The sequence below is a fragment of the Adiantum capillus-veneris genome, chromosome 24 (genome assembly GCF_014529385.1).
Source record: "Adiantum capillus-veneris isolate H3 chromosome 24, ASM1452938v2, whole genome shotgun sequence".
Classification (NCBI taxonomy): Eukaryota; Viridiplantae; Streptophyta; class Polypodiopsida; order Polypodiales; family Pteridaceae; genus Adiantum; species Adiantum capillus-veneris.
In genome coordinates this window covers 39443091-39584721 of record NC_140954.1, presented here as the reverse complement: position 1 = coordinate 39584721, position 141631 = coordinate 39443091, and the positions used below count along the sequence as shown (strand labels likewise).

Below are 141631 nucleotides of genomic sequence, written 5' to 3'. Positions count from 1 at the left end.
GCACACAACCAAGGCTCCCACTAGCAAAAGGGTTAAAACACTCACGACATGATGTGATGTGGAACATTGCATACTCATCTAGCAGTCATCAAGAGAAAGTGGCATCTCTATCAAACATAAAAGCAAGAGGAACATTAGAGGTAAACATGACATCACTATCACTAGCATACAAAGCCAATTCTCTAGTTTGTGTCATCAAAACCATATTTGCATCACACATACATCTATGTTGGCGTCACATAGATCTAAAGCAATGACGTCTAATGTGCCCTATGTGGCCACAATGCCAACATTTCAAGTGTCGACATGAACAAGACCGTTGTCTCACGTGAGTCATCATTGTGGACTCAGAATTGTCTCACATAGCATTGCCATAAGTGAAGCTATGTCTCAAAAGATCTCACCAGCACTTGTAGTGCTCAAGCACATCAACACATAAATCTCTCGTAGTAGTGTAGCCACATTGTGCTATATAATTGTCACATTGATGCAAGTCTCAAATGCAAAAGTACATGGAACCTATAACCATTGACTACTTGGAAAGTGTATGCAATATACTCACAATTGGAATATTTGTTGGTCAAAAACAATGCATACCATAAATCTATATGTAGCCTTTGGGAGCATACACAAATCTCATTCTTGTGAGAGTGGATACAAGAACACCAATCTGTGTCCAAAAACAACCATATGCTCATCATGTAGGAGTAAAGTCGACCACAACAAGAGGGAAACACAATCTCAATCCAATGACGGAAAATGCATGGCAATCAAGCCAAAACTATGGCGAGAAATCTAGCGAAAATCAAACAAAGTCTCCCCTGAAAAATGAGCAAAATCTTAATGCAAACTCTCAAAACCATAAACCACGTCCAAGATGATAAAACGGCTCCACAATGTGCATACAATGGTAGTTTGCACTCAACATACACAAACGGAGTGACTGCGCATAAACAAGCGCCAAAACCATATGCAAGTTTCCATCAATGACCATAAACCAAATCACTGAATCAATGCCAAAATATCCTGCAAAACACTCTCTAAGTCTATGAACCACTCTCTCCAAAATCAGCTCAAACATCCACCAAATGTTCTCAACTTCTGCACATAAATTTTGCTAAAATTTTTGGCCCGCACTCTCTTCACTAAGAGAAAACCATGAATGCACAAAACAAGAGAAAAACCAAGCTCATCTTGAGCTCGTTGGATGTAGAAAATCAACTCCAAAAGCACCCTAAATCAACACAATACGTATACATCATCTGCTAATAAACCTGCAACTTTTAGAACACCTTGTAGCTAGTCAGCCTATATCTCTCAAACCATTCAGAATTTGTAGAAACTTCCTTCAATAAAGTAAATCTACCATAGTGGGAATGGGCATGAAAACTAGGTTGTTTTTATAGATCAAATAGATCTATAAAAAATTGCAATTGCCTACCCTCGACTGGTAGGCAGTCTACCCAATGTACAATAAAATTAGTTCAGAACTTGGAAAAACTTTCAATTAAAAAGTTGTAGACCCACGGAAAGAGTAGGAGTAATTGCGTGAGGGAGTGTTGTTTGGCCTAGGTTAATGTATTAGATTCCATCTAGGATCTTCAATGGGGATTTTTTTCATTCAGATGTTTAGGGTTTCATATTGAATTGATGACATGTGTGTGTGTATGTGTGTGTGTGTGTGTGTATGCACCTGTCACCTTTTGAATAAGCAAAAGAATACCAAGGAAAATACATTGTTGAATAACTATGGATGAATTTCCCAAACCAAGACTTTCAAGTTTCAACATATGGCTCTTTGAATAGTGAGCATGCCATTTGTAATGGCATCTAAGATTCTATCTAGCATAGGAATAGCCAGTCTTGAGATTGCCCACTTTAGGAATAAGAGGGGGTGGCTCTAAGCATACAAAAGAATCTCTATATAGCTAGATATGCCAAATAACTAGCCCTTAAAGGGCATGCCAAAAATCAACCTCCTCTTGTGGAACTCCCCAAAGAGGATATCCCACCATGTAAAAGGTTCAGGGTGCATTCTATTTTAGATTCCATATAGTAGTTCCAAGATTATTTTGTTGGTTTTACACCTAAAAAATAAGTGAGCAATCGTCTCAAGCTCCTCGTGATATATTAGACATATCCCATTGCCTTTGTCTATCTTCACAAGATTCTATCCATAATGCATGATTTAGAATGAGCCTTAACAGACACAAAGACTTAGTAGAGATTGTGAGTGTGCGATGCATGGTGCATGAAGGGAAAGAAGAAAGACACAATCTGTGGGTCAAGAATAGATCCACAAGCTTTATCTCCTTATTCTTTTGTATATATAAGAATAAGGTAAGTTAATGGTTAGTGAGCGAGTGGGCGATTGGACATGAGACATTCGGTCCAAGACAAGGCATGTTGCCTTTACTAAAAAATCTCCCACTCAAAAGTAAATGCACCGATGAGTGGGTCCTACTAGATACCGTACTATTATATACAAAAGAAATAGAGGCGAGAGACTCTCTCAGCCCATGTGCACTGGATTGCTCACTCAATTTGCGTGCAATCGTATCAGCTCTAGTGATAGTAGGCGAGCGTGGAAATGCACGCTAGAGCTTGCATGCAAATCTCGCAGACATCTTTGTGTGGTCTGCATGGCTTCACTAATTGTCATGTTCTAGCATTAGCCATCATAGATCTATGTAACTATGGTTGTACTAGCCTCATCGATGCTATCTGCATACATTGCATCATGAGGACTACTCCACATATGGATGTGTCATCATCGACGTTAGGATAGCTACGTCTCTCTTATCCATAGGTGGAACTATGTGTCCAGGGATCAACTCATCAACTTCTAGCATGAGCATATCAAAGAACTTCGTGTATGTCATCTTTGCCTATGTCCCTTTGTCTACATAGACTTTGACAACGCCTTTTGTGTTTCACTGGAGCACTCTTGTTCCACCTTCACCTTTGCAAAGTCCACTAACATGTCTTGCACAACTACATGCTATGTCTGTTGAGCATACTGGAGCTTACCCAGGAATGAGACATGTCTCATCTCTTGCTCCTCACACATCAATGGGGTCATTGACACTATGCCATCTCGCCCTTGAGAAACTTGAAATGGGTAGATGATGTGGGACCTAAATCTTTGTAAAAGCATCCATTGGGTTGTCAATAGTGTGGACCTTGATAAGTGCCAATTGCTTATCCGTCAATGCATTCCAAATGATACGGCCCCTCACCTCAGTGTGCTTTGACTTGGAGTGAAACACGGGATTCCTAGCCAAAGCTATGGCATTATCACAATGCAAAATTGGAACCTGTTGAATATTTAAGTCTCCCACTAGATGTTCCAACCATATAGCTTCCTTGCTAGTATTATCTGATATTGCAACATACTCAGCCTCTACAATGTAAAATCATCCACTGGGTTGTCAATAGTGGGGATGTTGATAAGCGCCAATTGCTTATCCGTCAATACATTCCGAATGAGATGATACCTCACCTCAATATGCTTTGACTTGGAGTGAAACACGGGATTCCTAGCCAAAGCAATGACATTTTGACTATCACAATGCAAAATTGAAACTTGTTAAATATTTAAGTCTCCCACTAGACGTGCCAACCATATAGCTTCCTTGCTAGCATTATCTAATATTGCAACATACTCAGTCTCTGCAATGTAAAAGCATCCATTGGGTTGTCAATAGGTGGACCTTGATAAGTGCCAATTTCTTATCTGTCAATACATTCTAAATGAGATGATACCTCACCTCAATGTTCTTTGACTTAGAGTAAAACACGGAATTCCTAACCAAAGCAATGGTATTTTGATCACAATGCTATATGGTTAGCACGTCTCCCACTAAATGTGCCAACCATATAGCTTCCTTGCTGGTAGTATCTAATGTTGGAGCATAGTCAGTCTCTGTAGTGTAAGAATACTATAATCTTGGAAAGATGAACTCCAAGAAATGCTCCTAGAAATATGAATATGTAGCTAGATGTAGATCTCTTGGTATCTTTGCAACTCAGATAATCCACATTTGTCTAGCCAACAAGAGATGCATTTCTATTACCAAAATGTAAGCACTTGCTTGTTGTACCCTTCAAAACCTGGGGATATGTTTCATTGCTATCCAATGCTTCTTGCCAAGATTAGCCATACACTAACTAACCATGTCCCACTACAAAATGCTATGTCTGGCCTTATAGCTACCATAGCATACATGAGACTACTTACAGCTAAAGAATATAGTACACTTGCCATTTTTGCTCTCTCAACATCTAACTTGGGAGAATCTTCTTTGCTTAGTTGCAAACATGACAGTAGTCAGGTACTCACTACCTTCCATGCCTACAAATTGAAATGTTGCAAGACCTTGTGGATATAAGATTCTTGAGACAATTGAAGAATATACATTCTCCTATCTCTCTTGATACAATACCAAGAAAATAATTTTCTTCTCCCAAATCCTTCATAGCAAAGTTTTTGCTGAATATCTGCTTCAATTTGGCAATCTCCTCAATGGAATTTTCGACAATTAGTATGTCTTCTATATATAAATGAGAATGAGCAATGAACCATCACTAAGTTTTTGTGTATACAAGTAGTGATCCTCTTGGCTCCTAAACTCCTAGGATCACATAAAAGCATCAAACTTATGATACCATTGCCTTAAACCCTACTTTAATTCATAAAGCAATTTCTTGAGTTTGCGTACAAGCTCCTCCCTGCTAGCCTGCTCAAAACCTCTAGGTTGCCTCATGTAAACATCCTCCTCAAGATTCCTATGAAGAAAATCTATCTTCACATCCGTTTGAACAAGCTCCATTTCCTCAATGGCTACTAGTTCAAGTATTGTACAGAGTGTAATCGTCTTGACCATGGGCAAGAAGATTTTATCAAAATTAACTCCCTTCTAGTGCTTGAACCCCTTAGCAACCATTCTAGCCTTATACTTAGGCTTAAGATCATCAAATGTAAACTTCTTCTTGCAATCTCATTTGTAAGGCTTGCTTGCCTTCTAGCAACTCGATTAAGTCCCATGTCGCATTATTGACAAACAAGTCATACTTTGATTGCATGGCCTTCTCCCACTTGACTTTGTCATCCATTTGCATTGCTTCTATTAAGTATGGAGCTTGATTCACCCCTTGTAATTTTATTCTTAAAAAATGCACATTTGTAAGGCCCTAGTTATGAGGAGAAGCCATTGTGCATGAGAAAAATCAATAATCAAAATACCAAAAATTCGTGTCCACTGGAATGTTCATTTTCACTAGAATAACATGGCCAGTTGTGTTACCATATACATGTGGTAGTGATGTGTGTGAACACACTTAGGACCACCAGGGTATTCTTTCCCTCTTTAGGAGGTTTTTCCCTCGTGCATTGTATATACGTCCATCACTCTAGGGCTATCTTATCTTTCCTTTGCACACTAAGTACAACACTCTCTCTTGTGTGACTTGAGCTTCCTTCATCTTCTCCAAGATGTGTGTGTTTTCCCACAATCCTAATCCCAACAATTGGTATCAAAGCAGGTTGCGTCTTCTCGGGCTTAGTTGTAGCAGCTCCAGCACACACGCCTGCTCACTTTCTTCGGTTTCTATGAGCTTTGGTGAGCATCTGCAAGTCAACAAATATTTTGGGAGAACTCTAAGAGCTTAGTCTACTAAGATTTTTTATTCAGGCTCATTTCGGCCTCCGTTTTCACTACAGACAGTATTGTGTAGGCTATTTCGTCAATTTGTGCAGAATTTCTATCAGTGTCGTTTTTTGCATAACATGTCCCTTATAGTCTTCTATAGTATGTGCTATATAGCATGTGTTGTTCCCGTTTTGTTTCTCCTCTTTTCGAGCAGTTTTCACATCAGGTGCAACATTTAGCATGGCTAACAACAATACAGATGTGTTCAAGATGTTTGTTGTTGAGGATAGATTGGATGGGGACAATTAACCTATGTGGGCTTATATGATGTAACATGTCCTTGTGTCAAAAGGTAAATGGAATATTGTGCAGGGCATTGATGTACGTCCTGGTTCTGAGGATGTAGGCGAAGGATGTTGCAGGTTTTGGTGGCAGAATTGTTGCTGCCAGAACTGTTTTGCCTACGGCTGAGCAAGCTCGTTGGGATGTAAAAGATGTGCAAGCTCATGCATTGATTGTGTTGTCTGTGAAGCGCACTATTACTCCTCACATTCATTCAACGAAATCTGCAAAACAGGCCGCAAAATGAGGCAAAAATTGCATTGTTGCGTAAAGAGCTTGAATCAAAGATTATGCATGAGGAAGAAGACATGGACACTTTCCTTGTTTGTGTTAAGGATATCAATGAGAAACTTGTTTCTGCAAGCAAAGTCTATTCAGACAGTTCCCTTGTGCAGGCTGTTCTTGATGCTTTGCCAGATTCTTACCAGACTTTTGCTAGTACTTGGAGACTTATGACACAAGGAGGTCCTAAAGTTAAGTTTGATGCATTATGCACATTGTTGTTGCAAGAATCTTTCCAAAAAAAAAAAGGGACTAGACAGCGTGCAGTTGAACATGCCTTTATTGCTGCTCAAAGAAAAGGTGGTAACAATAATGTAGCCACTTCTCATGGTTCTTCTGCAAGTGGTAGATCACCTATTTCTAATGCTTTTGTTGGTAACAATTTGTTCAAGAATTCTGGTGATAAGGGAAAAAAGAAGATGCGTTTCCATTATTATAAAGATAATGATCACTTGATCAAGCAGTGTCCTAAGTTGAAGGCCAAAGAGGCTAAGAAGACAGAGGCTGGTTCCACCACTAATGTTGGTTCCACTACAAATGTAGCTATTGTTGAGTCTTCTATGAAAGCAAACCGTGATGCTGATGTTGATGCAGAATGGGCTTTTAGTGTAGAGTGCACTTATGATCCTTTTATCCATGATGCATGTTTGTTAGTTGTTGCAGATGCTTAAGTATGGTACTTTGATAGTGGTGCTACAAAGCACATTAGCTCTCATTGTGACTTGTTTACCTCTCTTGAAAATGTCCCTCATGAGAATTCAGTTACTTGTGCCAACAATGCCTCTTATCCAGTCAAGGGAGTTGGAAAGATTGTGTTGACTGCTGCAAATGGCAGTTCCTTGTTGATGCATTAAATGTGCATGGGATTAGAAGAATCTTTTGTTTTTTTTGCACTTACTAGACTTGGACTTGTAATCAAATTTGTGGATGAAATATGTACAGTAAATGATCTCAATTTTGGTGATGAAATTGTTGCATCTGGCATTTTATGCCGTGGGCTATATTAGCTCACTTTGAATGATAAGTGTGGGAAAAATTTTGCAAATGCAGTTGTGGATTCTAAGGCTATTTCAGATGCAAAACTTTGGCATGCACGTTTTGGATATTGGAAACTTACCAGGTTTCTACGTTTGCAAAACTCTGATATGGTTGCTTCTTTGCCACCTCTTGAAGCACATGTCGAACATGTTTGTGAAGGCTGTATTTTGGGAAGATGCAGCATTTGAAGTCTCCAAAAGATGGTTTAGTGAGGGTCACATGCAGGTTGTAGTTTGTGCATAGTGATGTTTATGGGCCCATGCAAACTCCATCCTTGTGCAATTACCTTTACTTCATGCCTTTCATTGATAATTACTCCAGACATGCATGGGTGTATCCGCTTAAGGCAAAGTCCGAAGTGTTTTTGTGCTTCAAGCAATTTTTGGCCATGATTGAAAATGTCTTGAAATGTACTAGGGGCACCCTCCGTTCCGATCGAGGGGGGGACTATATGTCTCGTGAATTTAATGCATTTCTGGCTAGTGGTGGGATAAAAAGCCGTTGTACAGTGCCTTATACACCTCAACAAAATGGTGTTGCTGAGAGAGAAAACATGTCACTTACGGAAATGCACGATGTATGGTCAAAAAGTCAAGCTTTGCCGCATTTGTTTTGGCTTGAGGCCATCAGGTATGCCACTTATGTACTTAACAGGTGTCCTACAAAAGCTTTGCAATCTATGACTCCTTATGAAGCATGGCATGATAGAAAGCATTCTATTGCGCACATGCATCTTTTTGGTTGTTTGACATATGCTTTGGTGCAACAAACGCAATGCATAAAATTGGATGATAAGGCTATCAAATGTATTTTTGTTGGTTATATTGTTGAAAGCAAAGGTCATCCGCAAACAAAGTGTATCTTGGTGTCACGGGATGTTATGGTTGTGGAAGATTCTCTTCAGCCCTTGTTGTCATGTACTAGAGACAATAATGTAAACTCATAAGACATTTATGACACTTTGTTGCCTCTTTTTAGTAGTGGAAGTTTGAATGTAAATTCCAATGAGGCAAATGTACAGCCTATGGGGTCTCTGAAAATGAGATTGTTATGATTTAGCTGTGTCTAATTTAGGTGATGTTGAGGAACTGTGTCTCTTGATGAAGCACATAATTCAAAAAATTGGATGGCTGCCATGCAATCTGAATATAATGCACTTATAGAAAATGACACGTGGACAATATGTGATTTGCCTCCTGGCAAAAAGGCCATTGGTATGAAGTGGGTTTACAAGTTGAAACGCAAGCCGGATGGTGAGATTGATCGCTATAAGGCTCGACTTGTTGTAAAGGGTTATGCACAACAAAAAGGCATAGATTATGAAGAGACTTTTGCTCCCACTTGTCGTATGACTGCTGTGCATTTTCTATGTGCATTGGCAGCTCATTTTGGTTGGGATCTACATCAGTCAGACATTGTTACAACTTTACTGAATGGTGACATATTTGAGGAAGTTTATGTAACGTAGCCTCGCGGTTTTGTCAAGAAAGAACAGGAAGATAAAGTGTGTAGATGTAAGAAAGCTTTGTATGGGTTGAAGCAATCTCCTTGTGCTTGGTATGAGAGGGTTGACACTCATTTGGTCAAATGAGACTTTCACAAGAGTCCAACAGAAAGCCATTAAGGGTCGCTAATCCCTTTGTAACTTACTTCGAGTTTGAAAATGCAAAGCCATTGAGTGGCTGCTTTCACATGGATGTAGCCCACCTTTAAGTGAACCATGTATATCATTTGTACTCTCTCTTTCTCTCTCTCTTCTCTGTTATCTCTCTTGTGTGTGAAATTTCTCTCTCCATTAAGTATACCAATGTAATCTCTACTTAGCTACTCATTTATTCATGACAGGTTCTTTATAACAAAATGGCTAAACAGAAGTAGTCAGCATGAGATAGTCCAAACCAGACTAAAATTGCTTAGGTGGATGTGAGGATCTACTAGATTGTCTCAAAGGCTGACTACTACTCTTTGCCTTGTCAATTGGAGCATACTCATTGGAGTGCAAGGATATGCATCCATGGGGTTCAGGAGTGAGGACACTAGTAATAGAGTGTGTGCATTGTCTGGCTAGTGTTGGTAGGCAAGCCACTACAAAACTATATTGATGAGAAGCATCCTCATTATTCCATGTATATGTGGATGGACGACTCAAGCTTCATTCCTCTCCTACATTGTAGTGTTTGCAGCCAAAGTGGTTAGTGAGAGAGCTAATTGACAATTGATGATCGATGATGAGTTCACATATGATATAGTGTTGGGGGTTCAATCTCTTAAGTCTGTCCCCCTCAAAAGGAGTTCTTCATCAATTGTGAACCATGATTAGAACATGTGAGAAAATAAACCTCTAGAGCTCTTTGTAGATCCATTAAAAACTAAGAGGAATTAGTACTTCGTGATTTAAGTCGTTAAGGACTATTATTTTTTGAAGCAAGTGTAAGCCTAGCCTCACTCTCAAAGGCATTTGACAGCATGAACTGGGTAGCCCTATGTATAGGGAGAATGAAAAGATTAGTAAATATAACTACATATATTACAAAACATCAATCATAATAAAGAAGCATTGTGGACTGCCACAATTCTTATGCATTGCCATTGCGGTGCTATAGAGTTGCAAATATAATGCCATCAATATGCAATGGTGCAATCTTGGGATATCTCTCTCAATCATTAACATCTTTTGTGTGTGCGCTAAATCTAAAACAATACCTAATTTGGCATCCCCTTTTCCTTTGTGCATGAATAGAAATAGACCCCTCCTTTGGGGTTGGTTTAGACCTTTAAGAATGAACTTATCTTGATTTATAGGCTTGGTGATTTTTTTTTGTATAATGGAGTTCTTAATGCAACTCTCTATTACTCTCAAGATGTTAGCTGTTTTGATTTTGGTGAAGTATGTCAAGATCCTTAACATATTTCGGACTATTGAATGAAATTTTTTATGCTTTGAGAAATTTTTAGTCCACTCTCCTCTATATATAGATTTGTGAGGAATAGAAATGTCTAGGTCATTTATAGAGCATTTTACTTCCATAAAGGTCTATTGGATCCTCTGAGGGACCACAATACCAACAAACCTCCCCTTGGACTTTGGACTAGACTAATGACCAACTATAAAGAGCTCAACTATCATGAAGACCATACCACACAAGGTACATAATGACTCAATGGACTATGGTGCCACAAAGACCAAAGAGACCTCCCCTCGAACACGATCCTCTTAGGACCAAGCTATCCACACAAACCAAGATGTTCTCCAAGATAAATTCAAAAAATGAGGCTAGGGTTCACCCATATTTTGTCTACAAGCTGCCATTGTCAATGCCAAGTCATGGGACTCTAGCTTCATGTTCATCCATTCTACATTGCTGCTTTGGATGTTGCTACTACTTCTAATTTGGAGATAGGAATGCCCCATCTTTCCACATTGTATATAATGTCTGAATCTCTAGCAATCCTTTGTTAAATGTCCGAGCTCGTAGCACTTCTTATTGGACGAAAGACTAAATGTAGAACTGGGAAATACTGAGGAAAATGATTTAATGCGGTTGCTAATGTCAATGCTCCTCCCCTTAAAATGAATTTTGCCTTTTGCTCTCTAACTGTAATTTGGAGTGGTCTTAGCTTTTGGATTTTTATCCCAAAGCCAATGTTTGAGCTTCGTAAAATTGCATGTGATAATATCCTCGATGATAATTATGCATACGCTGCTTTTTGTAGTTCGCAAAATACAAAATTTAAGACGGAGTGAAAAAGAAAGTCTTTGAAGCTCTGCTTGCACTTTGCAAACTTACCTTCAATCTTGAAAGTTGATAGCTTTTGATGCCTTGGGAGGCCTTTGAAAACCTTTTGAACAAATCCTTTTGGAGCTCGATGGTAGCCGTTGAATGCTCGATGTAGCTTTTGAAAAAGATTCAAATGCTCCCTCGAATGCAGCAGAATCCTCTTTGAAGCTGGAAAAAAATTAAATTGTTCTTGTTTTTCTGCTTGTGGGAAATTGCCCCTTATAAAAGGTTAAGGCTTGTGTGAGAGTGGCCTTAAAAAGGGTGTGACTCTTTTAGAGCCTTGGGGAATTGGGCGCATGAATACATTCTTGTTGCTGGAGCCGAAATGGCTCGGATCTAGATTGGATTGGGGTCTTCAGATTCGGATGGTGAGGATAAAAGAGGCAGCATGTAGCAGACTCGATTGGTGTTTATGAGCTTCTTTGAAAGATTTGGTTGAGTCCGTAGGCAACTCAAAAAAGTGTTGGCAGGTGAAACTCCTCCTACGTACCCGTTAGGCCTTTAAGTTGCATTTGAGCAAAACTTTCAGGTCCGCCCACGAGGAGCTTGATTAAATTAGGAGTTGAACTCCCCACATTGAGTGAATGCCCTATTATTGGTGAGCTAACCACGTGGCTCTCAGCCTTATGTTGTGAGAGGGCTCCACAAATAAATTCTTACCTCTAGTTCTATAGGAAACCACACACAAGAGCTCTCTCTCTCTCTCTCTCTCTCTCTCTCTCTCTCTCTCTCTCTCTCTCTCTCTCTCTCTCTCTCTCTCTCTCTCTCACTCACTCACTCACACACACACACACACACACACCCCCTATTCATGGCATAAAAAGGAGCATGGAGTGTAGGGGGTTTTCGAGCTTGGATTTCAAGGCTTCAGGGCTCTACAGAAAGCCCTTGAGAAGTATGTTATGCACACACAATTCAATCAAGCCAATTCTTCAAGCATATATCACATTATCAAGCATCGGATGAAGGAATTTTTGAGCTTCATATCTAAACAAGTCGATTCAAAAATAGAATCCAAGCATAACCAATCCAAGCTCAAATCCGTCCAAGCACAACTAAATGCAAAATTAATGCAAATGCACAAGTTGGGGAAAATTAGATCAATCGCTTGGATGGAAGAGAGAGAGAGATTCCAACCACTAATTTCAAGTACCTAATTGTGTGCTAATCAAACCTAAATGTAAATGCAAGCTAGTGCACACACTAATTGCTACTAATCATGTGTTCCTCTCATAGATAAGGGTAGTAGCTTGCAATGGACTTCCCCAAAACCTATGAGAGTTGCAGCATGATCGTGTAGCTTATTGCTACTAGCACTTGATAGGGAGTGAGGGATCAAAAGTGTGTGATTAAAAGAAAGTGATTGTGGATTAATTAGACCTAGGTATGAACCATCGGCTTTGGTATCAATTGAAAGGTTTAGGAAGGATTAGCAAGGCTAGCATTCATCTAAGCATACTTGATAATAACAATTCTCACACTAATTGTTCAATGCGAGAGAGAGAGAGAGAGAGAGAGAGAGAGAGAGAGAGAGAGAGAGAGAGAGTAGACTCAAAAAAAAACTTGATCAATGATAAACTGACAACATGCTTACAATTCTTAAAGTGCAAAAAATGATGTTACTTATATAGTAGCTACAAGTGCCTAGGTGCAAAGCTCAAGGGCACATAGGTATCTTTCCCAAGGGTCAAGGGACAAATCCCAAGAGGTTAGAGTGGCTCCATAGAATGTGGAAAGCTAGGTTCAATGGGATACCTTTTTGGACTCTTGTGCAACTTACCTGCCATGTGTCTCACATGCTCATATGACAATTGGGTTGCTGACTGTAGAAGAGATGATTCTCACATGCTAGTTGTTGGTGTAGGCCAAAGGCCGCAATCCCAACAATTGAGTGCTTGTAAGAAAATTATGCCACAACAATATTATAGTATCATGTTGTGATACATGATTCCATAAATTAAACGCTAATCTACTTAGTACTTAGTACTTGAGAAGTCAAAACTTTCAACAAGTTATAAAAAATTAGCTTAACTAATACAATCAAATTAGCTTAAATTAAACGCTAATCTACTTAGTACTTGAGAAGTCAAAACTTTCAACAAGTTATAAAAAATTAGCTTAACTAATACAATCAAGTATGTGCTAAAGATTCGGGTTTTTGGAGCTTTATTAGGGGCGATCTTGAAAGATCCTCCTTGTGATGAAAACAGAACATAAGATGTGTGGTAGGTGTCGGTTGGGCTAGGCAAGAGAGGTTGTGGTAGGGGATTGTGGCAGAAGGCAGCACATGTAAGTGGCATGCAAAGGAGGGAGGGCACGAAAGAGATTCCACCTATGGAATGGGAGGAAAATGAGCTAGTATGCATAAGAAAGGAGAGAAGAAGAAGAGACAAATTTTTGACTTCATTTGTATGTTGTACATTAATGTCTTGGTTACTCTCCAATTCATGTGCCCATTGATAATTCTCAACTACAAAGAGAGAATCTTTAAGTTGAGGTTCCATCATCCGTATTGAGTCATCCATGAGATACTTTTTATTTGACTAAATATTCATGCAAATGTTGTAGAAACGACTTGGACTTGAAAATTTATTCTGGCCACGCTGTCTATTGTGTAGGGTTGTTCTCATGAGTTGCAAGTTGTATGATGGGATCAATGTGGCAACTTTGCATGCAACGCTCCTAAATTTGTAGAGGAAGTCCCAAATTCCACACATCACTCATGGAGAGACTACAGGTGCACCCATTGCAGGCCATTGCTAGATGCAAAAATCCAATGTGGGGGTGGTTGAGTCACCCCCCAAAGGGTGTATAGGAATGCCCCCCCCCCCCCCCCCCCCCCCCCCCCCCCCCCCCCCCCCCCCTCAAAAGGCATCGTTAGGCTTTGTTTAGACTGCATAGAGAGTACGACCGTACTCAAGCCCTTTCCAAAGGAAACCTGTTTGCACTACCCATAAAATTCTTAAAATTAAAAAGTGGGTATATGAAGGCATCATACGCTGTATGGACTCTTGGATGGTACTGAGCGAGTCCTGAGATCAAGGCTCTATTGCGGTTTGCAATGTGGAATGTGGACATTTTCTCTTCAAGCCGCCTGAATTTTTGTGGGTTTTGTGGGTCCTAAAAAGGTAGCATATGCTTTTGTGTGAATCAGAAGATGCCACCAAGAGTAGAGTTCCTTGTCTTTATGCGGTTTTTATGCCGTCTGAACCGTCTCTTAGATGGCCTATGGAGGAGGCCTCTTAGGTGGCAGTGACACAAACATAGTTATCAGCAGTAAGGGTGCGTCCGCACGGCGGGGGTAGAACCCCTACCAGTCGTCGTCTGTTTTGTCACGTACACCAACTGCTAACAGTGCAAAGGAGTTCTTTAACGAGGTGAGGTGGGGGTAGCCAATTTGTTTTCTAAATTTGCCGATTTTGGCACAATTGAGCCTTTCAATCTTCATTTGTTGTTGCATACACGAACTGCTGCCAACGCAAAGGAGTTCTTTAACAAGACGGACTAGGAGGGGGTAGCCAATTTGTTTTGTAACTTTGCCAATTTTGGCACAGTTGAGCCTTTCAATTTTCATTTGTTGATGACAGTGGGATGGGGTTCCACCCCCTCTTGTGCGGATCCACCCTAAGGGCATGGTCACGCGAGGCTTAGTTTTCCATAAGCCTCGACTAGTTCTAACCATGGTAGGTACGGACCCTCAAAGGGTGTAATAAGCCAAGGAAACTACCTGCTTGGATTCACTGCCCAACCTCCCGTATATATAGCCCTTGGCCTGAATCCCCCATCCACATTGGTAGCCAGCTGCTTGGCCCGGGTCCGTGACCCCCCTAGGATGCCCTTGGCCTGACATTACTCCTCCCTTGGAGAAGTGTTTTCGTCCTCGAAAACAAAAGTGGGATCTTAAGAACACTAATGTTTTTCCAAGTGGCACCTTCTTCACATCAATCTTTCCACTTGATTAAAGCTTGACGACATACATGATGACGTGTACATAAATCATGATAGTCAAGAATTCACTCAGGTTCATGCGGTGGGGTAGGAGGTTCAACAAAATTGATCAGAATCTATTGGTCAATGACATTGTCGTATCCATGTAATCGTTTACATAAATGGCTTACATGAAATACCAGATGGACACGAGAGTGTCTCGGTAACGAGAGTTTGTAGGCACGATCACCAACGCACTTCAGTATCTTGAAAGGCCCACAATATGTTGGAGATAATTTAGGTGTTGGCCCAGTCTTCAGACTTTCCGAATGCTCTGGCACACACAAAAACACTTCTTCCCCTTCCTCAAAGGTAACTTGCCAACGTTTCTCATCAGCGTACTTCTTTTATCAATTCTGTGCTCGTCAGACATTTTGACGAACTAGTTTCACATATCCATCTGGTTTTGGAGAAAGTCCTTAAGGAGTTTTTCGGTTGCCAAACGGGTGACCTAGGTTGAAAACCATACATGAGCATGAAAGGACTAAATCCAGTCGTGACATGCTTAGCACTACTGTAAGCAAACTCAAGAAGAGGTAGATACTCTTCCCAGTCTCTTTGTTTCTTGCTAACGTATGCACGTAGCATATCCTCTAGCACTTGGTTAACTCATTCAGTTTGACCATCCGTTTCTGGATGATCTGATGTACTGAGGTTGAGTTGTGTACCCAATCGTTTAAACAAAGCCCTCCAAAAATGACTGTTAAACTTTGGATCACGATCAGTCACAATGTTACTTGGCAAGCCATACAACTTGTATAGATTGTCCACAAATAACTTAGCTAATTCTGGACTCTTTATGGTCGACTTGGTTGGAATAAACTTGCATAGTTTAGTCAACCGGTCTACGACCACCCATACTAAGTCATGACCTCGTACAGTGGTTGGTAAACCCACAATAAAATCCATAGAGATACTTTCCCATTTCCCATTGGGAATCTCCAAAGGATGTAAGAGTCCTCCTGCCTTCAGGCGCTCTGCTTTGTTAACTTGACATTTTTGGCAATGCAAGACATAGTCTTGAACAAAGCCATGTAAACCTGGCCAGTAAAACTGTCATAAAATATAATATCTAACTTTACCAAATGATTTTCTCATATTAAACCGATCATTTAATGTGGGAGAATAAATGGGCACAAGAGTCAGAATAGAGACATGTGCTTCTAGGCCTCTCTCAACACGGGACCAAAAGAAGAGATGGTTGTATCTCAATAGGGGTTCAAAAGGAGATAATCTATCAAAGAGCAATGTGCAACTAATGAAGCTTAAAAGACCTTAGGGTTAGCTTCATTAAAGACCTCCAATGGTTAGTCTTAAAAGTCCTTTGACCTTAAGCAAACTAGGACTGAGATTGAGGTGGGAACCCGACCTAAACTTAAGCAAGCTAGGGTTGTGCTTGAGGTGGGAACCCGACCTAAACATAAGCAAGCTAGGGTTGTGCTTGAGGTGGGAACTCTAACTAAGGTGCTTGTCATGCTTGATGACTAAGGTACTTGAGGTACTTGTCACATTTAATGAGGAAGTTGCTTGAGAAGCTTCCTATGCATGGGGGGTAAGATGCTTGAGTCAAAAAGAGAACCTACACACTTAATGAAGAAGTTGATTAAGAAACTTCCTATGCATAAAAATCTCAAAGTTAGGGGAATTCTAAAAGAGCACATGGGACACATGTCAGACACTCACTAATCTTAACCACATGGTGTGCTTGATTGCTATTGGTTGGGCTAAAGAGGGTTCCAATGAGATTCTACTTCCATCTAACAAATATCTATATATTTTCAAGCTCTCTCTCTCTAAGGGGTAAGGAGGACACTTGTCAAAAGACTACCCATGTGCTTGACTGCATGCTGCATGTGATTGGCTAGGGGGAGAGGGGTCCAATGAGCTTGCAGCATGTAGAAATTTTGCCCAAAGCAAGGAAGGGGGGTGCTAGGGGGATATACTCCACACACACACTCATTTGCAAAGGCATTCGCACTTGGTGAAAGTTGAGGAACACCACCTCCTTCTCCAAGCTTGTGAGAGTGAAAGCCTACACCAACACTCTTGGCTATGGAATGCAAATCCAACCAAGAGTCATGCTTCAATGCTTAAGCTTGCCATCTTCATTACTATGCTATTATGTATGCTAGCAAGAAGAGTAATGATAAGTGAGGAACTATTTCTTTCTCCTATGGAATGTTTCTTCTTCCTCTTCTCTATCCTCATTCCCCGCTACCTCTCTCCACCTTCGAAGGTGTTTGAGGCTTTCGGACTGAGGCGTGGGATAGTTAATTATTTCTTCAAGTTTATGTTATGCTTGTGATGCATGAAGCTTTCCATCTTCATTGCATAACCTAGGTTACAAGGAACACAAATATTGTAATGGAAATTGCCTATGAACTTTGGAAGTAGCGAAATTAGGAAATTAGGTGAAGCACTTTTAAGAGATTACTTTGTGAGCATAGCGGGTGAACTTAGTTGATGGTAGCAACATAATCATGATACTTAGTTAACTTGGCATGAACAATACTTTTGCAAGAGAGAAAGAGAGTTTAGAGAACATGACAATAGTTGAGGACCGGATTCATATGGAGCCGGCCCCCCTCCAATAGGCATTTGTATTATAGTTTCTCCCATTAAGAGAGACTTGGTACAATACAATCTTTGTGTTCCTTGTGACCTAGGTGATGCAATGAAGATGGAAAGCCTCATGCATCACAAACATAACATAAACTTGAAGAAAGCACTAACTATCACAAGCCTCAGTCCCAAGGCCTCAAACACCTTCCAAGGTGGAGAGAGCTAGCGGGGAATGAGGATAGGGAAGAGGAAGAAGAAACATTCCATAGGAGAAAGAAGTAGTTTCTCACTTATCATTACTCTTCTTGCTAGCATACATAATAGCATAGTAATGGAGATGGAGAAGATGGCAAGCTTAAGCATTGAAGCATGACTCTTGGTTGGATTTGCATTCCATAGCCAAGAGTGTTGGTGTAGGCTTTCACTCTCACAAGCTTGGAGAAGGAGGTGGTGTTCCTCAACTTTCACCAAGTGAGAATGATGTCTCAAGTGAGTGTGTGTGTGATGGTGTATATCCTCCTAGCACCCCCCTTCCTTGCTTTGAGCGAAAATTCTACTTGCTACAAGCTCATTGGACCCCTCTCCCCTTAGCCAATCACATGCAGCCTGCAGTCAAGCACATGGGTAGTCTTTTGATAAGTGTCCTCCTTACCCCTTAGAGAGAGAGAGCTTGAAAATATCTAGATATTTGTTAGGTGGAAGTAAAAGCTCATTGGACCCCTCTTTAGCCCAACCAATAGCATTCAAGCACCCATGTGGTTAAGCTTAGCGAGAGTCTGACGTGTGTCCCATGTGCTCTTCTAGAATTCCCCTAACTTTGAGATCTTTATGCATAGGAAGTTTCTCAAGCAACTTCCTCATTAAGTGAGTAGGTTCTCTTTTTTACTCAACAATCTTACCCCCCATGCATAGGATGCTTCTCAAGCAACTTCCTCATTAAATGTGACAAGTACCTCAAGTACTTTAGTCATCAAGCATGACAAGCACCTTAGGTGGAGTTCCCACCTCAAGCACAGCCCTAGCATGCCTAAGTTTAGGTCAGGTTCCCACCTCAAGCACAGCCCTAGCTTGCCTAAGTTTAGACCGATTCCTGAAGGAGTACGAGCGGAAGTGCGGCGCGAAAGAGAGTGAGAGAAGAAGAGCACGACGATATGGTGAACTCGCTCTACTGTAATGTGTAGAGCATAGTGAGTTCTTATTAGGTTTTTACAAAAGAATATGTGTACATACCTGGCGGCCCGCCCACTTACCTGGGCGACCACATTGGGCTTTATACCCCAACAACCTCCCACTTAAAGTCCCATGTGGTGCTTTAAGTGTTAGAGAAGCTAATATACAAGAGATGTAGAGAAGTGATGTACTACCCTACACCTAACTGCTTGCGAAAATGCGCAAAGCTCTCTGAGGGAAGTCCTTTTGTAAGTAGATCAGCAGGATTTTCTGTGGTGTGAACTTTGACAAGCTGAAGTTGATTATCCTCGAGCATTTCCTTGATGAAATGATCCTTCACATCCACATGCTTTGTCTTTGAGTGATAAACTGGATTGCGAGCCAATTGTATAGCACTTTGACTATCACAATATAACACAGGCATCTCTTCTTTGATTCCCAAATCTGTTACTAGTCGATTAAGCCAAATTGATTCTTTGCATGCCTCTGATGCTGCAACATATTCAGCCTCTGTAGTAGACTGAGTAACACAATCTTGTAATCTAGAACGCCATGATACTGCTCCACCAGCCAATGTAAAGACATACCCTGACGTAGACCTTCGGTTGTCTAAGTCACCTGCATAATCTGAGTCTGTAAAACCCTTTACACTTAGCTCCTGACTCCCATAGCATATACGCATACTCTTTGTAGCTTTCAGGTATCTCAATATTCCTTTCACTGCCTCCCAATGTTTCTTGCCTGGGTTTGACATGTATCGACTTACTACTCCCACTGCAAATGCAATGTCTGGGCGAGTAGCAATCATTGCATACATCAAACTACCCACTGCAGACGCATATGGAATCTTATCCAGTTCAGCCTTTTCTTCCTCAGACACAAGACAATCTTGTTTGCTAAGTTTCACATATGGTGGCAATGGAACACTCAATGCCTTTCCCTTCTCCATATTGAAACGTTGCAAAACCTTGTCAATATACTCTGTTTGAGATAACCAAATCAACTTCTTTGATCTGTCTCTCTCAATGCGCATACCAAGTATATGACTTGCCTCACCCATGTCTTTCATGTCAAACGATTTTTCCATCTTTGACTTCAAAGCTGAAATTTCTTCCAAGTGCTTGCCAGCAATCAACATGTCATCCACATACAAAATAAGGATCAGCCAACTGCCATCCTTAGCCTTCTTTGTATATAGACAGTGATCGAACTCACTACGTTTGTAGCCTTGAGAAAGCATAAACTTGTGGAATTTATGGTACCATGCCCTCGGTGATTGTTTTAAGCCATAAAGACTCTTTAACAACTGGCATACCCAATCTTCCTTGCCTTTCTCAACAAACCCTTCTGGCTACTGCATGTAAATTTCCACATCTAAATCACCATGCAAGAACGCTGTCTTGACATCCATTTGGTGCAACACCAAATCTAATATGGCAACCAATCCAAGAAAGCATCTCAATGTAGTCATCTTGACCACCGGAGAGAAGACTTCCTCAAAGTCAATGCCTTGTTCTTGCTTAAAGCCCTTGGCAACAAGCCTTGCTTTGTACCTTGGCTGACTATCATGAGCGGTGATCTTATACCTGTAAACCCATTTACAAGGTAGAGCTTTTTTGCCCTGTGGTAATTTAACTAGCTTCCATGTCTTGTTTTTATGCAGAGCTGTCATCTCTGACTGCATGGCCAATTGCCAATTCCCGGAGTCCTTCATTTGCACTGCTTCCTTGTAACATGAAGGCTCATTGCAATCAGTCAACATGACATAGTTCATAGATGGAACAAACCTATCAGGAGGTCGCGTGATACGTCCAGTTCTACGCACAATAGGTGGTTCAGGCTCAACCACAACCTGTGGTTCCACTCTATCCTGTCCTTGCTCCTCTTGAGCCCTGACATTTTGTCTTGCACGTGCAGGTCCATCTTCTTGGAAGACAACTCTTCTAATCTCCTCAACCCTCTCTGGTTTAGAATGATATTTGGATTCATTAAAGTGAACATCATTGCTGCGGACAACCTTTCTGGATTCGGGATCCCAAAGTCTGTACCCCATCTCACCAGAATTACCATAGCCTAGAAAGATGCACTTTCTACTCTTTGGCTCAAGTTTGTTCCTAAACTCCTTTGCAACGTGAGTATATGCCTCACAGCCAAAGACTCTGAGATGCTCGTATGAGGGTACCTTGCCTGACCGTACCATCTCTGGCACTGAATCCTTCTGCAAAACCTTGCTAGGAGATCTATTTACAAGATGAACAACTGTTGATACAGCTTCAGCCCAAAACCCATTTGGCAGCTGTGCATTAGACAACGTACTTCTGACCTTCTCTTGTATGGTCCTATTCATCCTCTCAGCAACACCATTTTGAGGAGGATTGTAAGGAGCAGTAAGTTCACGTTTTATACCTTTTGACTCACAAAAGTCCTGAAAGGCCTTTGAAACGTACTCTCCACCATTGTCAGTGCGTAAGCATTTAAGCTTCTTGCCACTCTGATTCTCCACAAGTGTCACAAACGTTTTGAAAACACTAAACGCTTCATCCTTGTGCTTGAGAAAGTAAACCCATACTTTCCTCGAGTAATCATCTATAAATGTCATAAAGTAAGAATCTCCCCCTAGAGATAGGTTAGGCATAGGTCCACACAAATCACTATGAACAGGTGCCAACTGTGTATCTCTTCTACTGCTTCTATGCTTATGTGGCTGCTGTGTTTGCTTACCATACAGACAATGTTCACAGAATTCAAAATCATTAAATGAAAAGCCAGGCAAATAACCAGAACGAGACAAGATTTCCATTCCCTTCTTGGACACATGTCCTAACCGGCTATGCCACAAAGAAACGTTCGGCTGCTCGGTTACATTGATTACATTTTTAGAGACATTTGATACATAAATCATGTAAAGTCCTCCAGAATTTACTCCATGTGCTACTGTCATAAAACCCTTGGATATCTTCCACATGTTCTATCCAAAAGTGGTGACGTAGCCAGCATCATCAAGTAAACCTGTGCTGATCAAGCTCTTTGTAATTGCGGGAACATGTCTCACATTCTTCAACGTGAAAGAAGATCCATTCTGAAACTTCAATTGTACATCTCCAACACCTAAGATCTCACATGTCTGCCCATTGCCTAGCCGAACATGATCTTTAGTGGTCACATAAGAGGTAAACCACTCCTTGTTTGGAGACACATGAAGTGATGTCCCTGAGTCTATAATCCAGTCACTCAGTGCATTTCCATCAGATGGTGTAACAAGAGTTGAGTCCATTGCATGTTTCAAGAAGTAGATGTCTTCTTACACTAGACTGCCATCCTTTGCAACAGTGTTTGTCACATTTGTTTCTTGAATCTTCACTGAGGACTTGTTCTTCTCACCATGGTCTTCAGCTTTCTCTTTGCCTTTTTCTGCTTTCCATTCTCTGCAATCTCTTTTCATGTGACCCTTCTTGCCACAATGGTAGCATTCTATGTCACTCTTGCCTTTAGCACTGCGGGACTTGCTACGAGACCGATTCCTCTTTCCACCTTTGTACTTTTCTTTGGTCCTTCCTCTGACAACTAAGGTTGTTCCTTTGCCTTTGTCCATTGTCTTTCTATTGGTTTCTTCAGTAAGTAGACTTCCTTCTACACCTGCTATATTCAAACCATCTGGAGGTGCAGAATTACTCAAAGCTGTGCGAAAAGTGTCCCAACTTTCCCGCAATGTGATCAACATGAACATAGCTCTAACAGGTTCATCAAACTTGACACCTTGAGTTGACAACTGACTATAGATTGTGTTGAATTCATTCAGATGATTGGACATAGGTGTCCCTTCTTTCATCTTCAAGTCAACCATCTTTTTAAGGCAGTATACCTATGAAGCTGCACTCTACTTCTCATAAAGATCACTCAGCTTTAACCATGCTTGATAAGCCGACATCTCGTCTGCTACATTGAAGTAAACGCTTTCTGCCAAAGTCAGCATAATGGTAGAAAGTGCCAATTCATCCATTTCGCTCCATTCATCTTCGTCCATATCTTCTGGTTTTATCACCTTGAGCTTTATAGGTTTTATTTGCTTCTTTTGTACCAACACGTGCTAAATCTGCTGCTTCCACAATGGGAAATTGGTTCCATCCAGCTTCTTGATATTGTAAAGAGCAGTGTCCTGTGATCCAGCCATAGCTACGCTTCACAGTAGTTTACTTTCCTTGGAAAAATTCGGCAGAGTTTCCCCTGTAAACTGACCTCTGAACCAATATCAACTTGTCAAATGAACCAAGAAAGCTTCAGATTCTGCTTAAATTTCGGCAGAGTCTCCTTTGTAAAATGGCTATGGTGTACTAAAAAAACAGACCAAAAAACAGCTGAAAAAACATTGTCTCTCTGACACTGTAAGCTGTGGGTAAACCTGTCCTGCACGTGTACTGTCCTGTCACTGTCCTGTAAGCATAGACTGCGACAATGCCTCAACGGCAGTAAAGCAAAGATGCAATCCCAATTGTCTAACTCACAGTCAATACATCCTAGCTGCCTATCTAAGGGTGCTCGAGGGATCGCTCCAAGACCTGTATCACCGAAAGGATCTCAATATTCAAGAATCCCCCAGCTCAATAAAACCTCACTCGACCCTCAACAAAGGCTGCAGTAAATCTGACAGTACATAGACTTCCCACAAAGTCATACATCCACAAATTTCCCACTGTATGCTGTAACCGCTGCGGCGGTTGTTTGCTGCGTGACTCACGGCCAGCAAACCCTCAACAGACATACATCATCTCTGACAATACATCCCATGTGGAAGTACCTGCAATGTCAGGATGAAATCTGGAATATCAAGCAGCAAACACAAGCTACCTGATGAACTAGTGGATGTTGCCTACAGTCTGTGTGTAGATGCGCCCGTGTCGTATGTGACGCGCCTCCAAGAACTGTGAGCCGTCCTTCGATGTGTAGACAACCACAAATCAGCACTCTGGGAGTGTCGATATCCTCAGCACCTGCAGTCGTTGGCCGAAAACCCCAAATTTGCTGAGTCGGATCTGCACTCGTCGAGACCACGTAGTCGAAAATGGCATGCGCAGACCTTTGTCGAAGCCGAACGGTGGCCGTGTCTTCGCCTGTCGAATTTCACTCCAATCTGAGTTGGTGACTCTAGCCTCCTGCAGTGCTGCCCCGAGCCTCGATCTGAGCTCTGATACCAGTTGAAGGAGTACGAGCGGAAGTGCGACGCGAGGGAGAGTGCGAGAAGAAGAGCACAACGATATGGTGAACTCGCTCTACTGTAATGTGTAGAGCATAGTGAGTTCTTATTATGTTTTTATAAAAGATATGTGTACATACCTGGCAGCCTGCCCACTTACCTGGGCGACCACATTGGGCTTTATACCCCAACAGTTCCCACCTCAAGCACAACCCTAGCTTGCCTAAGGTTCTCACCTCAAGCACAACCCTAGCTTGCTTAAGGTCAAAAGGACTTTTAACTCTAACCATTGGAGGTCTTTAATGAAGCTAACCCTAAGGTCTTTTAAGCTGCATTAGTTAACCTTGCTCTTTGATAGACCATCTCTCATTTGGGCCCCTTTACCATTGGCCCCGTGTTGAGATAGATCCGTAAGCACATGTCTATATTCTAACCCTTGTTCCCGTTTATTATCCCATATTAAATGATCAGTTTAATATGAGAAAATCATTTGGATTGGTTAGATATTAGATATTTGATGACACTACCTCTCTCTTGAAATCATAGTCGTCCTCGACTATGAGGTAAAAGAGATAAATTCATAGCCATTAGTCAATTTGTCTGAGCGGGTAGAGGATCCCTTTTTACCCTACGACATCATTCCAAGATGGATGACTAATCCATTTGGTGCTTGGGAGACATAGCTGCCGCAAGCATGTCTGCTCTTTAGTCCATTTCATCCTCCCAAGTAGAGTGAAAAATTCTACATGGTGTTTGAGAGACGTCGTCATCCCAAACATGATTCTTAGTATGCATACTACATAAATTTGTGCACAATAAAGAGAGAATTAGTCTTATAAGACAAAAACATTAATCATTTGAAAGAAACATGTACATTTGGTTACTCTAATGTAGCATTGTAAGCGTTGACAAGGTTCATACTATCCTTAAGCTGGATTCCTTGCATCCATCTAGCATCTTCAAAAGGATAATTTTTGAACTTAATAAGATACCGTCGGATAATCTTACCATGTCGTAGTACCTTGTCTTCATGCCGAAGAATAGCTTCAGGTTGTAATACCTCTTCTTGATCTTCGATTTCGGGAGGGTCTTCCATAATTGGTTCATTTGGAGGCTCTCCTTTGTAGGGCTTGAGTAGGCTCACATGAATTGTGTATGAGCCAATGGTTAGGTAACTTGAGTTGATAAGCTACATCATTGATTGGCTTCAAAATTTGAAAAGGACCATAGTATCTTTTTGCTAGTTTAGCATAATACTTTTGATGGCCCGTAGGGTTTTTGCCTGTCGTTTGCCTCAATCGAGCCTTAGGAAACTTAAGTAAGACCCGATCATTTTCTTTGAACATTAAGGCCCTTCTGTGCTTGTTAGCAACAGTTTTTGCCTTAGTTGGGAGATGGATATAGCCTCCTTAATCTTTTGAAAAGATGTTTGCAGGTCACGGCTATACTCATTGGCAACAAAGATCTTCCCATGTACTTTGAGTAGCAAGGGACTTTTAGGTCTTCCTTCTATGATTTCAAAAGGTGCTTTTCCCGTAGAAGTATGGATAGTATTATTATACACATACTCCACAAGAGGTAAGTACTTTTTCCATTGTGAGTGTTGATCTACTGCTGTGACATAGGTCTTTAGTAGATCAAGAATCGTAAGATTGGCTATCTCACTTTGGCCATCCGTTTGTGGGTGATAGGCCGAAGAGAAATTAAATCTTGTACCTAGATTTTCAAAGAGACCTTTCCAAAAATTACCGCTCATTCTAGGATCTCTATCTGACACGATGGACGTTGGCAATCCATGGTGTTTGAAAATCTGTGATATGAAGAGAGTTGCCATTTGGTGTGCCTTAATAGTCTTCTTGACTGGGATAAAGTGTGCTTGCTTGCTAAACCTGTCGACTATTGTCCATATTCCCATATTCCCATGGATATATTTTGGTAATCCAAAGATAAAATCCATGGATATACTCTCCCATGGTGAATTAGGAATTGGCAATGGTTGGAGTAAACCAGGTTGCTTCCCTCTATCATACTTGGTCTTTTGGCATACTACACATTTTGAAACATACTCTTGTATGTCCACTTTCATGGTAGGCCAATAAAAGTACGTCTCTACTCCTCAAAGAGTAGGTTGAATGCCTCTATGCCCCGCATAGGGAGGAGCATGGGATTCATACATAACTTTCTCACAAAGGGAGTGGGTAACACATAGCCTATTGCCATGGAGAAGATAACCATCCTGCAAGGTGAATGCTTCCTCTTTCTTCCCCAAAGCAAGGGCTGACATTATGTCTTTAAAGTAAGGGTCAGTAGCATACTCATCTATCATAGAAGATAGATCATTGTGAGTTGCTATTGACACAGCATTAACTTTTGGTCATCGCGAAAGTGCTTCAGCCACTTGATTGTACTTACCAGCAATGTGAGCAATGCGGAAATTAAATTGCGAAAGAAAATTTGCCCACCTCATTTGTTTGTCAGAAAGTTTTTTTGCGTCATGAAGTACTTGAGATTTTGATGGTCTGTTCGTAAAATGAATTGAGTCCCCAATAGATAGTGCTTCCATGTGTCTAGGGCATGTAGAACAGCTAACAGCTCTTTCTCATAAATGCCTAAGACCCGTTCATCTGTGTTGAGCCTTCGACTCTCATAGGCTATGGCATGTCCTTCTTGAAGCAAGACTGCTCCAAGGCAATCACCACAAGCATCACATTGGACCTCAAATGGCTTTGAGAGATCCAGAAGCATAAGGACTGGTTGGGAGACAAGCTTCTCTTTAAGCTTGTCAAAAGCACTTTGCTCCTTAGCAGTCCATGAATACTTAACGTTTTTCTTTGTCAAGTCATGTAATGGTCCTGCTATTTGAGAGAATTTTGCTATGAAGCGTCTATAGTATGCACACATACCAATAAAGCTTCTTAGCTCATGTAGATTATGACCTAAGTATTGAATCTCTTGAAGGAAAAAATCACTTTTCTTTTGATTGAGAAAAAGCTTTAATGCTTGAAAAATCACTTGGAGATGTTGCTTGTGTTCCTCCAAGGAATTGGAGTAGATGATGATATCATCAAAGAACACTCCAGTGAATTTGCGGTAGAGTCTAAAAAAATTCTCCATTAATCAAATGAATGTAGCTGGTGCATTAGTCAAGCCAAAAGGCATGACTAGATATTCATAAAGGCCAAACGTTGTACAAAACGCAGTCTTTAGGATATCTTCATTCACTATCCTTATTTGATGGTAGCCACTTTTAAGGTCAATCCTACTGAAGTAGGTAGAGCCTTGTAGCTTATCAAACAGATCTTCTACCTGGAGTACGGGAAATCTATTTTTGATAGTGATATGATTTAGTGCACGATAGTCCACACACATGCGGTATGTATTATCTTTCTTTTGCACTAAAAGGACTGGAGAGCAAAAGGAAGAGGAGCTAGGCCTCACCATTCCTTTGTCTACCAATTCTTGTACTTGCCTCATGATCTCCTCTTGTTGAGCTTGTGAAACTCGATAGGGAGGCTTGTTAGGCGGTGAGCTTCCTGATAGGAGCTCAATTCGATGGTCATCATCCCCTCATTTTGGAGGTAAGTCCATAGGGATATCATCAATGAACACATCTTGGAATCCTTTTAGAAAGTTAGACAAGTCTAACTCTTCTTGATTCCTACCATTCACCTTTGATGAAACATTAGGATATTTTTGGGATTCTTTGATAAAAATCATGTACACAGAAACTGAGCTTTTCATTGATTTATCAAGGGTGAGAGGATTTACAAGTGGTATAGTACGACCAGACTCATTAGCATCTATATACATATTCTTTCCCCTGTAGGTGAAGTAGATTCTCCTTTCAGGGAACTTCATGTTGGCAGCAATGCAGTTGAACCATGGTATCCCTAGGATAACATCCTCATGTTGGAGAGGAGAGATGAAGAAGTCTTCTTTGTCGACATAGCTTTGGACATGAAGCCTCAACTTCCCAATCAAGGGAGTAACGGAGGCTTGTTGTCCCTTGAAAGCGGCATCGGCCGTTACAGCATCTCCCATCACAAAAGCTTGAATGCCAAACTTGGTGGCCAACTCCATTGCTATGAAGTTGAGACCAGAACCATGGTCAAACAGGATGAAAGCATCATGCTACCTTACCTTTCCCCAAGCATAGGAGAGAGGTGATCCTTTGCAATGAGTATCCTCTTTTGGAGCTTCGATAATGGAAGCTCTAGGAGTCTCATTGCGAGCATTTCTTTTGGGGCAAGAACGATAGCCATGTCCTTGCTCCCCACACTTAGAACATTTGTGATCCTTGCGAAAAGTGTCAAGCTCTTCAGGAGAGAGTTTATTTTTACCTTTGTAAACTCCTTTCTCCTTGGACCGATCGTTGTTGTTGTTGTTGGAGTGGCCGTGGGAAAAAATTTGGGCATTAATTCTTCCCTTTGCATCACTTTTGTCTTTATTTTCCATGGGTTTGACATTCCGTCTAACCCCTTGTTGGAAATTGATGCGTGAAGCAACATGGTATGGTGGATTACTTCGCTGATAGAGTCAGGCAGTTGAGAGTTGACATACTCGGCCATCTCCTCAGGTAATCCCGCACAGAATTGTTGTTTTTGCTCAGCAAAAACTATCTTTTGAAAAAGACAGTAGCCTTGAGATGTAAATCCCAAAACTTGTCCACATATTTGTGGATAGACTCATGAGAGAGAAGCCTTAAACTCCGCCATTCGGTGAGCACTTTGTCCTTTGCATCACTTGCAAGGAATTGCTTCATGATGGAAACTCGTAGAGTTTTCCATGTCTTTGGTGCTTCGCCATTGCCTCGAAGACTAGCCCACCATTGACGAGCCGATTTTTGGAAGTGCATAGCTACATGGCATAGCTTGGAGGACTCCGTGAAGCCCTCATCTCCAAAGGCCGCATCAAATTGTTGGATGAAGGCCAATACTTTGTCGGTAGCACCAAAGGTGCCATCATAGGTGAGAAAAGAGATACTCTTTCCTCCCTCTTTGAACTTCTTGAGCTTTTGTGACCTTCGCCATGCAGGGTAAGATTTGCGATGTCCTCCCCTCTTATATTCTCTAGGAGAATAGCCATAGCTTTCATCGGTAGAGGAGGAAGGTGAAGAAGAAGGAGAAGAGGGTGAACTCTTTCTTGCCCTTTTCTTCCTTGGTTTCCTCTCTTCTCTTTTGGAGTGACGAGGAGAAGGACTATGGGCTAACCATTTCCTCTTGGGAGGAGTTGGTGATCGTTTAGTCCTCCTTCTTTCTGGAGCCACATATTCGGAGGAATTTAAGGATTCATTGCTTTCTTGATCTTTGGATTCCTCCTCTCGTATGGGAGAGAGTCTTCTTTTGGGGGTCTCTTCAAGAGGCCTCATAAGCTCTCTCTCCTCTTGGAGAGGAAAGGAAATCCCATAAGCACGAAGTTGTTGAGTAACTTCGGCTTGCAAAGTGGGGTTGCCCATAGCTTGTTGCAACCTAGTGACAAGATAATTAACAAACATGGGAGCATCATCATTGGCACCTTCATGTGCAAAATCAAAGTTATCAATTTTCATTCTCCTCTCTTGATTATTGTCAGCCATGCTAATTAAACTTATGTGTTTACTTAGTGTATGCTTTGGCAATTCAAAACCTTAGTTGCTAATCCTCTTAGCCTTTGAAAATAGGCACTTAAGTATCGCCACCCACGGCTCGAATTGGTTAATTATAGAGATAGTTGAGTGAGTCTAACATAGCAAAGTTGTCGAGGGATAGCTCCTTTCGGACTTCTTATGGCTCAATAATGGTAAAGCCGTAGGCAAGTCTATAAAAACTCCATTATTAAGACCAAAGCTCCCGAGGTGTGCACCATATCCCACATAGCGGGCTCAACAAAACCGATAATAGATCCTAGTCCCACTTACCCTAATATAATTAACAAAATCAACCATTAATAGGCTACTTAAGGACCTCTCTTCTTAAGCAAGAAAAGAGAAACCAAATGCTTTGATACCAATGTAATGGAAATTGCCTATGAACTTTGGAAGTAGCGGAATTAGGAAATTAGGTGAAGCACTTTTAAGAGATTACTTTGTGAGCATAGCGGGTGAACTTAGTTGATGGTAGCAACATAATCATGATACTTAGTTAACTTGGCATGAACAATAATTTTGCAAGAGAGAGAGAGAGAGAGTTTAGAGAACATGACAACAGTTGAGGACCGGATTCATATGGAGCCGGTCTCCCCTCCAATAGGCATTTGTATTATAGTTTCTCCCATTAAGAGAGACTTGGTACAATACAATCTTTGTGTTCCTTGTGACCTAGGTGATGCAATGAAGATGGAAAGCCTCATGCATCACAAACATAACATAAACTTGAAGAAAGCATTAACTATCCCAAGCCTCAGTCCCAAGGCCTCAAACATCTTCGAAGGTGGAGAGAGCTAGCGGGGAATGAGGATAGGGAAGAGGAAGAAGAAACATTCCATAGGACTTATCATTACTCTTATTGCTAGCATACATAATAGCATAGTAATGGAGATGTAGAAGATGGCAAGCTTAAGCATTGAAGCATGACTCTTGGTTGGATTTGCATTCCATAGCCAAGAGTGTTGGTGTAGGCTTTCACTCTCACAAGCTTGAAGAAGGAGGTGGTGTTCCTCAACTTTCACCAAGTGAGAATGATGTCTCAAGTGAGTGTGGGTGATGGTGTATATCCTCCTAGCACCCCCCCTCCTTGCTTTGGGCAAAAATTCTACTTGCTACAAGCTCATTGGACCCCTCTCCCCTTAGCCAATCACATGCAGCCTGCAGTCAAGCACATGGGTAGTCGTTTGACAAGTGTCCTCCTTACCCCTTAGAGAGAGAGAGCTTGAAAATATCTAGATATTTGTTAGGTGGAAGTAAAAGCTCATTGGACCCCTCTTTAGCCCAACCAATAGCATTCAAGCACCCATGTGGTTAAGCTTGGCGAGAGTCTGACGTGTGTCCCATGTGGTCTTCTAAAATTCCCCTAACTTTGAGATTTTTACGCATAGGACGTTTCTCAAGCAACTTCCTCATTAAGTGAGTAGGTTCTCTTTTTGACTCAAGCATCTTACCCCCCATGCATAGGAAGCTTCTCAAGCAACTTCCTCATTAAATGTGACAAGTACCTCAAGTACCTTAGTCATCAAGCATGACAAGCACCTTAGGTGGAGTTCCCACCTCAAGCACAGCCCTAGCATGCCTAAGTTTAGGTCGGGTTCCCACCTCAAGCACAGTCCTAGCTTGCCTAAGGTTCTCACCTCAAGCACAACCCTAGCTTGCTTAAGGTCAAAAGGACTTTTAACACTAACCATTGGAGGTCTTTAATGAAGCTAACCCTAAGGTCTTTTAAGCTTCATTAGTTAACCTTGCTCTTTGACAGACCATCTCTCATTTGGGCCCCTTTACCATTGGCCCCGTGTTGAGATAGATCCGTAAGCACATGTCTATATTCTAACCCTTGTTCCCGTTTATTATTCCATATTAAATGATCAGTTTAATATGAGAAAATCATTTGGGTTGGTTAGGTATTAGATATTTGATGACAAAGATTGTATTGTACAACGTTTCTCTTGATGGGAGAAACTATAATACAAATGCCTATTGGAGGGGGGACCGGCTCCATATGAATCTGGTCCTCAACTATTGTCATGTTCTTGAAACTCTCTCTCTCTCTCTCTCTCTCTCTCTCTCTCTCTCTCTCTCGCAAAAGTATTGTTCATGCCAAGTTAACTAAGTATCATGTTTATGTTGCTACCATCAATTAGGTTCAACCGCTATGCTCACAAAGAATCTCTCAAAAGTGCTTCACCTAATTTCCTAATTCCACTACTCTCAAAGTTCATAGGCAAATTTCCATTACGTTGATATTAGAGAATTTGGTTTCTCTTTTATTGCTTAAGAAGAGAGGTCCTTAAGTAGCCTATTAATGGTTGTTTTTGTTAATTATATTAGGGTAAGTGGGTCTGGGATCTATTATCGGTTTTGTTGAACCCACTATGTGGGATATGGTGCACACCTCGGGAGCTTTGGTCTTAATAATGGAGTTTTTATAGACTTGCCTACGGCTTTACCATTATTGAGCCATAAGAAGTCCGAAAGGAGCTATCCCTCGACAACTTTGCTATGTTAGACTCACTCAACTATCTCTATAATTAACCAATTCGAGCCGTGGGTGTCGATACTTAAGTGCCTATTTTCAAAGGCTAAGAGGAGTAGCAACTAAGGTTTTGAATTGCCAAAGCATACACTAAGTAAACACATAAGTTTAATTAACATGGCTGACAATAACCAAGAGAGTAGAATGAACATTGATAGCTTTGATTTTACACATGAAGGTGTTAATGATGATGCCCCCATGTTTGTTAATTATCATGTCACTAGGTTGCAACAAGCTATGGGCAACCCTGCTTTGCAAGCTGAAGTTACTCAACAACTTCGTGCTTATGGGATTTTCTTTCCTCTCCAAGAGGAGAGAGAACTTAGGAGGCCTCTTGATGAGACCCCCAAAAGAAGACTCTCTCCCATTTGAGAGGAGGAATCCAAAGATCAAGAAAGTAATGAATCCCTAGATTCCTCCGAAGACATCAATTTCCAACAAGGGGCTAGATGGAATGTCAAGCCCATGGAAAATAAAAACAAAAGTGATGCCAAGGGAAAAACCAATGCCCAAAATTCTTACCAAGGCCATTACAACAACAACAACAACAATCGGTCCAAGGAGAAGGGAGTTTACAAAGGTAAATATAAACTCTCTCCTAAAGAGCTAGAAGCTTTTTGTAAGGACCACAAATGTTTTAAGTGTGGGGATCAAGGCCATGGTTATCGTCCTTGCCCCAAGAGAATTGCCCGCAATGAGACTTCTAGAGCCTCTATGTTTGAAGCTCCAAAAGAGGATGCTCATTGCCAAGGATTTCTCCCACAACAATCGGTCCAAGGAGAAGGGAGTTTACAAAGGTAAATATAAACTCTCTCCTAAAGAGCTAGAATCTTTTTGTAAGGACCACAAATGTTTTGAGTGTGGGGAGCAAGGCCATGGTTATCGTCCTTGTCCCAAAAGAATTGCCTACAATGAGACTCCTAGAGCCTCTATGTTTGAAGCTCCAAAAGAGGATGCTCATTGCCAAGGATTTCTCCTTTCCTATGCTTGGGGAAAGATGCAAGATCATGATGCCTTTATTTTGTTTGACCCTGGTTCAACTCACAACTTCATATCCACAGAGTTGACCACTAAGCTAGGCATACAAGCCCATGAGATGGGACATGCATTGAAAGCCAATGGACCTATCAAGGGACAAGATGTCTCAGTTACTTCCTTAATTGGAAAATTAAGACTATATATCCAAAGCAATGTGGACAAAAAGGATTTTTTTATCTCCCCTCTCAAACATGAGAATGTTATCATTGGGGCACCATGGTTTAATCGCATGGCTTCCAACATGAAGTTCCCTGAAAGGAGAATCTACTTCACCCATAGGGAAGAGAGCATGTACATAGATGCTAATGAGTTGGGGAACACCATATCCTAGTGCACTAAATAAGATTACTATCAAAAAGAGATTTCCCGTGCCGCAGGTAAAAGATATATTTGATAAGTTACAAGTTTTGGCCTGACAAATGCTCCAGACGCATTCAAACTCATCATGGACAAAAATCTTCAGGCCATCCAAATTCTCTTGAAGAGTACAAGCGACACCTCCAGGTAACCTTTCAAGTTGTGTGAGAGAATAAGATTTTCATTAATCAAAAGAAAAGTGAATTTTTTTTCTACAAGAGATTCAATATTTAGGTCACATTATCTCTAATGATGGCACACGTATGGATCCAACAAAGTTAGAGATAATAAAAGGATGGCCTAATCCAAGGAATCTACATGAGGTGCGAAGCTTCATAGGTATGTGTGCATACTATAGATGCTTCAAAGAAAAAACTCTCGCTAATAGCAGGCCCATTACATGACATAACAAAATAAACGTTAAGTATTCATGGAGTGCAAAAGTGCAAGAAGCTTTTGAGAAGTTTAAGAAGAATCTTATATCTCAATATATGCTCACACTATTAGACCTCTCAAAGCCATTTGAGCTCCAATGTGATGCTTGTGGTAATTGCCTTGGAGCTATTTTGCTTCAAGAAGGGCATGCCATAGCATATGCGAGTCAAAGACCCAACTTCGATAAGTGAGTATTGGGCAAATACAAAAAAGAGCTACTAGCTATTCTATATGCCCTAAACACGTGGAAACACTATCTCTTGGGGACTCCATTCATCCTATGAATGGATCAGAAAGCCTCAAGAACTTCATGACGCAAACCAAGCTCTCCGACAAACAAATGAGGTGGGAAATTTTTCCTTTGCAATTTAAATTTCAAATTGCTCACATTGTTGGCAAGCACAATCAAGTGGTCGATGCACTTTCACAATGACCAAGGGTAAATGTGGTGTCTATACCAACTCACAATGATCTATCTTTTATGATAGATGAGTATGCTACTGACCAAGACTTTAAGTATGTAATTACAGTCTTTGCAATAGGGAGAAACAAGAACCATTCACCTTGAAGGATGGTTATCTTCCCAATAGCAATAGGCTATGTGTTAATCACCCATACAATATAAAAGTCATGTAAGAATCCCATACTTCTCCTTATGCGGGGCAAAGAGGGATTCCATAGTCTACTGTTCGAGGAGTAGAAATGTGTTTTTGTTGGTCTATCATGAAAAGTAAACATACAAGAGTATGTTTCAAAATGCATGGTATACCAAAAGTTGAAAATTAATTGAGGGAAGCAACTTGGATTGTTGCAGTCGACAGGCTTAACAAGAAAACACACTCTATGCCTGTAAAAAAGACTATTAAGGCACATCAAATGGAAACCCTCTTCAAACCTCAAATTTTCAAGCATCACGGATTTCCAACATCCATAGTGTCGGACAAAAATCCTAAAATGACCAGTAATTTCTAGAAGGGTCTCTTTTGGAATCTAAGAAGTAGATTAAATTTCTCTTTCAGCCTATCATCCACAAACGGATGACCAAAGTGAAATAACTAATCTAGTGATTGTTGAATCTACTAAAAGACTATGTCATGGAAGTAGATCAACGTTCTCGATTATAGAAGTACCTACCTCTTATAGAGTATGCGTACAATGACATTGTACATACTTCTATGGGGAAAGCACCTTTGAGGTTAAGGGAAGATTCAAAAGTCCCTTACTACTTCAAGTACATGGGAAGATCTTCGCTGCTGATGAATATAGCTGAGACCTACAATAATCTTTTCCAAAGATTAAAGGGGTTATATCCATCTCACAGGAAAGGCAAAAAGGGATGCTGCTAATAAGCACAAAAGAGCCTTAGCCTTTAAGGAAAATGATTGGGTCCTGCTAAAGTTTCTCAAGGCTCATTTGAGGCATACTACGGGCAAGGGGCATACTACGGGCAAGGGTCCTACGGACCACCAAGAATATGATGCTAAACTAGCAAAAAGATACTATGGTCCTTAAAATTCTTAAGCCAGTCAATGAGATGGCTTATCAATTGAAGTTGCCCAACCATTGGCTCATGCACAATGTTTTCCATGAGAACCTACATAAGCCTTACAAAGGAGCGCCATCAAAAGAAGCAATAGTTGCAGACCCTCCAAAAATCAAAGAGCAAGAAGAAGTACTTCAATCTAAGTCCATCCTATGACATGAAGACAAGGTATTAAGAAAAAGTAAGATTATCTGACGATATCTTATTAAGTTAAAGAATTATCCTTTTAAAGATGCTAAATGGATGCAAGGAACCTAGCTTAAGGATAATATGAACCTTGTCAATGCTTACAATGCTGCACTAAAGTAAGCATATGAAAATGCATTTTAAATGAAAAATGTTTTTGTCTTATAAGACTAGTTCTCTTTCTGTTATGCACAAATTTAAAATTATGCATGCTTAGAATCATGTTTGTGGTGACGACGTCTCCCAAACACCAAGTAGAACTTATCACTCTACTTTGGAAGTATGATATGGACTAAAGAGCAGACATGCTTACGGCAGCTACGTCTCCCAAGCACCAAATGGACTAGTCATCCATCTTGGAATGATGTCATAGGGTAAAAATGGATCCTCTACCCGCTAAGAAACATAGACTAATGACTAGGCTTTATCTTCTCTACCTCATAGTCGAGGACGACTATGATTTCAAGAGAGAGGTAATGTCATAAAATATAATATCTAACTTTACCAAATGACTTTCTCATATTAAACTGATCATTTAATGTGGAAGAATAAATGGGAACGAGAGTTAGAATAGAGACATGTGCTTCTAGACCTGTCTCAACACGGGACCAAAAGGAGAGATGGTTGCATCTCAATAGGGGTCCAAAAGGAGATAGTTTATCAAAGAGCAATGTGCAACTAATGAAGCTTAAAAGACCTTAGGGTTAGCTTCATTAAAGACCTCCAATGGTTAGTGTTAAAAGTCCTTTGACCTTAAGCAAACTAGGGCTGAGCTTGAGATGGGAACCTGACCTAAACTTAAGCAAGCTAGGGCTGTGCTTGAGGTGGGAACTTTAAACAAGCTAGGGATGTGCTTGAGATTGGAAACCGACCTAAACTTAAGCAAGCTAGGGTTGTGCTTGAGGTGGGAACTCCACCTAAGGTGCTTGTCATGCTTGATGACTAAGGTACTTGAGGTAATTGTCACATTTAATGAGGAAGTTGCTTGAGAAGCTTCCTATGCATGGGGGGTAAGATGCTTGAGTCAAAAAGAGAACCTACACACTTAATGAGGAAGTTGCTCGAGAAACTTCCTATCCATAAAAATCTCAAAGTTAGGGGAATTCTAAAAGAGCACATGGGACACATGTCAGACTCTCACTAAGCTTAACCACATGGTGTGCTTGAATGCTATTGGCTGGGCTAAAGAGGGGTCCAATGAGGTTCTACTTCCATCTAGCAAATCTATATATTTTCAAGCTCTCTCTCTCTAAGGGGTAAGGAGGACACTTGTCAAAAGACTACCCATGTGTTTGACTGCATGCTTCATTTGATTGGCTAGGGGGAGAGGGGTCCAATGAGCTTGCAGCATGTAGAAATTTCGCCCAAAGCAAGGAAGGGGGGTGCTAGGGGGATATACTCCATACACACACTCATTTGCAAAGGCATTCTCACTTGGTGAAAGTTGATGAACGCCACCTCCTTCTCCAAGCTTGTGAGAGCGAAAGCCTACACCAACACTCTTGGCTATGGAATGCAAATCCAATCAAGAGTCATGCTTCAATACTTAAGCTTTCCATCTTCATTACTATGCTATTATGTATGCTAGCAAGAAGAGTAATGATAAGTGAGGAACTATTTATTTCTCCTATGGGATGTTTCCTTTTCCTCTTCCCTATCCTCATTCCCCGCTAGCTCTCTCCACCTTTGAAGGTGTTTGAGGCCTTGGGACTGAGGCTTGGGATAGTTAATGCTTTCTTCAAGTTTATGTTATGCTTGTGATGTATGAAGCTTTCCATCTTCATTGCATCACCTAAGTTACAAGGAACACAAAGATTATATTGTACCAAGTCTCTCTTGATGGGAGGAACTATAATACAAATGCCTATTAGAGGGGGGACCGGCTCCATATGAATCCGGTCCTCAACTATTGTCATGTTCTCTAAACTCTCTCTCTCTCTCTCTCTCTCTCGCAAAAGTATTGTTCATGCCAAGTTAACTAAGTACCATGTTTATGTTGCTACCATCAATTAAGTTCAACCGCTATGCTCACAAAGAATCTCTCAAAAATGCTTCACCTAATTTCGTAATTCCACTACTCTCAAAGGTCATAGGCAATTTCCATTACAAAAACTGTCGTCATACGAGAGCATAAGTTTTTATAATACTCGGGTGCCCTACACTTGGATTGTCATGACATTCATAAAGAATTTGTGTCGAATGTCTGTGTCTATCGGTACACAAACTCTCCCCTTGTGGAGTAGGTACCCATTATCGATGAAAAATTATTTCATCGTTGTAGCATCACTCAACGGAGAAGAACTGTGTATGGAGGTTAACAACACACTACCAACATTGGAGTGAGAAGGATCCCTCATTTGAGCATGGCTCCACACTTTGGAGTATGCGTCATCATGCTCATATTTGCCCTTCAGAGAATCCAAAAACTCACTTCGAAGTTTCGTGAACAAAAGAGAATTGATCTCAGGCATATGAATAAGAGTATCAGCCACCACATTATATCGTCCTTTATGATACCGGAGCTTTGCGTCATACTCCTGAAGGATCTCAACCCACCTGGCCTTTTGACCCTTCAAGTCTGTTTGTTGTGTAAACCATTTTATGCTTTCATGGTCAAACACAATCTCAAACTGAGCTCCATACAAATAATGCCGCCATGTCTTTAAGGCAAACACTATTGCGTAGAGTTCGCATTCATAAGCATAATAAATCTGTCTTGATGAATCAAGCTTCTTGCTTTCAAATGCAATCGGCCTCCCCTCTTGTAGAAGGACTGCTCCAATAGCACAATTACTAGCATCAGTTTCCAAAACGAATGGCTTCAAAGGATCCACAATAGCTAGAATAGGAGTTGTAGCTAATGTATCCTTGAGTGTATCAAAACTGTGCTGCTGAGCGGCCCCCCACTGGAAGGTTTTTCCTTTGCCTTTCAGTTGGTCCATCATTAGAACAACAATATGACCATAGTTTTTAACAAACCTTCGATAAAAACTTACAAATCCCAAGAAAATCTATAACTCTTCCAGATTTGTAGGAGAAGGCCACCTTCGGATGGTATCCACTTTTGATTGATCCATGTGCAGCCTAGTAGCTGAGATAACATGTCATAGATAGTGAATTTCCTCCTTGAGAAAATCACACTTTGATTCTTTGGCATATAAATTATTTGTTCGTAACAATTCAAACACCTGTCTCAGATGTTGCAAGTGCTCCTCCTCAGAAGCCCTATATACGAGAATGTCATTGAGAAAAACGATAACTAATTTGCCTAAGTACGGTCTCAAGGCACTATCCATGAGTGTCATGAATGTTGTGGGCGCATTGGTTAACCCAAAAGGCATAACCAAAAACTCGTAATGTCCAAACCTTATTCGGAATGCAGTTTTGGGTATATCAGCAAGTTGAATACGTACTTGGTGATAGCACGACCTCAAGTCTATCTTCGTAAAAATACGAGCATGAGTGAGCTTGTCGAACAACTCATCCACGTGTGGTAATGGATACTTGTTCTTAACAGTGACCGCATTTAATCCGCGATAGTCTACGCACATGCGCATACTACCATCCTTTTTCTTCACTAATAGGATAGGAGAAGCCGATGGTGAAGAACTTCGTTGAATAAACCCTCTGCTAAGATAGTCAGCAAGCTGACGTTCCACCTCATCAACTTCAAAATAACTCATTTTGTAGGGTGGTTTACTGCCTGCAACCACGTCTATGCCATGTTGCACAAATCATGACGGCGATAATCCTGATGGCAAATCATTAGGAAAAACATCGTGAAATTCCACTAATAAATTTTTTAATTGACTAGTAACCTTTGCTTGTTGAGCAGTAGCCATTGCTGGAGGAGATGTGAGAGAAGCATGCGACGTTGAGGAATGTTCAAGAGATTCAACATTGGAAAGAAAATGACACAATGAGTAACACAAGAAAACTTCTTCTATTTCATTATCAGAAGTGATCTTCATAAGCTCTGTTGTACATATTAGTGGTGAGGAAGGCACATCCTTCTCTCCTAACAACAACACATGTGCGCCATGGAATTCAAACATCAGACTGTTGTGCTCGTAGCTACACTTCAACAATGATGGTCCTAGGCTATGCAACCATTCTCTACCAAGTACCACATCTGTCCGCTCCATATTCATAACCTAGAAATCCAAGGATGTGGAAGGGCCTTGAATTTCCAATGGTACAGCTTTGACTTGAGTATCCCATACTTTGGCATCAAAACCGTTCATCATTGCTTCCTTGTAGTGGTGGGAACTCGGAGTTTGGGCAAGTTGAATTTTTTCACTAATTCATAGTTAATGAAATTGTGAGTAGCACCGTCATCTACCAAGATACACACCCTGTGCCCTTGAAGATATCCGTGCACACACACTAACTCATGAGGACCGAAGGTCTATTGCCACATGGAAGTTGTGATACAGCATTCATGCACCACCTCGGTGTGTGTTACCTCCACCTTGGAGAAACGTGAGGAAGACTCAAGAGGTAGCAGTTGCATCGTGTGCACTGCTTTCTCCTTGCTTTGAGCAGTACAGTTCCCCTTGGGACAATCCTTGTTGCCATGGCCGCTTCCCAAGAATTGAAAGCATAACTTTTCTTTTCAGCCTTCTCAAATTCCTCAGAAGAAAGAGGCCCACGAGAACCCTTGAGTTTTTTAGCTGCTTCAAAATTGGCTACTAGAAATTTCCTTTTATTGGGCCCATGTTTTGTGCGTGTATTACCATGTATATTAGCAGGCAAGTGATTATTATGTGACTTCTTTTCATCTGGATCATCATGAATGTGGCCTTTCACTATGGCTTCCTCAAGGGTTTTAGGGTTCTGAATCTTGACATGCTTCTTAAGCTTTGGCGTCAGACCATGGATAAACCCACGTACTTATTGAAAGGTGTCTAGACCTTCCAACTTGAGGATAACATCCCGATAGTGGGAGATATATTCAAGCAATGATGGATGTTTGCGCATGGAACACGTGTCCTAAGCCGTCCAATTTCTATCTGGCTCATTCGTGGGCAGAAACTCTTTTCAAAACATAGTCTCAAAAGGTGTCTAACTCTGTGGAATGATATTCTTCCCCTTGAGAGACATCCACCATTTATAGGTCTCGCCTTCCAAAGTCAGACTTGTCTGCAGTGTTGTGACTGCATCTGGAGTACGCCGGAATGCGTGAATTCCATCCCACTTGCTGAGAAAGATATTCATTGCATCCTTATTGCGGTCTCGATCCTCTCCCTTAAAAGTTGGTGGCTTTGTATTTTTCAACAATCGTCCACCTCTTTCGCAGTAAGAGAGAGTGCAAAGAATTTGGAGATGGACCTTGTCCATGACCATAAGGGCCTTGCCCCCTACATGCTCATGCATATGTGTGTCAACAGGGCCCTTGGCCTACTACTGCATAAATTGTATCACTAAAGTGGATAATTTACTGACATTTTCATTTAAGGATGCAAAATTCGTTTCCATTATTGATATGTGTGCTTGAAGTGCTCAAATTCTTGGATATTGAGCAATTCATAAGCGTCATCTCCTCTCGTAGCTTTACGGGTACCCTCCGTGAGAGTATTCGAATGCGAGCCATCATTGGGAGGATCAGGAGTATTGTGCTCGAAATCAAAAGTCATGTTGATATCCGAATCCATGGTGACTGCAGTGCTAGGAAAAGAAAGAAGAATACCTTGATTCCAAAAACAACCTCGTAGCCGTAGTATGCACCACCGATGTCGGTAGTTGGCCAGGCTAATGATACCCGCAACGGTATGGTCGTCGAAAGTCGCCAATCCGGGAGATCAAGATTTTCGTGAAATCACCGTGTTCGATTTGCAATACACATTCGCTCCGTCGAGCTTTCCTTTAAACAAAATTGATGTTCAAGCCTTAAGTAGTACCGCTCAAACGACAGCGCAAGTAGAGGTTTGTGGAAAACCGACAATAGTCGCCAATTCTCTGCAATTTCAGCGGCAATCTCTGCAATTCCCAAAGCTCTACAATTTCAATGGTGGTTGTCAGATGTGACAAGATGCGACACCTTGTCGAGGTTGGCAAGTGTTTTCACCTTGTCGGGTTTGCAACCGTGGGCACCTACCCTAAGGACAGGCACTCTTTAATTTGCCCTAAGGCCAAGGGCCTTTGGGTGCCGTGTGTGAAAGAAAAGGCTTGCCACAATGGCCATGGCGCAACAGGCAGTCGAGGGGGTAAAGATGCAAACCATGCGCAGTGCAGTGCACCTCGGCGTGAGCTGCAGTGTCGGGCTTTCCTGCTCGTCGCCTCACGCACCCGTCAAGCCCCACAGCTCAAGGTTTGGAGCCGGTCGACCCACCACCTCCCCTTGCCTCAAGAGGCCGTGCACGTGGGTCACCCTCTTCATCTTTGTCCCTGGCCTGGCAAGAGATGAACTCCACAGGTCCCTTGCATGCACATTCAAAAAGTAGAAGACCACGCCCTTGCCTGGCTAATTTTAGCTTTGATACCACTATGAAGCCCAGGGAACTACCTACTTGGATTCACTGCCCAACCTCCTGTATATATAGCCCTTGGCTTGAATCCCCAGTCCACATTGGTAGCCGACTGCCTGGCCCGGGTCCATGACCCTCCCTGGGATGCCCTTAGCCTAACAGGGTGACGGGCAGCAGGGGGTAGAGAGAGAGAGAGAGAGAGAGAGAGAGAGAGAGAGAGAGAGAGAGAGAGAGAGAGAGAGAGAGAGAGAGAGAGAGAGAGAGAGAGAGAGAGAGAAGTAGACGGGCTCAATAGGAGAGAGAAGGGTTAAACGGAACTGCAGCTAATCAATATAGTTTTCAAACTATGCCTTTTTTTGGCATAATTACATAGTTGAGCCGGTGAAAGGCTACGAAAAGCTGCTTGCGTAAGAGCTGATCGAGCGACGTTACTGAAAACTAAGCCTCGCATGACCATAGCCTAATATAACTATGCAAAACCAAGGCCCTTTCATTAATTAGCAAGCAACGAAAACTCTCTGCATGGTCACAAAGGTTGTTCTGTTTGTAAGATTTATTGGCAGACGGAGGTTAGTTGCGTCGTTCATGGCAACTGAGGAGTGAGGAGACGTGGTAGCTCCTCATGACTAAGTGAAACACAACATTTAATATGGGGGGGAGGGGGTTGAGGGAATCGACGACGGTTGGAAAGTGGACGCCGTGATCCCAAGACGCACTAAACCCATCCCCATGCAGACTAAACCTAGCCAGCACAAAAATTGAGGTGCGCTAAACTTGGGCAGCGCAAAAATCAAGGCGCCCACAACCTCATGCCCCCAAGCTTTAAGACACATGGGCTAACCACCTCAGCCTCGCTCACATGATGTAACCCAACGTGTTTTTTGTTGGGATTAAAGCCCAAGTGGCCTCTTATGCGGATATGGCCGCCCGCCCGCCTAACTCACTTACCTCTAACTCTTTGTATATACTAACATATTCTTTGTGAATACTAAGGAATTGGGAGATAACCCTTCTAACAGATCTCTGCGTACTGTACTGTGTAAGCTCACTGTGTGTGTGTGAGAGAGAGAGAGTCGACCCACGCTCCGCTCCGCGACTTCAATTGGTATCAGAGCCTTGGTTCAGTGCGGATTTGCGCAATCGCGCGCGCGCGCACTTTTTCGGCAGATTCTGGATCCGGAGTTCGAAAATTCACACTCGGCGTTCCGGGAGCTTTTCCATCAGGCGACCTGGGGTTTTACCCCCCTTTCGAAGCCGTTTATGCCCTCAGAATTTCGTTCTGAGCACTACAGCAGAAGATAGATTTCAGCCGCAAAGAAATCCGTCTTGTGTAGATTGGCAAGCAGGAGGTGGTCGACATCAATATCGACATCGACATACATCACTTATTCGTCTTCAGAGCATCATCTATAGACCAGGTACACATATATATCATCAGATATATATATTGCAGTCTGCATTGTTACTTCTTGTGCTTGCCAGGTTCCAGGGGAGGTGTGGCCATACGACGGCTTGACACCACTGGCATGTATTGCAGATTGATGTACTGTGATTGTGGGTCTGCTAGTTGTGAGTCACGCTAGCAGACAGACCGCCGCAGCGGTCATAGGACAGTGATTGGTCTATTATAGGATGTATGCTAGTTCTGGGCAGTTTGCTGAGCCATCTGAGAGGGTCGTGTGTGAGGTTTTTTGAAGCCAAGCACTGGGGGCTGGGTTACCCAGTGTGAGGTGGATTAGGTTGCTGGAGTTCCCCTCTACACGCATCCTCTTCGGCGACTTTTATCCCTTAGGATGTATGACTTTGTGTAGACACTGGATTGCATCTTATGCGTCAGGCCGTTGAGGCATTGTTCAGAGTTCAGTCTTGAGACAGATACAGGTTCTGTCATCGCCCAGAGAGGAGACAGTGTATGCTTACAGGATTTGTCACTGGTCAGCTATTTATGATTGTTTTTTGAGCTATCTTTTGGTTCCCAGAGCTCAGTTTACAGGGGAGACTCTGTCAAAAATTTTCAAAATACTGACAGTTCCTGAGGAGAGGTGTTCAGCTTGTTGATTACAGCTTGTTTACTGTGTACAGAGGCCAGTTTACAGGGGAAACTCTGCCGGATTTTTCTCAGGAGTAAACAGTTTGGCAGATATGGCATCTTCTCACAGTGAGACTCTTTACAACATAAAGAAGCTGGATGGCACAAACTTTCCATTCTGGAAGAAGCAGATTTGGCAGGTTTTGGTGCAGAAAAAACAAGTGAAGCCACTGAAGCTCAAAGGGGAGAGACCAGAATTTATGGCTGAAGATGAGTGGGAAGAGCTTGACGAGTTAGCTTGTTCCACAATCATGCTGACACTGGCAGAAAATGTTTACTTCAACGTAGCAGAAGAGACTACAGCGTATGGCGTATGGCAAAAGCTATGTGATATGTACGAGAAACAAAGTGCTGCTTCTCAGATTTACTGGCTCAAGAAATTGGTGGATTTGAAGATGAAGGAAGGGACAGCCATGTCAAATCATCTGAATGAATTTCACTCAATTTTCAGCCAGTTAACAGCACAGGAGATAGTCTTTCCAGATTCAGTGAAGGCTATGTTTCTCTTAATCACTTTGCCAGACAGTTGGGATACTTTTCGTACAGCGTTAAGTAATTCTGTCGCGCCAGAAGGTCTTACAAGTGCCAATGTAGAAGGCAGCTTGCTCACAGAGGAAGTGAACAGGAAGAACATTGACAAAGGCAAAGGCAATAGCGCTTTGGTCGTTCGAGGGAGACAACAGTTTAAAGAGAAGAAGGGTAAGAAGGCACAAAACCAAAGTAAGTCTCGTGATTCGAAGTCAAAGGATGACATAGAATGCTACCATTGTGGCAAGAAGGGTCACATGAAGCGAGACTGTACGAAGTGGAAACAAGAAAAAGGCAAAACAAAGAGTTTTGAGCAAGATGAAAAGAAGAGTTCAGTGAAGATTGAAGAGGTGAATGTCACAGGATCTGGTTCAGACAGTGATTCTGGTATAGCAGCTGGTGACATCTTCCTTACAAGCAATCTTGATTCTGTTTTCTTGACTGCAGAGGATGGACATGCTATGAGTGATTGGATTATCGACTCAGGGGCATCTTTACATGTTTCTCCGCACAAAGAGTGGTTTACATCATATGTGGCTACTAAAGACTATGTCAGACTTGGCAATGAGCAGGTTTGTGACATACTTGGAGTGGGAGATGTGCAGTTGAAGTTTCAGAATGGCTCTTCTTTATGGCTCAAGAATGTCAGACATGTTCCAGCAATCCGAAAGAGCTTGATTAGTACAGGGAAGTTGGATGATGCGGGTTATGTGACAGTTTTTGGGAACAGCGCTTGGAAGATCTCCAAAGGTTCGATGACTGTAGCACATGGCAGCAAGTCAGGAACTCTGTACACTTTACATGTTTCAGAGGTTAAAAACCATGTAATTAATGTGATTGAGCAGCCAAGTGTGTCACTGTGGCATCGTAGGTTGGGACATATGTCAAAAAGAGGAATGGAAATACTTTCTCATTATGGTTATTTGCCTGGCTTTTCATTTCAAGATTTCGAGTTTTGTGAGCATTGTGTTTATGGTAAGCAAACACAGGAACCGCACAGATCAAAGAGGAATCGTAGGGACGAACGGTTAGCTCTTGTACACAATGACCTATGCGGACCAATGCCTAGTTTGTCACTAGGGGGAGCAGCGTACTTTTGTACATTCATAGATGACTATTCTCGCAAAGTATGGGTTTACTTCTTGAAGCGTGCTCAAGGTCTTTAAGACATTCTTGCAGCTGGTGGAGAATCAGAGTGGTCAGAAGCTGAAGTGCTTGAGAACTGACAATGGTGGAGAGTACGTTTCCAAAGCTTTTCAAGACTTTTGTGAAGCAAAAGGGATTAAGCGGGAACTTACTGCACCATATAATCCTTCACAGAATGGGGTTGCAGAACGTATGAATAGGACCATACAAGAGAAGGTCAGAAGCATGTTGTCAAATGCTGAGTTGCCTGATGGATTTTGGGCGGAAGCAGTGGCTACAGCAGTCCATTTGATCAACAGGTCTCCTAGTAGGGTTCTGGATAAGAGTGCAGTGGCCGAGATGCTATGGACAGGCAAGGCACCTTCGTATAAGCATCTCAGAGTCTTTGGTTGTGAAGCTTATAGCCATATTCCTAAGGAGTTCAGAAATAAGTTAGAACCAAAGAGCAAGAAGTGTATATTTCTTGGCTACGGAGAATCGGGCGAGATGGGTTACCGGCTTTGGGATCCTGAGTCCAGAAAGCTTATTCGTAGCAATGATGTGCATTTCAATGAAGCCAAGTTTCACGCTAAGCCAGAGAAGACAGAGGAGATCAGAAGAGTTGTCTTCAGGGAAGATTGGCCTAGTGCTAGCACATCAAGACAGCATGGTCAGGCTCAGGAACAGCCTATAGTGGCTAGAGAGGCAGAATCAGTTGTGGTGAGACGTTCTGAGCGTGTCTCCAAACCACCTGATCGTTATGTGCCATCTCTAAATTATGTCATGCTCACAGATTGCGGAGAACCATCTTGTTACAAGGAAGCATTACAAGTGGTTGACTCGAAAAAATGGCAGTTGGCCATGCAGTCAGAGATGACAGCTCTGCATAAAAACCAGACATGGAAGTTGGTTAAATTACCACAGGGCAAAAAGGCTCTACCTTGTAAATGGGTTTACAGGTATAAGATCACCGCTCATGATAGTCAGCCAAAGTACAAAGCAAGGCTTGTTGCCAAGGGCTTTAAGCAAGAACAAGGCATTGACTTTGATGAAGTCTTCTCTCCAGTGGTCAAGATGACTACATTGAGATGCTTTCTTGCATTGGTTGCTATATTGGATTTGGTGTTGCACCAAATGGATGTCAAGACAGCGTTCTTGCATGGTGATTTAGATGTGGAAATTTACATGTAGCAGCCAGAAGGGTTTGTTGAGAAAGGCATGGAACATTTGGTATGCCAGTTGTTAAAGAGTCTTTATGGCTTAAAACAATCACCGAGGGCATGGTACCATAAGTTCCACCAGTTTATGCTTTCTCAAGGCTACAAACGTAGTGAGTTCGATCACTGTCTATATACAAAGAAGGCTAAGGATGGCAGTTGGCTGATCCTTATTTTGTATGTGGATGACATGTTGATTGCTGGCAAACACTTGGAAGAAATTTCAGCTTTGAAGTCAAAGATGGCAAAATCGTTTGACATGAAAGACATGGGTGAGGCAAGTCATATACTTGGTATGCGCATTGAGAGAGACAGATCAAAGAAGTTGATTTGGTTATCTCAAACAGAGTATATTGACAAGGTTTTGCAACGTTTCAATATGGAGAAGGGAAAGGCATTGAGTGTTCCATTGCCACCATATGTGAAACTTAGCAAACAAGATTGTCCTGTGTCTGAGGAAGAAAAGGCTGAAATGGATAAGATTCCATATGCATCTGCAGTGGGTAGTTTGATGTATGCAATGATTGCTACACGTCCGGATATTGCATTTGCAGTGGGAGTGGTTAGCAGATATATGTCAAATCCCGGCAAGAAACATTGGGAGGCAGTGAAAGGTATCATGAGATACTTAAAACATACAAAGAGTATGCGCATATGCTATGGTAGTCAGGATTTGAGTGTCAGAGGATACACTGACTCAGATTATGCAGGAGACTTGGATAAGAGGAGATCTACATCAGGCCATGTCTTTACATTGGCTGGAGGTGCCATATCATGGCGATCTCGATTACAAGATTGTGTTACGCAGTCTACTACAGAAGCTGAGTATGTTGCAGCAAATGAGGCATGCAAAGAAGCTATTTGGCTTGGTAGATTGGTTGCAGACTTGGGAATCAATGCAGATATGCCAGAGTTATATTGTGATAGTCAAAGTGCTATACAATTGGCAAAGAATCCAGTGTTCCATTCGAAGACTAAGCATATTGATGTGAAGTATCACTTCATTAGGGAAGTACTTGAAGACAAGCAGATACAACTGCTGAAGATCCACACCAAGGACAATCCTGCTGATCTACTCACAAAGGGACTTCCAGGAGAGGGCTTTGTGCATTGTCGTGAGTTATTGGGCATTGGATAGATGGCAGCCATGTAAATCTTTGTACATTTATGTTCATAGATTTACAGTTACTTAAAGTGCCACATTGGACTTTAAGTGGGAGGTTGTTGGGATTAAAGCCCAAGTGGCCTCTTATGCGGATATGGCCGCCCGCCCGCCTAACTCACTTACCTCTAACTCTTTGTATATACTAACATATTCTTTGTGAATACTAAGGAATTGGGAGATAACCCTTCTAACAGATCTCTGCGTACTGTACTGTGTAAGCTCACTGTGTGTGTGTGAGAGAGAGAGAGTCGACCCACGCTCCGCTCCGCGACTTCATTTTTATGATTCTTTATGGTACTCAACATGCTCTACCCAACTTTAGGGGGTATAATTTCTACCCAGGTTTAGTTTTGATGTGACGGTTGTGGCTACGATTACACTGATTTTTGTGTGTGGACTTGGCAATCGTGGATCCCCTCACCACACCACATTAAATTTTGTGTGCTACTTAGTCCTAATGGTTGTAGCTGATACGTCAGTGATGAGCGATCAGGATGGAGCCCAACACATGAAAAAGCTAGAGAATCGATGGCAACATCCACTGTCTTGATGCCATGTTGCTAAAGAAAATGCCTATTCAAACAAGGTGAGATAACACGAAGGCCTGCTAAGTTAAAGGGAGATGAGGGAGAGTAAATTTAAATACGTGCCTAGAATCACATGGATTTTTATTTTGTTTTAATATAAAAATGACTTATCTGTTATACATATATAATCACAAATAGGCAAATGGCCCCACTTAAATAATGTGAAAGTTGCACATTGCACATCAACATTTTGAAACAAAATAAAATGAGAACGAAGCAAAATAAAAGAATTAAATAAATAAATAATTTCAGTGTTTTCAATAATCTTTCAATAAACTACAAGGTCAAATTCCCAAAAAAATCTCTGAATTGACGAGTGGGAATATTACTTTAATAAACATAAAACATTATAAAACAAATTAGTGAAATAAATCTGTATGAAGCCCTTAAATCAAAGGACCTTTTGTAAATACTTCACATCATGGGATCAAACTCCTATGAATACATTTAATATTCATTTAATATTTTAAAATGGAAATAACATTTAAGATAAGTCTCCATCATGGCACTGAAAATAATGAAAGTATGCCTAACCCAACTCGACACTAAGGTTTCTTTTAGAAAGCCAACAAAGGGAAGGTCTATTGGTATGCATTTTTGGCTTTCTAAAAGAAGCTTTATAGGGGAGTTGGGTTAGGCATACTTTCAATGTTTTTCTTGATGATTGAGACTTACCTTACATGTTATTTTGGTTATAAAATAGTAAATGGATCTTTTTATTTCACCTTTCATTTCACATTTGACATGTCTTGACTTTTCTTCAATTATATTGTTTTAAAATGTTAAAGTGAAGCTTCACCTTCCATTATAGTAGTAAATTCTATAGACACACACACACACACACACACACACATATTCATGGGTTCTTTTTCGCATGCCCAAAGGTCTAAGGCCATAGTGATGTGTTCCCTTTTTGTAACTAAAAAATCTCATATGTATTTAAAACAATAAAATAAAGAATGAAAATGTTTGATTGGTGAGTGAGGTGCAACATCCAAGAAAGAGTCATGAGTGCTAGTGGTGGGTTGTTGAAGGATCCAATGTGAGTTGTGACGCTCGTTTGAAGGCTTGGCATCTACATTGGGAAAGCAATGAATTGAGGTAATCCTAGCAATTTCAAGAAAACCGGACTTACTAGCCCATCGCTATCACGTTGCACAACATCCCCGCTCACGCAACATCCTCCCTCGCCATCCTTGCCTCTGCGTTATCGATTGCCCATTCCACTTTCCTTGCTATACAACCGTGAACAGAGATGCACAGAAGCCACACTCTCCCAAAACGTTGCTTCACACTGCGAGATGCCATGGAGTCCTCAACTGCCAGCATGCAATTTGCTTCTAACAGGCCTACACCCAGTGCCCTCGCGAGCTCAGGTCATTGCTCTACTGTACAATACGAGGCTGTAATGGTGAAGACCACATTGTCGTCCCCTATCGCAATCGGACAAAGACCCTCCTACCCCCTGTTCAACTTATCACCATCATATGCACTAGCCCTGCATGCAAATGGCGATGACCATCTGAGAGCGATACGTCATAAGCTGCTCTTGTCTGTGGACCTGCTGTTGCTGTAAGCCAATTAGGTGACATGACTCCGAACCTCTTCGACGCATGCCCTCATCACATGACTACTTATATTCAGCACTTCATCTCCACCCATAATATATGTATCATGAGCAGATTAGACACCCCCGCCAGATGCACGTCGTCGGTTCTGCTTCAATATTCACCTAGATATGGTGATGTCTGAGGCCGGCCAACCCATGGCCCCTGTTGCAGATCACCAATTGCAACACCCTCTTTCGCATTCCAACTAGAGTTTGCACCCACGGTTGACATCACGTCCTTCGTCGATAAGTGGAGTTTCATCATCGATATTGCGTTGTCTCCTAATTTGCACACAGAAGCTAGCCATGATCATTATTATATGTTTTATGGATCGCATCATATTAATGAGCATGGGCTTCAATCGCATGATACTCCCTCCCATGGTACTCGTGCAGTGGAATGCAGCTTTCTTGTCGCTTCGATCGTTGCGGTCGATGTTAATGGGACCTGCGGCATTGCAGCAGCCTTCGATGGCGCAACAGCTTGCGAATTGACGGAACCAGAATATTCCAACAAAATTTACCTGTTCTCCACCGCCTCCCAAATGAGAAGATATCAACACCTGACCTTCTTCGTTCGTCTGAATGCTTGTCAGAAGACGACGACGAAGTAGAGAGAAGTTCATCCAGTGGCGCTCATAATATTGTTGTCCCTATGTCCAAGAACCATGTCTTGGAAAGGCTGAGAAGGCAGAAGCTCAATGAAAAGCTTCTCCACTTAAGGGCCCTAGTTCCAAACATAAGCACGGTAGGTAGAGAGGTATCTCATCTCATCTCATCCAATTTGTCCTGATCAGGAGACATCTATTATTGTCCACCATGGCTACTAGTATCTCTTTTCATCTCGGTCTTCCTTAAAATGCATGTTGATTACTTGTCTCCGCAGCTTGACAAAGCTTTGATTGTGCACGATGCCATCGAGTATGTCAGGAACCTCGAAGTGTAGGTTGATCACGAGCATATATAAATCGACCTAAGACCTGAGTCCGCCCGGCTGCAAACAAATGAGAGAGAGAGAGAGAGAGAGAGAGAGAGAGAGAGAGAGAGAGAGAGCATCGGATCACCGGCTGCAAACAAAACACACACACACACACAGACTTGATCTCATGTAGTTGTGCACACGGTAGTCCCTCTCCCCTTCCTTCGTTCACGCCCACCCCTCATCAGCATGCTAAACAATCACCCTCTGTCGCTACAACTTTGCTTGATGCATCTCTCCTCGCTCACCACGTTGCAAGAGTCAAGACTTGTCTCTCTATCCCCCCCCCTCTTCCTTTCCCTCTGTCCAATCGTCCCCTTTTTTATCCAACCAAGCACCCTGGTAGATTTTGTGTAATAGGCCCTGAACAACATACTACTAGTAATTAATAATTACTGGCTCATACTCATAGAGATATTTTCTTTTCACCTAGTCGCTACATTCACCCCTGTTAGCGAGCATCTTCTGAGATCCCATCTGCTCTCAACCCTCCACTCGAAAATCGAAGCCAAGGCAGTGTTCAATCACGGGTAGCTAGCTGGATGGATATTACAAAATCTGGGCTAGCCACTGCCCCCTCTCCCCCGTGATGCTGGACATGCTATTTTGCATGCTCAAAAGAAAAAACAAGGCCAAGCCCAACTCCTTCTATTTCCTCTCATCCTCCACCTATTGCAGTTGCCTTAGGCCACACGTGTGCGTCTAACCAACTGCCTTTGGCCATGGAAATCTATCTCATTGTACTCTACTAAGAGACGATCGCTCCTAGGGCTAAACTCCTTTCCTCCAAGATTATAACTATGAGTTGCCACGCTACACCAGCTAGGCATGAGAAGATCGATGTTCTAAAGGTGCTTCCTTTTAATAACAAAAAAAGTAGCATCCTATTTGACGGTCGTGCAAAGGTAGAGCGCCTGCAAGCTGCTAGGAAAGTCATGTCGGCACTTACCATGGTAGACCTAAGACCTCGGTCTCTAAGTTCCTCATGCAAAAGTGAGTGCTAACAAAGAATCTCCAATCTTCAATTTAAAACCAACATCTTCAACAGATTCTCCCTATCCACGATTTTCTTAGAATCGAGCACGTATATTAACAATATATTAAAAGATCTCTCTCTCTCTCTCTCTCTCTCTCTCTCTCTCTCTCTCTCGTAGGCTTTTGTATCTACTATAGCTTTTTGGCGTTTGTATCTAGAGCGAAAGCTTTGAGTTATGTTCACTAGACGTGAAGGGAAGGCCTTTTCACAGATGCGAAGGAAACATACCCTAAGATATGAGTTATCTCATTGCCCTGATGGTGTTGAGACCAGGGCTCAACTTGTTGGTGGGTGCCGTCCTTATATTGAGTTTAATGCATCTTAGGACCATGGGATTTCTGGACCTCTCTTATAACAAGCTTGAAGGAGGCTACCAATTGCTCCTATCTGCTTCAAAATTGATGTGTCTAACAACTTTATCTCTTTCCCAATCCCTTCAGCTGGGTACCTGAGAATTGCTTCTTCAATAAGTTTTTAACATAATCTAGGTCTATGTGGTAAACCCCTCCCACCTTGTGCCGACATGCCAAAAGATAATAAGACATTTAAGGGATACTTCAGCAGTCGTGCACCTCAAGAGTGGGTGCTCCATATACTCGATCCATAGGGACATAAAGTCCAACAACACATTGCTCGACAAAATTCTTGAGGCTAGAGTGTTTGACTTTGGCATGGTGAGGTTGATAAGTGCATTGGAAATTCATTTGAGTGTGAGCAAGTGGGAGTGAGGGCAAAGTTGGTGAGAGAAAGTGAAGGGAAGGAAATAAGTAGTTTTTCTTTTGTGCAATCTATTGGCCTTTTTAAACTAGGCCTATGCTAACTTTTTTCCAAAAACTTATGAAACCTATGTATGAGAAACTTTAGAGGTAAATTACTAAATTTGAAAACTTTGCATAAATTCATTAAATTTTGTAGATTTTTTTGTTTTTAAATATAAATGTAAAGATAAATCTCAAAATTTGTAGGTGGGATTACACTAAAACTAGGTTTTCTGTGAGCTTTGGAATCACTACCTTCCCTTTTCTCTCATGCTCTTCACGTGCCAGCCTTCGACAGCTACCACGACCCCTTCCTCCTCGTTTACTTGTTGCTGGGTCACCCTCTTCACCGCTTTTCTTCTCTCGAGTCCCATGTTCACACAACATGTCTTCCTACTTTTAAGAGATGAAATATCCCAATTTTGAGATATAAAGGCATTTTTGAGAATTTAATACCCCAAATTTGACAATAAAGTCATTGCTATTGCATTTTTTTTTTTGAGAGAGTAGATCTTTGAAATTACAACACACACACCCAACCCCTGTAGGTCCTTTTCTCTCATGCTCTTCACGTGCCAGCCTTCGACAGCTACCACGACCCCTTCCTGCTCGTTTACTTGCTGCGGGTTGCCCTCTTTACCGCTTTTCTTCTCTCGAGTCCCATGTTCACACAACATGTCTTCCTACTTTTAAGAGATGAAAATATCCCAATTTTGAAATGTTAATTTCTTAATTTTGAGATATAAAGGCATTTTTGAGAATTTAATACCCCAAATTTGACAATAAAGTCATTGCTATTGCAATTTTTTTTTTTTGAGAGAGTAGAACTTTGAAATTACAACACACACACCCAACCCCCGTAGGTGGAGGCAATCCGACTCTTAAGGTGAGTCACTCAGCCGGGTTAGGGTGGCCAATCCATCATTTGGATTAGGGGAACAGCCCCTAAGGACTACATGTCACACGAACTGTCAAGGGGGTTAGAACCCAAGACCTTTCAGAAAAGGGGCTCTTGCTCTACCAACTGAGCTAGCTCTCGTTGGCATATTGCTAGTGCATTTTTGTAATGTTTGTTTCATCTTTTTGGCATGCTAAAGGTCGTTCATTTATGCTTGCGTGACAAGTGTTCCCAAGTAAATGAAAAGAAATCATGGTCTTTTAAATGCCATTTTTTAAAGTTGCATTCATTCTTTTGATGAAAAAGTTTATTCATAAGAGTTTGATCCCATGATTTAAAGTATTGATAAAGGGTCCTTTGATTTAAAAGCTGTCATAAAGATTTTACTAAGGTGTTTTATTATTTTTATCTTTATTATTTAAATTTATTTTTAAAAAAATACAAAAACACTAAAATATTTTATTGTATTATTGCTTTTATTTTATTTCTTTCTCATTTTATTTTGCTTCAAAATGTACATGTGCAATGTGCAATATTAAGTGGAGCTTTACGTAATATCCAAATCATTTGTGATTATATATGTATAATAGATAATACAATTTCATATTAAACACAATAAAATTTTCATGCTGTAGCTTGGAATTAATAGTACGATACTACAATTTATATTCATGTTATTGCTGCACCGGTTCTTCAAAAGCATTCAATGCAGCGAAGGAGCACAGGTCCTCAAAAGCAATTCGGCGATGGAGCGCCTGAGCGCTTGTGGTCGCGATGGAGCTCTTTTCTGCGACCCGCAATGGAGCTCCATCGAGGAAGCCTCTGCGCGTGCTTTGTCTCCACGGCTTCCGCACAAGCGCCGCCTTTCTGCAACAGCAGCTCTTGAACAAATGGGACAAGTCTTTGCTAGACGAGCTCCTGGTTTTGGTAACCCCACCCCCCCCCCCCCCCCCCCCCCCCCCCCCAAAACACACACACACACACACACACACATGCACGCATGCGCACATACACCCACACACATACACACTCACAAGCGCACAGAACCCATGGTAGATTTTCATAACTTCTCATGAATGCAGTAGCTAGATTTTACATTTAAACTTACTAGATGATTGTTATCTTCATTCCTGTTCAGACTTTTCTGGATGCACCTTTTCCTTGCAAGGGAAAATCTGATGTTGAAGGCATCTTCCCACCTCCTTTTTACGAATGGTTTCAGTACAACATCGTAAGGCTCTGCTATGCTTTACAGAAAGCTCACAAGTGCCTCAGATGCAAATACTTCGTTGTGCACACAAAATGGCAGTGATAGGTCATTCTTACTCGCTGTTTACATTCAGATCTTTACAGAATTTACTGGATTGGAGGAATGCATTTGGTACATATCCAACTATATGTTTGAGCACGGGCCTTTCGATGGCCTGCTTGGCTTCTCTCAGGTGTTGTTTCCTGCTTATGTTAAACGTATGTTCAACTATAGCAGGAGCTAGCTTCGAGATTTATCTTGTCATACTTCGTGGGGCTGTTGCAGGGTGCTGTGCTTTGTGCAGCTCTAGTGGGACTACAACAAAAGGTTTTCCTACTTCCACTTGTTTTAATGTTAGGTTGGGGGTTCATACAGGCATTTACTCTTTTCTTTTTGTGGTCCTCTTTCAACCTCAGGGCTTGGCTCTATTAAAACATCCGCCCCTTCGATTTGTGTTGGTTATATCGGGGGCCATGTTCAAAAACATTAAAGTAAAAGAAGATTGCTATTCGGACATCATAAGGTGCCCTTCTGTGCATTTTATAGGTGAGCTATAGGTTTGACAATAAAACGCCACTTTGATTCTTGTCAGCGTTTCTTGGAATTTTATTTTTTGATAAAATGGTATACAGGTTCAAAAGATTGGCTAAAACCAAAGAACGAGGAGCTTCGTCAGGTGTTTGAAGAACCTATCATTGTTCGACATGGAGCTAAGCATACTATTCCCAGGCTAGGTGTGTAGATTATGGATGTTTTCCTAGGTTGCTAGATCACATGGTTATAATATATATATCTACACTTGCAGTGTAATGTTAAAGTTTGTTGCATCTCAAGTGAATAACCCAATATGATCCCAATATTTGTTTGGCTTTAGGTATTTATTTTTCTTATTTGTCAAATCTTGGGTAGGGCAATTTGCGAAGGTGAGTATATAAGCACACCTAGCCCCCATTGTAAATTATGTACTAATTCATTACCAAGATTGGTTGGTTTAGAATTTTCTCTCTCTCTCTCGTGCTTCTCCCCTTGGTTCATCGCTTCTGCATTGTCAACTTTGACAATGGTATTAGAGCTATTGGCTCGTTGACCTTGGGAGACCGCATAGTGTAGAAGAGCTCGTTCATCGGCGAGAAGAGACCCTCAATGGGCGTTTTGAAACACAAGTCGCAAGGGGGGCAGTGTTTCTGCACTGGCAAAACATCGGTGAACCAACAAGTGGTCACAAATGATGGCGTTTTGAGATGTACTCGATTGGCTCAGTTCTAATAGTGTTTTGAGAGGTATCATTGGCTAGTTTGGCAACCATGTGAGCCTAGCCTCTTGAGACGCCCTTGATTTGCCTGTGCTTTGGAGCCCTCAATCTGCTTCTTTTTGAGAGGCCTGTAGGAAAGGTGTTGGCGGCCCTTTTCTTAAAAGCTCTTGCAGACAATGTTTATTCCTCACTAGCGACAAGCGTTTGGCCTTTTATTGGGAGCGTTTTGAAACGCATGAACAGGTCGACTCTCACTTTCCAAGTGCGTTTCGGCTTGAAACTTTGGTTTTTATGGTGTGCTTGGCAGTTGGAGACTAGTGTTGCTTGCTTAGCCTTGACATCAAAATGGCCCTATTGCTTTTAACCAAAGCCAACTCTCGGTTATGGATGGAGCATTGATCGGCACCCAGCTAGTGGTCTATGCACGGATGAAGTTCTGAAGGAAGGCGTCAATTTGTTTGGCTCGGGATTGTGAAGCCAAAAGCAAATGCACGAGCTCGCTAGAGGACAGGGGTAAAGGCAAGCTTGACAAATTACAATGATGGCATTACCAGCGCTCAATTAGCTGCGTCGATACCCACAATGAGAGCTGTTATAAATGCGTGAAGACGCTTTTTGGCTTGGGAATGCAAACCTAAAGGCAGAAGCAGGAATTCACAAAAGAACAAAGGCAAAGGCAAGTTTGACAAAGATAACGGTGATAAAGATTTAAAAGAGAAGATCTGCATGGCACACGTGGTGGCAACAACAGTGGCCATGATGCTAGATTTCTAGTCAAGTGGCCGTTGCTACCGCTAGCTTCAACCAGGGAGCGGCTTCTGAGTGGAGGGGCAAACAGTGCTCCCGACAAATAATTTGGACTCCATGTCTTGGAGTTTTAAGTTATCGATGTTTGAATTCGTGGGTTGGAGTTCAATGCAAAATGCATCTTGCAAGGAACCAATGCGACTTATCTAAAAAACTATGGATGAGTGCACAAATCCATTGTTGTCGGTTGGATTATGGACAGGATGTGTTTTAAAAGCTCATTGTCTAGGAAAGTTTGGACGTGATGTTTTCACGTTCTACGAATGGGGATTCTTGGATGTAGTGTGGTCTACAGTCCAATTTTCTATGAGCAACAATCCAATTGGTGCTCAAGACGACATTCTTCTAAGGTAAAAAGTTGGAGGTAGCAAATCTGAGGTGTATTTAAACATTGTTGGAGTGTCCATGGCAGCTTTGTCATCGACTTGGGTCTCACTATTCATGTCCACTACGAGCTGCAGAGAGGGTGTTAAAGTTTATAGCATCTCAAGTGAGTAGCCCCATGTGATCCCAATATTTGTTTTTGCTTTAGGTATTTATTGTATTCATTTGAATCTTGGGTAGGGCAATTCGCGCGCACAAAGCCCCCATTGTAAATTATATACTAATTCATTGCCAAGGTTGGTTGGTTTAGAAGTCTCTCTCTCTCTCTCTCTCTCTCTCTCTCTCGGCTCTCCCCTTGGTTCATGGCTTCCGCATTGTCAACTTCCCTGTAGAGCGGTTGCAATGATTTAAAAAATAGATAGTTTACGTGGATATGATTTTAATAACGAGAAATGGAACCTCGTATTTTGGGTCTTGCTTTTGGTTAATATGGAAGGGCATTAAGAAGGACTCTCGCAGAATGATATGTTAACCTTTTCTACTGACATTTTTGTTTTGCAGATAAGGAAGCCATTGGAGTTCTAAGAGATTTCTTGAGAAGCGTGCAGACTAGCAAGGATCGTCATCTGGAAGGGACTGACAATGCTTCTGAATATAGGGAAGCTACCAATGAAGGCGTTCTACAGGAGCAGCATCGATTGGAAGTAACAGATAATTCCATTGAGTTTAGGGGAGCTAAACGTGAAGGTCTTCCACATGAGGATTGTCTGTTGCAGATAGAAGTAGCTGCCTAAAGAAAAACTAGAGTAAGAACTGGCAAGAAATTAGCCAAGCAAATCATACTTTTTCTTTTACTAAGATCCTTGTCAGTCAAAAGTCAAATTTCTTGACCAGTTGCGTCCGAGTTTCCCCCCCCCCCCCCCCCCCCCCCCCTCTCTCTCTCTCTCTCTCTCTCTCTCTCTCTCAATATCCCATGCACACTTGCGGGGCACATGCAAAAGGTGCCCCTCAAAAGAATGTCTATTTGTGTTGGATGGTTTGGGTACATACATGATATGTAGCACACCTGTACCTTAACAATGTATGTATGCGTGTGCATTTATCTTATGTGCTATTGGTTTTTCTTCATGCAGATGCTTCTATGCAACAGTTTGAAGTCCCATCTGAGGTAACTTTTATGTGTTTTAAAGAAGCCACGTTGAATGCAATGTAATTCAGGATGGTGCATAGAGCAATGACAATGTTGAGGAGTTGCTAGAGATGATAGCAATGCTAGGCAATGGGGCCTAGTCAACTGTGGAGTGCTATTCCTTTTAAGTTTGGTGTGTGTGTCGATAAGATGTCTTTCATTGTGAACATGTGCAGGTTGTTTATCCATCAGCTAATTGATGGACACAAGAATTGCTGATTTGCAGCCTTTGATATATGGGCGTATCCAATGAGTTGGGGTTAGGTAGTTGAATAGGTGCGTTTTGCCTCACATTACCCTACGCTTAATGCGTAAATACACCCATACTTTCCTCCTATGGCCATCAATGAAGGTAGTATATATCTGTTGTCCATCCATCGGCTAATGGATAAATACGAGAATGAGTTGGAGCCTTTGATACATGGGCAAACCCAACGAGTGGGTTTAGCTAGTTGCTTTGCTCACATTTTATAGTGCTCAATGGGTAAATATACCCATGCCTTCCTTATATGGTCATGAATGAAGGTAACATAAAACTCATGCACCATGGATGTTTGACTCTATTGTTGTAGCCGGTTGGCAGTATCCACTTTAAATTTAGACAGGGGGTGACAATTTATTGGCTCTCAAAAACAAGGTGAAAAGTTAGGATGACCTAGATAAGATCCTAGAGGATGAGAAAAATTCTCACGACTCAAATGTTTTTTACATAAATAGGAAATGAAGTGTCAGCTATTGAGTGGCCTACATTTATATAAGATGATGCTTAGGTTATGCCCCTATTAATCTTAATAGAAATGAAGAAAAAAGGATTATCATTAGCTTGTACAAACTTTCTCACAAGAGTTGTAGACCTTACTAAGGCCTCATGGAGGCTAACGAGCCTTAGTGTAGAAGTATACATTTAACTTCCGAGTATGAAGAGTTGAAGTCTTCTTTGTTGGCATTGCTTGCTTGTAGGTAGTGATATAACATATTTTTAGGCTTCTTTTATGCTTTTAAAGGTTATGTTTTAAGCTTAGTAATAAAAATAGCTTTTCTTTCTCTCTTTCTCATCTGTGTTGTTATTCAAAGCTCTCTCTCTCTCTCTCTCTCTCTCTCTATATTACAGCAAGCCGTGCCGTCGTCTCTGTGTTAGTTTCGGCCATGTTTTATAAATTTGCAAATGGATCCCTTCATTTAAGAGCTTATATGACTCTTTCCAACTTTTTTGTTTTATAATGCCAATACAACCCTTAACATTGTCATGGTGGTAGCAAGAAATGTATTTTAAGGCAAATTTTTAACTATTGTCATGTTTCTACCTATTGAATGATATTGCTACCTTTTTTGAGCAATGAAGTCTTGGATTTTACAATGTCCACCTGATGAATTTTAATGAGTGCTTCTCTTTTTGTATCAATTGGGGAAGGATCAATTATTATTGAAAGTCTATCATGACTCTTGACCAGTGCTATCTATTTGCTTCTTGATTGATAGTGCAATATAAAAGGTATGCGATTTGGCTTATGCATAGGATGTTTCGGGTATGCATTTTAGGGATGATTATTTTTCTTATTTGGATGGCTAAGGAAGTGTTCACATCTTGCATGTTAAAATATTTACAAGGTATACATCTTCGTGAATCCAAGCCAAGCACATTTCATTCATGGATGGTTGTAAAGAAGAAATAGAGCTCTTGAAAAGCATATGATATTCTATGCATCTTTTTAGATGTGTCATTGTTTGGGTCTTTTAGAGATATGTTTTGGGCTTGTAGCAAGCCATAGGGGGGTGGTGGAGCAAATGGTGTACTTGTTTAGCCCTTGATATAGAGCTTGTCGATGGTGGACATGTGCCCTCGTTGTTGAAAAGGATCATTTTGTAAAGAATACGCCTTCCTTTTATATTGTAAATGCCTTTCCATCCCTGTAACTTGTGGATTCCTTTATTTAAGGACTTAATGATTTCTTGTGGATTCCTTTGTTTAAGGACTTAAAGATTTCTTTTTCACTGTCATGGTTTGAAATGTATTTTTTAGTTGTAAATTATCCTTAAGATTTTTTTTTGACTTTTGGTTCTAATATGCAAATGTCTGTATTCACCTTGTTACTTTAGTTTAACATGTATTATCATGAGGAATTACGTTTAGATCTTTTGGTTATTGATAAAATTGTGAAGTGAAACTCATACATGTAACAAGTAATCTTTGATCACAAGAATGTCGCAACAAGGAAAGCGTCATTACTTAGTGGCATTTTCATGACATAGTATTGTTGTTAATTTAGATTTTTGCACAAAATTACATGCTCATTTTTCTAGAGTCTTGTGATCAATGTCATTCGATCATACGTCGAGGTCATTTCAATGTTGATATTTATCTAATATTTAAACCTATATTGAAATAATTGCATTGATTTTCTTAGATACTTTACTACAAAATTTATCTAAAACAGCAATAAACTACAACTTCAGGTTGAGCCAAATTCAATGAACAAGTAACTTCATTAGGATGAAAACACTTCTCCAAGGGGGAGTAATGTGAGACTAAGGGTCAGGTGTGGACTTTCACAAGGGTTGCCTATAAGAGTAGGCAAGCAAGCTGGGTGGAGTATCGGGTTCCACATACCCTTGCCTCACAACAAATTTTAGTTATGATTTATTTGCAAAATTTTCAAGGTCAAAATCTCGGCATTCTAGCCGATAAATACCATACAATTTGGCATAAGCAAATGTCATTTGTCTATAAGTTTGACCTTAAGATTCAAGAAAAAGTGGTTATTTTTTAGTAGTACAACCTACCATACATTGAAACCCATGTTTAATAGGAATACCATCGTTGGAGGCCAATAACGCCCCCCCCATACTAGTGCAAACACACAGTCCTTGTCAAAGCTAGATCCTTTTCAACTTCAAGCATACACTCATCAATTTAAATCTAGATAATTCGTTTCTCAAGCAGAAAACAAAAACTAATGTTTACAAACCATTCTCAGTATCTTGATAAGATGTCCATATACAGTTGTCTAGCTTGGTTGGTTGAGTACTTGACCTTTGTGACCTGGGTCAGGGTTCAAGTGTGGCTAGGCGGTCCTATATGCTCATAAAGGCGTTTGCTTTGACTCGCATGGGATTTGTGCTATTGGAACAAAAAAATGTTTATATACAACATGGGAAACTAAGGCAAACAAAGCTAACCTTAAGGTGCTTTGTGTGAACCTTTTTTTGTTTTCATCATTAGCAAAGAAAGGTGGTAAGCATTTGTTTTTATACACACCTGTGTATTTACAACCGAACTTGCTATACACATTACCCCCACAATGCAACATACCGTGGGGAATGACTTCCTCAATGGAGAAGTTGGTAACACCCATCGAGCTCCGTATGTGTCCCTCGAACCCTCAACCTTGGGTTTACATCAGGAAGGCTCAACCAACTTGAAGTGATGTGTGAAAGGAGAATATTAATGTGTTCAATTATGATGGAAAAACATTGTGGATGTAGTAGCGAAATCCATTTATGTTTGTGTGAGAGTGACCATAAAGAGATGCCACGAGAGATAGCACAGTATCACAAACATCCTATTATCTCCTCCTCTCATATGAACACAAAATTAAATAAGCCAAAAAATGATGATCAACACAATAGATACTGAGGGATTATATGCTATGTGTGGAAGACAATTTTACAACCTTCACATCTTGAAGCACATTGAGGGAGGATACCTTGGCATTAAGATGAGTCCCTGTTGCTTCATAGCTCATGTACCTTCTTGCTCACATCAGCTTGATGTTTGTTGGCATTGCCTACATACAAGTAGTATATGATGGCCAGGGCTATGCTGTTCTCCCAAGGGAGGCAGTAGAAAGAGATAGTTCATGAAAAATTAATGGCCCCTGGATGGTCCAGCTTGAGACAACAAGTGAGCTGGTCTGCAAGTGTACCAAAGCAACAGAGGCCCTATAGTGGGCAGAGTTAACCATATATTTCCAAAACTTCATAACACATTGGTCCCCCTTGGCTCTCCAAAGTAGGAGAAGCACTCTTAAACTCATTTTGGAGAGAAACAACTAGAAAAGTGAATAACAAAGGTCTTCGCAATGGTTGGGACGACAATAGTAAGAGCTTTAAAGAAGCAGGCCAATCGGCTACCTAGTTTCACTTGAATGGATTTGAAAGACTATTAGTGAACAAGACTACTCAAGGGTTGGAAAAGTGTGTGATGCCTATTTGTGAGTCAAACCTCGAGTTGAAAGCCTGGCGATGGCCTAAGTGCATACATTTCTGTAATCCACAAACAAGGAGTATAAATCACACTCTAATCCCTACCCCCTTGACACAATGGGGTTTAAAATGGTCAGAAGCAAGATGGGTAATGGTAATCATTAACATCATGAAGTTATTCTTGTGGAAGGTGCTATGGGGTTTGCCGACAAGCGTGAAGATCTTGGCCAAAGGTATTGGCTTGGATTGGTATTCGAGGTGCAAAAAGGCAAGTGAGGACGTCTCTCACTTGTTCAAAGAGTGCTGGGTGATTAGTGTCCTAGCACAAAATCCATGCAAATGGGTTCAAAGGACCTGTAAAATAGGATTCTATAAGAAAGACTTGTATGTTGGAGGGACAAAAATGATTTCTCAATATCTAGCTTTACGAAGATCATTCAAGAAATCAAGGAAATGACTTTTGCCCTTGGAAAAAGGAGGAACTCAGACGAGTGGAATCGGGCCATTCTCTCCGCCTCGATGGGTAAGTGATCATGGATATTGGTTAGCCTAGAGCTGGCACTTTGTAATATTTTGAGAGGTCAAGAGGCGCCTCACGGCTTGATACGAGCTAGAAGCTTCTTTGTACATTTCAAGCTTTTGATACATATATGATTGTGAGTTTGGCACACATAGCTACTACACACACATTTCTAAGGTAGTTCAAACGTAAAAGGAGGATTGATCACTATGAGGTATGATCTGTGCGTGTGCGTGCATGCGTGTGTGTGCACGTGAGCGTGTGGATGCACGCACATGGTAGTGATTGTGTTCTCTATCTTTCTATACAAAACAGTGAAGACAGGTTTCTCTTTCTTGGTCTCTCTCGCTCTATGTAAGTAGAAGGGTTGCTTTAAGCTCGTGGCTGAGAGCAAGGTTTTTGGGTGTGTGTGTGTGTGTGTGTGTGTGTGTTTTAGAGGCTTGCAAAAGGTATGCATATTCTTTACGTGAAGCTTATGACCTTCTCCATCATCTCCTCTCATCTCCATAGCCTTCCTCATCCTTTACTATGGGAGGTGAGTGCATATACCTCAACATGAATGCAAACTTAACATGCCAATATGATGGGGTTATTACGTTGCAAGATTGCACATCATGTGCTATTTATTGGTTGGTTGATGTAACTGGCTTGGCATGTTGCACATGATGAGCGATCAATTGGTTTGAATTGACTATAATCGCCTTAAAATATACTTTTTGTATAGACTCCTAGGGACAACATCTCTCGCAAAAGTACCAAGAAAAATATTTAAAAGGTACATGCAAATCTTTCTACTTATGGCAAGGTTTCAACCTTCAATAGTATGGAAGAACATTATTTAAACCTAAGTTAGGAACCTAGCCAAGAGTCTATGCCACATAAGGAAGTTTAGACATCGTAGCAAGGTACATGTGAAGTATCTCCAATATGTCTAGAGTACCTAGTCAAGTGTCTATATTAGATAAGGAGAAGGTGTACAAGATACTTCCCCACTTCTACCTCTCCCAAGGTGTGTATGAGAGATTAGTTGAATGCTTTCTAGATTCAAGGTACTTGAAAAGTACTTAAAGATATTATAGGTCAGTATTTTATCTAGGTTATAAAAAATACTAGGTTATTAGGTGCTATATTTGTATAAAAATTTAGATAACTCATGTACATTTTAAGTACCTCTACCACTTAAAGGGAATTTATGTAGGTGTTTATGGTAAACTAGTTGAACCCTATACCTTAAAATGTACGAGGTACTTCTAGAGTACCTAGGAGAACTTCTCAAGTCATGATTCTTCCCATGCTAGGTACAAACAAAGTGTGGTAGGTAGGGATTTAGTTTTACCTCTTTTGCAGAGATAATGGTGTTGGAATTAGGGTTGCAAGAAAACACACACAACTTGGAGAAGACGAAGGAAGCTCAAGGCACACAATGGAGAGTGTATTACTTAGTGTGCAATGGAAAAGATAGATAGCCCTAGAATGATGGGCGTATATATAATGCATGGGGAAAAAAACCTCCTAGTGAGGGAAAAAACGCCCCGGTGGTCCTAAGTGTGTTCACACACATCACTACCACATGTATATGGTAACAAATTCCCTTGGAGTGATGCGGTGAACAAGAGCTAGCACATAGAGTAAAGGGAAGTGCCATGCCCTGAGGACATGATCAATTTACAAAGGGGAGTAAGCCCAAAGCTTTGCGGAAAGCTTCGGACTTCTCACGTGACAATGCCTTTGTGAAAAGATCTGCAAGGTTGTCATGTGTTGGCACATAAGCCAAGCTAATCTCTTTTGTTGAGAGCCTCTCCTTGACATAGTGGTAATGCACCTCAATGTGCTTTGCGCAAGCATGAAAAACTGAGTTCCTCATAATTGCCAATGCGCTCTGCCTGTCGGTGTAGATAGTGTTGGCAGTGTCCTGAACAACACCCTAATCAGCCATAAGGCGTCTAAGCCATGCACACTCAACCGTAGTTGTGAAGATTGCCCTGCACTCAACCTCACAACTAGACGTGGCCACAGTAGGTTGCTTCTTGCTCAACCATGATATACATGAACTGCCAAGCATGAAAAAAAAAACACCACTTGTGGACACTCGCGTGTCAAAACAACCAGCCCAATCTGAGTCCGAAAAAGCATGTAGGTCTGGTAGCAATGATCCCCCTTGGGGTAAAATAAGCCAAGATGTAAAGTGTCACTCAAGTAGCAAAAAATCCTCTTAATCATCTGCCAATGCTTAGACCGTGGGGGGCTATGCATAAATCTCCTGACCTGTGAGACTGCAAACTAAATATCCGGCCTCGTGTTGCATACATAAATGAGGCATCCAACAATAGTTTAGTAAAGAGTGACATCTGCAGGATCACCATTATCATGAAGAATCAATTTTAAACTTGTTTCCATGGGAGTGGCAATAGGTTTACATTCCTCAAGTCCAAACTTATATAGCAATGTCTCTATGTAACTTTTCTGACACAAGGCAATACCACCATCACACTGCTTAAACTGTATACCCAAATAATGATGCAATAGATCCAAATATTTCATCTTGAAAGTAGCATTCAAATCAGCCTTAAATTCAGCAATATGTCTCTCATTTGGTCTAGTGATCAACAAATCATCCACGTAGAGAACCACAATGAGAAGTATATCACCCTCACGCTTTACATACAATGTGCTTTCTATTAGACTGTTTACGAAAGCCTCATTTGACCAAATAAGTGTTAGCTTTCTCATACCAAGCACGAGGAGATTGCTTCAATCCATACAAAGCTTTGTTACATTTGCACAACTTATCCTCTTGTCCTTTCTTGACAAAACTGTGAGGCTGCGTTACATAAACTTCCTCAAATATGTCACTATTCAAAAAAGCGATAACAATGTCTGATTGATGTACATCCCAACCAAAATGAGCTGCCAAATGCACATACAAAACACACAATAGTCATACGACAAGTGGGAGAAAAAGTCTCTTCATAATCTATGCCTTTTTGCTATGCATAACCTTTTGCAACAAGTTGAGCCTTGTAGCGATCAATCTCACCATCGGGCTTGCGTTTCAACTTGTGAACCCACTTTGTACCAGTGGCCTTTTTGCAAGGAGGCAAATCACATAAAGTCCATGTGTCATTTTTTGGAAGTGCATCATATTCTGATTGCATGGCAGCCATCAAATTTTTTGAACTTTGTCTTCATCAAAAGACAAAGGTTTCTCAACATCATGTAAGCTAGACACAACCAAAGCATAACAATCTAATGCATAAGATGCATGGCGAGAGCCTGAACGAGTGCGGCTAGACAAAGGTGCATCCAATTTACTGTTACGCAAAGTATGCACCAACCATTTTGGCATACCTCTAGCCTGCTCATTCTCAACCCTTTCCTCATCAAGTACATTATGTACATTTGCATCAAAAATAGGATGATCTATAGCATTTTTAGAAACCCCCATAGACTGTACATTTGCCTCATTGGAGTTTATATTCGAACTTCCACCACTGAAAAGAGGCTACAAAGTGTCATAAATATCATGTGAGCTTACATTACTGTCTCTAGTACATGACAGCAAGGGTTGAACATAATCTTCCACAAACACAACATCCCGTGAAACAAAAATAGGCTTTGTTTGTGGATGATACAACCTGTAACCTTTGCTTTCAGCACTATAACCAACAAAAATACATTTGACAGCCTTATCATCCAATTTTCTGCGCTGTGTTTGTGGCACCAAAGCATATGCCAAACAACCAAAAACATGCATGTGCTCAATGGAAGGCTTTCTATCATGCCATGCTTCATATAGAGTCATAGACTGCAAAGCTTTTGTAGGACATCTGCTAAGTACATAAGTGGCACACATGATGGCCTCAAGCCAAAACGAATGCGGCGAAGCTTTAATTTTTACCATACATCGTGCCATTTTTGTAAGTGATCTGTTTTTCCTCTCAGCAACAATATTTTATTGAGGCGTATAAGGCAATGTACATTAGTGTTTTGTCCCACGACTAGCCACCCAGGAATGCATTAAATTCATGAGATATATCCTCCCCCCCCGATTGGAATGGAGGGTGCCCATAGTACATTTCGAGACATTTTCAGCCATAACCAGAAATTGTTTGAAGCACATAAATACTTCGGACTTCGCCTTAAGCGGATATACCCATGCATGCCTGGAGTAATCATCATTACAAGTCACGAAGTAAAGGTAATTGCCCAAGGACAGAGTTTGCATGGGCCCACAAACATCACTATGCACAAGCTGCAACCTGCATGTGGCCCTAACTGAACCATCCTCTGGAAACTTAAAACGCTGCATCTTACCCAAAATACAACCTTCACAGACATGTTTAACATGTGCTTCAGAAGGTGGCAAAGAAGCAACCATATCAGATTTTTGCAAACGCAACAAATTGACAAAATTCAGAGGACCAAAACGTGCATGCCAAAGTCTTACATCTGAAATAGCCTTTGAATCCACAATTGCATTTGCAAAATTCTTCTCACACTTTTCATACAAAGTGATCTTATACAACCCACAACATAAAATGCCAGATGCAACAATTTCATCACCAAAACTGAGATCATGTACTGTACATCTGTCATCCACAAATTTGACTACAAGACAAAGTCTAGCAAGTACAAATACAAACAAAAGATTCTTCTTGATCCCAGGTACATAAAGTGCATCAACAAGTGTGAAAGAACTGCCATTTGCAGCAGTAAGCACAATCTTTCTAACTCCCTGAACCGGATAAGAGGCCTTGTTGGCACAAGTAACTGAATTCCCATGAAGAACTCAAGAGAGGTGAACAAATCACAATGTGAGGTAATGTGCTTTGTAGCACCATTGTCAAAATACCACACATGTGAATCTATAGCAACTGGCATGCATGCGTCATGGACAATAGGATTATAGGTACACTGCATTAAAAGCCCATTCTACATCAACATCAACATCAACATCACAGTCTCCTTTCACAGAAGACCAATAGCTGCATTTGTAGTGGAACCAACCTCTTTCTTCTTAGCCTCATTGGCTTCAACTTAGGACACTGCTTCATCAATTGATCATTAGCTTTACAATAATGACAATGCATCTTCTTTTTGCCTTTCCAGACGAATTGCTGATAGCAGAAGCATTAGGAACATGCAATTTTCCACACGCAGAAGAACCATGAGAAGTGGCTGCATTATTGTTACCACCTTTTCTTTGAGCAGCAATAAAGGCCTGTTCAACTGCACGCTATCTAGTCTTGTTTTTTTCTAGAAAGCGACTCTTTGCAACAATAATGTGCATAATGCATCAAACTTGACAACTTCAAGATTTCCTTGGGTCATAAGTCTCCAAGTACTAGCAAAAGTGGCAAGACATCAAGAACAATCTGCACAAGGGAACTGTCTCAAATGCCTTCACTTGCAGAAATAAGATGCTCATTAATATCCTTGACACCAACAATGAAAGTGTCCATATCATCTTCCTTATGCATGATCTTTGATTCTACCTCTTTACGCAGCAAAGCAATTTTTGCCTCATTGCGACTTGCTTTAAGACTAGGTAGAATATCCTAAGCCTGCTTTGCAAATTTTGCTGAACAAATGTGAGGAGTAATAGTGCGCTTTTTTACAGACAACGCAATCAATGCATGAGATTGCGCATCTTTTACATCCAACGAGCTTGTTCTGCCGTAGGCAAAACAACTCTAATCACAACAATCCTTGCAGCAAGACCTGCAGCATCCTCAACATCGCCTACATCCTCAGAACTACGACGTGCATCAATGCCCTGCACAATATTCCAGACACCCTTTGACACAAGAACATGTAGCATCATGTAAGCCCACATAGGGTAATTGTCCCCATCCAATCTATCCCCAACAACAAACATCTTGAACACATCTGTGTTGTTGTCGACCATGACGAATGTCTGCACCTGATGTGAAAACTGCCAGAAAAGAGGAGAAACGAAGCAGGAACAACATGTGGTATACAACATAAACTGTAGAAGACCGTAAGGAACATGTTATGAAGAAAAATACACTAACAAAAATTTTGCATAAAATGAGGAAATAGCATGTGCAGTACTGCCTGTAGTGGAAACGGAGGCCGAAATGAGCCCAAATAAAAATTCTAAGCAGACCGAGCTCTTTGTGACTTCCCGAAATTTTTGTCAACCTGCGAAGGCTCGCCAAAGTTCACGAAAATCGGAGAAAGTGAGCAGGCGTGTGTTGGAGTTGCTGACGACTAAGCCTGTGAGGGTGCAATCTGCTCTGATACCAATTGTTGGAATTAGGGTCGCAAGAAAACACACAACTTTGAGAAGACGAAGGAAGCTCAAGACACACAATGGAGAGTGTATTACTTTGTGTACAATGGAAAAGATAGATAGCCCTAGAATGATGGACGTATATACAATTCATAGGGGAAAAAACCTCCTAATGAAGGAAAAATACCCCGAGGGTCTAAGTGTGTTCACACACATCACTACCACATGATATGGTGACAAATGGTAGATAAGGTGAACTTTTAAAAAAGACAAGGTAATTTAGAAGTGCTAAAAGGCTACCTATGAGAAGTACTACAAAGGTATCTGTCGTGGATAAGATAGTTTATACAACCTTAGTTAGGTACTTTATAAGCACCTACGACACTATTACAGTAAAAAGACAAGAGTCTATGGTAGATTAAGAGGGTCCTTTTTAGCTACTCCCAAAGTTTTAGCTATGTCAAGGCGTCATTGGTAAATCAATTAAATCGTTTGAAAACAAAAGGTACTTTGAACATCACAAGCATACCCATACAAATTCTTCCAAAACTCTCCCGTTTTAAGGATTGAGGAAGAGGTTATAAGAACAACAAACAGTTCCATAGAGAGGACCCTCACATAGACAATGACTAAGTGGGACACTCAAAGGATATGTCTCACCTTCTATATAAAGCATCTTGCACTACCAAACCAACAAAGTCAAGCTTTTGCATATTCCATCCCCTCTTGATGACCAGGCATACACCGTGAGTAGAGTCGTTAGCTACACTAGTAATGAAAGGTAATTCAAGTGAGATACAACCTCAAGTTGGAACTCTTGATTCCCACTTCTCTCAGACCATAAGGTCCTAGTCCTACTATGCCTTGTTATTTTAAGCCAAGGGCTACAAGGGTTGGTTGCCAATCCCACATCTCTCATATGCTACCAAGGATTAGGGCAAATTCGCCTCAAGGGTTGGGGCCAATTTCCCATCCTTTGCAAGCCTAGTATATATGAGGTGGATATCCACCAAAATGTGTCCTTAATCTTAGAATTCCATTCAACCAATCAACCTTACTTCATTATTTCTAATGTTGGATGGGAACTCTATAAGATTATGTGGGAATGTTCCTGTTGCAAGTGAGACATGGTCTCAATAGTTTTGCTTAGCAAATACTTTTTTGTAGGGCTAGGTTGTGTACCTATTCCTTTCTTAGTGAAAAACTTATTCGTATTCGCAAGCGCTAGACTCATTCCTAAGGATCTTTTAACCAATATGAACAATTAGCTACAAGACTTTTCCCATTTCTAAGCTAATTTCAAGCATATAAGTGTAGATGTATGTGTGTTGTGTATGATCACACATGGGGGGGGGGGGGGGGGGGGGGGGGGGGTAGGTCACAACAAAGTAGTGTGGTGCTTTCCTTTCTTACCAGAGTTAGGATGTTTAATTTTTCATGCATCAAAGACCATTATGGAGAGGCAATATTGATTTTTTTACAGCTTTTCAATCCTTAAAGGACCTACATATCAACATCATCCTTTTGCTTGCTCAAAAGATCTATCATTTTTTAGTACAAAAACAATTTTGATACCTATTGAGTCTTCTCACATTTGAGGTGTGAAAACATGTTTCTATTATTGAATGCTATTTTCTAACCCTTTTGACAATTTTAGGGAAAGTCTTACAAGCGGTAAAACCTGTGTTCAGATTGGGCCTTGCTTGCTCATCACTCACTGGTTTTGATCTTTTAAAATATATTTCTTAACCTCCCAAAGCTTTTAAGTTCCCTTCTCAATGTCGGTCCTCTGCTAGTGCAATGTGCATAGTTGACTTTTGCTAGGGTTATCCACTAGGGTCTGTAAACAATCTACATCTCATGGTTTTTCCCATCTTGTAAAGCATTAACTGTTTTTCCAAGAACATGCTCAAGGTCCAAGCCCTAGTTTTCATGAGAAGAGGAAGGATTTTAATCATTGTAGGATCAATCACAAGAGACCTCAAATTATCTACATGATAAGTCTTGAACTCAAGGCTGATACTTGAAAGAAATGTGATAACTAGTCAATCACATTTGGAGTGACGGAAAGGTTATTTTATTTTCCTCCTCACACGTGTGTGTGTGTGTGTGTGTGTGAGAGAGAGAGAGAGATGAAATAATATATTGATGTCTTCGGAAGGCCTGAGTGGCCTATGAGACCAAAAAGTTACGAAGTGGTGAATCTATTAGTGTCAAATTACCAGAAAGAGAAGACTAAATGGTACTTTTTTTAAAAAAAGTATCGAAAAAGATACCATAACATCATTAACTGCTGAGTTAAGCAGCTGACTGGAACTGTGTAGGGTATGTGTAATAGCTGATACAACGAATGATATAATTTCAGCTGAGGTGAATGGATAATGTGTGACCATCAAGTCATAGGACATCCATCATTGGTCGCTGGCGGATCTCATCAATATTCTCCATGGTCAAGTACAATGATTGAGTGTCTCACATGCTGAGCCAGAAAGGTTTGGGACCTGGGTCCTCTGATGCTGCCTCCATCAATGTTGTGTCAGCTGTAAGAGCTTTTCCTTTGGCTGCCTAATGACGAGTCTAAAGAAAACTGAAATTTGTAATCTGCCTCTGAGACCGACTCTCCCCTGATCTCCTCAACAGGCTCTTCACTCCTTCATATAGCCACATGTAACTAACCTTTGATGAAATTGGCACGGTGACACCAAAAAGTCCTTTTTTTGCATGCTAAAACATGCCTTAGACAAGAAAATAGATAGGTGTACATTCTTGTGTGTGTATTCTTAACTTGGAAAGTGTTCCTCTTAATAGTCAGTGGGTCAAAACAAATTTATCTTCTTTCAGAATGCCTGTGTGATTCTTCACCTTGTTTAACAAGCTGTTGGGCCACAGAGAAAGAGAGAGGGAGAGCGATCAGAATTTGCACATGTTACCATTCTCTATCACAATTCTATTATGTGAGGTAACTTTGGTGCATCCACAATTCTCTTGCAGCAAAGAGATCCTTAGTCACCAGTCAACTCTGCATATTTATGAGGTAAGAATATCTTGAACATTGATATTGTACACGTGGCAAGAATTTCTTGCTTACGGAAAGTGTACATTTGGGCGTTTGGGAGAGGCCCACTGGAAAGGCGGGGGGCCCTGGGGGGGGGGGGAGGGGGGGGTGTTCTCCCCATACTAAGTGACAATGAAAACTTTTAAGGTTCACCTTTTTTTTTTCCTTGCTTATAGAAATTAGTCTTGAAAAGCCTTCAAACTCTTTACTCCTGATCGGCGAGACCCTCAAGCTCCTTGACGACCATTTCCTTCTCTTCCTCAAACTGCTCATCCTCTGTTTTACAAGGTATGCATAGATTAGACAAACCAATCAGCACGAGAAAGAATTTCACAGTATGACCATACGAGCAAAAGCCTTCCTTTATTAACCCTAACATGCAAACAAGATAGGAAAAGAATAGTAATTTGAGCCATACTTCATTGAAACTCTCAAGAAATATGCGCAAAAAGCCATTTGGATGATGTTCATTATTGGATGAAGCATTGTTTGACTATCAGCACACAAGTTATGGACCAGGAGCAGATTAGGGAGTGAGGGCTGTTTTGTGGCTGTGCCCGGCCATATGTGAGGTAGACGTACCTTTTCTGGGTAACGAGCCATGTACATGCCCGCCTAGTAGGTTTGCGTGAGGCGGGACACTTGTTCCTAAGTCAGTGCCTTACTCTATATCTCTGGATCAATGATACCCAAGCCACCCTCTGTCCTAGAAAAGATGATGGTAGACCATCTGGCCGGTGCTCTGGTATCAAGAGTGCCCTCTGAGCCTCCCCAAAGGAAGTTCCTAACTAAGCGTCTAAAGCTGAGACATGACTCCTGCATGAAGTATCGAACATGAAGCAATGAACCAAACTAAACAAAGGAGAACCTGGTCGACCACCAGAGCTCTACCAGCTAAAGAGAGATGCTACCAGATGCTGAGAGGACCAGTGGCATAGCTTCCTCAAGATTGCAATACAAGGGCAACCTGCTGCTAAGGGCAGATGCCTACTACAACCTGAAATCCCACATATTTACATGTTTGTCCAAGGCGTAACCAGGTGAAACCCTCTCAGAACCCCCCATGTAGGCATATCATCAGAATCCACTAAGATGCCATTGACTTGTACCTGTTGATGCGGGCAACACTAGCAAAGTAAACATCAAGAGCTCTCAAGTCATATCCAGAGAAGCCAAGCATATACTGCAAGAACAATAAGGTATCATCATCATACTCTTGATCCACCAAATCTGGTTCCTCTGCTATAGCAAAGGCATGATCAAACCTCTCAAGGCAGGCTGCTGAGCTTGGAGGAAAACTGACATAGCCTCTGCCACAAATAAAAACAAGTATGGTGCTCGCAGGCAACCTTGACGCACAGATCTATAAAGCACAAATCTGTGTCCAATGATGCCCCCAATGGTTACTGTACTCACGGTAAATCGGAAACGCCTCTGATCCAAGCGTGCATAAACACCATCCAGATAATGCACACTCCAAGAAGTCCTAGTCAACTCTATGGTATCCCTTCTCAAAATCAAGGAGTAGTAGTGCAAGACTGGTCTTGTGCACTTGGCCCACTCTACTACCCGATGAAAACAAAATAGATCGTCCAATATACATATGTCCTCGACAAAATTAATCTCAAGATATTGTAAGAAGGGGCGCAAAATAGCACTGATCATCTTGGCCAAAATCTTACAAGTCGAAGGGAGAAGGGTGATTGGCCTCCACCGCCGAAGATAAATGGTGTCTCCTCCCTTTGGAACAAGGGATATGAGACCAGAACATGTAGACTCAAGCATACGTCCACATGTGAATATAACCTGACCACCTCTGACGCCAGGAGGTGTATTTTTCCTGTTGCCTTCTCCAAATATTTCTTACATATTTCCATTTATTTTATTTTTGCTTGTTTTCCCTTGGAACCCTTGAAAAGGTGCAAGTGGACATTGCATGGCCAGTGTGAAACGGCTACAAACGGGTTTCTCACATCGAGGATCTAGGTCGGTCGATCAGTCGATGATTGGTCATGCCAGTTGTAATAGACTTGGACACCCCGAGTCGGAAATCTGGCATGACACACACAAAATCACTTCACAAATTTTATCACACTTTGATAGAGACGACACGGCCCAGCGTGGTTCCGTGCCCAAAGGTATTGGCCCCAAAGTCTCATGCCCCTTTCAGTATTTATTGCTATATTAATGCTTGAGCAAGTACAAAATCTGAGGTTCTTCTTTGCTCAGTGCTCTCAGCAAAACTGAGGGGGGAGAGCCTCTAATTACAAATTTTTAGGCCCTAGGCCTTCTCAAAAGCATCAGGTCCCAAAAGCTAGCTCTCACAGTAGCCAGCGCAAATCACGAATTCCCGTACAGCCTGCCAAGTCAGCCAGCCAACACGTTTTACGGGCGTCGATATAGGCTGTCCACGTCAGCACTCCACGTGATTTGGGTTCTTTTTAATTTTATAATCCTAGTGTCCCCAAGCGCCCCATCGGACGGGACCCCATAAGTTGGGAACAACTTATAAAATCATTTTGTCCATGAGGTCATGCCACGACATCATTTTGTGACATCCCCCCCTCTTGAAAGAATTGTAATCGCCCTTGATTACGCCTGCAAAATCAAACATAAGCCAGAAACTAGTTCAGTAGACACTGTACCGACGCACTAGACGACACAAATCCAACACTTGCACAAAGACGACAGTCACTGAACATCCACATCACATTCAAATTAAATCACATGAAGTCCATCAAGATCTCGGACCATGACCTCTCGGCAATGTGTTTAGCAATCGCATCTAAATCCACACCGGATCTCACTGATGTCGGATTGACTAATTCTTATTGCTATCATGTCCATCTCGTATGGAATCTCAAGACCGAAATGCTGCAATCATTTCGTCTTTCAAACATGCACTCAGACACGACTCACATGAGAGAACACACGTAAATCAGAATCATTTCGGGAATGCCCATGTCAAAGTACTTTCATAAAGTCATACAACATAATACTCTCAGCTCGTCAATATCCCTGTAAACAAAAGAAAACCAGTGACTTTATTCCATCTGGGTAACCTGTGCAAAGAAGCGGAGTGACTCCTCTCTTGTGCAGTCCCGTTTGTACCATATTCAACCCTACTGATCCACGGGATCTTTCGGAATAGACGAAGCTAGACCGAAAGCCTCAAGGTAAAGTTCCAGGATCTGAGGAGTATTTGTCAGGTCCTCCTCCTCCATCCACTTCGCATCCAATGCTTTATAGTTCTTGAATTTCACTAAGAACCGTCGTATCACTTTACCTTTCACTTTCCTTTCCTTGTGAGCCAGTATCTGTTTGGGAACGAGTATCTCCTCACTCTCTTCCACTTCACGTTGCTCCTTAGGCTCCTTGTCGACTGGCACCTCACCCTTGAAAGGTTTCAAGAGACTCACATGAAAAGCATTGTGAATCTTCCAAGTTTCAAGAAACTTCGGTCTGAAGGATACATCATTTATCTTCTCTTGAATCTGGAAAGGGCCATAATATTGCATACTTAGCTTTGGAAAAAGCCGCTCCTTTCCTTACTTTTTCTCGGGCGTGCCTTCTCAAATCGTAAGAGCACCCAATCATCTTCCTTCAACTACGATTCACGTCGATGTTTATTAGTTGTCTTCTTATGCCGTGCTTGAGACTTCTCAAGAGCCTCGCAAACCTTGGCAAAAACAATGTCCAAATGTCTCGTATACTGATATGCTTACAATGGTGGAACCTTCTTAGCACCCTCAATGATTTCAAATGAATAAACTGTATTATTATAGGCAAACTCCACCACTTTTCCCATTGAGTCTTCTGATCCAAAATGTAAGACTTAAATAAATCTTTGGTGCTTACAATGGTGGAACCTTCTTAGCACCCTCAATGATTTCAAATGAATAAACTGTATTATTATAGGCAAACTCCACCACTTTTCCCATTGAGTCTTCTGATCCGAAATGTGAGACTTAAATAAATCCAAAACCACTGAATTGGCTATCTTAGATTGCCCATCTGTCTGTGGGTGGAACGAGGATGAGAATTGCAACCGCATGCCAATGTTCTCCTAGATTTCCCTCCAAAACAAGCTAGTAAATCGGGGGTCTCTGTCTGAGACTATGGACTCAACATGCCATGTAATCGAAAAATCTATGAAGCAAATGATCAGGTTTAATCGTCTTCTTTATCGGAATAATGAGGGCCTGTTTACTCAATCTCTCGATGACTGTCCAAATGCCATCATACCCACTTTGAGTCTTGGTAAGCTCAAAAATAAAATCCATGGCAATGCTTTCCCAAGGACGGGAGGGTATGGGAAAAGGCTGTAGAAGTGGATGTATGAGGTCATGCCACTTCATCATTTTGTGACACCAATTAGCATTGAATTATGATGAGTATGGAAGCATGTGCGCGCCTCAAAAGAATTTGGGCCACTCGACAAGTCACTGAAAACTTTATAAGTTGGGAGGTGTTAGGAAACTGAACCATAAGGGGCATAGTGGACACATGTCAGTAGGAGATCAACCTGCTGGTCAACACACACCTCTAGAAGGTCTCTTTCCAGTTGGGGGTGCCCAAAAGAGAGAGCGGGCCGAATTTTTCAGTTTTATGAGTGGATTCTCAGGTTCATACCTTTAACGGAAAGCTTGCCTTCTCCCTTGTCTTATGGAGCGCGATGATTCCGCTCTTGTGCATCTCTCTGCCCCTTACACGTGGTAATGCCCCACTAGTTTGGCTCCTCAGATGACTATGTACGGTCTTGTGGGATTTATGCGTGTTTGGCAAGGCAAGAGCCTTCTGAACATGAACCAAATTAGCTGATTGCTAGTCCCTAGAGGTACACACAATTCCATCGCGACAGATTGCAAAACAAAAGAGCTCTCTCTCGTGAAAACTCGTCCAAATCAAGGGGAAGTGTACCATTGCGTGCGGGAGCTCTTGAAACACTCACAGAAGTGTTTGTTCCGCTCAAAACGATCCCAAACAGAGAATTAAAGCTTGCTGCTTTATTTGCAGGTTTAGGGTTTCACACCTAAACCGCAAGATAACACCCGGGAAGCCTTGAGGTGGTTATACAGGAGTTTGGGCACCTGCCAATGACCTAAACAGAAAATTAGAGCATGCTGAAATTTACTTACAGTCCCCAAGAAGCTTCTAAAATGCAAGGGGATGCGTCCTAGGCTTGTACTTTTGACCAGCAGAGATTTTGGCGCCATTATGCTGTCAAAATGGGGTCAAAAACCTGCAATTGCTGCCCTTGACAGGTTTGCACAGCTTGGTGAGAGTTTGATCGAAGTGTTCGGGTCGTTTGCTTTCAATTGAATAAAGAAATACCAAAAGGGGCAACAGTCTTTGGGGCCTACAGGGTGTCGGTCTTCGTGTGCACAATGACATTCTAGTCGTTGGACGCATCTGTGTTCTCTCTTCTTCTCAATCCTCTGTGTGAAATTAACAGGTAATTGAATTGGTACCACCCTCTACTGTGTACTGGCCAGTTAAAACTCTCAACAACTGCCCATGCCAAACATCCCGGTGTGTCAAGAAGATACCTCAGGTGAGCCCATTCTCCCCTGGGCAAGTATATGCATCCAAACTACGAACATCATATATCTCTATACAAGAGAAGAAGCCTTGAGCTGGAAACTTGTATCCTCTAAATCATATAGCTCTGTAAAAGAGGAGCCATGAGCTGGAAACATGTATCCTCTATAACCGATGGCCGTAAGTGAGACCATATATGCTCTCTAGTCTGCACAATCCCTGGAGTAGCTGGATCTACAGCAAATAATTGCTCATAAAACCAGAGGCAATGTCAAACCTTGGCACTCGGAAGAGTTTGCAAGGACCTTGGGAATCTCTAAGGCTCTCATGCAAAGCTTCCTGGCCTGTTTCTCTGCATAGCAAAGAAATGTGTGTTCATCCTATCTGCTTTGGATATCCAATAAGATACCGTTGCATGATGGGAAACGTCAGATGTCAACTCTTGAACAGAATGAAGCTCCACTCACAACTCTGCATGTCTGCTTTCGAAATGTGTCCTAAAAATACTCTTGCAAAAGCCTTTGAGTTAAGCTCAAAGGTATATGAAGGAATTACTTTGCATCAAAGCTCTCTACAAGTAATCAAGGCAGCCTCTCTACAGGCACTGCTAGACTGAATAAAGAATGAGCCCAGGAGGTTTGCTGGGGATCGAAACCAATGGGCATCCATTGACCAAATCCTCTGAATCTCCTATGTGAGACCCTCATCAAAAAGCACTCTATCTGGAATGCGGCATCCCCTCCAAGAGGGAATAGAAATACACAGCGAGACTGGAAAACGATCAGAAAGAACAATACCTCCCCAAATAGTAATGGAATCACCAAGAGACGCAGCCCATGTACCTTTGGCAATCTTATATGTGCACGATGTTGCACCTTTTGAGAGAAGGAGCCTACTGCAGGACACACGACTTGCAGTTATGGAGTGTACATCTCCGTGGGTCCACGCTATGTGGCTTCTATTAGACACCATCGTACTCTGTTAGCTGGCAGAGCCATTTATGTTGCCATACAAATCGGTGATACTTTGATTGGATTCTTGTACGCTCCTACTCATCTGCAAGAACGAGCTATTGTCCAAAGCTATCTCATGCATTACCTATTGTGCATATTTGGGTGTTGGAGGTGACTTCAACAGCATGGACTCAACAGAGGATTGATAGGCCTCCACCCCTCCAGGTTTGTCCTCCATAGCCCCGCATGAGCTAAATGCATGGAAAAGATTCTTTTTAGCTATCACAAAAGGGAGCACACAACAATATCAAAAATACTCAAATAAATAGACTTTATCCCTTGAATTGAAGCCAACTAAAATAGAGATAAAGAAGATCGACATAGTATTGGGGACCAAAAGATGGGCTTGTCCCTTTTCCTTAAAAAGTATCATTATTACTAGGGAGAACTCATCATACAAGCATATGAACCAGAATTATTTCCACATTCCGTTCTAGATCTCAGACTCCATGAAACTCGGAAGCCTTTGCCTCTTAATCTCAGGGAAAAACCCTAATCTGACAAACCTTTATTCTTTACTTGGAATCCTCGAGAGCCAATGTTCTCAACTCTGGAACCTTTACTCTTGACGTGGAATCCTAGAGAGCCAATGTTCTCAACTCTTAATAGCAAGGCAAAACCCTAATCTGACAAACCTTTATTCTTTACTTGGAATCCTCGAGAGCCAACGTTCTCAACTCTTGAAATCCTTGAGAGCCAATGTTCTCATGGCATTCCATCCCTATAATTTTATTCTGACTCTACACCTAGAGTCCTCTCCAGTAGAAATCTTAGCATCTACCCTTCTGCCTTGGACACAAAGTCCCTCCTCGGGAACGTCTACTCCTTGATCTAAACTTGAAAGTTACTTCTCTCAATCTGTGGATCTACTCCCAACCTCACGGTATTTGGGCTCGCTCTGTTTCCACAGAGCACTTTTCTCATGCAGAAGCACTTGCCTCCCTGTACTCCCACTCCCCCGTTCGAAGGGAGAACACCTACAAAGTTACAAACAAACACTCATAGATCAAACCCATCTAAACATGAAAAGCATCACCATTGAAGACTCGGAACTCGGAAAGCAACTCCTTGGAAGAGAACTCTATAACCGGCCTGTACAACGTAGAGGGCCGTACTATTTCACAGAGCACTGAGAAGGGAAGAGAACACAGTTGCGTCCAGCGACTAGAATGTCACTGCGCACACGAGACCGACACCCTGTAGGCCCCAAAGACTGGCGCCCCTTTCGGTATTTCTTTATTCAAATTAAAGTAGACGATCCGACCACTTCGCACAAGCTTTCACAAAGCTGTCCAAACCTGGCGAGGGCTGAAAACGCAGGTTTTCGACCTGATTTTGGCAGCATAACGACGCAAAAACCCCTGTAGGTCAAAAGCACCTGTCTAGGACGGATTCCCTCACTATCTGGAAGCTTTCTGATGAGCTGTCACAGACTTTCAGCAGGCTGTAATTCCCTCTTTTTCACTGCCGGGTGCCCAAAAGCCTGTACTCGCATCCCAAGGCTCTCACGAGACTCCCCCGGTGTTCCCTTGCAGTTTAGGTACGAAACCCTAAACCTGCAGAAAAACACAGCAGGCTGTAATTCGCTGTTTCCGATCGTTTTTAGCGGAGCGAACACGCCTACGCGTGTCCCAAGGGCTCCCGCACGCAATGAGACAGTTCCCCTGTGAATTGGACGAGTTTTCACGCGAGAAAACTCTCCGAACTCGCAATCTTTCGCGATGGAATTGTGCGTACCTGTGGGGGATTAGCAATTAGCTAATCCGGTTCCTGTTCAGAAGGCTCTTGCCTTGGCAAACGCGCATAAACCCCCAGAACTGTACATGTTCAACTAAGTAGCCCATCTAGTGGGGCATTACCATATGTGCCAAAGGGGAGAGAGAGATGCACGAGAGCAAATCATCGCGCTACATGAGACAGAGGAGAAGGCAAGGTTTCCATTAAAGCTTTAGGCCTGCACCCACTACTCACACACACACTGTAGCTCACTTCTGTGTGAAAAATCAGCCCCCTCTCTCTCTTGGGCGCCCCCTCTTGCTGATGGAAGTGGAAAATCCACCTGGAACCGCCATGTGTCCAGTTTACCCCTTTTGAGTTAATTCTCTAGTTCCCACTGACTTATAAAGTTATAAGTGACTTTCCGAGTGGCCCAGACTTCATTTGGCGCACACGGGCTTCCATACTCATCAGAATTCAGTGCTAACTGGCCCGACCAGTCCCAGACTGACCGACCTAGACTCCCGATGTGAGAAACCTATTCGGCCGCAACCGTTTCACACTGGCCATACAATGTCCACTTGCACCTTTTCAAGGGTCCCGGGGAAACAAGTAAAAAAATAAAAATATCTAGTACTTATTTACGGAAGGCAACAGGAAAAATACACCTCCTGGTGACACACCCCACCCTTGAAATACTGCAAGAGACCTCGCTTGCATGCCAATAATACATGCAGTATCTCCTGATATCACATATATTCTATGATGGGAATCCAAGATATACATGCTTCCGGAAATGTAGCGTTGGACGATTAAACAATCCCACCAACCTAGCTACGACACATATATCAAGCATAGAAGCCTTCTAGTGTACTCTGAAGCACAAACTTCTCTAGCTAAATTCTGTATGGAAAGAGTAGATACAATTGCTTAACTACTCTCTTGAGCATCATGAACCATGCATGCTCTTGCCTTGCTCCAAAAAGTCTACATCAAGTCACTGTGGGTTCCATTTGAAAGGCTTCAAGATACAATTGCAATAGCTGAGGTGAATCAAGCAATTCAAACTCTTCCATCCATTTGGCATCCAATGATGGATAGTTCTTGAACTTCACCAAATAGCGTCTTGCAACCTTTCCTCTAACCTTTCTTTCTTTATGTGCCAATATCTGTTCAGGAACAAGGATTTCATCCAATTCTTCCACTTCGGGTTGTTCCTCATCAAGCATATTCTCTGGCACATCACCAACAAAGGGTCTTAGAAGGCAACATGAAAAGCATTATGTATTTTCCAGCCTTCTGGTAGCTTTAACCTGTAAGCTACATCGTTTTTCTTTTCTGAAATCTGAAAAGGACCATAATATCGCATACTGAGCTTAGGAAACAAGCGTTCCTTGCCTTTCCTTTTCCTTAACCTGGCCTTTTCAAAGCACAAAAGCACCCAATCACCAAGTGAAAATACAAGTTCACGACGGTGACGATCAGCAGCTTTCTTTTGCTTAGCCTGAGTCTTCTCAAGAGCAAGCTTTATCTTCCTGTATGTTTCATCCATATCTTGCACATACTTGTCTGCCTCAAAAATCTTGTCCTTAGTCTGCAAAATGGGCGGGACTTTCTTCCCTCTTTCCACTATCTCAAATGGTGCCTTACTTGTTGACATATGCACAGTGTTATTGTAAGCATATTCAACCAATGGAAGATGGTGTTCCCAAGTTGCCTTGTGCTCTGACACATAACATTTGAGCATGTCCAAAACAGTAGAATTTGCCTCTTCTGACTGTCCATCAGTTTGCAGATGAAACAAAGAAGAGAACTTTAGCGTAGTGCCCATGTTCTCAAACAATGCCTTCCAGAAAAGACTCGTCATACGTGGATCCCTGTCACTGACAATTGACTCAAGCATCCCGTGATATTTAAAGATATTGCTCATAAATATCTTGACCATGTGTTCTGGCTTTATCTTCTTCCTCACAGGAATGAAATGGGCCTGCTTACTGAACCTACAAATGATAGTCCAAATCCCATCATTGCCTGTTTGCGTTCTTGGAAGATCAAAGATAAAGTCCATTGCTATGCTTTCCCATGGCCTATCAGGGATCGGCAATGGCTGCAACAATCCCGGTTGCTTTTGTCTGTCAAATTTGACTTTTTGGCATACTAAGCATGATCTTACAAATGTGTCAACATCTTGACGTAAAGTTGGCCAATAGAAGAATGCCTCAACCCCTTTCACTGTCGCATCAATTCCACGATGCCCAGCATAAGGTGGAGCGTGACTTTCCATCAAAATCTTTGGCCGTAACTGTTTAGTAACGCATAACATTCCATGCATCATGAGAAAGTCATTCTTAAGCATATAGTGCTCATGATGTTGCCCATCAACAAACTGGTCATAGATCCTTGCAAAATCTGAATCTCAGCATATTGTGTCTTCATTTTGTCTAGTTCACAATGGTACGGAATTGACACTGCTGAAATTTGGGGCTTTCATGACAACGCATCAGCCACCACGTTCTTTTTCCCTTGCACATGCGCAATCTGAAAATGGAACATTGACAAGATGTTTGCCCATCGCATGTGCTTCTCAGACAACTTCGTTTGTGTGAGAAAATATCGCAAGGTTTGATGATCCGTTTGGACAACAAAATCAGCCCCTAGCAGATAGTGTTTCCAACTAGTGAGAGCATGAATTACTGCCAGCAATTCTTTCTCATAGACTTGCAAGTTCCTTTCAGTCTTCAAAAGAATTCTGCTCTCATATGCGACTACTTGGCCATTCTGCATTAAAACTGTACCAAGACTATGGCCACACGCATCACATTGAACCACAAAAGGTTTAGAAAGATCTGGCAAAATAATTACCGGATCTGAAGTCAGCTTCTCTTTCAAGTGTTTGAACACTAAAATTTCCTTGGCTGTCCACTTGAAAGGAACTCCTTTTCCTTGCAGTGCATGGAGTGGAGAAGCAATCTCAACAAAATTTTGGATGAACCTCCTGTAATAGGAACATAAGCCTAGAAAGCTTCGAATGTCATGTACGGACTTCAAGTCTGGCCATGACCTAATTGCTTCCACTTTAGCGGGATCCATGCGTACCCCATCCTTTGAAACAATGTGCCCAAGGAAGTGAATTTCTTGCAAAAAGAACTCACTTTTCTTCGCATTGATGAGTAGCCTATTCTTGCGTAGCTCATTGAAAACTGTGGTCAAGTGATCCCTATGCTCCTCTTCAGACTTTGAGTAGACAATCATGTCATCAAAGAAGGTACCCACGAAGTTTCTATGTGGTCTAAAAATTCTGTCCATCATCCTATTAAATGTGGCAGGAGCATTTGTGAGACCAAATGGCATGACAAGAAACTCATAGAGACCAAATGTTGTCCTAAACGCAGTCTTATTGACATCTTCTGGTCTAATGCGTATATGATGATACCCGCTCTTTAGGTCTATTCTTGTAAACAATGACGCTCCCTCAAGCCGATCAAGAATGTCATCTATCCTCGGTATGGGGAACCTGTTCTTGATAGTATTCTTATTCAAGGCGCGATAGTCAATGCACATGCGCCATGAACCATCCTTCTTCTGCACTAAGAGTACAGGCAAACAAAAAGGGGATGAACTGGGCCGAATCAGCCCCTTCTCTAAAAGCTCGTTGACCTAACCCATAATCTCTTTCTGCTGGGCTGCACTAACCCTGTATGGTGGTCTATTCGGTGGACTAGAACTTGGCACAAGATCTATAGTATGATCCTCAGGTCTCTCAGGAGGTAACTCCCCTGGCAAAGAGTCCGAAAAACAATCACTGAAACCACTCAAAAAAGTTGACTTGTCTTTATCTAAGGTAGACAAATTAGATACAACTTGAGGTACTTCTTTTGCAAAGATCAAGTACGCAGAAAGATGATTCTTTATTACAGATGAAATAGCAGAAGTAGAAACAACTGGAACAGACTCGCCTTTAAGCTTTACATCAAGGACATGAGTCTTTCCTCTATGTACAAGGGTAATCTTTTTGTTGTAAGTATCCACCATAGCATGCAACCTGTAACACCATGGGATACCCAATAACACATCACAGCCCTCAAGCGGCATAATATGAAATTCTTCCGCATCCACATAGCTCTGAATGTGCAGACGAAGCTTTCCCAGAATGGGAGTAACAGGCTCTGAATGTCCTGGGCATGCCAAACCTGCCTCCCCTGTCATACCCATCTCCTCTGCACGAATGCCCAACTTTGATGCCAATTCTGGTGATATGAAATTTGCACAGGCTCCTGGATCAAAGAAAACCAGCATTGTCTGGTCTCTAACATTGCCCCAAGCTCTGCACAGCTCCGTGGCATCTGTGTTTGGCTGGTCTCCAACCAAATCTGGAACAAGTCCTGCACTTGGCTTTGGCTTCTTCCCTTTATGGTATGACTTGTCATCCTTATCCTATGACTTCTTCTGTGGGCATTCATTTGCAAAATGTCCTTCCTGTTCACAAACGTAGCATTTCTTGGCCTCCCTAAGAGCTTTCCGTTCTTCAAAAGTTTTGCCAGAAAAGTGCCTCTTTTGTCCTTGTCCTCGTCCCGAAGAAGACTTAGACTGCTTCTTGGACGTATCACCTTCTTCAGTGGAGGGCTTCTTTGTGGGAGGCTCAGAAGGCTTTGCTGCAGAGGGAGCGCCTAGTTTTCTGCCTGCTTTTTATGGCCTTCACTGCCCACTTATAAGTTAGGTGGATATACACAACTTAAAAATATTTGAACCTGCAAAACTCAATAAAAACTCATTTGTTAACCTTATGGTCACACACACCGTCCAAATGTTCCCGGAAGCAATCTCATGCACCTATGCAATGTCGACACATTCTCCTTTACGGAAAAGCATCCACTTTTCCAAAAAAGAAACCAAAAAGTAACTCGCTTAGCAATTACATTTCTCAAAGCTCCTAAGCACCAATCTTCATTCAAGTGCTTGCCTCTTGCGCGCAACTCTAACTCAATTCAAAATAAGGCTAGAATTTGTCATGGACGACTTGCCAACAAACACTAGAATCCTCAACCACCACGAACAAATTCTCGCGATTCTCGTGACAACTAGACTCAACCAGCAAGACCTCATTTGACAAAAGTTACATCGCAACAAGACACCTTACTACAAGAAGCCCGATGCTTTGAATGTTTCCATGGGACACGCCTACAATAACTGTCCTTCTAAAGGGGATAAGCCTCCAGAGAAACCTCCTACCAAGCGAGCTAAAACTGCGGTGGGACCTATTCCCGACATTTATGGCATCGCTCTTGAAGGTTCCAACAAATTATGTAGAGCTTATGGAAAGATTAATCGCTTCAAGGCACTAATGTTCTTCATCCCAAGAGCCACCGAGAATTTCATCCATCCAGAATTCGTGAAACAGATGGATTTTGAGTATGATCAATTCGTTGGAGAACTTGAAGTTGAGCTAGCCACAAGGCAACTCAAAAGGTTGTACCACTCATTGGTGCTCTTTCGGTCACCATCCAAGGATACAATGGCAAGTCGACTTTCGACCATCCAGATTCAGAACCATACCATCACTTTGTGATAGAACGACAAGCCAATTGTTCTTGAAGTTTGATTGACAAAGACCAGCCCGGAATGATTTTAAGTTTAAATTGTATTAAGACACTTTTTGAACTTTGTTTGACAATACTATCTGTAGAATTATTTGAAATAGAATAGATTTGTTTTGAACTTATATTGGTGAGGGAGATTGCTGATTTGAGATTGTTTGATGCTCGTTTTTAACTTTCATGATTTACTCTTGCCTTGGGCTTTCTCGGGAGGAGTATTGAAGAAATAATGGTGTATGATACTGTTTGAATATCCTTGGCTTGGGCTTTCCTGAGAGGAGTGTTCATGTTAGTTGTAGAACCTCTAAACGACGCAGACCGGTGGTTTGGGGAGCGTTTTAGTTGTAAGCTGGAGACCTCTGAACAACGCAGACGGTGGTTTGGAAAGCGTTTAGTTGTACTCTTGGAACCTCCAAGCGACGCAAGTTGCAGTCTCGGGAGTGTTTGGTTGTAGCAATCCTCTATATCTCATGGGCCAGACCTTCTTAGGTTATTTGCGAGGGGAGTAATAAGGTCATCGTTGAAAATATTCATGCCTAAGACGGTTAATTTGGGAGGAGTGTTCATCGGCGTTGTTTGTTTTTATGTCTTGTAACATGCATTTGTAAGCACCTGTGTTGCATCGTGACGTGTCAAACCATTGAATGACTATTCCTAATTGGGTGAGATTGCCTGGGTATGTGACTTTAGTGCACAGAGAAACCCCTTTAAAGATCAACATAGTATGGGTGTAATGGCTAATTTTGCTATACCATAATATCAAGAACTCCGATATGGAATCAGAAAACTCAATGACCGCCGGGATTGACCCATAGAATGACCCTCATATATGTTTTATCTAACTTGAGTTGTTTGGAGATATAATCACGGACGATTACTCTTCTTTCAAGAGGGGGGATGCCACAAACTGTTGACGCGTCAACCATAGAAGACCAAGGGGAGTTAGGACTCCCTGAGCCTAAGCCAGCCAAAATGTAGATCATGGCCGAGGGGCCTAAACCCTAGCAAAAGGAGAAGAAGAGAAGAAGTCCTCACCAACTTATAGATTCTTGCCAAGTGGCCTAAAGATACAAGGGGGTACACACACAAATATTGCATAGCGCTGATGATGTGGCATGTAAGCCTTGTGGCCTCTCTCTGGCAATTCTACCATGTGGAGAAGCATAGCAGAGCCACAGAGTTGTACTTTGTCAGAGCAATATAAAGAATTATTGAAAGGGGTGCCATCGTTGGGGGCCATTGCCGTTTGGGAGTGGAACTCTGGCACTCCGTGTCTCATGTGCATTTTCTCTCTCTTTCACTTATGTGGTTTGAAGTGCTAAACATCTGTTAAAGTCTGTTCTTTCAGTTGGTACGTGGTGCAAGTCCCGTTATGCATTTTGTTGGAGACATCCTTCCCTACTCTCCACGCATTTATGGACGACTTTTCTTTTGCCACTATTCTTACATGCATATTCTTTTAGACTTTTGAAGTGCTAAACGTCTGTTAAAGTCTGTTCTTTCAGTTGGCACATGGTGCTAGTCCTGCTACGCATTATAAGTGGTCTCACCCTGGAGACATCCTTCCCTACTCTCCATGCATCTATGGATGATTTTTCTTTTGCCCCTATTTTTACGCATCAAGCCAATGCATACTCTTTTAGACTTTTGTTCTTGTTCCATCCCACAACTTATACATATAAAGCCTGCATTTTCCTCTTCTCTTCAGCTTATATATCATATATGATACTAGGAGAAGAAGGTGGAGGCTAGCTTTTTGCTTTTCAGCCACTTGTATCCACTTGATATTTTTATCGTACTATTGCCATTCTCAACAAGTGACTATAACTCCTTTATTTCTTCTTGTAATTGTGGACCTGTGGTACCATTCTAAGTTGTCCCACTTGTACCAAGCTAACTCTTACATGACGCGCGTTCTCCCTTCTTGTAATTGTGGACCTGTGGTACCATTCTAAGTTGTCCCATTTGTACCAAGCTAACTCTTACATGACGCACGTTCTCCCTTGAGATCTTTAGTCAAAGCATCTTTCTCACTTATGTAGGTTCCATTTTCACTTTCAACATTGGAGAGAGAGAGAGAGAGAGAGAGAGAGAGAGAGAGAGAGAGAGAGAGAGAGAGAGAGAGAGAGAGAGATTGGTAGTTTTTTGCAGGCCTCCCACAACCAGAGAGCTTCATCGCCACTTCTTGATTAGAGTACCTTATCCCTTGATGTATATTGTGGTCTATAAGGAATTTTTCCCCAAGATTTTCATTGTATATCTTTCACGGAATTTATGTAATGCAAAGGGTTACAAGCCCCATTTTTTGCTGAGAGAGAGAGAGAGAGAGAGAGAGAGAGAGAGAGAGAGAGAGAGAGAGAGAGAGAGAGAGAGAGAGAGAGAGAGAGAGAGAGAGATGATATATTAACATCTTCAAAAGGCCAAAATGACTTGTAAGACCAATCCGTTACAAACTGGTGAATCTGATACCATGTCTAGGCACAAAAAACGAAATACTAAAATGAATCTAGAAGTGCTACTAGCTGGAACTGTGTGGGGTATGTGTGATCATTGATACAATGGGTGCCCAATACAATAGTGTGATATAATGGGGGTGATATAATGGGTGATGAATCCATCCTCATCTGTACTCTAGCTGTCGAGATAGTATGGCTCAAATCCTCTGTTGTAGTCTTCATCAATGCTGTGAAGCTCCTCTCCTCAATCGTGGGCGTCTCGATCTCCCTAGCTCCAATGCTCAGTTAATGAGAGTACCACGCATGTGAGTATGAGCTGAGCTTTGCAGTGGAGGCTGCTTCTCTATCTATCCAATGTCTATCTCTATGTAACTCCAATAGATACAGTCCAAGACATGTTTGGTCCCGATAGTTCATGACTCTGGAGAAGGGTATGAAGCTTTCTCTGAATAGATAGTGGAAGCGACCCCATATCTCGTGATACATTGTGCACTGACATATAAAATGCATCTCTGTCTTTGGCTTTGTATGGCACAGGCGGCATATCTTGTTAGCTGTTGGTATCCCTCGGAATCTACCAGTCTCAATCTCAAGCTGGTGTGAAGATGTTCGTATTATCAATGGCACACTGTAACCCATGAGATAGATGTGTATCGATATAGGTGGGTCGGATCACCAAACCGATCCCCTATGAGTTGGAGAAGATGCTCCCTATAGAAAGCCATCTTCGTGCCAACTCCTGTGCCGACTCTATCCATGTCCTCCTAGAGTTCAACTGGTCAGGTCCTAGCGAATGAGTCTACTAATTTCCACCCGTGTAAGAGACAACGATGGTGCATCAAGGGAGTACTGGAAGGGAGGCAAGCTATCCATAATGAAGCCATGTATCTGGAACCATGATGACATCTGTGCAAACCGGCATGATGTGTCCCAACTTCCCTTGTAAAGCTAACTATTTGGAGGACTCAAGGGCCAATCTGGCATATCTGTCCCTGGTAGTGTCCCATAAGCTGTGCATAAAGGAGACTAATCTGGTAACCGCCTCTATCTCAATAGGGGGGCGCCACTAACTCTGCTCTAATAATCTCGTGTAGCACAAAGACCTTGGCTCTAATCAACTGAGAGATCATAGATACCAAGGGCCTCTCCAAACCTCTCCACCCATCCTGATCCATAGAGGGTCCCCAAACTTGGACCCCATAGAGCATAGTTGAAGCTACCAAGGTATCAAAGAGACAAAGCTTTGTTCGAGGTTCCTGAAACTGAACCTGCGAACACATCCTCTCCAATTGGCACAAGATCGTGCCACCTTTTACGCTAATCAACATCGACAACCCCGCAAACTCCAAGAGGGCATGTGGGTGTACGCTAGGATACCAAAAAATTCCAAAATGATCCGAACTGGTCCATGCTCAAAATTATCTTCTCGCTATTGTGGTTTGTTTCAGATCACAAAGAAGGTAAGCCGGGGCTCTTACAAGTTGGACCTGCCTCGAGGCATTGCTATGCATCCCATGTGCCACGTATGCTATCTAAAGGAACGGTGGGGCAAGATGACCTAGTGATTCCTCCTGAGCAAATCCTAAACTTGGAAGACACCACCCGTTACATTCCACTTGAACCCGAATCGATTTTCGATTAAAGGGTCCGCAAGTCTCGCAAGTCTTCGTACCCCTTGGGAGTCAGTTAGTTCATTAAGGAATCGCTTTCCCAGTTTTATAACCGAGGATATTGCTCAGGACAGCAATTAAAAAATAAGGGGGAAAGTGTTACGTCCCCAGACATCAGGATGGGCGCCTGCGGTATGTCGGGCCAGTGTGAACCTGGTCCTTTGGTTATGAAGTCCTATAAACAGGACTTGAGTCTCATTTATGAGACATCTTGTGTGATCACCACACTTGGACTCTTAACCCTTGGCAGCTATGCCCGCACACCTCTACTTGTGTGAGCTTCGTAATATGGGACACCGGCCCTTGTGGTAGAGGCTTGCCCGCTTTTTTGGTTGCAGGCTCCCAGGCTCGGGGGTGAGCCCGTATTGGCGCTAAGGCTGGGAGGTGAGCCTGATGTCCGCTCACTACGTGTGTCTAGGTGTGAGTTTGGATTGCGTCATATCATGTGTGCAAGATGGATCCGACAAGGGAATAACACCCCCCTCCCCCATCTTTCCTACCTTTCCGCCTTTGGCTTGTGCGCTTGCGACGTTTGTTTTTCTTTCTTTCTCGGATTCTCTTTTCACACAAGTTTTTCGTTTTAGTTTCTTGTTTGCCGCTTGTTTTATGCCTATATGCTTGTACTTTATTTGTTTTGTTTGTGTTGCATGCATCATGTGTTCTGCATGTGTATGTGTGTTGAGTGTGTGTGTAGGGCACGCAGGAGGGGGGCGCCCCGGCCGGGGGGGGGGGGGGGGGGGGGGGATTTAATAATGCGTGTCTGCTTGCTTTTTTTGTTGCCTGTTGTTGTTTTTCCCCTGTTTGTTAGGCCTGTGGTCGTTGGATGGGTTTGCTGGTACAAGTCGGTTAAGCCTCGTCTTCGACTTGCTCTTTATGCTGATGTTTTGCAGGTTGAAGTCCGTCATAGCCCCGTCGATCGCTGCCAGGGATGGCTTGAGACTCTCGCTCTCCCGGATTTTGGTGCAGAGTCTATGTGCGATGGTGTGCTTATTCTGCTCGGTTGGGCTGTGCGCCTTTGGAGATCCAGAGTCTCATATCGGAGATTCTTTGTGGATTTTTTGGCCTCCTCCTTGAAGTCTAGGTGTCATGTTTCTGTTTCAGCTCTCTGCTACTTTCCTCTATTATTCCCCCGTTCCTGGCTTTTGGAGTATTGCCCATCTTTTGTAACTCTGTATCACCGGTAGATTTTCCCTTATGGTCTGTTGTTCTTGTATATCCAGACAATTTTTTCACTACCAGTTCCGCCTATTTTCTTGTGCCTACGGGCTGATCTAATGCCCTACATTTTTTCTTAGATAATGCAAAGGTTCCAAGCCCTCCTTTTGTTGCGCACACAGGCGCGAGCACACACACACATAGAGAGAGAGAGAGAGAGAGAGAGAGAGAGAGAGAGAGAGAGAGAGAGAGACCTTTGTCAAGGTGAAAATCTTCCAAAAAGGAAAGCAGCTTTGCACAATTCTGTGACAAAACTTTCACAATGGAGGGAGGTTTCCTTGGGTTGGCAACAAAAACCTGAAAAAGCAAAAAGTATACATACCTTATTGGCATTTAAATAGTTCCAAGTATTACACTCCAAGTTCCAAAATAGCATCTTAAAGCAGAATTCACACAATAGCCCTCCCACAATCTGTGGTTAGTTGATGTCCCCCAAACAAAGAGCCAAACCAATATTCGGGAGGTAAAGTAATAGACAAAGAAGCACAGCTTGTGCCTTTTAACTTTCACCATCAATCGAGATATGTCTGCTAGCCAGCACATAGCGACAAGTATCCTCACTCTTCAAGCTCCTAGCTATTATATAAGTCATCGCTAAGTCTATAAAGACACCCACAAGCCTCAATCAAACAAGACCTTTCATTTATTAGGCATCTTACATCAGCTATAAATTTCGTGCAAGTTGACAGAACAGCTTGATATTACACTTCACACGATCAAGAGTGTAAGATCGAGCTGGTGTAGGCCTTCCTGTTTTACAATTGCGGTGAAGGCAAGGACTACGTGTAAGATCCATGAAGCAAATAGACTAAGTCATTAGCAGACACAAGACATTTCAAAGAAAAAAATCCAATCTCCTATAGAGTTAAGAAAACATTGTGAGTCATTCACAATTTGAAAACTCTACAAGATTTGAATATATTTGAAAACAATTAAAACACCACAATAACTGGTCACTTAGTCCAAAGATGTGAAAAATGAAATGGCAACCAGAACGAACAAGACTGGCACAAGAGAACAAAAAATTGGGATAGAGCTGGGCAAGGGGAACATATTATCAATAAATAAACGTAAGATGCCCTATCAATGTAAGTAATTATGTGATGACTTGGCGCTTACAGAGATTAAGTTTTCAAGCTATCCAAAATATGAATCTCCTTAAGGTTTTCTCCACTTCCAATAGGAAAAACTACTCAAGACACCACCGAGGTCTTACAACCAAGCTAGTCACATTGCACAAGGCAAAGTCACTGATTGAAGTGGACCAAACAAAAGATGAAAATTCTGTGAGGTCTAAAACTTTGTTGCTCCCAGAACTGGAGCAAAACACTACTTGAGGTCTTTAAATAAAGCCAACCATAATGCAACAGGCCAAGGCACAGATTAACAGGTGATCAGAATCAAACCTTGAAAAGATGAAAAGCAAGAGATCGAATATTCTTGCTTGAGTCCTGCCCGATGAAAAGCAAGAGATCAAATATTCTTGCTTAAGTAAAACTTGGAAAAACCACACGTTAAAGGAAAGCGTAATTGCAGAAAAGAATGAAATTGGCTGAGCCTTCACCTTCAGCAATGTCATCACTGTTCTCAGGTTTTGGACTTCCGTTATATATTGCATCATGATATTTGAATGTTGCTTTTCTAATAAAATATCAGCCAGAAGCTGTGGTGCATAAGAAAATTACTCACTCACAAATAGATGCTGCATCAAAGAACAAGCCTTTTAACTGATACTCACTAAATACAAAGCTACACCGACAGAAAACTAAAATGTTACTTTAAGAGACTGCCGCCTTGTGACATAATTGACCGAAGAAAGCAGATGCTCATACCGACCAAAGAACTGCATTACTTCAGACGATGAGTGATCACCCTAAAGTAATAACTCATGAAACTGAACTATGAACAAGTTCACCTTGGCATAATGGACACTTAGATACTCTGATACCACAGTTTCGTGCTTCGTTAAAAGCTCCTGAAAAGAATAGAGCTTTAGGAATTCCCCAAAGAAATGATTAACTTGTCATTATATATCATACCGACCTTGAAGGTTGCAAAAGAATCTGAAGCAATATCAAAATTAGGAAGCTCTACATAACCGAAAAACAAATCAAAGCTAGAAGACTCCAACAAGTATCTGTACAGCAGACCAGGAGCTTACTACATGTCTCCACATTGTGACAAGAAAAATCAGAACTTTATTTTCACTGACAGCCCCTTGAGACTAAAAGAGAGAGATGCCTTACTTCACCAGGCTTGGGTAGCGTGCACATTCCCTCAGCATGGCACCAGCATTTATGGCTGCATCCTTATTTTGATAACTGTGCCAAAACAAAAGATTAAGCACGTGAATGTAATAAAATTTCTTGCTGTTTGAAAGATAGCTTTTAAACCTTCTACCCTTCAGAGTTTTCGATAGTTAAAGTCTCCTCAATTCAACACAAGAATTAATAGTAGTTCCATTTACCATTTATATAATCTTGTAGTGCATATAATCACTTAATAAAATTTTGCTTGCTTAGTGGAATTCATCTTTTAAAACTCAAACACGATATCAAATTACAAGGAACAAAAAATACCTGCTCACTTTTATGTTTGCATGGACTCCTGACATTATTAACAGACATTGAAGCCTAAAGGGACAGGGAGGCTATAACGTATCCAACATCCAATATAAACAGGAAACTGTATACCTAGGAGGAATCCAAGAAAAGCCAAATCTCGCCTATCATTCTTATGTTTGCATGGACTTCTGACACTAATGTAACAGATATATATATATATATATATATATATATATATATATATATATATATATATATATATATATATATATATATATATATATATATATATATATATATATATATATATATATATATATAGAGAGAGAGAGAGAGAGAGAGAGATATACATATATATATATACATATATATATATATATATATATATATATATATATATATATATATATATATATAGAGAGAGAGAGAGAGATATACATATATATATATACATATATATATATATATATATATATATATATATATATATGTACATATACATATACATACACCCTCTGTGCTCTAACCTGGTTGACCAACAACATGTAAAGGGTTTTAAGAAGTATCATACCAAGAGTTCTTTTCGGCTTCCTATTAGTCTCGTACCTTAATACTTTCATATCTAGGTCATTTTCCAAGGAAGGTTATCATGTGCACAAAGAATGTGAGTTGGTTTCTTGATAACTATCTCATTCTCAAAATTCAAATTTTTTTCATACTATCGAAAACCTCTGTCTCATTTGCTAGATCAATCCTTAATTTCTTGATTGAATACTAACTTAACTTTAGATTCCTTAAGTAATTTTAGAAAAGAAATCATGTATACCATTATAATATATAAGTAACTCAAAGTTTTTCATTATTGATTTTTAGTGGTTTACAAAGCTCTATGATTGCTAACTATGGCCAAGCGAGTGGCTCTTTTATCTTCCTCATTCATAAGGTTGGTTCTCCCATGATTGCATAAGCTCTTGCTCCTTTTGCTCTTCCTACTATGTACAAGGGTGACGACAACCCTATACTAGAATCTTGTGGACTTTGGGTGGATCAGATATAGGATCAAAATATACAACATCTTTTGGTCCATTAAAACTAGGCCTACACCTATGGGTCTAATTCTACCTGGGTAGATTACTTTAGACACTTGATTAAACACCCACTGATTTTGTGATACTTGGACATCACCTATTACAAGGGTTTCCTCTAGATTCTCCGTTCCAATGAAAAAGTAAACTTCAATCACTTGAAGATCTTCGGCTCATTTGAGTCTCTTTATATTTAGTTCTAAAACTTCTAACTCTCCCGCATCGATGAAGAAAATTCCATCGGATCCTGACCAGCTTATCCTCCAAGTGGAAGGAGAAAATCTCTTATCTAACCACTTCATCACACTTTTTCGCATTGAATAGTGTCGGGATAGACAAGCTCTCATAAACCTTACATTGAAATCCATAGATTTGCAATAGGCCTGATGGAAATCTTCTTGCAAAGATAGGGGATAATTCTCTTTCTTTCTTTCTCTCCCTCTTTTCAATCAAATATCTCTTTACTGGAATTCATCAAGATCACTCATTTCAACCTAACACTTTAACTTTTCTCTAGGTCCAAGACTTTAATTAACACAGGCTCTGATACCACTTGTAAGATCCCCAACCCGCCAATACCAAGATTGGGATGGGATCCTTGACAGGTCTCTAGGTCTGATAAAAATCAGGGTCTCTAAACGAGAAAAATCCAAGAAATAGACTCTTACCATTGACAATGGCTTGGATCTATAGCTTTAGAAGAAGACCTAATCCTGTCTCGCAGCGGAAACGGGACAACGTATTAAAAGTCAAAAAAACTACTTCGACCCTATAACTGCCACAATTGGGCTAAGGTATCCTCAACCAACGCTTTTTTCTCTCTAGCAGATGTGAGGGCACAGCCGCTGGTGGTCTCCTCTTCCAAGTGAAGAAGTTTTCTGAATGTTTTAGTGCGCAGGGAGGGATAGTTACCTGACTAATCAGATCCACCCGTCCATGATTGACAACCTTAGTCAATCCCCACTTACCACCCCGCACTCACACATGATTCTTTTGTTATTTAATTACTACCACGTTCTTATCACAATTAAAATAATGATTCCTTTTATGCTTCATAACAGAATTTTATTAAAACAGCCCTTGAAAACAGTATTGAAAACATTCTTTTAGCAAACAGACATCTTTAAACTTAAAACAGAGTACTGTCAATCAAAACATTGTTCATAATAACCATGACCAGTACTCTTCTTGTCTCAAGATTACCTAAGGGTGAAAAAATGGCACCCATTCCTTATTCACAATCCGGAGTGGATGAACCCCCACCCAAGGTTCTGGGTGCCCATACACCAAACCAGTTGTCAATATAACCGGGCGGCTCCCCTAGGATAAAAAACGTATCCTAACTTATGTAGAAACATCAAGACATGACACGGAGTAGAAACTCATCGTTCATGGGGTAACCGACTTATCCGTGGCTAGAAAGCCAATCATTATCATCAATTTATACCAAGGAATCGGAGGTATCTTGAGACAAGCTGTTTTAAAGATGATAAATCATATCTTTCCTAATTCAATCAGTTCTAACCCAAACAATTCTTTCCTACTTTATAAACAAATGCACGTTGGAAGTTACCTTCCGTTTTTTATCAATTATCCCTTTTCTGATTCTTACTCACTCTTTACGTATGCAATGCTAATTTATAAAAGAACTTAAACTATTTAAAGATTTAATTGAATAATGGGAAATCCATCTCAGAGTGATCGGCCATCTACTGCTGCGCTGGCACCTAAACACTCTCCTCCGTAGGCCTACTACTAGGCCGAGCTTCATCGTCGTGTGACGCTCTAGTTCTTTTTAGAGTTCTGCCCCTCATCATCAGATGTAGCATTGGCTCGGGTCCTTTTAGGTGCCATAACTTCTTATCCTTATAAAAAGGACGTCTAACCATTAGGTAAATAATTCAATATCTAAACTTAACCTTTGTATTCAACCGTAACCAATCCAACGTTAAATTTATAGTTTTAATTGGTAAATTCTTGATCTAGTAATTTCTTATTTGTCTATATAGGCATGATAACTTTTTCCACCGCTTTTCTAAGGGTTTTCTAAGCTCTGCTAATTTTCTTATAATTTTCTATATCTTTTTCCTTATTTTCCTCTCGACTTTTAAGTTTGGCATCTACTTATTTTAAGCTTAATATTTATTCTATTTATTTTCTTTTAAAGATTTCATTTCCTCAACTTGATATCATAGATTTACACTTACTATAATTTTCCTAAAAACTTTTCACCGCAAAGTCTATTTATTTTAATTAATCATTTGCTAAAAATAGGACTTTTGGTCAATTATAATTTCCTAACCTCACTAATTAATTATGATATAATTACCACAGGTAGATAAGGATATTTTTGACCTCTGGTAATTATCTTATTATTTTTCAACTTAATTATATAATTTTCATCTTTAATTTTCATCTAGAATTAGAATAATTTGACTTAAATAAATATTTATACTACTTTTCTAATGTTGACATAATTATCACGGTCTCTTTATTATGTAAGCTAACTTTGATAAATAGAATGTAATTATATAACATGATTCACTAATTTTCCCCTTAAAATTTCAACCAGAATTAGTATATTTTGACTTAGATAAATATCTAAACTAAGTTTCTAACCTTGACATAATTATCACGGCCTTTTCATCGTGTAATCTAGCTCTGATAAATAGCATGTAATCATATAGCATGATTTACTAATTTTCTTCTTTAGTTTTTAGCTAGAATTAGTATAATTTGACTTAAATAAATATCTATATTACTTTTCTAACTTTGACATAATTATCATGGCCTCTTTATCTTATAATATAGCTTTGATAAATAGCATGTAATCATAACACATGATCTACTAATTTTTCTCTTTAATTTACCCTCAATAATAGTGGTTTTCTATTAGGATAATTATCACGGATTTCTTGAGATATAATTAGCCTTAGATAATTATCTTAAAGCATTTTGAATCAATTTGCTATTTTCTTTTTTTTTAATTTGTCCTAAAAACACTGTAATTATGTTAAGATAATTAGGTAAACTAATTATTTGAGGTTAACATAATTATAACGGATTTCTTAAAATATAATTAACCTCTTATAAATAGCTCAAAGCAATTTGAATCAATTTACTTTTTTTTTGTTTCAAAAACATAATATTTTTACTAAAGTAATTAGGTAAATTAATTATTTGAGCTAACCATAATTAATTTTCTAACATGTAATTAACCTTTGATAAATAACTCAAAAGCATTTTGAATCAATTTACTAATTTCTACTATTTAATTTGTCTTAAAAACAGAATGTTTCTACTAAAGTAATTAGATAAATTAATTATCCGAACTTGACATGATTATCACAGGTTCCCTAACATGTAATTAACATTCGGTAAATAACTCAAAGCAATTGAAATCAATTTACTAATTTCTCCCTTCTAATTTATCCTAAAATCATAGTATTTCTGTTAAATAATTAGGTAAATTAATTATTTGAGCTTGACATATTTATCACAGGTTCCTAATATGTAATTAACTTCTGATAAATAATTCAAAGCAATTACTAATTTTTCGCTTTTAATTTATCCTAAAAATAAAATATTTCTGATAAAGTAATTAGGTAAACTAATTATCTTAACTTGACATAATTGTCACGGATTTCTTAACATATAATAAATATGTGATAAATAACTCAAAGCATTTTGATTCAATTTACTAATTTTCTCTATTTAATTTGTCCTAAAAACAAAGCATTTCTGCTAAGGTAATTAGATAAATTAATTATCCGAATTTGAAATAATTATCACAGGTTTTCTAACATGTAATTAAGCTCTGATAAATAACTCAAAGCAATTGGAATCAATTTACTAATTTTTTCCTTTTAATTTGTCCTAAAAACACAGTATTTCTGTTAGAGTAATTAGACAAATTAATTATCTGAGCTTGACATAATTATCAAGAGTTTCTTAACATATAATGAACCTCTGATAAATAACTCAAAGCATTTTGGATCAATTTACTAATTTTCTCTATTTAATTTGTTTTAAAAACAGAATATTTATGTTAAAATAATTAGGTAAATTAATGATCTGAGGTTGACATAATTATCACCGATTCTTTAATATATAATTAACCATTGATAAATAACTCAAAGCATTTTGAATCAATTTGATTATTTTTTCTTTTCATTTTCTCTAAAAATGTGTAATTCTGTCTAATTAGTTATAAAAATTACTCAAAAAATTATAAGATAATTTACCTAGCTGCAACTTAATATAAGCTTAATTAATATATTTTCTATTAATTTATAGTTAATGTGACTAATTTCAACCCTAATATGATAGGATAATTAATTAGCTTAACATTTTCAAGCTTAAATACAACAATCAGTAGAAAATAGTTAATTAAGAGAGGATTTATGAGTATACATAGACGTAATCTTTGATTTATTAACAAAATAGATTAATCTAACCTTGTTAATTAAAAAAGATTAAGCTAATTACCGTTTAAATTAATCAACTAGTGCTTAATCTGTAGTGATTTTTGCATATTGGTCTTTCTAGATGAGAGAGAGTGTGTAAAGGCTCCGAGTCTGTCTAAAATGTGAAGCAAGGGTCATATTTATAGGTTTTTAGACACTCACGGATTGTAAAATGGTAATAACTTGCATTCCAAGCAGCCGTACAGGTTAGAAAACACCCCCTGCTCTGCTAAATCTGGTTTGGGAGAGTTCATCATTACCCCACACAATTCTCTAGATACACAGAATTGATTTTTACTAATTTATATGATTTTTAATGATGAAAATTGAAAATATCAGTAATTACTTAACTAATAATGATTACTGAAACCATCCAATTTTATTTAACTAATTAAATTCATAGTGTAATTTTTCAGAGCCCGTAACTTTTTCAGATTTTATCGGAATTCTGTTCTGAAAATTTTTAGCCCAAGGTTTGCTGTGCTTAAGATTCCAAAAATACCAATATTTGCCATGGTCGAACAATTCTACATTGCTTTTTCAATAATCATATCAGTTTGATTAAGCTTTATCAATCTTTAAGGTTTCAAAAACTGGAAACCTTACAATCACCCCAACTTAAGAATTTGAAATGCCCTCATCTCAACCGAAATTGAAAAAATCTTTGAGAAGAGAAATTCATCCTCCCAAGAGACATCTTCGAAGGGATAACCTTTCGACTTCACCAAATGTTACTGATTACTCTTTGAAAGGTCTAATTGGCGTAGGCCAAAGAACTCGTTCATTTTGATAGCCTGATGTGCAGGAAGGAGATAACGTTCTTTGATTGCCTGCTTCATTTTCTCCCAAGATGGACTACTCGTGGGATTATCTCTGCAATATTGCTTCCACCAAAGTTTGGCATTTCCGCTGAGACGGAGCATACCCAACATTGTTTGGTTTTCTAGAGCAGTTCCTGCAGCTTTGAAATAGTCATCCATAGCATCTAACTATGCTTCGGCATCTCGCTCTAAATTGGGTCCCTCTCCCTTGAAAGTAGGGAGTTGAAATACATGATACTTATCGAACGTTGATTGCTCTGAATGGTCAGTTAGACCGAGCGCGTTCATGTTGACAAGGTGGATATATGGATCTTTTTTGAAATTGATTCAACATGGTTTTTTGAGATAATACAAATGATTTGTAAAGGTTTTTAAGATGGGCTCAACACTAAGAGTTTCTTGAGAAAAAATTGACTAGCAAGCAACTTCAACCAGAAACTAGAAAGAACTCTTAGAGTGATCAGTAACATTTGAAAAAGTGGAAAGGTTATCCCTTCGAAAATGCGACTTTGAGAGGATGAATTTCTCTTCTCAAAGATTTTTCCAATTTCAGTTGAGATGAAGGCATCTCAAATTCTCAAGTTGGGGTGATTGTAAGGTTTCCAGTTTCTGAAACCTTAAAGATTATATAAAGCTTAGTTCAACTGATATGATTATTGAAAAAGCAATGTAGAATTGTCTGACAGCGGCAAATATTGATATTTTTGAAATCTTACGCACAGCAAACCCCGAGCTATAAATTTTCAAAATCAGATTCCGATAAAATCTAAGTTACGAGACTCAAAAGGTTACACTAGGAATTCTATTAGTTAAGTAAAATTGGATCGTTTCAGTAATTATTATTATCAAAGACTTTCTTATCCAAGGTTCTAGAATTTACTGATATTTTCAATTTTCATCATTAAAAATCAGTGAAAATAGTCAAAATCAATTCTGGAAGCTTAGGGGGCAGTGTGGAGGTATGATGAACCTGCCAGGGACTCAAATAGCAGCAAGGGGCGCCATCTTCAGCCTGGGGACTGCTTGAGCTGCAAGCAATTGCTTTTTCCAGCCTGTGAAGAGCTTGTGAGTGCCAGAAAACTATAAATAAGACCCTTGCTTCACAATTTGAGAGACTCGGAGCCTTGACACTCTCTCTCTCTCATTTAGAGAGAACGGTACGCAGAAATCACTAGAGATTAAGCTCTAGTCGATTAACCTAAACGGTAATTAGCCTAATCCTTCTTAATTAATAAAGCTAGATTAATCTATTTTGTTAATAAATCAAAGATTAGATATATGTATACTCATAAACCCTCTCTTAATTAATTATTCTCTGCTGATTGTTATAATTAATCTTGGTAATATTAAGCTAATTAATTATCTTATCATATTAGTGTTGAAATTAACCAAATTGACCATAAATTAATGGAAAATATATTAATTAAACTTAGATTAAGTTGAAGTAATTATCAGAGCTGCATTAAATAGTCATTAAGCTAAGAAAATTATCCTATAATTTTTCGAGTAATTTTTTTAATTAATTAGTCAGAATTATACTGTTTTTTAGAGAAAATTAAAGGAAAAAATAATCAAATTGATTTAAAATGCTTAGAGTTATTTATCAGTGGTTAATTGTGTGTTAGGGAACCCGTGATAATTAGAAAAAGCTCAGATAAATAATTTACTTAATTACTTTAGCAGAATACTATGTTTTTAAGACAAATTAAATAGAAAAAAATAGTAAATTGATTTCAAATGCTTTGAGTTATTTATTAATAGTTAATTATGTGTTAAGGAACCCGTAATAATTAGCAGAAGCTCAGATAATTAATTTATCTAATTACTTTAGTAAAAATACTATGTTTTTAAAACAAATTAACTAAAAAAGTTTAGTAAATTGATTTCAAATGCTTTGAGTTATTTATCAGTGATTAATTATGTGTTAAGGAACCCGTGATAATTAGGAGAAGCTCAGTTAATTAATTTACCTAATTACTTTAGCGAAAATACTTTGTTTTTAAGACAAATTAAATAAAAAAATCACTAAATTAATTTCAAATGCTTTCAATTATTTATCAATGGTTGATTATGTGTTAGAGAACCTGTGATAATTAAGAGAAGCTCAGATAAATAATTTACCTAATTACTTTAGCAGAAATACTCTATTTTTAAAATATATTAAATTAAAAAAAATAATAAATTAATTTCAAATGCTTTGAGTTATTTATCAATGGTTAATTATGTGTTAAGCAACCCGTGATAATTAGGAGAACCTCAGATAATTAATTTATCTAATTACTTTAGCAGAAATACTGTGTTTTTAAGACAAATTAAATAAGAGAAATTAGTAAATTGATTTCAAATGCTTTATATACATATATACACACACACACACACACACACACACACACACATATATATATATATATATATATATATATATATATATATATATATATATATATATATATATATATATATATATATATATATATATATATATATATGATACTCAGAGGTTAACATAACATATACACCCAAAAAAGCCCAATTTCACCTTTAATTGAAGTTCAAGTTATAGTCAGCTCCAACATCCATAGAATTCACTGCATACTAAAACTCCTCAACAACCCCATAACGTAGTCCTATCCTGGCGCACCCCCATGCGAAAAGCATTCTAACCCTCCTAATCCTAGTCAATGTGTCATCCCGTTACATGTAATGAGATAGTAGCGTACTCCTAGCACCAATAAATAGGCTCCATGGTATCCTCGTGTTCTTTTTCTGGTCTAATGATGAACCATTGTAGTTCTAGACTGCAAGCGCAATATACGTTGCGCCTTGTGTAAGGACCAAAAGGGTCATGGTCTGCAAATCTCCACCCAACCTACGTTTATATAGCCTTCTATACAAGCCTCTTGAACTATGCATGCTATATGCTTCATAGCCCCTTTCCCAAGTCCTGCTTAGGACCCTTGTTCTCACACTACACCCCCCCTTGGAGAAGAGTTTTCGTTCCTGAAAACAAAAGTGAAAAATGTTTCTTAACCACACTATTGTTCTCCCAAGTGGAGCCTTTTGCCCTTCCACTTGTCCAAAAAATTTGAAAATATCATAAAAGCATAGTCTCCACAAATAGCCATGCTAATTGAGAAGATGTAAACATGCTATCACAATGCTCGTAGCATAAACATTTCATCATTTGGAAAACCTTGAAGCACCTATTAAAAAGATTGGTAGATAAAGATTACCAAAATGTGCAATGTTCGTTCTCTTTGAAAGAACCATAGTTCGGTTAGGTCATAATGTCCTCCCTAGGTTCTATCATAACAAGGTTGTCATACTTCTTATTCTTGCGACTTTTGCAAACACGATCATAATCATAAATAAATAGACAGCCTTGGCCATGTAGTTGTTTGAAAGAGAATGCAATAAGGATCCTCATACTACATAGAACAAGAGTGATCAGCAAATTAGGACTTGCCATGGCACATATTAAAAAAATGGCGCCAATGTCATGGTCCATGAGAACTCATACTCTCCACGTGTGGAATATGCCTCATTTAATGGTGTCGATATGCTGAACTGCGTGAGTCTCTTTTATAATAAAAAAGAGTTTGTATTTGTATATCTGAACTAAACTCCATGAGTTCCTAGTCCATATTATCCATCCTTGTGATAGATAACAAGTGCCATAGATTGGATCTCTACCCTTCTAGTCATGGGATTTTCATAATCCAATCTTGTCCAAAAATGAACATCCTATGTCATGAAATCTCTATAAGAAATCGTAGTGGGATGAGTGTATCTGCACTCCTTGTCGCACAAAGAGTTTACCCGGAGTGTAACATGAATAATACATAAACACCGTCAGTTTTATAGCACCATTGTAGGACCCATGTATGCAGATTGAGCCATCGTAATAACTTAGAACTCTTGTCATGGTCCAAGACCCTTGTCCTTAGCATAAATCGTCATTTAGGTCTTGACATGTGGACCTTTGGTATGTCGTAGGAAAAAACATGCCATGCATGTAGCATAGAGCATAGCAGCAGAATAATTGATTGTAAAATGATAAGGAATAGGCAAAATAAATGCCTTTTTGTGTGTGTGTGTGTGTGTTGCACAAGCAGCGATTGACATGGGCTAGAGTTGAAGAGGCCACTCTCTCTCTCTCTCTCTCTCTCTCTCTCTCTCTCTCTCTCTCTCTCTCTCTCTCTCTCTCTCTCTCTCTCAGGGCTTAGTCACGGCATAGTAAAAATAAATGCCATTCGTAAATCTTTTGTGCATCCTTATGCACAATTCCATAAGCACCCTCGTGTAAAGTGTCGCAACAAACGTGTGTACATATACCCCGTTGTGTATGCCTTGCAAAGCTTCGACCTTGTCAATCATGAACCAGACAATTAATCTTGTCGAATGTCATGTTTGTAGCGGAAACTGCTTGTGGAGTTAGATCCACCATAGTCACATGCCGTGCATGCAAATTCTGTGGACATAGCAACAAGCAATTATAATTTTTTAATCTCTTCGTTCTTCAAACATTCGCTTGTAACCTTGAATTCCAAATGTCGACCCGAATTTGCAAGCCTTGTGTGCTCCCTCTGCTTGAGAGGAGGCTTCCATTTGGCTAAACTTCAATCAAATCTATGGCCACTTATTGCACAAGCACAAGCCTTGCTTGAGTTATCCTGTAACAGACTTGGACACCCCAAGTCTAGAATTTGGCACAACACCTGAGAGAGAATCAAAATACTTCACACTTAATTCACGGTCCAATTAAGTCAACACAGCCCGACGTAGTTCCGTGCACAGAGAGATTGGCCCCAAAGACTAGCGCCCCTTTCGGATTTCTTTTTGTATTAATGTTGGAGCAAAGTACAACTGCCCGCGGGTCCTCTCTGCTCACCGGCTCGTCAGCACACGTGAGCCAAGAGAGGCCCAGGGGTCTTATTTAAAGGCCCTTGGCCATGGGAAAGCAGTACATGAAAATCTTCTAAACTCAAAAGCACTTGGCTCCCCAAAAGCTGGCACTAAATCAGCCCAGCGCAAATTACGAAAATCCATACGTTGCCACGTTGGCACAACCAACGCAATTAGCGGGAGATCCGTACAACAGCCCGCCAGTCCCATTATTTGTGCTAGTGTCCCCAGTGCCCTGTTGGCAGGTGCCCATAAATTGGGACAACTTATCAGTGGTCCTCTGGTCCGTTAGGCATGCCACATCATCAGTTTGTGACATGGTGCCCGCGGCTTGTTTTGCGATACAAAGGGAGTGAAAATTTGAGCGGTGGTGAGCGTCGGGTGTGTTGAAACAAGCATTGACGGTGTGTGTGAGTTGGATGGCAGTCTTGTTAGCGTGTGTGAGTTGAGAGGTGTGCAGGCGGTAGTGCACACAGCAGCCTGTCAGAGTGTTGTATCTTTTGAAGGTGTTTCTGACAAGATGGGGGGGGGGCATGTCACAAACTGATGATGTGGCATGCCTGACGGACCAGAGGACCACTGATAAGTTGTCTCAACTTATGGGCACCTACCGACAAGGCCCTAGGGACACTAGCACAAATAATGGGACTAGCGTGCTGCTGTACGGATCTCCCGCTAATTGCATTGGCTGGCAGTACGGATGCCCGTGATTTCCACTGGCTGTGCCAATGTGGCAACATAAGAATTTCCGTAATTTGCGCTGGACTGATTTAGCACCAGTTTTTGGGGAGCCAAGTGCTTTTCAGTTTAGAAGCTTTTTATGTACTGCTTTTCCATGGCCAAGGGCCTTTAAATAAGACCCCTGGGCCTCTCTTGGCTCACGTGTGTTGACGAGCTAGTGAGCAGAGAGGACCCGCGGGCAGTTGTACTTTGCTCAAGCATTAATACAAAAAGAAATAACAAAAGGGGCGCTTCCGTGACAATGCATCTGCCACGTAATTCTTGTGTCCCTGAACATGCCCATCGCATCTGCTTTTCCGAAAGCTGCTTTTGTGACAAGAAGTAGCGTAAACTCTGATGATCTGTAAAAACTGTGAAATCAGCTCCGAGTAAATAGTGTCGCCACTATGTAAGAGTATGGATCACTACCAATAGCTCTTTCTCATAAATCTCTGCTACCAACTTTGGCCGTGAAAACATCCTGCTTTCGTAAGCAATGACACGGCCTTTTTGCATCAAAACTGTTCCCAAACTATGACCACAAGCATCACAATAAACTTCGAATGGCTTTTGTAAGCCTGCAAAGCCAACACTCGTCCGGTAGTCAATTTTTCTTTGAGCGTCTGAAAAGCAGTCACCTCGGTCGGTCCCCACGTAAAAGGGACTCCTTTTTTAGTCAATAAATGCAAAGGTGGAGCTATCTCTGCAAACTTTTGAATGAACCACCAATAGTAAGAACACAAGCCCAAAAAGCTTCGAACTTCATGAACATTCTTTAGGTCAGAGGCCAATCACGGATAGTCTCAATTTTGGCTGGGTCCAGCTGCACTCCTTCTGCTGAGACGATGTGCCCCAAGAAATGTATCTCCGGTAAGAAAAACTCACTCTTTTTGGCATTGATAACCAATCTATGCTTCCGCAATGCCTGAAACACCTGTAGCAAACGATGTATGTGCTTTGCTTCATTCTTGGAGAAAACTATAATGTCGTCGAAGACAGTGCCCACAAAAGATCGATACTCTTGGAAAATCCTATCCATCATTTGATTAAATATTGTTGGAGCATTCATAAGTCCAAAAGGCATAACCAAATATTTATACAAACCAAAGGTTGTCCGAAAAGCTGTCTTGTAGACATCCCTTGGAGCAATTCGGATTTTGATGATATCCACTCTTTAAATAAATTCAGCTAAAACAAGAGAATCCTTGTAGCCTATCAAGAATATCATCGATCCTTGGGATAGGGAATCAGTTCTTGATGGTGATTTTATTAAGAGCTCTATAGTCAATGCACATTCTCCAAGATCCGTCTTTCTTTAGTACTAGCGATACCGGAGTTTGCCAATGACAAGTGTAATGGCAACATCCCGTCCGAGTGCCGCTAGAACTACATCCGCCTGTGGCCCCATTCTGTCGGGTGTAATTCCAAGTCGAGCCATCGATTCAGGTGAAATGAAGTTGGCCTTGGCTCCTTCGTCAAAGAAGATGAGGGCCTCCTGATCTCGTACTTTGCCCCATGCACGGCAAAGTTCTGTGCTTTCGTTCATCTGATAACACTTGTAATTTTACACAATGTTTGTGGGATGACTAGATCCTAGATCCACCACTTGACCATTTAGACTAAGAATTGTCTCCATACAATCTGGTACTAGTCATGCTTTCATCTTTCGTTTCCTGCCACGTTCTTTAGTTGCTCTGGAACTCTCCAGCCTGTCCTCTGATTGTCCTCGCTGTGCCTTTTTGGGGCACCTTGCAGATGTGTCCTTGTTCTCCGCAGTCAAAACACTTCCCCTCCTTGAGGTAGTTCGATTTCTATTCCTCGGTCAATCAGGGTCGTGCATCCTACTTCTTTTGAAATTTCCTTCTTCTTTCAATATCATTTGTCAAATTATGTCCGGTCCTTGGTGTCGAAACTTTATCAGTGGGTTAAGTCAGGTTACCCAAATGCATAGCAAATCCTTGCTTAGCATGTCCCATCAATTGTTGTATGGACTCGGACTTCTGCTCAAGGCAGTAATCAGGATCTTTTTAGGAAGTCCACAACAAAGTCACTCTTAAAAGAAGAGTGACCTTCTTAAAGTGACCTTCTTAAAAGAAGAGGCAAGTAGAAAAGCATCTCAAAATCTCTCACAATAAGCATCCAAAGTGTCACCCTTGGTCATCCGAAGATGGTTCCAAGCAGTAATCACATCTTGTTCGTACTCCTGAGTCAACCAAGCGAAAATAACGAGCCGTTTGAGCTTTAACCACTAAGTCGGGGCTTCTTTCCTTAAGAGAAGAGTGGACCACCACGTTCGTGCATTTCCTTTTAAGAATGATGCTGCCCTCCTGATTTTGGAGTGCTCTGAGTAGCGCCCTCCAGTGAATGCTATGTCAAACTGTTGAATAAAGGCTAAAGCCTTGGGAGCATCTCGAAACACTGAAAAGAATTCAAACTTTACTGCATGTCCACCCTCCTTAAAATCCTTGGTCTTTTTGCCCTTGTCCTCCAGAAAATCATATTGGTTGGCTCTGTAAAAGTGCTTCTTCTTTGAATAGAACATGTGGTCATCGGAGTCCGAACTCTCAGAGGAGGATGAATCCTCGTCAGAACTGTCAGAAACATGTCGAGATCTGCAGTATAATCCGCTCTTCTTTGCCTTCTTCTTGTTCCTGCCAAATCTCTGGTTCTTTCTTCGTTACTTGTCCTTTTTGTCCTTATCACTCAAATCGGAATAAGAAGAGCTATCCCAATTGTTAGAAGAAGATAAGGACGAATTGGACAGTCCTTCGAAGAGTACATGCCTCTTCTATTTTCTCGCACTTGCAAAAGAAGATTGACGGCCCAAATAACCAAGGTAGTCAGCCCTCTTGTTACATTTCTTCGCCCCCAAAAGTTGGCGAGCATGGCCGGCCGTGGGTGACTACTAAGAGTCGCTTAGTGTAGGTCCTGCCAAGGGGCTGTTGTTGTCAACAAAGGGGCCACTGCATCAAACAAGCTGTAGAGGCTAAGCATCTTGACACAAGGGTGTCTATTTGCACAACGTGCATGTTTGTCGGTACATTTGCATACTGTGCCTTTTGACAAAAAAAATATTTTATGCATGCCATTTTAAGGAGCATGTTCTCTTCAAAGGATGCTCATGAGGCATGCAAGATGGGTGAACGACCAAGATAACACAAGCAAGGCTTGTGATCAAGTGGCATTTGCACACCGTGCCTTCTGACAAATTTTTATTTTATCACGCCATGTTAAGGAGCACGTTCTCTTCAAAGAATGCTCATGAGACATGCAAGGCATACAAGACGGGTGAACAACCAGGATATGCCACAACCTGATGATATGGCATGCCTAACGGACCAGAGGACCACTGATAAGTTGTCCCAACTTATGGGCACCTGCCGATAGGGCCCTGGGGACGCTAGCACAAATAAGGGGCTGGTGGGCTACTGCATGGATCTCCCGCAAATTGCGTAGGCTGGCAGTACGGATGCCCATGATTTCTGCTGGTTGTGCTGACGTGGCAGCGTACGGATTTCTGTAATTTGTGTTGGGCTGATTTAGCGCCAGCTTTTGGGGAGCCAAGTGCTTTTAAGTTTAGAAGCTTTTCATGTACTGCTTTTCCATGGCCAAGGGCCTTTAAATTGTTTGACCCAGATAGTATGGATGATGTCATCAGTCCCTCTCTTGTTGAGAGAGCCCGCCTCGAAGTTAGTCTGAGATCTCCTATGGAGGTCTCTGGCTTTCTTCCCGGTATGGACGCTCTCATCACAAAGGAGTGCCTTGATGTGTTGTTTGGAATTCAACAAGCAACCTTCACTAGAAGATTTGTTGTTTCTCCTCTCTCAGGATGTGATATGATTTTGGGCATTCGATGGTTTCGTGATAATAACCTTCTCATTGATTTTGAGGCTAATACTTTCACTCTCAATGCCAAAAGTGATTCTCCCATTGTCATTCATGGAGAGGACATTGTGTTCATTCTCCATCTCTCATTGCTAATATGCAAGACAAGATTGAAAGGATTCATGAGAAGGAGACTCTCTCAGTCTCTTTTTCTCCAAAGCATGACACACAGGATTTGCATGATTATGAGAAGCATGATGAGTTGGATGATAAAGACAAGCATGATGATTTGCATGAAGAAGATGTGATTGTTCACAAGGATGATGTGTTAGTTGATGCTTTTTCTAGCGAAGCTAACCTCGTTGCAAATTCGATCAATCACGAAGGATCGATCTTGGCTCTCGAGCCTAGGTCCAAAGAACCCTCATAGGAAGTATTATGTGTTCGCATGATTGATACGCACGCATTGTTCGAATGTTTCATTCGTGATCGTTTCCTGTATTTTAGTCAGCATCGTTATGTGATCCCTTTTCCTAGGCATGACATATTGTATGTTGAGCACGTTTCTCTCATGGATGAGCACGAATGTATGCAGATTTTTCATGAAAAGCTGAAAGGTATGTATATAAGGAAGGCACAATCCATGTCTCTTCCTTGGCATGACACAGTGATTTAGCAAGCAAGCTCATTTCATTCCTGTTAGGAAGAAGATAAAACAAGACCAGATAGCACGTCTCTTTATGTACAATATCTTTAAGTACCATGGTATGCCACAGTCGATTGTCAGTGACCGTGACCCACGGATGACAAGTCTATTCTGGAGAGGCATATTTGAGAATATGGGCACTACGCTTAAGTTCTCATCAACGTTTCATATCCCATAGAGAGATGGGCAATTAGAAGAGGCAAATTCTATTGTCTTGGATCTGCTTAAGTGCTATGTGTCAGAGCACAAGGCGAAGTGGGAGCAGTATTTGCCATTGGTTGAGTATGCGTACAATAATACAGTGCATTCTTCAACTGGCAAAGCACCTTTCGAAATTATCGAAGGTCATGTGAAAGTTCCTCCCATTTTGCATACCAAGGAAAAGATCTTTCAGGCAGATCAATATGTACAAAATATGGATGAAATGTACCAGAAGATAAAGCATGCCCTTGAAAAGACTCACCCTTGAAAAGACTCAGGCAAAGCAAAAGAAAGCTGCTGATCTCCACCGTCGTGAATTGTTGTTTTCACTTGGTGATTGGGTACTGTTCCGGTTTGAAAAGGCACGCTTAAAGAAGCGAAAAGGTAAAGAAAGTCTCTTTAGAAAGCTTAGTATACGTTACTATGGGCCGTTTCAAGTAACAGAGAAGATCAGTGACATTAGTTATAGGCTGAAATTGCCTGAGAACTGGAAGATTCACAATGCTTTTCACGTGAGTCTTCTCAGACCATTTATTGGTGATGTGCCAAAGGGCATGCCAGTTGAAGAGCAGCCAGAAGTTGAAGAGCTTGATGAAATTTTGGTCCCAGAACAGATCATGGCACACAAGGAAAGAAAAGTCAAAGGTAAGCTTACAAGGCGATATTTGCAGAAGTTCAAGAACTATCCACCTATGGATGCAAAGTGGATGGAAGAGAGTGAACTGTTAGAGTCGCCAAATGTATTGCAATTTTACCTTGAAGCCTTTGGTTTACCACCTACGTATTTCTCCAACTCAAGAAGAGCAAAGGTCAAAAGGAAAGAGACCTACACTAGAGAGGGGTGATCCAGGAGCTAGCACTTCTCATGTATCTATGGATATAGTGCAATAGAAGTGTACCCTGCTTGGCAATTGCCCTTGGGGAATAAAAGTTTGTCCAAAAGTTTGTTCAGTGCTATAGAAGTATGTCTTGTCAGTTGTCAAGAGTAGCAAAATTGCTTCTAATGAGTACATGTTGACGCATTTTTAAACTGCTGGTTTATTATGCTTGAAAGGATTCGAAGTGTACTAAAGGTTATGGACTCTATTAAAGCCAGTGGCACAGTGTGAAAGCTATCCACTATGTCAATGGAACAGTCTCACAGGTAGACCATACATGAGTTAACAAGTGTTGAATACATAAGAGTGTTAACTATGAGCATGTATGTCTCAACCAGGTGTATACACACGAAAAGGTTGACAGCCATGATACGGTGTCCTTTAAGTGTTGTACACACTAATGGATTAATATTCGTGCAAACGAGGACGTTTGCGATTTCAAGAGGGAGGCATGTCACGAGTCTGTGGCAACTAACTTTACTTTTTGGTGGAAATTTTATTTGACTTGTTTTAAGGCACCCCTCTGGAAATGCCAATGTCCGAGTTGCATGACGTGAGGCGGACAGTGAGAGTCTAGGCCGGACGGCAATGAGCACTAAAGCTGGACGAATGGATTAAGGTTAGCCACGGTGGGGCTACGAATGTAAATCACTTGACAGCTGGCCGACATTGCATTTTTCGATGTGCTTCGAGTGATGATTGATGGTCAAACGACCCGTGTGAGTGCCATGGAAGCATCTCCTAAAATTTAGGGAACTGCTATTTTGGACCAGAAAAAGTGTTCGCGTCATTAGCTCTGGAATGACAAGGGAAACATTTTATCACTCTGCCGCAAAGTCAACTGGGCAACCGGTCGAGAGATTTTTAGGCGGCAACCCCGAAAAGGGAAACTGCGTGTAATTGTGTCAAGTGGCACATTTCTGTGCACTTTCCTCATGCAAGAGAAGGTAGCGCAGAATTTATAGCTGGGAGGCTCATTTTGGAGTTGTCTTTCACAGGTTAAGAGCTATGGAGTGCTTTTTTTCCCTCTTATGTACAGTGCGGTGCCAAGAGTGATGCCCTGCACGCTACGCACTGCTCTCTCTCCCCCCTATGAGCAGTTATGTTATGCCCCTCGAGTGGGCTTCTCATTTGACCAATGTACAACTGTGGGGATTTATGCTTCTGTGCCAAGGAAAGAGCCTCTCTCAACAGGAATGGGTGTAGCTAACTGCTACACCAAAGCAGGCACCGATGAGGGTGATAATGTCACCAGCCAATGGCAATTCCATTTTTGTTTATTTTCTCTTTCTTTGGGGAATTTCGTTTGTTCTATCTTTTGCAAACACCCCTCTGGAAATCTAACTGCCCTGCATTGCATAGCCAGTGTGGAACTGTTCAGAGAGTCCGGGCCTGAGGGCTAAAGAGCACTAAGGTTGGACAAGGACTATGGTTAGCCAAAGTGGGGTCATTGGCCAGCCAGAGCGGAATCCTTTGCTACATAGGCTACATTTCAGTTCTGGGTGTGGCTGCAGTGTACAAAGAGGGTCAGATGACCTAGAAGAATGTAATGGCAGAAACTCCTAAATTTTAGGGACTGCTATTTTTGGACGGCAAAATGTCTGCGCTTCATTACGTGCAGTTTGACATGGGGATCATTTTGTTACTCTCTGGCCAAGTCAACAGAGGCTGCAGGTGAGATATTTTTAGACCCGAGGATCTAAAGCGGAAAAATGCACAAATGAGTGACACTTGGTTCTCTGAGGCCAGTTTACTACTTAAAGAGAAGGCAAAAACGTGATTTTCAGCTGTGAGCTCGTTTTTGAGTGCTATCACAGGTGGGAGAGCTTCAATGGAGTGCTGGCTTACCCTCTATGTACAGTGAGGTGCAGGATGTCATGACCTGCACACCTCTCACTGCTCTCTCTCTCCCCTCTTCTTTATGGTTATGCCCCTCTAGTGGACTCATCAAATTGTATATGTAGAGTCTTGTGGTTTGATGCTCTATTGCTGAGGCAAGAGCCTCCCTGAACAGGAACAGGAGTAGCTAACTGCTACTCCAAAGCAGGGAAACGAGAGGGTGATAACCTCTCAAGTAAACACACAAAAATCAGCACTGTTTTATTGCTGATTTTGGCCTGTTTTGGGACTGTTTTGTGCTCGGAATCATGCCAGAATCAAGGGGCACGTAGTCCAAGGCATTGGGAACAGTGCAGGGACAGTTGACAGCTGAAATTAGGTCAAAAACAGGTCCTAACCAGAAAATACAGCGGTCTGAGATTTACTGTTTTGCAGCCGTATGGATGCCAGATGCATTGGGAACAGTGCCCAATTGTCATAGAACACTTCTGGGAAGTGTTGGGGCTCAAAACAAGTGAAAAACCAGAAATTCCAGCGAGCTGTAATTGCTCTTTTTGAGTTGGAATCGGAGGGTTTTTGTCAGTTGAATCAAGTTCCAGTGTTGGGAATTGTTTGGGGTCAATTTTGGAGCCGTTGTGCTGCCAAAATTTAGCCAAAACAGGTGTTGTATTGTTGGATACAGATTAGGATTCCCGGAACTCTAATTTTTGCAGGTTTGGGGCTGTTTCGATGCCCTAAATCCTTCCAGATTCAAGGGGCAACTAGCCCAAGGTGCAGGGAACAGTGCAAGGGCTACAGGGAGCTGAATACAGAGAAAAACCAGTCCATAACCAGAAATTACAGAGGCTAGTTATGCTCTGTTTTGGTCAATTAAAGGTGAAATGGGGACAAGGACAGTGGTCTCCTTAGGATTCCCTACTTGCAGACTATTTTGGGCAGGGTTCTGCGCCGTTATGCTACCCAAATTCCTCCAAACAGGATAGAAATTGCGGGATACAGGTTAAGAACTGCGGGATACAAGTTTAGTGCTATAAGCACTCTTTGTACTTCCTCTTAACTGTAAAAGAATAAAGAAATACCGAAAGGGGCACCTATTTAGGGGCCAATCTAGTGTCTGACTCGCATACAGATGCATTCTAGCATCTGTATCCCATTCCCCTCTCTTGTGTCATTATAGCACAGGTAGAATAGACGACTAATAGTGGGTGAAAGCTAAATCAAGGTTTGAAGTTAACAGGCCGGTTACATGGTTCCATCGACGGGATTAAATCACTTTTTCCTCAAAAAGTGAGCCTTGGTCAGTTTGGGTTAAAGACACACAAAGAGTTTGGGATGACCTTGAAAACACAGAGAATTTGAAAGTAGATCGAGTGGATTTACATGTGAGAAAGGCTACGAGAGTCTTTCTTTGGATACAGGTGAGAAAGGCTACGAGTCTTTCTTTGGATTTACAGGTGAGAAAGGCTACGAGAGTCTTTCTTTGGATACAGGTGAGAAAGGCTACGAGTCTTTCTTTGGATACAGGATGGATGGCAACAAGGAGGAGGGTTCCTCTTCAGAGGATAGACAGCCTATTCCAACTGCACATGAAATTGGTGAGAGTTCAGGCAAAGCAGAGAAAGCTTTGCAGGTTGTTACTGCTGTGACCATGTTCAAGCAATTGATAGAGAATCCAAGATTTATGGAGTTCATACAATCTTCATCAATAGCACATTAAGTTCAAGGCAGTTTTGGCATGCCAGGAATAGTGTTTAGGGGTATGCATGACATGGTGCCCAACCCCATGTATACAAACATTGGTTTGCACCCAGGATTTCAGGGCACACAAGGTCAATTTGGGGTGTCACAAGGCAACTCGGGTATGGCTGGTTTTTCAATCCCATCAGTGAATATGACACCTGGACATCAACATGTTACCGGCCAAGGAGTACAGATGGCTCCCACAGATGTACCCATTATGCAAACTGTCTCTTTTGACAATTTGGAGTCAATGGATAAGCTAAAGCCATACAAAGAAGATGATCAGTGAGTCCATTGACACATTCAATGGCTTTGATGAGAGGACAAAGGTTTTCTCTTTCCTCGAACAGTTTGACAAAGCATTTGTTGGAAGGAGCATTTAAGGTCAGGAAAGCTGCCACTTTTCTATTAAAAAAAAAAATGCAAGTCTGTGGTGGAATACACTGTTGTTACAAGGACAGACTCCTTCCACTTGGAATGATTTCATACAGGTACCGAATTAGCTAAAGGCTAATTCAAAACAGGTACAGGATGATTTAACAAGATTTCTTGCGAGAAATCTCGTGTAAATCAAAGGACAAGTAGTCCTACTGATGCAGAAGATCAAAGGCTACGAATTGGTGCAATTGGCACGCAAAACAGAGCCCGAAAGAAGAAAATACAGCTTGCTGTATTTTTCTGCAGATTTAGGGTTTTGACCCTATTTGATGCCTTTTTGTCCCAAGAGCTTCGAGGAAGCTAGAGGACAGTAATACAAGTGATCTGGAGCATTTTAGGAGCTAAAAACAGAGAATTCAGCGTGCTGAATTTCCAGGACAGGTTTGCAAAAGTGCTCTATTATGCGTGGATAATCACTTGGATATGTGGATTTTTTGTTGTGAAGGTTTCTACTACAGTTATGCTGCCAAAATTGGGTCAAAAAGAGAACTCTCAGCCCAATAAAAGTGACAGCATAAGGGTAGATCACAGGTTAATCTCCAAAGATCAAGATGAAGAGCAGAGAGAGATTGTTTTTGATGCTCAGTATGCAAATCAGTGATATTGCATACTGAGCTGAAATTGCCTGAGAGTTGGAAGATTCACAATGCGTTTCACGTGAGTCTTCTCAGACCTGATGTAGGTGATATGCCAGAAGATATGCCAGCTGAAAATCAACCGGAAGTTGAGGAACTTGACGAGATCTTGATCCCGGAACAGATTTTGGCACATATCGAAAGAAAAGAAAAGGCAAGGTTGCAAGGTGCTGTTTGGTAAAGTTCAAAAGCTATTCACCTCTGGATGTCAAGTGGATGGAAAAAAGTGAACTTGCAGAGTCACTAAAAGTATGGGAACTTAAAACCTTGGTTTGCAACCTACCTTGACCCCTTAAGATTCAGAGCTACATGGATTGTCAATGTGACAATGGCTTCTGAAAGAAATGATGTACATGTTACTTACAGTGAGCTCAAATGAAGTGCATGTTACATGAATGTTAGAGCTATACAGATTGTCAGTTTGGCAATTGCTCTTATGGAATGTCCAAAAGTTTGTTTAGTGCTATAGAAGTGAGTATTTCTTGTCACTTTGTCAAGGGTACAACAATTATTTCTATTGAAGAGTACATGTGTAACTGCATTCTTAAACTGTCGGTTTGGGTATGCTCGAAAGGTTACTGGATCCAACGTGTACTAAAAGACAGTGGCAAAATGTGACGCTTCCATTTTGTCATTGGAAAGTTATGGACTCAAAGCAATGGCAGAGTGTGACGCTTCCACTATGTCATTGGGACAGAGTTCACACGCAAGCAATACATGCGTCAACGAGGTGTTGACTATGAGCATGTATGTATCGTACATGTGTCGACACAGTGTCCGGACACCCGTGTGCTGACTGTAAGCATAAACGACATAGGTGCAAACGAGGACGTTTGAGATTTCAAGAGGGGGGTATGTCACCAGCCAGTGGCAATTCCATTTTTGTTTATTTTCTCTTTCTTTGGGGAATTTCGTTTGTTCTACCTTTTGGAAACACCCCTCTGGAAATCTAACTGCCCTGCATTGCATAGCCAGTGTGGAACTGTTCAGAGAGAGTCCAGGCCTGAGGGCTAAAGAGCACTAAGGTTGGACAAGGACTATGGTTAGCCAAAGTGCGGTCATTGGCCAGCTAAAGCGGAATCCTTAGCTACATAGGCTACATTTCAATTATGGGTGTGGCTGCAGTGTACAAAGAGGGTCAGATGACCTAGAAGAATGTAATGGCAGAAACTCCTAAATTTTAGGGACTGCTATTTTTGGACGGCAAAATGTCTTCGCTTCATTACGTGCAGTTTGACATGGGGATCATTTTGTTACTCTCTGGCCAAGTCAACAGAGGCTGCAGGTGAGATATTTTTAGACCCGAGGGTCTAAAGCGGAAAAATGCACAAATGAGTGACACTTGGTTCTCTGAGGCCAGTTTACTACTTAAAGAGAAGACAAAAACGTGATTTTCAGCTGTGAGCTCGTTTTTGAGTGCTATCACAGGTGGGAGAGCTTCAATGGAGTGCTGGCTTACCCTCTATGTACTGTGAGATGCAGGATGTCATGACCTGCACACCTCTCACTGCTCTCTCTCTCCCCTCTTCTTTATGGTTATGCCCCTCTAGTGGACTCATCAGATTGTATATGTAGAGTCTTGTGGTTTGATGCTCTATTGCTGAGGCAAGAGCCTCCCTGAACAGGAACAGGAGTAGCTAACTGCTACTCCAAAGCAGGGAAACGAGAGGGTGATAACCTCTCAAGTAAACACACAAAAATCAGCACTGTTTTATTGCTGATTTTGGCCTGTTTTGGGACTGTTTTGTGCTCGGAATCATGCCAGAATCAAGGGGCACGTAGTCCAAGGCATTGGGAACAGTGCAGGGACAGTTGACAGCTGAAATTAGGTCAAAAACAGGTCCTAACCAGAAAATACAGCGGTCTGAGATTTACTGTTTTGCAGCAGTATGGATGCCAGATGCATTGGGAACAGTGCCCAATTGTCATAGAACACTTCTGGGAAGTGTTGGGGCTCAAAACAAGTGAAAAACCAGAAATTCCAGCGAGCTGTAATTGCTCTTTTTGAGTTGGAATCGGAGGGTTTTTGTCAGTTGAATCAAGTTCCAGTGTTGGAAATTGTTTGGGGTCAATTTTGGAGCCATTGTGCTGCCAAAACAGGTGTTGTATTGCTGGATACAGATTAGGATTCCCGAAACTCTGATTTTTGCAGGTTTGGCGTTGTTTCGATGCCCTAAATCCTTCCAGATTGAAGGGGCAACTCGCCCAAGGTGCAGGGAACAGTGCAAGGGCTACAGGGAGCTGAAAACAAAGAAAAACCAGTCAATAACCAGAAATTACAGAGGCTGGTTATGCTCTGTTTTGGTCAATTAAAGGTGAAATGGGGACAAGGACAGTGGTCTCCTTAGGATTCCCTACTTGCAGACTGTTTTGGGCAGGGTTCTGCGCCGTTATGCTGCCCAAATTCCTCCAAACAGGATAGAAATTGCGGGATACAGGTTAAGAACTGCGGGATACAGGTTTAGTGCTATAAGCACTCTTTGTACTTCCTCTTAACTGTAAAAGAATAAAGAAATACCGAAAGGGGCGCCTATTTAGGGGCCAATCTAGTGTCTGACTCGCATACAGATGCATTCTAGCATTTGTATCCCATTCCCCTCTCTTGTGTCATTATAGCACAGGTAGAATAGACGACTAATAATGGGTGAAAGCTAAATCAAGGTTTGAGTAAAGTCTACCGCCCTTTTTGAAGTTAACAGGCCGGTTACAAATAACCTCACCACACAGGTGCATTTTCAGCGCTGCGTATTCGCTGAAATTAGACTGTTTTGCAGCTGTCATGATGCCGGGAGCATTGGGAACAGTGCCCCACTGTTAGACGGCAGGTCGGGGGCTGTTTAGGGCTGAAAACAGAGGAAAAACCAGTAATCACAGCGTGCTGTAATTACTGTTTTTGCGCAGGAAACAGGAGATCTATGCTATTGGGAACGAGTCGGAGCTTGGGAAACTGTCCAAGGCATGTTTTGGGGCCGTTATGCGACCAAAATTTTGCATGCACAGGTGCCATCTAGCTAGATGCACATGAAAGTCTCAAGGACTTGGATTTTGTAGCTTATTCCTCATTCCTGAAGAGTAATAAAGAAATACCGAAAGGGGCACCAACCTTTGGGGCCTACAGGTGTCACTGTCTGCTTGGGAGCGTTCTAGCACACCGAAAGGGGCGCCAACCTTTGGGGCCTACAGGTGTCACTGTCTGCTTGGGAGCGTTCTAGCTTCCTGGCCGTGCTTTTGTTTTGAAGTGTAATTCCAGTCTCAGTTACAGGTTTCTTTTAATTCATTGCTTGGTGTCATAAAGTCAAGTGTTAAAGAATCGGGTGAAAGCTAAAGTCCACCGCCCCACGGGCCGATTCCATGAACTAAATCAAATATCCCCTCTAGAGTGCGTACATGTCCCATCGCTGATCTCTATAGAGCCATAATCCCCCAAATCAACACTATGGGCACCCCCATCTCCTGCAGTCTGCGCATCAATCGAGTCTCGGTACCATGAATAAATCCACAAAGCTACAATAAATCCGTCTCCCATGTGGCCTGCCCTCCTCAATGATGGCTCTGAGTGTCAGAATATGATCAAGAGTGGAGAAACCCTTACTAAAACCGGCCTGGCTGTTTGCTTGTACATCCTCATCCTCTGCCCAATTACTCAACTACTGCTCAAGAATAGATGCATACAACCGTGTCAATGTGTGACCAACCATAATAGTGTGGTAATTCCCAGGCTCTGTAGGATCACCTGCTTTGAAGATAGGCACAATAGTAGACAATGTCCACGTCTCAGGTAACCCCTCACACATGGCACAATTGAACAACACTGCAGGAACCTCTACCAACCTATCTCTAGCATGTGTAAAGTGCTCTGCTACTAGACCATCATGATCATATGCCCTATAGTTCCTCATCCTGTCAATGGCTCTCTTTACCATCTCAGTGGTAAAGAAGGTGCTGGTAGGTGAGCATGGCTCTGTAGGATCTGGAAGGGGGTCCTGTCCAGGAACCATATATAACAATGAGGCATACTGGCCCCACACATCAGGAAAAGTGATCACTCAGGGAGGGAAGTGCTCATGAAAGAATCGCCATGCCTCTCCTGAGTCTCTACTCAAGAACAGCTGATACAAGTCTCGCTCCATCTGGGCCAAGTAAGCTCATTTCTTCCGTCGCACAAGGTGTCGGGAAGCGATTGTCTGTAAGTGATGACTCCTAAAAGAAGATCCCTCTGAAGCTGGGCTCTCATCTCTCTGCACTCCTCATCATACCAACTATTCTAGGGCATGCTCCTAGAATATCGCCTCCGATCCGGCTGAGTGTGTGGGTATGCCTTTGATGCTGCACCATGCAGTGTCTCAATCAGTAAAGTGGTGCACTCCTCCACTAAGAGGCCAGGACTAGCTGTGCATAGACGGGTATAGATCTCCTCTGTATAAACTGAGTCAGTCTCTGGTGTAAATGTATAACGGGTATGTGACCTACCTCCTGATGTCTGGGTTGTACTATAATGAAATGAAAAAGAGAATTTCAAAAGTGCATGATCCACTGCTACGCCCACTGGTCTGGCTCCCACTATGAAATCTTGAATACAAGGAATAAAGCTCGGCTGTGCCATAACATAGTCCATTGTACTGGCCCCGTGTCTGTGTGGAAAGCATGTGAAACCGGCTGCTCCAGGAAATAGCTGTAAGCCATTAAGTATGGCTAACCCATGTGCAGTCGTCATCTCCGTGAGGTATCTCCCATACTCCGTCTACTCTCTATCATGTGAGCATCTGTCAAGCCCCAACTCACCCACATCCAGCTCTCTAAGCATCTCATCTGAAGTGTCGTAGAAGAGTGTCTGAGAGTTGCCCGTTCGAGCATTGAAGTCCCCTAGGAGGATGATATCACCATCCCTAGAAAACTCCCATATATCATCATCTAGTATAGAGAAAGGGGACTGTCCTCTAGATGCAGCATATACTGACGTACTGGGGGGAAGTAACATATGGAAATGTATAGAAATCCGCCTGTGTCAGCTCTCACCCTCACCCACATGTATCTAGCATGATCATCTCTCCGTACAATATGTAGTAGTGGTTGTAACTCCTCCCTAAATAGCATTTGCTACTCCTCCTGAACCTCTACTCCCATGCTCAGATCTCGCAACTGTCCTGTGGGCTGTCTCCCATCTGTATCCCACCACATGTGGCATAAGCTGTCTGGGGGCCTGATGCGTCTCTGAGAAGAAAACAATGTCCCTGTCTCTGAAACTATCCTCAAAGGCACCAACGTCCAGCCTCACAGATCCATTACAATTCCAAGTAGCCATCTTCAGTGTGGTCCCATAGGTCTCACACCATCATGTAGAGCGCCGCTCTACAATCACCACCCGACCATCTCTGTAAAAGGCCATCTTTCCCTTCTCCCTTGCCGCCGTAATCTTTGGCATTACCTCTCTCATATGCGCAAGCTGTGAGAGAGTGAGATCATCACCGAGAAAAATACGTGTCTTCTTGAGAGTAGGCCTCTTTCTCAAGAATTCCTTCTTCTCTTCCAAGGAGGGGAAGCGTAGTATGAGAGCTTTCCCTTTCGAAGATTCTCTTGGGCCATCACACTTCTTGCCCACTCTCCGTGCCTTTGTGTGTGAAGGCTTATCCTCCCCCATCATGGATGTGAGGCTTGTGACCTCTTTTTCCACATTGTTTATATCCTTGTCACTCCTTGAGGCCAGTTACCCTCACATTTAGAGCTTGCATCCTCCTCCTTTGTCCCTCTTCGAGGGTCATGTTAATAAGAGTGGGTGTACAAGGAGCTTCCTTACCTTTCCCTTTCTTGGCAACCTCAATCCATTTTTCGGCCTCCTCTACTTTCTTTTGTGTTGCGGAGATGACCACGGCCCATGACTTCTTCTCCTCAGCTTTCTTGATAACCCGCATTTCTTCTCTCGTGGTATTCAATTCTTACATCATGGATGGCTAAATTTCGCCTTCTTTGAGCTGCCCACTTTTTGCTTGTAGATTTCGGATGATAGAATCTTGGATGACGACTTTCTCCTCGAGCGAAGCGATCCTCCTACACATGCAATCTCTTTCTTCGGTCCATCTTTGAAGAATAGTGTTCCTCTCCTTCCTCCACTCTTCAACTTCGTTTCTCCATTCTCTCATTTCCTTCTCTATTGCCGACATCCTTTTCCATGTCCGCATGAAAGAGGCTTTGTGGGCAGCCGGGGAGGGATGCGTCTTCTTACACATGGGGGAAGCCGTTGGCACTTCTTCGACGCTTCCCATGATTGAGAGAGAGAGAGAAGAAGAAGAAGAAGAAGAGAGTCTAAAACAACAAAAAAATGTTAAAATACCCTTAAAAACAACAAGAAACACTTGTGAAACCTTAAAAAACAGCAAAATACAGATTTGAAATCCTGAAAAACAGTAAAAAACTGTGGCAAAACCTTAAAAAACAGCAAGAAACGATGACAAAACCCTAAAAAACAGTGACGAAACCCGTAAAAACAGTAAAAAACAGTTTCAAAACCTTAAAAACAACAAAAAAAAATAGTGACGAAACCCTAAAAACAGCAAAGAAGTAGTGGCGAAACCCTAAAAACAATGAGAGACCCATGAGAGAGAGAGAGAGAGAGAAGAAGAAGAAGAAGAGAGTTCTAACGTCGTAGGAAACTATCCCAAGAGACCTTAAAGATCTAGCCGACGAGGAGGGAGAGAGAGAGAGAGAGAGAGAGAGAGAGAGAGAGAGAGAGAGAGAGAGAGAACACAAGTGCTCTGCACAAGAGACTCCCGCACACTTAAATGAGCTTTCTCGGCGCCCTCTGCAAAAATGTACAAGACTGCTCATGCTGGGCGCTCCCTTGCGGAGCCACAACCGCAGCAACCGACCAAGTGACCTCGCCATGCTTGCCTCCTCCATGAGAGAGGCCTTTCCTGCGGCTCCCCGACTCCGCCATGCTCCTCCCTTCGTCGTTCTCGCACTTGGTAGTTGGTTGCATGCATGCCTTGCATGCTTCTTGCATCCTTGCATGGCGCCCTTATGGCCTTCCTCCCTCCATCCCGCATCCACAAACTGGCTTTTCCCCTCCCCACCATAGCTTGCAAGAGAGCGAGAAAGCTCTGAGCTCTAATACCAGGCTAAGGCCCAGAGGGGTCATGGCCTGCTCAATCCGCGCTTAAATAGCCTTTAGTACCAGCCCTCTACACTATGCATGCCATGTGGGCTCATAGACCCTTCCCCAGGCCCTGCCTAGAACCCTTGTCCTCAAACCTTGCAACTAGTAAAGTAGCTTGCAGCTTTCTATTAAAGTCTTGTGAACTATGAATCTGTAGTCTTTCCAAAAATTGTTAATAAACAGCATGTCAAACCCACTAAAGAACTGTGGCAAGTTTCATCAACAATTTCATCATGAGGAAGAAGAAGAAATGCTAGTTAAGCGCAGTTTATCAAGATAAAAATCTTTGTTTGTTACTATCAATACATTTTAGACCCTTCTGAAAATTCCTAAGGACAGCCAGAAATCCCATCTTCAAACATATTGTAACTCACCAGATAACAAGCAGGTCAAGTAGGTGCAGATGATTCTCAAGATATTCAAGACAACATGCACTTATGCCGATTTTTTGCCTCAAAAGGACACTCCAGATTTGTACTGAATCTTTCCTGGCCTGCTTCAAAAAGGCATGAACATACCATCAATCTAATACAGAAGGACTGGATCCTCAAAATAACAAGATGTAGCAGCACTTACTTCCCAAGTTAATAAGGGTAATTTCTGAACGAGTGTTTCCAAAAAGTCACCCCTACAGGCTTCCAAAACGATCTGTGATATTTGCTCCGGATTTGGCTCCGTTTCCACATCACCAAGGAGCGCTTGTTTGATAGCAGCAAGATTCTTCTCTGCCTCTTCAAGAGCCTGGCCAAAGAAGGAGCTTCATTATTTTAATCAACCAGCAATTACAAAAAGCACAAACTTTCTCAAAGAACAGAAATTGTAGCACATAATACAGAGAGACATCCTGGTGACTATCAGAGTGTTGATGTCTACCGCTGTGCACTTCCACCATAATGCATGATAAAGTCTTTCCACATCCAACAGTCAATACACTATGCATTATGGGCCATGAGGATAAATTCAGATCAAACATTACAGATCATTTTTTATTTTTACATTGATCAATAGAACACCCAGGTGCACAAAGGAATGAAGAGAGGGGAGCAGAGAGGGAAGACAAACAGTGTGTGTGTGTGTGTGTGTGTGTGTGTGTGTGTGTGTGTGAGAGAGAGAGAGAGAGAGAGAGAGAGAGAAGAACTTTAACATCGTAGAACCAATCACAAGGGATCTCAGAGATCTATCTGATGAGTCTTAAACTCAACACATGTTATTCAAGAGAGAGAAAAGATAACCAATCTAGCACACACCCATGAGAGGCGCGCACACGCGCGCACACAAATGAAATGTTATATTAACATCTTCATAAGGCCAAAATGACCTTTGAGACCTAAAAGTTGCAACGCGGTGAATCTGATACAATGTATGAGCACCAAAAATAAAAAGAAAAGGTACTCAAATGGAACTGCGTAGGATATGAGCGGGGGGGGGGGGAAGGGGTGAATGAGGGCTAATATAACACGATGTGGGGCATCAGAAATGTAACAGACTTGGACACTCCAAGTCAAGATTCTACCGCGACATGACAAGAATTCACTTCAAAACAGTTCACAATTCACAATTGATTCGACACAGCCCGACGGAGTTCCATGCCTAGAGATATTGGCCCCAGAGATTGGCGCCCCTTTCGGTATTTCTTTTTGTATTAATCTGCAACTCAAAGTACAAGTGAGTGGGAGGCTCTCACTCTCAGACTCTACGTCCAAATGCTCTGAGAGGAGGCCTGCCCACACTTATAAAGATTTTACAAGGGATGCCAAAAGCAGAGCCCCAAAAGCTGTAAATTTAAAAGCCTTGCAATAAATAAAGCAAAAGCTCTCTCTCTCTCTCTCTCTCTCTCTCTCTCTCTCTCTCTCTCTCTCTCTCTCTCTCTCTCTCTCAACTGCCTTGCGTAGCCAAAAAGAAGGTCAAAGCGTTGCTGAAAATCCGTACGCAATCTGCCACGTCAGCAGCCCGGAAATTCCGCCGAAAATCGCGGGGATCCGTACGACAGTGCCACGTCAGCATGCAGTGCAAATTCCGGTGCCGTCAAAACTGGTCTTGTAGTCAATTTCCGGAAAGGAGCGGCTTATTTCCAACCACAAGCATGAGATAGTGTGGACCTTTCCACGTTTTCCAAAAAGATAAATGATATCTACTTTGGACTGAAGCTGCCAGATTACTTGGAGGATTCACAATGTTTTTCATGTGAGTCTCTTAAAGCCTTTTGAAGGCGATGTGCCCGATGATGGGAAGCTAGATGTGCAACCCAAATTGGACGAAAACGAGAAGATACTCGTTCCAGAACAGAAATTGGCACAGAAAGAAAGAAAGAAGGTAAAGCGAACTGACGGTTCTTGGTTTAAATTCAAGACCTACTTCGCAATGGATGCGAAGCGAATAGAGAAGGAAGACCTAGCAGATATTCCTCGGAATGTGATCTTTACCTTGAAGCTTTTGGTTTAGCATAGTCTATTCCAAATGGAACCCAGAATTCAGCTTGGCCGGAGATCTGGTGCAGTGTGTTTGCACAAGAGGGGAGTTACTCCGCTCCTTTGTCAATAGAATGCCTCAATTTTTTGAATACTAGAGTTATCGATGTCTCTTTGAGCTTCAGGGATACTGAGAGCTGACAGTATTATGCTAGATGACTTTATAAAATGGAATTCCGGAAAATTTGAAACTGATTTGCTCTTGACTTGTTTAAGTGCAGGAATTGATAGACGAAATGACTGCAACATTTTGGTCTGAATAATCTCGATAAACGTAATTGCAATAGGGGTTAGTCAATCGGGCATCTATGAGGTCCTGAGTGGATCTAGATGCGATTGCTAATTGCATTGCCGATAAATCATCGTCTAAGATCCGAATGAATGTTGAATGTGATTTGTCATGTGATGTCCTGTGATGTCAAGTGGTGTCCTGTGATGTCGTATGATGTGACTGTCGATTGGTACATGTGCTAGATGTGTGTTCCTAGTGCGTCGGTACTAACAGTCAGTGTCTGCTAAGACAGTTTATGGTCTCTGTCTGTTTTGCAGGCGTAATCGAGGACGATTACAATGCTTTCAAGAGGGGAGTATGTCACAAACTGGTGACGTGGTTGCCCAGCACACACACACACACACCCCTGGCAAGGACCCCTTTTGCGGGCTGAAATGGTGACGTGGCTGCTGACCTGGCTGGCTACAGCGTAAATTGCGGAAAAGGCTGCCATATGGCACTGTGTACAGACATCCGCGTATTACGGAAAGCTGGGGACAGTTTTGCGTGGAAATCAACGTCAGCTTTTGGCAGATTTAGGCTACGCAATATTTGCTTTATTTTATGCAAGTTAGTGAAAGAGAGAGAGAGAGAGAGAGAGAGAGAGAGAGAGAGAGAGAGAAACTCTCTTGCTTTATTTTAAGCTTTTAACTTCAAGTTTTGGAACAGCTTTTGGGCTCTGCTTTTAGCACCCCTTGTACTCTGTAAATAGGCAGGCAGGGCCTCATAACTCAGAGCATCTGGACGCAGAGTCTGAGTGTGAGCGCCTGCCCGCACTCTTGTACTTTGAACACAGATTAATATAAAAAGAAATACCGAAAGGGGCTCCAAACTTTGGGGCCAATATCTCTAGGCACGGAACTCCGCCGGGCTAGTTTGGAATCAATTGTGAACTGTGAACTGTTTTGAAGTATTTATTTGTGTTGTCGCGGTAGATTCTTGACTTGGAGTGTCCAAGTCTGTTACATGCCGCGTAAAAAGGATCGGATTTCCCGGTAGGAGAGAAATTGGTCGCGCTCTGATACCACTATAACATACTTGAACACTCCAAGTCAAGATTCTACCACAACATGACAAGAATTCACTTCAAAACAGTTCACAGTTCACAATTGATTCGACACGGGCGGAGTTCCGTGCCTAGAGATATTGGCCCCAAAGACTAGCGCCCCTTTCGGTATTTTTTTTTGTATTAATCTGCAACTCAAAAGTACAAGTGAGTGGGAGGCTCTCACTCTCAGACTCTGCGTCCAGATGCTCTAAGAAGTGGGAGGCCTGCCCACACTTATATAAAGATTTTACAAGGGATGTCAAAAGCAGAGCCCCAAAAGCTGTAAATTTAAAAGCCTTGCAATAAATAAAGCAAAAGCTCTCTCTCTCTCTCTCTCTCTCTCTCTCTCTCTCTCTCTCTCTCTCTCTCTCTCTCTCTCTCTCTCTCTCTCTCAATTGCCTTTCGTAGCCAAAAAGCAGGTCAAAGCGTAGCTGAAAATCGGTACACAATCTGCCACGTCAACAGCCCGAAAATTCCGTCGAAAATCGCGGGAATCCGTACGACAGTGCCACGTCAGCATGCAGCGCAAATTCCGGTGCCGTATTTCAGCCAGACTGCATTCCCCAGGATTGTCCATGCCTATGTGTGTGTACACATGGGCAGCTACGTCACCAGTTTGTGACAAGAAATCCAACGAAACTTGTGTTTGTGATGTTTATAGGTGGGAAACAAAACGGGTAATTTGACAATCTCGAGAAAATATCCGAGATTATTACAGTGATTAGCAATGTTATTGGTGACTTCAATAGGAGATAAGTAAATTAATCACCACCAGATAGACATAAGTGAGCGGCTTTCCAAGCGAGGTTTTTGCAAATGAGAGTAGGGCAATTGGCAGCTTTATCAAGACGACCAACAACAAACCAATTTAGGGCGAGTTTTTGAAAGTTTAAGTTGAGGTCGGGTGTGATCCAGGTGCTATTAGCCATTTATGTGGTAAAAGAGTTACTTTTTGCAAAAAACATTGTTGAACCAAATTGGTTAAGTCCAGTAGGATTGTCTTCTCCAATCAGAGAGTACTGACAAGGTCAGTCAAACAGCTAAGTAGAGCTAATAGGGCAAGGTAGGGGTTTTTAAGGAAAATTGGAATGTGACTCAGTCCTTCAGCCATGATTTTATGGACTGTAGGATCATTAATTACCTTGAGATCACAAGTGCAAACAAGCCTACCTAAATCCCCAAAATCGTCACAAAAAGTATTATACATATCACAAGCACATTCAGGGATAGTATTGTTGTTAGACTTACACCACTCTGCTGCTTCACAGGTTTAGGGCATGCATGTATGGCCCTATAGTCTAGGTTGTACCTGGTTCGGCCGCCGGAGTTTGGGGCGAGTTTGGGGCCGGCCACCCACCTTTGTCCGGGCACCCACATATATATTTCCATATATCATTTATGTTGGGTTGTGGGGATTCTTATCACACCTTGCCTTACCTCCCCTTGGGCACCTATATATGGGACCAAGGGGGTACCCATTTCCACATCTCTCATCACACAAAGATCTCTGGTTATTGTGTATTGGGTCTTCTGCTCATGGTAGTCATGGGGGGCTGATCACCCCCTCTTCCTACATCTAGCGTTTGTGGTCTCTTGTCTCTCTCTCCCCCCTCTCACGCTCCCGCACACGCGCACTCTCGCATGGTATCAGCAGCTTCAAGCTCTCGATGATCCAAGGTGCTTTTTTCGCATCAAGTCCTCCCTCCCAAGAAGAAGACCAGCCAGCATTTTCCTTTAACAACAGCGTTTCTACAATTTGCCTACAAGAGGGGGTGGCGCCACCTTCTGGACAGCTTCCATCGCGACGGAATGCTTTGCTATCTGCGTTTTTGCAGGAAACCTTCAGATCTATTGTTCCCTATTCCCATCACCTTGTAGTGCAGTACAGGCACAGCAGGGTACAGTACAGCGCAGAGGAGCTGACACTGTTAGAGTTCGAGGCAGCAGCAGGAGCCGAGACGGGTGGGGTGCGCGTCAAAGCAGGCTGTTGTACAACGCAAGCAGGAGCAGGCAAGAGGAGCAACAGGGCAGCGCGAGCAGGAGCAGGCAGGAGCGGCAGGGCAAGCGAGCAGGAGCAGGCAGGAGCGGCAGGGCAAGCGAGCAGGAGCAGGGCGCACACAAAGCTCTCCGGCTCTGTCGTACGCACACACGCTCTCTCTGCAAGCTCCTCTACGCGTAGAAAGACTTTCTACGCGTAGCAAGTCCCGTCCTACGCCCGCCCCGGCACCCCCTTCATCTACACGTAGAAAGTCAAATAGCTCCTATGTTAAAGTTTAAAGTTTAAAGATTTTTAAGCAAGGCTCATTTTTTGAAGGGTGACCCTGATCATTCATTTGAAGGGTATATTTTAACTATCCTTCATTAAGCTATATTTAGACAAAAATTAGAAGGGCTACTCAAAGATTTTTCAATATTCTATCCTTCTTTCGAAGGGTAAAATATTTTTGCCCTTCACTAAAGGATAAAAGTGCCTCCAAAGGGCGTCGAAGCCTTCAAAAATTAGGCCTGATTCTCAGTCCCTCACCCTAGTACCCTACCCCACATTTGTGGCTCGGGTTCGATGGATCCGCCTACCGAAGGGGAAGGGCCAGGTGTAGATAGCTACACCACCCAAAAAAAAACAACAGCTACATTTAAACAGAGAAACAAAGATACTGTACTATCACCAGGATCCTTACGAGTGGGGAAAACCTCCAGGATACATGATGAGCTAATGATGGAGAAGGTCCAGGTGATGCTCAAATCAAAGCTAAACTATATGAGGGATGACATCAGGAAGGAAATGCACGCGAGCGCTGAGAGCTATAGGAACTCCATGTATGGAGACATGATGAAAGAACTAAGGAGAGAGATCCGGGGGATACAGAATGAGGAGATTCAGATCTTGAAAACGGAATTACGAAACCTAATCAAGGCCGAAGTAAATGTAACAGAATGCGTTATGCAAAAGAAACTCGATGAGGCAGTAGCAAGTTTTGAAGCATGGAGAACAAATATGGAAAAGCACATGGGGGAAAAAGATGCAATAATCGAGGAGCTAAAAGGAGAACTTGCGGCTTGCAAATCTGCAACTAAGGAGAAGGGAGACGACCAACCTTCGGTGTTGAAGGAGCTCGAGGACATGAAGGATCAGATGAAAGATCTACGGGAAGGAGATGAACAGAAATCGAAAACGGCATCTTCATGGACGGAAAGTCTTTTTAAAACACAAGAAAAGGTTGATGAAGCAGAGAAATGGATTGAGGACGCGAAGAAAGGGAAGGCCCAGATGCCCGAGACCACACCTACCTCCACCATTATTAATATGACCATTGAGGAAGAGCAGAAAAGGAAGAATCGGGCTCTCCATGTGCGGGTCACAGGAGTCAAAGACAAAGAGAATGTAGATGAAGAAGTGAAGGAACTGCTACAACGCATGGGCATCACAGAGCCTACTCACACAAGTGCATGGAGAGTGGGCAAGAAAGTAATCGATGAGAAGGGAAACGTAAAGGATAGGGCACTTATTCTCCGCTTCCCGAATATAGAAATAAGGAAAGAATTTCTAAAGAATAGGCCAACTCTTAAGAAAACCGGTATTTTCCTGGGAGATGACCTTACATTGGCACAAGTGGCACACATGCAAGAGTTGATGCCAGAGATCAGGGCAGCAAGAGAAAAGGGGAAAATCGCCTTTTATAGAGGAGGGAAAGTAGTGGTTCTGGAGAAGCGCTCAACATGACGGTGCGAGACCTATGGGGCGACGCTCCGAATAGCGGCGTGGAATTGTAATGGATCATATAGGCTAGATGTAGGTGCCTTTGAAGACAGCTTTAGGGACAGAGACATAGTTTTCTACTCAGAGACACACCAGATACCGGGACAGCGTATGCCACATGTGAAGGGTTATTTATGGGAAACAGTTGGTCGACCAGACGAGATCTCTACGGGGTAGCCGGGGTTCAGGAGGAGTAGCAGTCTTATTTAAAGAGGAGCTGAAACCACTACTACAGATTATCAGGAAAGATGAGCAAGCAAGGTATATGTGGGTGAGAATGAGAGCCGAGACAAGTAGATTTCTATATATCGCTATATGCTACTTCCCTCCAAGTACATCAATCTACTCCTCACCTAAAGGACAATCTCCTTTCTCCATATTGAATAATGACATATGGGAGTTCTCTAGAGATGGAGACATCGTTCTCTTAGGAGACTTTAATGCCAGAACGGCCAACTCTCAAGCAGTATTCTATGATACTTCTGAGGAAATGCTCAGAGAAGTGGATTTATCACAGAGGGGGCTTACTAGAAACTCACAAGATAAAGAACACACTGAATATGGGAGACATCTCATGGAGATGGCAACTATACATGGTTTGGCCATACTTAATGGTCTAGAGAATTTCCCTTTATCTGGGGGATTCACATGCTTCCTGCACAGGTATGGAGCCAGTACGGTTCACCAAGCTTTATTTCTAGTATCGAGGACTTTAAGGTGGGACCCAGACCGGTTGGGATTGCAGTGGATCATGCTCTCTTGACCTTATCAATCTCCTTCTAATACAATGCCTCTCAAGTACAAAGGAAGAAGACACACACAAGATATACTTTCACGCCAAAGACTGATTCAGTCTATGTCGAAAAGATCTATAATAGGATGTGGGCAGCCGAGCCAGTATATACTGTAGAGGAGATTACTTCTCAGTTAACAGAGATACTACATGGAGCAGCACAAGAGGCATACCCACATACTCAACCTGATCAGAAGAGAGGATCTGGGAACATGCCTCAAAACAGTTGGTATGACGAGGAATGTAGAGAGACGATAACCCAGGTCCAGAAAGAGCTTAAACTGGGGATCATCACATATAAGCAGTCTCGGATTGCTCTTCGGCGTATAGTACGTCGCAAGAAAAGGGCATTTTTAGCCAAACTGGAGAAGGATTTATATCAGCTCTTCTTGAGTCAAGACTCACATGAGGCCTGGCGCTTATTTCACGAGCACTCACCGCCTCCGACGATTACTTCTCCTGAGATTTGGGGTCAATATGTAACATCATTATATATGGTATCTAGACAGCCTCCATTACCAGATCCGCTAGAGCCATGCCCTGCTACTAGTACTTTCTTTACTACGGAAATGGTAAAAAAAGCCATTGATAAGATGAAGACAAGAAGAGCATATGATCACGATGGTTTAGTAGCAGAACATATGATCCATGCCAGGGATCTACTTTCAGAAGTCCTTGCTCGTCTGTTTAATCGGATCATGTGTGAAGGATTACCTGAATCTTGGAAATTATCTACTATCGTACCTATTTTCAAGTCAGGGGATCCTATGATACCTCGGAACTAACGTACCATTATGGTAGGTCACACATTGACCCGACTGTACGAATCCATTCTTGAACAAAAATTGAGTAGATGGGCACAGAATGAGGGCATAAGGGCAACAGGACAAGCTGGATTCATGAGGGGTTATTCCCCTTTAGATCATATTCTTACGCTCAGAGCCATTATTGAGGAAGGAAGAGAAAGCAAGAGAAGGATGTATTGTTGCTTTGTGGATTTCCGGAAAGCTTTTGATACAGTACCAAGGGCCAGATTGATGCGCAGGATGCAAGAGTTAGGGGTCCCCAAAGAGATTATTTGGGGGATCATGGCCTTATACGGGTCAGTAACTGGTTATGTACGTACTCCAGAAGGGGATTCCAACATTGTTCATTCCACCGTTGGAGTAAAGCAGGGATGCCCACTATCCCCTACTTTATTTGGTATGTACATAGATGAGGTATCAGATTACATTGAACGAGAGGGTGACAGAGGTGCTCAACTTGCAGGGTCATGGATCCCTTTGTTGTTGTATGCAGATGATATTGTATTGATAGCAGAATCACCAGATGGAATGCAGAGGCAGCTAGATGCATTACATAAATTCGCGGAGGACAGTGGATTGTCGGTAAACTTGGGTAAAACCAAAGTTATGGTGTTTAACACCACACCGCAATGGGTTAGGAGATCGGCACCTACATTTGCATATGGCCAGGATACAGTAGAGTACACAGAGGCATACGCATACCTTGGTGTGGTATTTGCAAGACCGAAGTTTACTCTCAAGAAAGCAACGGATGCTAGATTGTCCAGAGCCTTTGCGGCCTTGGGAGGGTTGGAGAGGATGTGTTCACAAGTGCAGTTTCAGGAACCACGAACAAAACTTTGGCTCTTTGATACTGTGGTGGCTTCGGCTATGCTTTATGGGGTCCAGATTTGGGGACCATCTGTGGATCAGGATAATTGGAAGTCAATGGAGAGACCTTTGGTATCTATGATTTCCCGAATGATTAGAGCCAAGGCCTCCGTAGCACACACGATTACCCGAGCGGAACTAGCTGCCCCTCCGATAGAAATTGAAGCTCTTACCAGATCAGTGTCCTTTATACATGGTTTGTGGGATACAAATAATTGCCGATATACTAGACTGGCCCTCGAATCCCCTCGACAATTAGCAATGAAAGGGGATACATCATGCTGGTATGCGCAATTGTCCTCGTGGTTTCAGAGACACGGGTTCAGTATGGAAAGATTACCCCACTTCCAATACTCTCTTGAGGCTCCATCACTGGCAATTACACGAACGGAGATTAAAAAAATCATTCGTCAGGATCTTATACAGTTGGATACTAAGAGGACATGGGTAGACCCTACACAAGAATTGGGCACGAAGATGGCCGACTACAAAGAAAACTTCCTATAGCTATCTGAAGATGGATTTGTGATTCGCCCGAGCGACATGGATACCCACCTGTCTCATGGTTTGAGATGGGCTATTGGTCAGATTCGTACATCCTCACACCAGTTGGAAATTGAATTTGGCAGATTTAGGGGAATCCCACCTGAGAGCAGAATTTGCAAGTTATGCAGAATGGAGCCAGAGACAGAATTACACTACATATGCCATTGCACCGTATACTATGAGATACGTGGGCGTTTCCATTGCCTATTTAAAGAAGGCTTTGGACCTCTAGATAGAGTCATGCAATACCAAGATCAAAGATGCTTAGGCTTGTACCTACTGGAACTACATCGGCACGGGGATGATCTAATGAGAAGACAAAGAGCACTACCGCCTCAGAGGCAGATCACAGATTTCTTCGGATCGAGAGAAGCAGGAGTGGAAGGAGAAGCAAGAGGCCAGCAGCCAGCACAAAGGAGTACCCACATTCATACCAAAGGCACCCTCATTGACAGGGCAATTGAGCTTAGGAAATCGAGACGACCACGACCGAGATGCAGAAGCACACTTCACCGGAGGAGACTACAACAAAGGATTAGAAGCATTCTAGCCAGACACCCAGAATGCTCCTAAGAAGTTTATTTAATACTTTGTATTTAGTCTTTCACATTTATTTTCATACTTAGTACTTTAGTAGTAAGATACCCAGACATTGTAACAGATTCACCACTTTTGTATCAGTTTGGTCTCATAGGTCATTCTGGCCTTTTGAAGACGTTAATATAACATTTCATTTCGTTCTCTCTCTCTCTCTCTCTCTCTCTCTCTCTCTCTCTCTCTCTCTCTCTCTCTCTCTCTCTCACACACACATGGTATCAGAGCGAGCTTTCCATGGTCAGGGACGCTTCACCACCCGCATCAGGTACTCCCAAGATCAGATCAGCCAGCGTTTTTTGCAATGACCAGGCAAGCGAAGAAACAAGAGCTTTTCTGTCGCGTAGGACCTCACCTCAACCTGCGTTGATCGCCCCCTCTTCACCATATCTTGCGTTTGTGGTCTACTCTCTCTCTCTCTCTCTCTCTCTCTCTCTCTCTCTCTCTCTCTCTCTCTCTCTCTCTCTCTCTCTCTCTCTCCTGCACACGCGCACTCTCACATGGTATCAGAGCTTCAGGCTCTCCATGGGACCAGCGCTTCACCATCAGCATGAGGTACTCCTCCCAAGATCACAACAGTCAGCGTTCTTGGAGAATCATCATCGATTTTACTGTGGAGGCCTAGCGCTCGCACTTCTGCAGCAATTTTCAGCCTAGCGTTTTTTTCAACAGATCAGCAGTTTTCAATCAGGCCAGCATTTTTTGCTATGAAGACATCGATCTGCTGCTCCCTCTCTTGGCACCCCCTCCTTGCATAGAAACACACCCAACAAGGACCAGATCAGCCCTGCGTTTTTCAAGGCAAAACCTGCGCTTTTTTGGGACAGCTTGCGTTTTTGACTGGTTGCTGCGTTTTCAGCAAACACTAAGCCATCTTGCACACACGGGAGCGGGAGCGGCCAAGACCTCCACGGGAGATTCTTCTACCGCCTGGCACCAGGCAGCAGATCTACACCCATGATCAGGTATCTACACGAGATCTGCATTTTTTGGCATTGATTACTTGCTGTTTTTTCTCTGCTTTCAGCCCCTCGACGGCTGAGAAGTGCGAGAACCCCCTCCTCTAAACCTTTGCGACGCTCCCGTACCGATCGGTGGCGTACAAGCATGCACGGGTGTAAGATCCTTGGGAGATCCATTCATTCCAGCCATCATTCGGCGGTTGTGCACTCTAGAGGGGTGGTGACTTGTGGTTTGTTTTGGACACACCTATGCACTCATTAGAGGAGTTCACACGAGATATATGCTCATGGCATATGGGATTCCGACATTCCCAGAGAAGACACCACCATCATGGGTGGACAGACACTTACCACTTGACCTCGACACGTCATATCACTTGCTTACACGAGCATCTACATGGACTTAGGGAGAGGATCTTGGATCTCTTCTTGGTTCATTGCTTGGATCTACAGACTGGAGTGGGACTTCAGTGCTTTAGACTCTCTTGGAGAGTTTACCCGCCAGATGCGGGAGATCAGGCATCCCCCGACTACATCAAGAGTCACGCGGAGCTTAGCTTGGATGGTAGTGCACTTGCTCTTCTACACTCCTGATCATTTGGATTGCTACATTCAAAGTTGCTTACACTCACCCTCGGTAACCTTACAACATGTAGGGTTAAGGTGGATAGGTTAGTGTACCATTCATGGCATAAGGTTTTTCTAGGTGGAAGAGACTGTTCACATAAGAGATGCAACAAAACTCGCATCCCAACAATCCTCCCCTGTGTGGGTTTTGGTTACATATCACTCACACAACCCTCCCCTCAAAACACACTAGGGTGAAGCACCCAATTCACAAGCCTCCCCTAGACACAAAGGGTGTAGGCACACACAAGCCTCCCCTGGCACAAATAGAGGGTAAGGTACACAAGAGAGATAATGCTCACAGCACATCATGTTTGTTGTTTGTTGGAGGATTTTCTCCCACGCACAAATTTGCAAAAGTTGTTGTACTTTTATCTTTTTGCCAGTTGTAGTAGCCAATATGTCGTTGTTGTTCTGCCCCATTGTGATGATGTTGTTGTCTTCGATATTTCAATCCAATGCAGAATGCAATGGAAGATATAATGCACATATATGGACAATAGAGGGAAAAACCACGTGGGAAAAAGCCCTCATTATTTATGCCATGCAAAAGGATTTTAAATTATTTGAAAATGATGGAGAATGTCCCCTAATATATGTCCCTTTGTCTTGATGTCTTGACTTCGTCTGCGTCGTTCTTTCTTTATCATTTTCATGTTGATATAGATTTTGATATTCATTGATGTTGTTGGTCCGGTTTGTAGAAGACGAAAAATTTGTGGCCGATGATGTAAAGTACACATACATGTCAAATGTGATGCTTATGATACACGTATTGTGCAGGTAGTGTCTGGAACCCATGGTCGTGTTTTTGTTTACAAATTTGGCATACATTTTTAACAATGGTGCACTTTGTGTGTTTAGTGTCTTCATACACATGTGTTGCATACATTTCTTCCATAGTACTCATTGCCATTAAGATGTTCTTACGGCTAATGTCAACAAGCTTGTAGTGCTAATTAGACTCTGTTTTGCAATATTTTAGTGTCGTATTTGTTTTGAGTCTTCACATTGTACAAAGCCTTATCAATTTTGGATTGGAAGTGTGTGTTTGCAACCCTCTGTTCAGACTTCGTTTAGAGCCCCTAACCTTTGAAAACAGAGATCTAATCACCTTTTGCCAATTTCAGGTGTGTATATATGTGTGTGAGTGTGTATGTGTGTGCTTTTATGCGGAAACCACTTTTGGATGAGGACAAATTCTCTTTTGATTGAGTAAGGTCGGCCTCTTTGGATTTTATTGGATCCACGAGCATTTGTCAGCACTTGGCTCCAGCTCATTGCCGTGTCCCACATGCCGCACCTACCTCCATCCTTGTCATCAGCAAACCTCGGCCTCCTTCAAGCATCACCTGCAACTTGTCGGCTCCACTGGCATCCCTGCCCGCCATAGCTATCGCCCTAACCTTCCGCTCGTGCAATCATCCTACACAGGCGTAGAGCCTCAATCCGTTGTCCGATGCTGACTCTCCGCAGCTGCAGCAACTCAGAACCCCGCTTGGATGGTAGAGCAGTTGCTCTTCTACACTCCTGATCATTTGGATTGCTACATTCAAAGTTGCTTACACTCACCCTCGGTAACCTTACAACAGACTTATCACCCAACCGGGCAGTAGGCCACTCACAGCTCATTCACATTGAGAGCCACACCAGTTGCGGTTTGGTGGCGTTGTTGTGGATTCCATTTTGGTTGACATCAGAGGATTGGAGGAAGGAGATACAGGCAAGACGGTGCAGACAGATTGGTCTGGCCTTTCCTCTTTTTAGAGGATCTTCACAGCGCAGACTGCTGAGTCTAGCTTCCCTTCTTCTACAGGATGGTTACGGTGCAGACAGCTTGGTCTTACCACACCTCTTCTCAGAGGCCCTTCACAAGCAGACTGTTGAGTCTCGCTTTCCCCTCCATAGTCACGAGGGACGCCCTTTTTCGGGCTTCCCGTCCCCACTTGCCGTCCTACCCTCTTTTTTACACTAAAAATCCATTTGAGCCCCATCCCCCGTTCCACGTCCTGGAATGCGTCCCTTGTGACTATGTTCCCCTCATCTTGGATTACCATACCTACTGCCATCCAGTGGTGGTCCGCACGGTCTATCGGTCACTGCTGCAGCTTAAGGTAGCTTCTATAGTGCAAACTATTTAGTCTTGTTTTCCTTATTTCGGAGGAGTTTACGGCACAGATTGCTACATCTGGCCTTCCTGGAGTTTTACACAGTTTAGCCACCTGGCGACACTGGGTTACAGGTTCATGCATTGACAAGCTTCCGGTCATATTGATGATGGTTCCTAGGCTTCCCCATTTTCTCCAGATGGTTTGACTATAGACACCACAGATCCTATTGGGCAGGACACTTGCAGGTCTATTGGCACTTCTTTTACGACAAGGAGTTGTTTTCACACTCAGTTCAAAATCTTCACGCTGTATTTACTATTTTCACATTGCATTAGCAAACTACAGAAGTTTGCTACATTGCTCGTGACGGCACTTTACCCTAGAGATTTCTCGGAGGATGGGACACCCCAGACTGCTACTACACTCGCGGATTTCATCGGAGTATTGTCCTTCAGGGGACAAATCTTCATCATTTGTCTCACATCTTCGGCTTCATGCAGTTCGTTCAGCATCCGTGCTGAGAGGGGGTGTTAGACTTACACCACTGTGCTGCTTCACAGGTCTAGGACTTGGATCCCTTTTCCTCGGCGGAAATGTCCCTTCTCCGCTAGTGTTGAATAACTATGCACTGGTTTCTTCATAGTTGATGTTCCGTGTATCCTTTGGGCATAGACGAGATCATGCATTCCGGACTCGATGTTGCGGGATGCTTTGCAAGACATTCGGTCACATAATCAGTCCTTTATGTGGAGCCGATCAGTCCTTCTTTATGTGGATCCATCCCTTCGCCTAACCACTTGTATGGCAGCATCGTTTGAGGCTTGCATAAAATGAGACAATGTAATCTATTTTGTAGGGAGAGGGAATTACAAGACAGATTGGGATGTATACGCAGACATCTTGAGGATTTTCTATTTTGTAGGGAGAGGGAATTACAAGACAGATTGGGATGTATACGCAGACATCTTGAGGATTTTCCAAGTGATGTTTTTTTAGGTGAGCGTGAGGTAGATAGTAGAGAGACTCTCAGTCATGAACCATTTTCTTATCACGCTTTGGTATTGCCACGGATATCCAAGGCTGATAGGATGAATAAATCTTTCTTTGCACGTTTTCGGGAGCGCCCTGTTCAGAGCTCGGTTCAGGCTTTGCATGACTTGACAAACTCTTTCCACAAGGATCCAGATCAAGTTCTTGATGTTGCTTCTGATTACTTTGATCATTTTATAACATTTTGATAGCCAAATGGGTCCCTAACATGTGATCTATCTTTATAGGACAAGCGATGAAAAGTGGTATGTATGGATTGAAAGCCACTTGAGTACAACATACGATTTTATTGGAATATTACTAGATAGCAATAATTCCAAATAGCGAATAATTCATTCTTTTTCAAGTGTTGAAGCCTCCTCAACATGTATGAATGCTAGCAATTGCAATAAAATCAAAGTGCAGTAGCTGGGAAGTTGGGAACTAAATCTATGTGGTGAACTTTCCTGAAGTTGATCCATTGAATACGTTCTATACACAGCATTTCCATGCCCTCGGTCATGGGTCTGTTCCGGTCTTAATCCCATCAACAACTCTATTAGCAGACCTATGGCCCGATCGTCCCGTACAAGCCCCTCTCTCTCTCTCTCTCTCTCTCTCTCTCTCTGTGCTTACCTTGGGATCGCTGGGGAGCTTAGAGTCAAGCCCAAAGAGCACGTATCTAGTGGCCTTCACCAGCTCTGAGGGGGTCTTTGGCTTAGCTTGCTTGAAAAATGAGAAAGACGCCATGCGTGCTTCACTGGTCAAATTCCTCTGATATGAGTTGACCCTATAATTCTATATACGGGGACTTGTTGGATCTATGGTGGAGGCTCAGGATGAAGCCTCTCGTTGGTGCGATCGACGGTGGAGGCTCAGTATGTCAATCTCGAGGAAGACTAAGGGCTCCAGAAAATGGGACTCGAATCCTGACCACCCCCTTGTTCCTTGCCCATTGCGGTGGGATCTACGACAAGGGAACTAGGACACGGAGATCGGGACGTGCGCAGCCGTAGGATGAGCCAAAGTAAACCAGGACACGAAAAAGTAAACTTGGACAAGCAGGGAGCCTATCCGTGTTTACTTAGCGACACTTGACGCCCATTTTTTTGAGCCCTTAAACCTCAGGGAGTCTTGGATAGGCGACAAGCCTTGCATGGCCCCCACCCCGGTTCAAATCCCGCACGCGACACTTGAAGCCCGTTTTTTTGAGCCCTTAAACCTCCTTGAGATTCGTGTGCACAGCCTCCCACCGTTGATCCCATCGCTTGGCTTCATTAAATTTCCGTGCCCTTTAGTGTTGAGGCCCTCCCCCCCCGCCGTGCAAGTTTCCTTTTTTTACTAGTGAGAACGGGTATCTGTGCATCGAGATTCGTGTCGGAATACCATGTGTTTGTCAGTCCCATTGCTCCAACTTCATTAAAGAAGACCTCATGGGAGTCACCTAGCAAGAGCTATGTTCCACGCACTATGCAAATATGGCAAATGTATCATGTTCATCATGACCAAAATGCATATGTGTCATTGGCAACTTCCAT

The 141631-nt window shown here is 41.8% G+C and overlaps 2 protein-coding genes across 4 annotated transcripts; one reads left to right on the top strand and one right to left on the bottom strand.

Moving 5' to 3' along the window:
• Positions 1-54883: 54883 nt before the first annotated feature.
• LOC147426240 (uncharacterized) lies at positions 54884-59217 on the top strand. Of its 2 annotated transcripts, XM_086498817.1 has the most exons (8): positions 54884-55105; positions 55317-55409; positions 55522-55620; positions 55713-55754; positions 55844-55973; positions 56060-56161; positions 58372-58616; positions 58944-59217. In XM_086498817.1, the coding sequence occupies exons 1-7, from the start codon at positions 54953-54955 to the stop codon at positions 58602-58604; spliced, it is 852 nt and encodes a 283-aa protein (XP_086354943.1). In that variant the 5' UTR covers positions 54884-54952; the 3' UTR covers positions 58605-58616; positions 58944-59217. The 2 variants fall into 2 exon arrangements, with proteins under 2 accessions (XP_086354943.1, XP_086354942.1); XM_086498816.1 differs by lacking the exon at positions 58944-59217 and having other exon boundaries at positions 54885-55105; positions 58372-58700.
• Positions 59218-72790: 13573 nt separating this feature from the next.
• Positions 72791-141014, bottom strand: LOC147426239 (Mo25 family protein). Of its 2 annotated transcripts, XM_086497997.1 has the most exons (11): positions 140730-141009; positions 124788-124952; positions 124586-124704; positions 94485-94559; positions 94282-94375; positions 94154-94213; positions 94016-94081; positions 93803-93901; positions 93645-93689; positions 92433-92535; positions 72791-73309 (listed from the first exon to the last, which is right to left on the bottom strand). In XM_086497997.1, the coding sequence occupies exons 1-11, from the start codon at positions 140841-140843 to the stop codon at positions 73239-73241; spliced, it is 1011 nt and encodes a 336-aa protein (XP_086354123.1). In that variant the 5' UTR covers positions 140844-141009; the 3' UTR covers positions 72791-73238. The 2 variants fall into 2 exon arrangements, with proteins under 2 accessions (XP_086354123.1, XP_086354124.1); XM_086497998.1 differs by lacking the exon at positions 93645-93689 and having other exon boundaries at positions 140730-141014.
• Positions 141015-141631: the final 617 nt, after the last annotated feature.

Excerpts from the sequence above, each read along its gene's own strand:
- LOC147426239 (XM_086497997.1), bottom strand. The coding sequence starts at position 140,843 with ATGGCGTCTTTCTCATTTTTCAAGCAAGCTAAGCCAAAGACCCCCTCA. Across the intron at positions 124,705-124,787 it reads TACCCTTATTAACTTGGGAA|GCCAGGAAAGATTCAGTACA; the intron begins GTAAGTGCTGCT and ends TTTTTGAAGCAG. Across the intron at positions 94,560-124,585 it reads CTTGACCTGCTTGTTATCTG|TTATCAAAATAAGGATGCAG; the intron begins GTGAGTTACAAT and ends GTTTTGGCACAG.
- LOC147426240 (XM_086498817.1), top strand. The coding sequence starts at position 54,953 with ATGGAGCTCTTTTCTGCGACCCGCAATGGAGCTCCATCGAGGAAGCCT. Across the intron at positions 55,106-55,316 it reads TAGACGAGCTCCTGGTTTTG|ACTTTTCTGGATGCACCTTT; the intron begins GTAACCCCACCC and ends ATTCCTGTTCAG. Across the intron at positions 55,410-55,521 it reads AATGGTTTCAGTACAACATC|ATCTTTACAGAATTTACTGG; the intron begins GTAAGGCTCTGC and ends GTTTACATTCAG.